Source organism: Tiliqua scincoides, chromosome 1 (genome assembly GCF_035046505.1).
Source record: "Tiliqua scincoides isolate rTilSci1 chromosome 1, rTilSci1.hap2, whole genome shotgun sequence".
Lineage (NCBI taxonomy): Eukaryota > Metazoa > Chordata > Lepidosauria > Squamata > Scincidae > Tiliqua > Tiliqua scincoides.
The window spans coordinates 189,486,047-189,630,225 of record NC_089821.1 but is presented as its reverse complement, the minus strand read 5'-3'; the positions used below and the strand labels follow the sequence as shown (position 1 = coordinate 189,630,225).

The 144,179-nt window shown below is 42.3% G+C and overlaps 1 protein-coding gene across 3 annotated transcripts; it reads left to right on the top strand.

Annotated features, from left to right (window-relative positions):
• Positions 1-77,737: 77,737 nt before the first annotated feature.
• Positions 77,738-130,742, top strand: FBXL4 (F-box and leucine rich repeat protein 4). Of its 3 annotated transcripts, none has more exons than XM_066612881.1 (10): positions 77,738-77,857; positions 80,048-80,389; positions 93,527-93,666; positions 95,420-96,025; positions 98,205-98,238; positions 102,390-102,634; positions 111,482-111,695; positions 115,142-115,213; positions 117,160-117,472; positions 128,088-130,742. In XM_066612881.1, the coding sequence occupies exons 4-10, from the start codon at positions 95,517-95,519 to the stop codon at positions 128,249-128,251; spliced, it is 1,551 nt and encodes a 516-aa protein (XP_066468978.1). In that variant the 5' UTR covers positions 77,738-77,857; positions 80,048-80,389; positions 93,527-93,666; positions 95,420-95,516; the 3' UTR covers positions 128,252-130,742. The 3 variants fall into 3 exon arrangements, with proteins under 3 accessions (XP_066468978.1, XP_066468965.1, XP_066468972.1); XM_066612868.1 differs by having other exon boundaries at positions 98,205-98,550; positions 128,088-130,741; XM_066612875.1 differs by lacking the exon at positions 77,738-77,857 and adding an exon at positions 77,924-78,112 and having other exon boundaries at positions 98,205-98,550; positions 128,088-130,741.
• Positions 130,743-144,179: the final 13,437 nt, after the last annotated feature.

The following is a 144,179-nucleotide window of genomic DNA, read 5'->3' as shown; positions in this document are numbered from 1 at the left end:
ACATACCACCTGTTCTACATATGGAAAGCCAAGATATAGCTAAGGTTTGCTTTTTGCCCTTTGCAATCCATTCTAAAGTCAGGCGATTGCTTCGTATTGGCAACCTAGCCTGTGATTCCTACCATGCTTCACACCCAAGTCAACAGGAACAAATAAGTAAACTTGTTCCTTGGCAAAGCTTAGCCATCAACCCATAAAGCCTCCTCTGTTTTCCTGTCTCGTGTGCAGCTAGTCTGATGATATGCTTAGTGCCTCTATCCTTTTGTACAAATGAGTGGGTAGGTCTATTGTTAACTGTTTTAAGGGAGACCTGAGATCTGCCTCAGGCCACTATCAGAAGAGTCCTCTTTACCCGTCCATCAAGAACTCAGAAAGTAGGGGGAGTCATGCACACACTCTTGCAATCTTGGATACTTGAGACATCAGTTAAGAGTGATCATTTGGTGGGAGACATGCAGAAAGACAGATATGCTCCCTCCATATGTGACTGAAGTGATTTCACAGCCCACCAAGGAGCTTAGTCCTTGCATGTAGCCCCTGGTTCACGCCTACAGAGCGCTGCAATTCAGCCACCAATTTTTGCTGTGGCCAGGACCTTGAAATTTTTCACTTTTCTCCTCTAACTTTCCTCCTCTCCCTCTCCTGTCCTGCTACTGCAAAAGACCCAATTTTCCAGCAGCCCCTGTTCCCCCCGGGCAATCCTCCTGAGTAATTTTCCTGTGACCCCCTCCTTTCTCCCCTGCTTGTTTGTGCCGTCCCTTTTCCTGTATGGATTTCCTCCTCTTTCTCTTACCTAGGAACTGCTTAACATTTAGGGTCTAGTTTTATGAATGGCTATGTGAATATTGCATTGCTTTTTATTTTTGATCCCCCTTCCCTGTAATTGTATTTTAACCCCACAATAAAATTCTTGTTCTTGCACCTTTACTCTCGGCATCTGCTTCCTTATATGAGCTGTGCTATTGGCCACAACACCTGGTCTCTACACATGCGATAGATATCCCCCTTGTACACATGTTACACATATTCTGAAAAGCATTCCTGGTAACAAAGGTGGCAGTGATGGTCATGGTGGCACACATGTGCATTAGCTTGCCTGCAAAAAACCTGAGGGGGTGGCAGAGAGCAGTAGAATTGAGCTACTGCCAGAAGTGTTTAAGCTTTGACCAGGCTAGTTTATATCACATGAGATGTAAAGAACAACATCAAATTGTATTGCCTTGCAAATTCATGGCTAGTAGCATGTATAGCACAGTTTTTCTATTTAGTTGGTACCTTTTCTTTGCTCATATTCTTTCAAAATAGTCGGCACCAGGTGAGCTTATTCAATGAGAACAGAGAACACCTAACCAGTTGACTAGAATGTAAATGAGAATTGAATGTGGATAATTTTTAACATGGTGTCTAACAAGCCTCATCTAGAGGGCTCAGGTTAAGTAACAGCCCTGGAAGAGTCCAATTAACCAGAAAAATTAAACACCAATTACAATACAAAATACTATGTTGAATTAAAATTACCCCAATCTCTACTTAATCCTATTCATTAAAGGTCAGGCCAAAATTAGTTCTGAACAATTCCCAGGGCTGGACATTGACTCTCCAGGAGAAGCAAATTGTACAGGTGTAGCCATAATCCAACACGCACACACACACAAACACACATACAGAGAGAGAGAGAGAGAGAGAGAGAGAGACGCATTCAGACTGCATGCATAAGCCCTTTGATGGGCCCCATTATTAGAAATGTGAGAACCATTCATGATAAGTATCTAAGGGGTGGGTGGGTGTGCATCATAATCACAGCTTTGGAGCTGTGGGGCCTTAGGAGCTGTGGTGCTCAATGCAAAATATTTTTGCGGGGGCCCTAACCTCATGGGCCCCCACCCCAGCAGCCCCCCATTTACCAGGATGAGCAGCAGTGGTGAGGCACCTGGCAGTGGTGATACCACCAACTGCTTCGGGGGGGGGGTGGCGATTTCAAGCAAATCGGACCATGGGGCAGGAGGGAGGGAGGGCTGCCCAGTGGCAATGCTCTGCTCACCATGCTCTTTCATAATGCATCAGCATGGAAGATTCCATGCCAGACCATCAGCTAAAGAGAGAGATGCCAGCTGCAGGCACTCCGCTCGCTGTCCCAGTGTGGAGCTCCTCCAAGCATGGGCCCCAATTTGGCCAAATTGGTCAAATTGCGCTAAGACTAGCCCGGATCATAATTGTCTCTATTTTGAATGTTCTCTGATTTTGACATTTGTTCCCATATCATTGCATTTGAGACTGCCAAACAAATTATTGGAAACACCTTGCTAAACATTTGTATTACTTTGATGCTGTTTGTGACTTCTGGTTCCTGCTGGTCACTGCTGTCACTTGGCATCATTTCCCTCCTCCTTTGCATTGACTGCCCTTGTCTTCATCTGCCCACACTATCATTTAATCCAATTCTCTTTGTTGAACTATGGGAAGCCATGACATCAGCAGGTCAAACGTTGCATTGTAATACTATCATGTGGGTTGCCACAGCCACCTAGGTTAACTATGGCAAAGGCAAATGAAGCCAGAGAGAATCATTGCAAGGAAGAAGAAAGAAAAGGGCTCAGAGAATGGCATGGGAACCATATAAATACATTTTGCAACTTATTTCATCAAAAACAAGAGGTGTTTTGCTTTCTGGTACGTACAAACCTGAACACAAGAAAAGTACATGGTGTGTCAGTTCAGTCTCTCACAGCTACATAGCTGGAGAAAGTATTCAAGGATGCACAGAAGCTGAGAATTTCTTTGTCCCCAGAATGCACATTAAAACAAAATGCCATATTTTTCACTTACAGAAAGACAATGCCAAACAAACATCTTTCACAATGTTATTGGCTCTGATTCCACCTTTAGACTTACTTTGCTAGCATGATTCCCAGGAGAATGATAGAATTTTGATGTCTATGGTTACATTTAGTGCCTTTATGCTTTTCCAAATGGTAAAGTCTGAAACATTCTCAGATGTACTGAGTGAGAGCACTGCTTGCTGTTTATTGCTAACCCAGAGTTTGTAACAACAGCAACAGCTTTGCTTAAATGCTGATTATTATTAGTAGTAAAGAAAAAAGTCAACTGGACTAGGGCTGAGATATTGGGAATAGAATTTAAGTGAGCGATAGAATGAATACATATGATCCATTCCTGTCATTGTCACATGAATCAGCTGGGAAAGCAGATGGCTTGAAAAAACTGGCTAAAAATCTTCACTTTTCTGGATGGAACCTAAATATCGCAAGTCAATCTTCAAATGAAGGGAAGAAAACATATTAATATTCTAATCTGAGAACACAGCCTGTTACCCCACTTCCTTTATATGGGAGGTTTTGTACATGATATTACTAATTTAAGTCATATTAATGAATGAACCTGCTGCCTTATGAAATCTTCTAGTGCATACTCTTTCAACACATTGGAAAGTGAGGCAGCTTGTGTATTCTGGGCTCTAATTCAGTCCATACATGTCTGCTCTCTTGGGTATTAGTGGTTGAACAAAGAACTTTGGCCAGTCTGCAATGTATCTCCCCTGGGTTGTCAGGCAGCAATGCGTGCATGGTCTGTGTTTTGTCACATACTATAGATTACAAATGCCATCCACTGCTGTGGTTCCCCATGGGATCTGCTTGTATAGATGTACTTGTTTACATGGTTTCTCACAGACCTCTTGATTTTCATTTCTCTTTTCCCAAGCAAGCTAGGATTAATAATTTATTTACATTTCTACTGAGACCCAACCCCCAAGGTCCCTAGTGGATACAATATTGTTATGCACTCCCCACTTTTCCTAGTGGTGACAAGCTTCAGAGTCTGTACTTCCTGGTTATAGTTGCCTTTGGAATAGGAAAAACATGAGAGAGACTTCTGGCAACATTGTAATATTTACTTTGCACACAAAAATTCAAGGAGAATATTATCTGAGGCAAAAAGGCACTCCACTGAGGCAGATTCCTTGAGAGCAAATTGAGCTTCAGGGTGCACTTTCAGTTCCCGCTAGAAATTCAGTATGAGCTAGAGGGAGCAACAAACTGCCTCAGTAAATGGCACCTCCCTATGTACTACAGTCAGTGCTGGTAGCAGGTTTCTGAGGGTCCTGAGGCACTGTCCCCATGGAACCCCCCACTTCCTTTCTGATGGTAGATTGGATACTACCACAGTTGTAGCTACTAAGGGTTCAGAAGTCAGCTTAGAATGGTAGGTTTTCTGAAGGGTGTGGGTCCTTAGTCAGTGCCTATGCTGGCCATCCCCTGGTACCACCCCTGGTATGTACATCTGAGAGAGACAGATGTTTCTCAAGCTCTTATGGCTATGTTATAATAATAATAATAATAATAATAATAATAATAATAATAATAATAATAATAATATACAGTATTTATATACCGCCTTTCTTGGTCTTTATTCAAGACTTTATTCAAGGCGGTTTACACAGGCAGGCTTATTAAATCCACGCAGGGATTTTTACAAATTGAAAGAAGGTTCTTTCTTTCAAGAACCACTACATTCAGGTGTTTCATTCCGATCTGGCTTCACATTCTGGCCTCCATCCTCCCACGCTCCGAGCGGATGGAACAGCTCAGCTGCAGCTTGCCAGCTGCTTCAAGGTCGCACGGTGCCGGTGGCCTCGAACTGGCGACCTTGTGGATGTTAATCTTCAGGCAAATGGAGGCTCTACCCTCTAGACCAGACCTCCTGCCCACATATGGATTCACATATGGATTCCCCACTTATCTATCTCCTAATTATCTGGAGATAATTTATTTGATTTAATTTATCCTAATTTATTTGAGATGTAAACCTACTATGCTGGATACCTATCAGTAAAGATCTCCCAAACAAAGAAATGACTGGTTCTAACCATAAGACCATGTAGAATAACATGCAGGTCTCTTGTTGTCTGGTGTGCTCCCTGGGGCATTTGGTGGGCCAATGGTGGGCCATTGGCCCCAGGGCATTTGGTGGGCCTATGGCCTGATCCAGTGGGGCTGTTCTTATGTTCTTATGTTAGAACCACATATAATGATAGAGAAGGAGAAGAAGGAGAAGGATACAGAATAACAATTCCCCCATATATTGAAAACCTACCCAAATTTCTTTTAAAGTGAGTGGAATCAACAATTTGATAAAAGTAATTAGATATTGAAATGACACTTATGATACATGATACCAACTTCCAATTTGTGTGAACTCAATCTAGGTTTCCAGGGCTGACTCAAGACTTCCTGATGCTTGAGGCGCCTTGCCAAATGCTGTCTCCTTTACCCAATGATGTGCCAGCATCTGATCTTCCTACTCTCCAGTGTTCTAACTCAGCACTCTCCTTTCTTCCATTTTTTCTCTCTGTCCCCCTCTTCCTTTTCCAATCCTAGGAGTAGAAGAAGAAAAAGAATGTGAAGGCAAGTTGGTGGACAGAGGTGAGTGCCCCTCATTATTTTGCTGTCTAAGGCAACCACTTCAGTGGCCTCATGGGTGGGCCAGCACTGTATATCTGCATCATTCACACAATGTACTAACAGCTGAATCCTATTGGATTGGAGCTGCCAGTGGAGCATGTGCTTCACTGGTGGAAGTGTCAGTGCCAGTGCATAAGTAAGGTAAGGCAGCAGTGCTGGGTAAGGCAGTGGTGAGGGAAGATTATCGGAGGGACAAGGGTGTGAGTGGGAAGAATGAGGGCATTTCTGGGTGGGGGGGGGAGGAACCTGGAGTGGATTTGTAAACCTCCCTGCCCCTTTGCCTTCCTCAGACATAGGAGACCTATAGGAGGCCCAAGGGCTTACCTGGAAGTACGTACAAATGTTTTCTACTTACCCCCAGTGTGCCTTCAGGTCACCTCCAATATAATGCAGTGTGTGCTTTTTGGTGCAGCTGAATTGACACTAGTGGTGGAAGAGGACCAGGAGGTCTGGTCTAGAGGGTTGAGCCTCCATTTGCCTGAAGATAACATCCGAAGGTCGCCAGTTCAAGGCCACCGGCACCATGCCACCTTGAAGCAGCTGACAAGCTGAGCCGAGCTATTCCATCTGCTCTGAGCGTGGGAGGATGGAGGCCAGAATGTGAAGCCAGATCAAGAAAGAAACATCTGAAAGTTGTGGTTTCTTGAAAGATAGAACCTTCTTTCAAATTGTAAAAATCCCTATGGGGATTTAATTTGCCTGCCTATGTAAACCGCCTTGAATAAAGTCCGAGGAGAAATCTGAGGACCAAGAAAGGCGGTATAGAAATACCTGTACTATTATTATTATTATTATTATTATTATTATTATTATTATTATTATTATTATTATTATTATTAAGATAGGATTGGGCTGTTAATCTTACATATATGCCACTTTTTTTTAAGACAGTAAAATAATACCCACTTTCATGGCAGCAAGTCCCATTGACTACTATGATACTTACTTCTGAGTAGACATGCATAGGATTATGCTGCCAGACTTGCTGCAAAAACCACAGTGATCCTTGTGAAAAACAAATGCTGCTCAGTGATTGCCATCTAATAGAGTTATAATGCAATCCTGTACTTGTTTACTCAGAAGTAAGTCCTATTGTGTTCAATATGGCTTAATACCAATTGTGTGCATAGGATTGCAGTCTTAATTTGAGCATTCCGAAAACTTTTGCTATTGTCAGTCAGACAACCATCTCTGTTGTTAACCATACCCTCTCTGAGACTCAGAGAGGAGACTCTCTGTCTCCTCCTGCTGTGCTCATAGATGCTTCCCTTATTTGGGCAGCAGCAGGACTTTGTGTGTGTAAGGGATGCCTATCACAGGCACCCTCTCCCAAAGCTGGTTTCTACTGGTGTGTATTTTATGCTCCGATTGTTCCCATAAAAAGTTTCAGGAAGGAGGTTGCGCTATCTCAGTTCATTTTCTTCCGCATTCCAAGGAGAAAAACCAAATCTGCGTGCCTATTGGAGATGCATAGAGGATATTATCTAAACTTCCAGTGAATCACAGCTGACAGTGTTGCTATTTCTAGGCCAAGGAAGCGCTCTTTGAACAAAATGCAATCGCTGTGTCTTTTCAACGTGCGCTTCAGCAGAGTGAAACAGCAGGATTCCCGTACTGTATAATAACTGTCAGAAACAATTTCTGCTCTGTAAGTGAGGTGAAGCAAAATGTCAAAATATTTGAATACATTTCATTGAGGATATCTTCTTTTAAATTAGTGAAGGCTGGAGGAAAAGAATCCCATTCTCTCACATAATAAATATGCATAGAGTGGTGAGGGCCAAGTGAATTCTAATAAAGCTGAGTCCTGGCTTGTTAATGGTGTTAGGGAAACCACAACAATAAAACACAATAATTATGAGTTAAAGAAATGCCAGCCTTGGCCTTTTACCAGGATTCCTGAACGTATTATTCACGAGAAATTTAGTAGTCTAAAGTCACAGTGTTAATTACCATATTTTATAAAATCCCTCGTATAGAAAGGAGCAATCAGAGGAGGCAGCCCACAAGGATTCCAACCTGGAGGTGTATATCTCATTATGAGTACAACTGTACTCTTTGGAACTCATTAGCCTTGCTACCTTAGCCTTGTTCATTCCAACGTGTCCATGAAACTCCAGGAAAATAAAGGCAAGGAGGCCACTCTAGTGACAATAGTCCCACTCAAGGCTTGTCATCTTGTCGAGAATCAAAGCACATCCCCAGCTATCTAATGGAGTGAATCAAGTTCACAGAAAATAATGATTTTTCTTATTTTCAGGGTTTCATTCATAGCTCATTCATAGTTCCTATACCATGCTTGTGTCACTGATTCCAATTCCTCCATATGAGAGTTAATTAAGAATATATCCTAAACTGGTAGCACTCTGGATCTATAACTAGAGAATATTTCATTAATACTGGAGTGGGGGGGTGGAAAGTGGGGAAATGGAATGCTGAATCTAGGATATTGAGAAAATATTGCAGATGTAGGAGGGATACTGATATTGGAAACAGGGTTTCATTTCAATTGCTTGTCATATTGGTATCCTTCCTCTTCCCAGCCTGAAATGGTTGAAAATATTCATTAAAAAATTAATGATTCCAGTGCTTAGGTCCAGAAGTTCAAAGGGCTTGAATCAAGGCGTTCAAATGGCTTTAGTCAATGACCACTGTGCCGGCGATTCAGTGAGATAGGATTGCACTGTGAGGGCCCAATCCTATTCAATTTTCCAGTGCAGTGCAGCCACAACGCAGCCCCAAAGTAAGGGAACAAATGTTCCCTTACATTGAGGAGGCGTCTGTTACTGCCCCCCCAGGAGGCAGAGGATGCCCTGTTGGTACGGCTGCATCAGTACTAGAAAGTTGGATAGGACTGGGCCCTAAGCTGTGAATCAAGACTTCCCTGGTGTCAATCTAGACTCTACCATGACTGTACTAGGTGGCTTTTGGCAAGTACCCTCAATATGGGGTAATAATGCTTATCTGACAGGGTTATTGCAAGGATTACATTACGATAATACATGTGAAGAGTAAACACTGGAAAGAGCTATTTAAATACATATCATTAAGAGCAGCTACTCATTCTTTCAAAACCAACTTTTGAAAGCCAGAGGTTTTAAAATGTACTTTGTGATATTACAAGGGGTCAGCTATTCAAAGGGAAGCAAGGAAAAAAATGCAATTTGGTGACCACAAGCCCCCTGTACGACATTAAGGCTGCAATCCTAACCGCACTTTCCTGAAAGTAAGCCCCATTGAACAAAATAGGACTTACTTGTGAGTAGACCTGGTTAGGATTGTGCCCTAAGTAAGTCCCCCCCCCCATACACAAAACAGTAACAGGGGAGGCTACCCTGTGTGGTGGTGGGGAAGAGGATTCTACTCTCAATCTTCATCACATCACATATGGTTTACATCACTTTGGCAGAAACAATAAGTAATTAACTGTGTATGGCTATGTTTAATTAGAGAATGTAATAAATGGATCTCAGAAAGGGACAAGCTATACACACATTCCCCTCTAGGTACTGTTTTAAAAGTTGATAGAAAAACACTGTATTTATCTGAAAAACTTATATCAAATCTCACGTTTCAAAAGAATTTTCAAGTCAACTGACAAATACAGAAGGAAATACATTTTTACACAAATACATTTTTATCATAAACCATTTAAGAGAGCTATAGTCAAGGTTGGCAACTTGAGTCTCGTAACTCCAACTCGAGTCGCGAAAATGTGTGTTTTTTGCTGATTTGTTGTCCTGTGAGTTGATGACTCTTGGATGACTCTTGGATGACTCTGAAAATCACTCAGGTCAGGGCTCCCCTGACTCGTGGCTTGCATCCACTCTGACAACTCAAGTCGCACACCAACTGACACAGGTTGCACCACCTCCCTCTCACAAAAAAAACTTCTTGCGTTCATCCAGGAAGCCATTTTTGATGCGTGCGAGCTCCAGTAGCAGCAGCTAGCAGGGTACGCTATGTTCAGAGATGGGCTGGGGGGTGGAGTGAAAGGGTTAACTTTTCTTTTGTTTGCGCTCCCAATAATTGACCAGGTCTTGTGGTGTTGCACCTGCTGCAGTTTCTGCAAAATGTAGCAATTTTACCTGGGTTTTGCACAGAACCCAGACAGCGAGGTGCCTCTTCTGGTCCTTCTCTGCAACCATTGACAGAAGGATGTCTCCACCGCATCCATTGGCTGAAGGATGTGTGTCTGCTGCATCCATTGGCCAAAGGATGTGTCTTTGGGAGAGGGTTTTTTCTTACTCGGTCGGTTCGCGCTGCCCCTGCACTGCACCTGGCCGAGCCAGGATGCAACCTTGCTCCCTGCCAAGTCCATGGAATGCATGGGGGAGGGGTGTTTCCACCATTGTGGCCAGGGGAGGATCGTGTAGGGGAAGAGAAGGGAAGGGGTAGGTGTGTCTGTGCTGCTGCCAGGCATTGGGATGGGTGGAGACAGTGGGGGAGAGTTGAAAGCGAACCCCGAAGCACACACACCACCTGGCAGCAGCCCCATTTCCCTCTGTGGAGCCGCAGTGGGCTTTTAAAAGGGGGGGGCGACTTGATTAGAGTCCTACTGAGTCGCGTAGAGGTGACTGGTGACTTGGAAAGTGTCCCCGTTATGACTCGTTTTTGAGTCACAGGGGAGCAGTGACTCTAGACTTGACTCAAGTCAAGCTGCACTGGGTTTTCCCATACCTGGTTACAGTATTTGTCACCTTGTCAGACTGCAAAGGAGTAACTGCAAGATGGAGAGGAGTTCACTTGACTGAATGGGCTTCCATTAAAAAAAAAAATTGCTGCACACAGAAAACTAGCAAGTCAGAGAGCAAGCAAAACTAGTGAGAGAGAGAGAGAGAGCACTAAGCTAGTTTTCTATATGGAGGTGTTTTTGTTTTGGGCATGGAGCAGCATTTAGGGCCCAGTCCTAAACACTGCATGCCAGCTTACCACCAGTGTGCAGTGTTGCAAACGTGCCATAAGGCACGTTTGTGGCCCTTAGCACTAGTCCAGCGCTGGGCTAGTGCCGGTGGGCTGCCTCTGCTCTGCCGCTCCACTACATGGAGGCTCTTGATTCTGTGCCAACCCTTGGGTCACTGAAGAATCGAGTAGCCCCATTGCAGGGTTACTTGCATTACCTGGGGCTCTTCTCCTGAAGAGCCGCTGGCGCTACCTGGGTAGCACTCAGGATGCAGTGGCAGCCATTTTAGATGCCGCTGCAGTCCCGTGTGCTGAGCAGCTCAGGATTGGGCTGCCCATCACTTGAGCTCCTTCCTGCAGTCTGGTGTTACAGCCCAGACTATGCATTTACTACTTCAGCGAAACCAAGCCTTGCTTCCTGCCAGCTTCCTTTAAATTCATGGCTTAGTGACCAGCTTACAACCTTGTTTGGTGAAGATCAGATTTGGAGAGGGAGGAGCGTAATTGGATGTATTTCTGGATGCTTGGTAAGCAATTTTGGATTCAGGTCCTGAAGTGACCACTTTGGGTCAACTAATCCTGCAGGACTAATCCCATGAAAATGTTTACTCAGAAGTTCAACAGGATTTACTCCCAAGCAAGTGTGTTCAGAGCATCAAATGTGGGCTTTCAGTACGGACACTCTTCTTTCCCCAGTTTATTTCTGTGCTGTTCTTACACTGAGAGGGAACACGAGTCTGACAGTTGCCCTGAGTTTGTCATGGCGCCATCCATTATTACTAGACCTGGGGAAAAGAATTGTCAACTGGCTGTTGTTATTAAACATACCCAGATGGGATGTTCTTGCCACCCAATTGGTTCTGTGGAGTTCATCCTCACTGCTTGGCAATAGACACTTGTAAATTTGCATACATTAAAGTAAATTAAAGTAAATTAACCTGTGTGCCTGAGCAAAAGGGCAAAAGGGAAACTGGCAATATGGAACAAGTAAGCTAATTCCTACCATTCTTGGATTTTGACAGAGGTAAAGGAACATTTTTGGAGATGGCCAAATGCTACATTTTCACCAAAAAAAAAAAAAAATGCTGAATAGTAAAGAAAATTCATTGCAATTTGTGAATAGAAGAATTTGTTTTTTTCATTGGTGCAAAAATCCTTAGTATAATAATAAAGCAATCCTAGTGTTATATAGTGGGTCCATGCAAATAAAGGAAGGCATAGTGATAACAGCTCAATACGTTTATTCCATCTTCAGAACAGGACCTGGCAAAATACAAGGCAAACCCCTGGCTTTTTACAGCCTTTAACTCCACCCAGACTTCCTGTGATTGGTGCAATTGAAACTTTAACTAGAGGGCCAATCGGATGGTAGGATTTTGATCCATCACTCTATTGGCCAGCCATAAGTCTGGGCCAATCAGTTATGCAGGATTTTGATCCTGCATAACTTACATACATAACACCTAGCATGTATGTCTGCTTGCTTAGTAGCAGTAGTATCGCTCTTAAGTCCTGTGTGGGCAGAGCTCAGAAATATGTTAGCACAGGGACTCCATGGTCATGTTACATTATGTTGTGACACTCTCTAGCCTAGTGAAACTCTAGCCTAATGAAATAGTGCTAGCCAGTTAGGAAAAGTGAGTGCACAACCTGGTTAGAATCGTGCCCTCAGGGCATGTTCCTGCTTCCTGTGACAGCAGGGCATTCTGCCTGCAATAAAGGGAGAGAGTGAGAGTGAGAGCCTGTGCTGTACATGTTTTCCATGTGGAAGGTCTGAGGTTCAATCCCTGGCATCTCCAGGCAAGGCAGAGAAAAAATCCTGACTGAAATCTGGAGAGCCACTGGCAATCTATTTTGACAATACAGAGCTAGATGAACTAATGGTCTGGCAAAAGGGTAAGGCATTGGCCTTGTGTAGAAGTGGCATAAGTTAAAATATTCCAATTCAAGTTCCAGATAACTACTATGTACATCTTCATCTCTGCCCCATAGGACAACATAGCTATTACATAGGAGAGGATACAATTCCAATTAATGCAGCCAACTGTGGCATACTCTCAGGGATATCTAATAATCATCTAGGAAATGCTAAGATATGGAGCATTATCACGCTGGTGAAAGAACACTTGGCGCAAATAGCAAATGCTCACAACAAAGTAGGAAGTGATCACGTTCACCACTGGGGAGCTGGGTTGGTGCATGCAAACTGGAAGGGCACCTAAGCGGCTGCACCCATTCTCAACTGTTCACTCACAGTCGCTTCCAGCTATTACCCATGTCTCATCACAGTCGCCATGTCTTTCTTGGGTCTCTACAGGCAGCTGGGCCACCCTCCAACTCTCACACAGGCAAGGATGTTCCACATGCCTTGCAGATCAGTGCTGAAAAGTGGAAATCCTCTGTTCCTCTGTGGAGTTTCACATTTATGGTCACAAGGCACCTGTGCCTTTCCAGAAGGTGTGACAAACAATAATGCTGCAGTACCCAGCACAGGAATATAGTGAAGTGGAAAGCGACACTTGTTCATCTTCTGTCTATCTTACAACTGTTACAGTGGCCATACAGAGCCATGGGGATGTATCCAGGCAGCGGAAAGTAGAGTTGAGCCACTTCTGGGTTCGCCACTGCCTTTGTGGCCTGACGCCATCCTAATGGATGCCACACTGGGGCTGGTGGAGGTATAGGAGATGGGGCTGTTTCTCCCAGACAGGGGAAAAATGATCTGCCAATAGGCAAGATGGGGGCATCCCCTAATGGTGTTATGCAGGGAAGTAGGTGAGGCAGCCTCTGGGGCCTGATGAGGCCCAAGGGTGCCCATGATGAAGGCAGGGCAGCCTCTCCCAGAGCAAGGCCATGATACCTTGAGCCAGGTGGCAGGCAACAGCACCTCTGGGGAGGCAAACCTTAGTGCCCTGAGGCAGAAACCTCACCTCACCCCACCCCACCTTTGACTGGAGACAATCCCTTTATCTTTGGGATGAGACAGAGGCAGCTGGAGAGTGTTCAGGTAAGGAAATAGAAGGTTTGAGGATAATGGGACACTAGGTGGTGATCCCCTCCACAGAGTCCTCACATTTTATATTGCAAAAAAGAAAAAAAGGCAGAAAGTTGTCTGTACACACTGAAAGTCAGACCTGAAATAGTCATCAACTGTAAATACAGTTAATGTTGAGATTTTAAGATTATAAATAAAATTAAATCTTGAAGACCTGTCATTAAATAATTGCTACAATAACTATGCAAATAATTGGCTTACTTGATAAAAGTATGTTATACATTAACGTGACTGAATGAATTTGCTAATCTCAAATGAAATTAGTGCAGTAAATTAAATCACTATTCATAAGAAAACATTGAGTGGGATCTTCCCCAGGTGGGTACTGCACAGAGAGCTCTCCCTTGGATCATCCATACCCCAGATGACTTGCTTATGCTTTTTTGCGCCCATGCAAATACTGAGAGAGAGAGAGAGAGAGAGAGAGAGAGAGAGAGAGAGAGAGAGAGAGAGGTGAAAAATGGGGTTCTATCTTTGTATGAATGCTATTCCTGGGCAGGGAAGAATAATGCCCATGCTGTGCATTTAAAATAAATCTTAAAGTGGCATAATAAAATGTATGTAATTATGGTTGAGTGGAAAAGAGGGCAGCTTTAAATATGTCCGCCAAATCAATTATAAAGCAAAAAGACCGCTTTGCAGCAATTGATTCCATTATCGCAAAAGAAAATAGGTTCCACTTAAAAACCAAAATAAAAAATAAAACAAAATCCATCTTTACCTTTAAATTTTGTGCCTGAATTTGACAACTCCCTTAGAATTCTGATGATTGCCTCACTAGAGACTGTAGTATATACAAGGATGCAGAGTACCTCAAATTAGGTATTTGGTTATTGTTCTGTGCGGTCTTTGTAAATGCTAACTCTTATGTGAAAAACCCACAGGCACACTTTGCTTTTATTTTAAAAGTTTAATGTTCATAAAGCAAACTGATATAAGAAATGTGGTGTATTCCTGTGTATATTAAAAAGCTAAAACCAGGGTTGTCATGCAAACCAACCATTCAACAGGGAGTGCTCAACCTGATAAAAGGAATGTATCATATACACCAGGGGTGCTCACACTTTTTTGGCTCAAGAGCTACTTTGAAACCCAGCAAGGCCCGGAGATCTACCAGAGTTTTTTTTACAATGTTTGCACCATCATAACATATAACATTTATGTGTACAATGTATGTTGGTGTACCTTGAGCCCCACTGAGTATAACAGGACTTACTCCTGAGTAGACATGCCTAGGATTAGGCTGTGAGGCTGCAATCCTAGCCACACTTACCTGGGAGTAAGCCCCATTGAGTACAATGGGCCTTACTCCCGGCATTTCCTCCCAGAGGCACCTGAAGGGGGGGTCGGCACTCCGCGATCTACTTATTTTGCCTCGCGATCTACCGGTAGATCGCGATCCACCTATTGAGCACCCCTGATATATACGAACACTTTTTTCTGCATAAAATAAACATGGAACACTGTGAAGCTCCTATTTTAAAAAACTCTTTTTTATTTGTATATTAGCAAACTGCTTACCAAATGGTGGGAATGTGTATTAAAATGTGGCCATAAAGATGGGCAACATGAGCATCTAACTACCTTTCCCAAAGGGAAGTTGCACCTACCTTTCCATTGATAAATGACAGGTAATATCTTCTTAAAACAACTTGACAGTCCTGCTTTTAATCTAAAATCACCTAGTTAATGATAATCCTTTATGATAGAATCTCTAATCCTCATTTATGGTATTGAGGGTATTCAGTATGGTTAGTTAGAATGCTGTTTTAAGTTCCTTTTGCTGTACTTTAAATTCAGTTTACTTGATTCCTTTATACTACCCCCAAGTCCTCCAAAGTTTTTGCCACAAACTCCAGAATGCTAGAACCATGTTGAGGTTTGAAATAATGCAGCTGAGAGGAAGCTGCAGGATTAAATGCTACCTGCAAATAAGGTACACAGTCTTACACATGTTTACACAGGCTCACATCACATAATTTCTGATCGGACATTTCTGATCGGATTGCGCCCAGAATGCTCAATCCACCTTGATTAAGAAAGTGGTGACAATTCCATCAGTGACAACTATCAGCCTTACTGTATAATATGATGCATGTCTACTCAGAAGTGAGTCCCACTGTGTTCAAAGGAGCTCACTAGATTGCAAACTAGTATTGTTAGTCTTAAACATCATTGCAAAATATTTTGAAAGCGATAAGTATATGGGCTAATCCAGAGCCATCTCTAGACCATGCTTACACTGACATAAGCCTAAATGTTGTGGATTCAGTAGGCAACGTTGAATTCACAGGCTGCAGTTTTTAGGGTTGGAGCCAGAGCTTAGTGGCTGAGCACATATTTTGCATGCAGAATGTCCAGGATTCAAGCCTTGAAATCTCCAGGAAGACTTAAAAGGAATCTGGAGAGACACTGCCAGTCTATGGTGCTATATAAATGAATATTCTGCTTCCTAAATTTACAGTACAATCCTATACATGTTTACTTTAAAATGTGTCCCACTGTACTCAGTGAGGCTTACTCCCAGGTAAGCATGTAGGATTACATCCGGGTAGCCCCATCCTACCTAACTCTCCATGTGCTAATATAGCCATGCTAACAGGGCACATGCTGCATACTGGGCGGGGGGCAGGGGTTTCAGGCCCCAGAGGTCTCCTCCAGGTAAAGGAGTAGTTGTTCCTTTGCCCAGGGGTAAGCCTCAGAGTGCAATCCAGAGTGCTTAATGAGCCAGCGCAATTTCCTTGTGCCAACCCAGTAGTGTCACAAATGTGCCGTAAGGCATGTTTGCAACGACTTGTGAGCTGGGTAGACCGGTGTGAGGACATGCACCGACCTTCTGATGCCGGATCCAGCCTGGTGAAAGGTAGGTTTGGGCCGGCCTACGGAGGTTGGTGTGGGGTGTTTGAGAGGGTGGTGGAAGGGCAGAGTGGTGGTGCTTTGGGGCAAGGGGAAGGCAGATGACAGGCAGGCTGGTAGGCAGACCAGGCCTGATGGGGGTGGGACTGGCCTCCAGCATTTATGCCAAATCCTAACTCCCCACCCAAGCAGCCTGGTGTTACACTGGGTTGCTTGGATCTTCACCAGCAATTTAGCTGGCACAAATCTGAAAAGCCCCATTGATGTGGCTGCTTCGCAACATGGAGTCAAGGGAAATAAATCTGCCTGCCTGCCTGTTCTAGCACAGGATAGGGTTGTCAGTTGCCTGCACAGATGTACTTGGATCTGCAAAAGCTTCTTTGCGGGCACAAGTCTGAGCAGATCCGGGAAGGCGGGTTGAGGCTGGGAAGGGGGATAGGATGTTGACAGCCGCATTACTGCCAATACCACTCCCTTCCCGGCCCTGTTTTGGCTTTCTTGCATGCATTTACATGCAGTATGTATTTTATCCCAAATTGCAGTGCAAGTTCACTAGGAGGATTCCAGGAAAACAACTTTTTTTTAAAATCAGGATTCCTGTGTCTTCAGCATATTTACAGTTCAATCATATGCATGTTTATGCAGAAGTAAGTCCTATTGAATTTAATGGAGTTTATCCCCTATGCATAGGGATGCAGTCTTAATGATACCTCTAATGTTTAGTTGGTGTACCACTGCATTTTTGTGTGATGAAAAGCTTCATGCTAAACTCTTGTATTTCAGGCCCTTCTTAGAGGCAGTGGAGCCCTGACAGAAAAAATTTAGCAAACCTAGGAGAACTGGGTCATAAAATGATATCAATACAAATTTGTTTTAAAGTACTGTTGACCTTCAAAACTCTCAGGAGAAACTGAACTATTCCAAAATTGAGTACATGGGTAACTTACAAATGAGATGAATAATCAGAAGTATTTTAATGACTAAATGATGTACCCATTCATTATTTTTCTACTTCCAAGTTTTAATAAATGTCCTAGTGATAATTAACCTTATTTTTGTGTTTATAGGAAAGTGGCACTTCATAAATATCAAATGGTGCTATTACCACACACATGTAGGCTGGTTTTCTATGAATGCATAAATTTGGTAATTACGACTAGATCTATTTGTTAAAATGAGGAAGCAGATAAATAAAAAGAAGAATGTCAGGTAATCATTAAAATTCTAGAAGCAATATAGCAAACAGAGAAATTCCTCTTCCCTGAATAGCCATTTCCTGACTTCAGCCGATGGTAAATAAGGCAATATCCTCAGGGGAAGCCCAGTGTACAGAGGTAATTTTTCACTTCATACAAGAACAATTTAAATGAAGAATATGAGCCTGTATTCAATCAGTTTGTTAATTTTGAGTGAGGCTGCATTAAGGCATAGGGCAATATAGACTTTGGTAATTATATCAGCTTTCATTGAAAACATGCAGAAGTAAATTCTCAGACTTCATGGACAAGGCCTACAGAAATCTGGCACTGCCCAGTCAGAGTTAAGCAGTTCACAGACTCGTATATTTCAAAGGGAGGAAAAAATCAATAGTGCTTAGAACAGAACAGTTTAATTTGGACTAGGTCAGCGCCAATATGATATAGTAGAGAGAGCGCTGGACAGGGCTCACCCAAGCCACTTTCTCCTTGCACTTCATGTTAGGCAAGATGCAACCCCCTCCCTTTCATTTTGCTTCCTCTTCCCACTGCTGAGCTATTTTTCCAAAATAGAAAGAAAAAGAAACGTGTGAGGAAAAAGCAGTCACCCTGAACAGGGCTGTGGAATTGGCATCAGAAGTAATTTTGGGTGAAGTTGGAGTCAAAGTTTTGTGTACTGACTCCACAGCCCTGACCATGAGAGGTTCATGGAAATGTGGTGGATACGTTTTGGGGAGCCATGACGGGCTATGACTCTCCAGGACTCTCCTACGACTCTTTACATTTTTTGAGGTTTGTGTCTTCCTTTTATGTATAATAGTCACCTACAATGTGATTTTTAGGTGATTTTTTTTTTTTGGTAACACAAATTAGTTCTCAAATAATGCCATGTAGCATCTATAATTAAATCCCAGTGAATCTGATTTCTGGCCAAGTTGTCCTGGAGTGCTTGCAGAGGCTATGGTCTCTCAAATTTATCTATTTCTCCATTAATTCTAGTGCTTTCACTGCATACCTTTCATTTTGATGTCATTTTTCTCCCATTTGCAAAAAAAGCTTTGAAGTTGCTGCCTTTTTTTACTCCCTCCAACATTTTTTTCCTTATTGTCATGTTCTTTTCTTCATCAGTCACCCATGCTGTGCCTTTGATTTGTAGCTTCTTGATTCTCAGTAAATTCACTATTCCTCTTGTTTTTATATTTTTAAAAATGCATGTGAGGCTTAAGATTAGAAGAAATCTATGGGGATGGGGATGAGTAAAGAGCATGTTGTCAAATAATTTTCTATACATATTGACACACAGTGATCAATAATGTCAAGTTTGAGACCTGCATGCGTCTCCTCAAAGTAAGTCATTCATCACTTTATCAGGAATACTTACCTGTCTACTTTTCAGGGCAGAGGAAATAGTTTCCATTAGGTAAAATGGGATGTGCATAACTATGTCACAAGGAATATTTTCAGGTGTGATTCTCTTTGATGTTCAATACGTTTGAGGAAACAACAACAGTCCAGGTTTGGTACCTCTCAGCATGACTATTCATGTTTGTTTGAGAAGAACCAAGGAGTGGAATACAAAGTGGTGATGGGATTCATGACATGTGCTGGTGGAATTGCATGGTGAACTTTGGTCATACATGCCATTTAAGGCCTTGCTTCATGATAATTGAAAACATGACACAAATGCAATTCTTCTGCAAATGGCATTTGGGCAGCAATAGCATGAGATGTCATATGGGTGAAATAGGGAAGTTAGGAAATTACCATGTTGAATGTTTACTCCTAAAAATAAAAAAATAAAAAATGCAGTATATGGCTACATGTGCTACCCTATACAGAAGTGGTACAACAGGAGATTTCTCTGCTTCTAAAGAGTTTGTTTTTTTTCACAACAGCCCTCTCCAAACACTAAAACTAAAACAAAAGATCACAAAATGGTATGGGAACAAGAGAGTTTTGTTGCCAGTAATTATTTTCAAAAACAATATGCAGTTCTTTCCCATGATGTTTGAACGACCATATTCTACATAGCAATCACAATAGCAACCAGTGTGCTGTCTGCTTGGTTCAATATAGAACAAGATCAGTTAGATATGCCATTACCTATTTGGTGCTGACGAGAAGTATGAGATAGACTGTCACAAATACAAAGCAAATTGCTTGTCCCAAGTATATTGAACATTTTGGATAAGCTGATAAGTAACTTCATCTCAGTATTATATCACTTCAACGAGAAAAGATGCAGGTTTTAGTTTAGTGGTACACAGGAGATTTGGTCTTGTTTTGTTTCAGGATAATTTTTTTTCTCAATTCTGTGATTTGGTAGACAGCAGTGGATGATCCTTAAATAATCTTCTATTTTTCAGTGGACTGTATCCTATGGTTAATTAATCAAGACCTGGCTCTGGTTGTCCATACTTCAATCACCTCCCATTTGAATTACTGCAATGTGCTGTGCATGGGGCTGCCCTCTGGAGGGCTACAACTGCTACAAAACACAGCCATGAGACTGTTAATGGGGGCACAATATTAAACCCATGTTCCAGCTGTATTGGTTTCCAGTGTGCTAATATGTACAGTTCAAGGTGCTGGTTATGATCTTTAAAGCTTTAAATGGCTTCAAACCAGGGTAACTGAAGGACCACCTTCCTCCTTATAAATATACCCAGACCTTAATGTGTGGAGAGCATGTGTATGTGCCATGTTTGCCCAGGGTAAGCTCAGAGGGGATGCATAGGGGAGTGGTCATGGTGGTGGTCCCCTGTCTATGGAACTGCTCCGCTGCCAGGTTCATTGTGCTTTTTCATTCCATCACTCACTGAAGACATAATTATTTACCCAGGCTTTCCCAGATTATCTTTAGTTTCTGGTTTTGCTCTTGATCTTCTGTTGTATTATTTGTAGGACATTTTTATTTTTGTTTAGCATTTGTTTTTAATGCTTTATTGTAAGATAAAGATATTGTAAGCATATCTGGTGTGCTCCCTGGGGCATTTGGTGGGCCGCTGTGAGATACAGGAAGCTGGACTAGATGGGCCTATGGCCTGATCCAGTGGGGCTGTTCTTATGTTCTTATGTTCTTAAGATACAATATTTTATTTATTTTAAGATTTTATTTTAAGATACTTTATTTTCAGATACAATAGCTTGTTAGCTGCTTGAAGCTCCTTAAGAATGAGGTGGGATATACAGGTGTGCACCACTTAATGATGGGGATACATTATTCTATCCCCGTTGTTATGTGATTACATCATTAAGCCAACATTCAGCCCAATCTAGTGCATTTGTTGTGTAAACAGACACTCCCTGCCAGACACTAGCTGGCTGCACAGGCTACTGGAGATAGATTGCCTCTTCTTCGCATTAAGAGCTTTGTTGTTGTGTAAACGGGCACTCTGCTGCAGGCTATGGGAGACCTGATTGCATCATTAAGAGCCTCTTTGTTGCGCTTTGACCACCATGACATATGTGGTCCATCATAAAGTAGAAGGTTGTTAAGTGACACACACCTGTAAGTCTTTATAAATAAGTAAATAAGTCCCATTGAAATCAGACATACTGTGCAAGCCTGTGCATGTTTACTTAGAATTAAGTACCACTGAGTTCAGGGAAGGTTGCTCTCAGGAAAGCATGCACAGGATTGTAACCTTAGTCATGACTAACCTAACTTAGAATCTAACATTTAGATTCATCCAGATCTAACATTAACTCCATTTCTAACATTAAAGACTTTTATAATGAATATGGTATTGCATGAATAAAGGGAAAATTGGGAATTGTCACCGTTTGAACAGATTCTAACAAGGTCAATAAAAGCTAAAGAATTACTAGCTAAAATGTACAAGATTTTGATGAATTTGTAAAAAGGGGAAGATAAAGGTAAAATAAGATGGGAAAGAGATCTAAACAAATCTAATTAAAATGAAGAATAGCCTTATTTATGTAAAACAGAATTCTATACTTCAATGTGCATAAATTTAAAGGAAAACTTCAAAAAAATCTTACACTAGTGGTATTATAGTATTTTGCTCCTAGACAAAGCAAAAATTTAACAGTTTCCTAATGTCTTCTGGAGGTGTAAGGTTGTTAATTTTTGCATATTTGGTGGCATTACACCTTATTGGGAAAAAACAGTAGATGAAATTTAGTTGAATATAGGTGCCCCCTGTTACCAGATGTAATTATTCTAGGTTATGTACCAAAAATTATGTGAACAGAGAGCAGCACATCCTACCATGGAACCTGTTTAAAGCAGCTGCAACTTGTAAGCAAATGGAAGTTATGAATTTTCCAGGTCAACCAGAAAGGCTCATTAAGGACATTGTGCTGATGAATAAATTGACATGTTCCCAGTGGCATCGCTAGGGGAGTGTGAGCCTCACTGGATGATACACATGGGGGGGGGGGGTGACACTACTACTGGCCAAAAAAATTTAAATCTTGGTATTTTGTAATAATACCATCATGTTATATACCAATCTACGTGTAATTTCATGCAGAATACAATAAAACACACAGCTTTGAAATTTCTGTATTCTATTAAAGGCTATAATAAAAAAAAAACCAGCAGGGGTGGGGCAAAGGTACATCACCATGCCCAATCCCTGAGGCATTGCCCCACCCACTGCATGGGAGGAGGTCCATCACAGGGGTTATGAGCTGGCCTTCCACACCAGGTGACACAACCCTAGTGATTCAACTGCATGTTGAATGTGTATATGACAAGAAGAAAAAAATTACAAAGTCACTATGGGATGTGTGGCATCCTTTTTGTATTTTCTCTAAAAGTCATTTAAGACAACACACACACAAATTCAAGATCATGCTTTATTTTTGTAAATGTGTAATGGTATTTGTAATGAATTTCTTCCTTCCCAATGTAACTGTACTGTACTGGCTGATTTAAAATAAAATTGAAAAAGCAAAAATCCTTTTGCCCTATCATTTTTTCCCAATAAAATAGCATGTGGAGGCACTGGCGTAGCTAGAGGGCGTAGCTAGAGGGGGGCAGGTAACTAAGTATTGCAGGGAGCCTCCCCGCAGTGTGCAAGCAGCCCCCCCTCCCCTTGGGAGCCATTCGCCTCTGTTCCCCCCCCCCCAAATGGCTCCAAAGGAGAGGGGAGGAGCTGCTTGCACGCTGCAGGGACACTCCTTGCAAAACATAGTGGATGGTGAGGGAGGGAAAGGGGAGATAAAAGGAGACTTAGAGATGGCAGAGAAATTAAATGAGTTCTTTGCATCTGTCTTCACGGCAGAAGACCTCGGGCAAATACCGCTGCCCGAATGGCCCCTCCTGACCGAGGAGTTAAGTCAGATAGAGATTAAAAGAGAAGATGTTTCAGACCTCAATGATAAATTAAAGATCAATAAGTCACCAGGTCCTGATGGCATTTATTAGGGAGTTATGAAGGAATTGAAGAATGAAGTTGCTGATCTCTTGACTAAAATATGCAACTTGTCCCTCAAAAACGGCCATGGTGCCAGAGGATTGGAGGATAGCAAATGTCACACTGATTTTTAAAAAGGGAAGGAGAGGGGACCCAGGAAACTATAGGCCAGTCAGCCTAACATCTATACCAGGTAAGATGGTGGAATGCCTCATCAAAGACAGAATTTCAAAACACATAGACGAACAAGCCTTGCTGAGAGAGAATCAGCATGGCTTCTATAAGGGTAAGTCTTGCCTCACAAACCTTTTAGAATTCTTTGAAAAGGTCAACAGGCATGTGGATGCGGGAGAACCCATGGACATTATATATCTGGACTTTCAGAAGGTGTTCGACACGGTCTCTCACCGCAGACTACTGAGAAAACTCCAGAAAAGTCAGGGAATTAGAGGGCAGGTCCTCTCATGGATTGAGAACTGGTTGAAGACCAGGAAACAGAGAGTGGGTGTCAATGGGCAATTTTCACAATGGAGAGAGGTGAAAAGTGGTATGCCCCAAGGATCTGTCCTGGGATTGGTGCTCTTCAACCTCTTCATAAATGACCTGGAGACAGGGGTGAGCAGTGAGGTGGCTAAGTTTGCAGATGACACCAAACTTTTCCAAGTGGTGAATAATGCAGGGTAATAAAGCCATTTATGCTATGCTATAGAACAAATTATTAGTTTAAAGCAATCAGAGCAAAAGTTTATAAGCTTAATAGGGAAAATGTTCACATGCTTAGAATTAAAAATCCACATCTCTGTCTCTGCCTGAAGCAAGGCCTGAAACTGCAGAGGCAGACAAGTTTTGCTAAAAATAGCAAAGTCTCAAGAAAAGCTCTTGGCAGCATACCAAGGCATCCAGCAGGAGATAACAGTTTAGACACATTGAATACAATACACACATTAGGGAGGATGCTGGAAAGCATCTAAGCCATCTTGAAGCTCCCTGCTTGTATGTCAGAAAACCCTTGGCAAAAAAAAGAAAAAAGCAGTTTGCAGTTTTAAAAACATTATTCTTTCAGGCTTCTTGCAACCAATATATATAATAGCTATTAGAGTAAATTTAATTGCCTGATTTCATTTGAAAGTTTAATAAAAGCAAAAAAAATACATAGAAAGGTGAAAAGCTATTTCCAGCTAAAAATTAAAGATCTATCTCTCAGGGAGACAGTTCATAGACTTGGAATGTGGGGAAAAAACAACTTCTCAAACACTCTTGTTTTGGCAAAAGCATTTGCTAAGCCTGTATCTCTGTAGACCTTGAGAACTCTTGCAGAATTTGAACAAGGGAGTAGCATTTCAGAGAGACTTGGCAGCAGCATACGGGCAAAGCAAGAGGGAAAGTACATGGACTTGCAACATTTGATGGAGATGCCTTAGCAAGGACAGCGTTAACTGTTGGCAACTTAAATTAGGATTTTCTAACAAACAAGGATACAAAACCTGCAGAAACAGCTAGACAGAAGATAACAGATAAGGCAAAAATCCAAGAAAGAGCTTCTGTCTTGGCTGCAACAGACCGAGGGAGCTGTAATTTGGTTAAAATTAAATGAGAAAAGACTTCTTAAGAGCAATCCTTTTTTTACAATAAGAATTTGGTTTGTCTTGTATTAAATGTATTAAATATGCCACTATACATCCTTTGAAAGGTACTCAAAAGTAACAGATCACATATAGAATCAGAACATGGAAGAGAGGCAAGTCAGAGGACTTAGCTTAACACAGGTTGGCAGAGAGCCCCACGGTGTCTGGTAAGAACAAAGAAGGAATGTAGAGAGATAAACAGGTGGCTCTTACCAAGGCCATCTAAGCAAAGCATGCCGAGAAATAAGTACAAAGACATGCCAAAAAGCCAGTTCTGAATAAAAACGAGGTTACAGTGCACTCTACTGGTTGTTGAAAACTTTGAATTCTATATGTTTAAATGTATGGTATTGCCTTATTTGAAACCTGTAACTTGAAGCTCACCAATCAAATGTCTGTAAGGCTATCTCTGACCAACCCAGAGAAAGCCCCATCTATGATGTCAAACTCCAGCCAATAAAAGTGTGAAACACGTCAAACAAAGAACCCAAAATGAAATATAAGGGACAGGCTTAGATTGGAAAAATTTCTCTCACTGCTTTGGACTGGAGTCCCTGAGATGCCCGTTGCTGGCAACGAAATAAAGCTTGCAGACGATCACCACTCTTGCTTACTGAGTTTTGCTTTTGAACCTTGCAACATGTTGCAACAGTGAAGACCAGAAGTGATTGTGAGGAGCTCCAGAAGGATCTCTCAGAACTGGCAGAATAGGCAGCAGATGCATTTCAATGTATGTAAGTGTAAAGTCATGCACATTGGGGCAAAAAATCAAAACTTCACATATAGGCTAATGGGTTCTGAGCTGTCTGAGCTGAGCTGAGCTGTCTCTCCTGAGCTGAGGAGAGAGATCTTGGGGTGGTGGTGGACAGGTCGATGAAAGTGTCGACCCAATGTGTGGCAGCAGTAAAGAAGGCCAATTTTATGCTTGGGATCATTAGAAAAGGTATTGAGAACAAAACGGCTAATATTATAATGCCGTTGTACAAATTGATGGTAAGGCCACACCTGGAATATTGCGTCCAGTTCTGGTTGCCACATCTCAAAAAGGACATAGTGGAACTGGAAAAGGTGCAAAAGAGAGTGACTAAGGGTGCAATCCTAACCCTTTATGTCAGTGCTTTCCAGCACTGACATAAGGGCCATGCAGCTCTAACATAAGGGAACAAATATTCCCTTACTTTGAGGAGGCCTCTGTGAATGATACCCAACTGCAGGATGCAGCACATGTTCCATGGGCACCGCTATGCCAGTGCTGGAAAGCACTGACATAAGGGGTTAGGATTGCGTCCTAAGATGATTACTGGGCTAGGGCACCTTCCTTATGAGGAAAGGCTAGGCATTTGGGCCTCTTCAGCCTAGAAAAGAGGCACCTGAGGGGGGACATGATTGAGACATACAAAATTATGCAGGGGAAGGATAAAGTGGATAGAGAGATGCTCTTTACACTCTCACATAACACCAGAACCAGGGGACATCCACTAAAATTGAGTGTTGGGACCATTAGGACAGACAAAAGAAAATATTTCTTTACTCAGCGTGTGGTTGGTCTGTGGAACTCTTTGCCACAGGATGTGGTGATGGCATCTGGCCTAGATGCCTTTAAAACGGGGTTGGACAAATTTCTGGAGGAAAAATCTATTATGGGTTACAAGCCATGATGTGTATGTGCAACCTCCTGATTTTAGAAATGGGCTATGTCAGAATGTCAGATGCAAGGGAGGGCAGCAGGATGCAGATCTCTTGTTGTGTGTTCCCTGGGGCATTTGCAATGTTCTTATGCTTTTAAAAGGATTTTGAGGCCTGGGGAACTGAGGCTTGGGGAAGCCACTGGTGGTGCAAAAGCTGCTGTGCCATCCTGCACTTCAGGGCCACTGACACAAATTGCCAGAGGCTCCGCATGCAGAACAGCGGCTTCCAGATGTACTACTGGAGCATACAAGTCAGTGATGGGGACGGTTTGGGGGAAGGGAGTGGGCTTGGCAGGGGTTCTTTGAGGGCAGCAGGGGGAGGAGCTTGGTGGCAGCGGTGTATGCCAAGATCCTATCCTCCTTTCCCTGCTCCAAACCAAACTGAAGTCTTCTTGGACTTGCACATTTCTCCAGCAAAATTGCTGGTGTAGAACCAAGGAAGCCCACTGGAAGCCAGACAGCCTTCTTGGAGGTAAGTAAGAAAAAGTTTTACTTCCCTCCCCTGGACCATCTAGTTGTTCCCCTATAGTATGCAGCATGCACTTTGTCAGTGTGCTGCATGCTATGGGCTGGCAGGGGGTAGGACTGGACCATAAATCATTTATAATTATTTAAAGTTTTCAAGAAGCACGTAGATGGGAAAGCCAGTAGATAGCATTGTGTATTTTGGTTTTTGAGACGGTTTCAACAAGGCCCTAACCAAAAGCTCCAGAAGAATCAAACAAAAGATTCTAGCTGAAAAATATTTTACAGATAAATAGTGAAATCCCTCTAAAGACTTGTTTGGGGACTGGTGGTTGTTTCTGATCTTATGGATCAAGAAGCTGAATACAGGGATTAATAGTGAGATGGTCAGTTTTGCAACGTTCACTAACTCCCATAGGATAGTTACAGCCTAGGGAGACTGTGAGCAGCTTCAGATGCTAATAATATGCACAAATATAGAAAGAGAGAGCAGGTTGCATTTCTAAATGAGAGTGAAGTACACACATCTCTCCAAAGGTACGGCTTCTAGGGAGTGAGTCTTCTATTGTCTGAGCAGGGCCTACGGCAACTGCCTGCAATCAGCAGCTGCAGATGGGCATGAACATCAGTTTAAAAGCTGTTTGGGGCCAAGGGCATATGGCATTATTCCTCTCTTGGGTAAACATCATACTAAACTCTAACAAGGGTGAAGCAGAAATGCTGAGCCAAACGTTTAAATTAAGCAAATGCTGCTCTTCTGCAGCCTCCGCAAAATAGCAGTATAAGTCATCGTTTATTTGTGGTTTTCACCAAATCATTTGCACTCCATACCCCAAGAAGAAAATGTGCAAATGCACCAGATATAGAGAAAATGCTGTTTTCTACCTAATGGCAAAGCAGCAGGCATAGATGCCTAGAAAAGCATTTTGCAGTTATTCAGAGCCACTCCTTGCCCTCTATATCGATTTCAAGAGCAGTCCATTCCTGTGGTTCTGCTGCATTGGGGGTCACCAGAGCTCATGCTGCTATACCGCAGTTGTGATCTGATGCTGGAGCAGCAGCACAGTCCGAAGCACAATAGTAGTTTCAGAAACAATGAGCCAGTGCAGGGATAGATAGCAACCAGCAGAATCAGGTCTGAGGGCCCAGTCCTATCCAACTTTCTAGCACCGGTACAGCCACAATGCAGCCCCGAGGTAAGGGAACAAATGTTTCCATACCTTGAGGAGGCCTCTGTGACTGCCTCCTCACCACAGGATGCACTGCATGCTCCATTATCATAGTTACACTGGCACTGGAAAATTGGATAGGATTGGGCCTTCAGTTGCCTATGAAAGGCAAGTAACAAGGTAGACAAATGGGCCTCCTTGAAGAGAGGATGGTTCTGTGATCTACATGCAGCCATTAAAAAAGCCCTGTCTTGCTTCTCCACTTATTGCATCTCCACTTATTGAACTCAGGATTGGGGAGGGGGGCACACAAAGAAAACATTTATAGAATTACAGTACAGTAATTGCAGCAAATTAGAAACATACACAATTGTTTCCAAAAGGTAGACTTGCAGCCTTTGCTTTCTTGATATTTTAATGCAAGAAGAACTCTTTCATTTTGCAATCGTTCTTTTTCTATTCTTGTTCTCTATTTAGGTGCATAGTTTTTAATTGTATATTGTCATTAACGATAATCTTTTATTGTGCTATTGGAAAAAGGAAATTCAAGTACAATAAAGTACACATTAAAACAAAACCCAAAAAATGGTGGGGGACAATCAACAGGCTTCCACTGGTCATTCTGGCGCATCTGTACATTCTTTATCATATAACCACAGTACCAGGCGTAATGCAAGAGCACCAGGAATCTTCCCACATCACTAGAGGAACACATTGCCAGAACTGTATTTGCATGTTGTGTATTCTGATGGGATGTGTATGTACTAGAAGGATGGGAAAATAACCCAGAGCCTAGGGGTGAAGGGCCCACAGCTCAGTAATGGAGCACCAGCAGAAGGTCATAAGAACAAAAGAAGAGCATTGTTAAATCAGGCCCGTCCAGTCCAGCTTTTTTTATCAGACAGTGGACCCCGCCCAGATTGCTCAGGGAGCACTCAGGACAACAAGGTACCTGTATCCTGTTGCCACTCCCTTGCATCTGATATTCAGAGATAGGCTACCTCTTAACACAGAGGTTGCAGATCCCAGGTTCAATACTTTGCATACCTCAGCCTGCAGTTGCATCACTGGTTCCCACAGGTGGTCCACGAGACCCTGAGAAGTGGTCCTCGAGGTCTCAGGGAAAAAAATCACCTTAGATCACTTCCAGTGTCTCACTGAGCAAGCAGTCTCCCACGGACCACCAATGAGGGCAGAGAACAGACGGCCCACAGCCACAACTACTGAAGTGTCAGCAGTGACTGTAGATGATCCATTCTTCATCCTCTCTGATAGTCTGTGGGGGAGCGCTTGGGGGACAAACCACCAGAGAGGGCAGAGACCTGACCTTCCCACAGCCACATGTGGTCCACGATGATTCCAATTTTTGCTCCAGTGGTCCACAGGTTCCTAAAGGTTGGGAACCACTGAATTACGTTAATCATTATTGTAATTTCCATATATTTCCATATTTCTATTTCTAAAGTACTGTATTAAACCATTTATTATTGATCCCAAGTAGATATTTCATGATGTTTAGTCAGATTTTTTTCAGTAGTTAATTTTTTCAAAACACCAAAATAAATGTTGTGATTAACTCTAGTTGGGGGTTAGTTTGCAATGAGATCGTGTTCTTCATGGCACTTAACGGTCTTATAAATGTTTGGCTGTAGCATTTGCTACCAAGCTGTCTACATATGTTACTTAATTTTTGAAGGAAGTATGTGAAATAGGATAGTTTATATGTGAGATTAAAGAAAAACAAAAAAAGACTCTATCTGATGAATTCCAACAGAAATAGGTTGAAACGATTTAGTGGTCTTGGTAACAATATTTTGCTGGCAATTTGACAGTTCTTACCTAAGCCAAGTGACAGCTTAGGTGATACACAGTATACTGACAACTTCTTACGTGAAGTATCATAGTTGGCTGTCAAAAGCTTTCTTAGAATCCAGAAATATAGCTCCAGCCAATATTATGGTGGTGGAACTGTGTTCAGTAATTTCTAGCAAAACAGTTGGTGAGTGATGGAGAGTTATTTGATAACAAAAGTTAGTATACAGGTTTGGCCTTTTGTAACTCTGGCAGTGACTCAGACATTGATACAGTTTGGGCTTTTCCATTCTTGAGGTGGGGGCGGGTCAGGGAGGAAGCATAATTGCATTCGCAAGCTGAAGTACACCCATTTTAGACATCTAAAAGTTTACTGGCAGTTTGTAACAGGTGCATGTTATCGATATCACACTTGGGTACTCACAAATACAGACAATGCAGTATGTTCTAGAAGAATACCAGAGGAAAGTTAATTGATCACATTCTTTCATTATGTAACCCCATTTTGTTCAAGGGCATTTCATAGGCAATGCATTTGGCCTCTGATATTTCAGTTTCCAAGTGACAAAGTCAAAGGTGAACAGAAAAAAGAATTTCTCAGTCCTTTAAAGACATACTAAAGAGACCTGACTGTGATGAACATAGATTATTTCAGTAGCTGCTTGCTCATAAAACAATCTACGCTTTCTTCTTTTCAAAGGAGAAATGACAATAGTAGGCTGTAAGAAAAGTAGCTTTTCTTATCACCAGAGAGATAGCACACTTGACAACGATCTTGAGGCACAGTGGCAAGCAACGGCTGGTTATACTCTCTAACTAGCTGTGGATAATTTCTGTGGAGAAAGGTGGCACAAATGAAGTGAAATGAAGGGGCACAACCCAAGTCCTATCTAGGCCACCAGCTGCCAAGGGTATTCCCATTCAACAGGTAATGATGGTGAATTTGCCTCATGCAGTGCAATCCTATCTTGCACTGGAACAGGCAGGCCAGGAGGCTTGCGCCATATCCAGCGTAAGATGGGGCCCCAAAATGACTTAGCCAGAGGTAAGGAGGCACTCTTTTCCTTACCCCTGGGTAAGCCACTGCAGCCCCAATGGGTCTGCTTGGATTTCACCACCTCCAGAGGTGGCATAAGTCCAAGGAGAGCGGAGCGATTTGAAGCCATTCTGTACTGCTCAGGAACGGGTGCTAGGACCAGCATTTCAGCTGGGTCCCAGCCCTGCCTCCAGCTTCCAGCCCTTCCGCCCCCACAACTGCCCTTTGCCCGCCCTCCCCCACCCCAGAACACCTCCCTCTCGCCTCCTTCCCACCCACCCCAGATCCTTGTGTCGGCCAAGCTTTGTGTTTTTTTGGTTTGCAGACTGTATGTAGTTGAATTCACAGAAGTCAACTGCATGTTAAGATGAGATATGGCTGTAAATGCATCTCTAAACTTTCAGGAATTCTTTTTCCTTACAAATAGAAAAAAGAGTGATCTACCATTACACACAGATGAAGACACATACATAAATCCTCAGCACCTCATTTACAAGTTTATGGAAAGTTGCAGTACAGCTATGAAGCAGGAAAAAGACAATTCCTGCATATGTGCCAAGACAGTGAATGAAACGTTATCTATGATATCATACAAATAAGGACTTATAGCATATACAGTACACCCAAGGTAAGAGATTATGTGAAAGCAAATCTAAACCACTTTCCCAGATGGATGGGGCCAGAGTGGCTCTTGCCAGAAACAAATATGGTTACGGTTTACATAACAAGGCCCAATTGATTTTAAAACTTGTGTTCATCACTGGCTATGAGGATTGATTAAAATTGGGATGACTGTAGAAGCCTGTTGGATGCCGGCAACTCTAAGAAGCAGATTACTTATGAAGGTTCTATATTTGACATCCAATGAACCTGACAATCAGATCATGTTTTAACCACAATAGTGTAACCAGAATACCCCATATAATGGTAAAGGCCAATCACACATTCCTTAGACTGCTCAGGAGGAAGGTTAGAGGGCTTATGGTGAGTGCTGAGTTGGTTTCTGTTTTCTCACATGTCTGCTCTTCCAAATCTGCAGTAGCTAGCTGCACCGGTGTAGCTAGAGCGGGGGCAGGGCACTAAGTTTTGCAGGGTGCCTCCCTGCAGTGTGCAAGCAGCTCCTCCCTCTCCCCTAGGGAGCCATTCGCCTCCGTTCCCCCCCCCCCGCCCACATGGCTCCAAAGGGGAGGGGAGGAGCCGCTTGCACACTGCAGGGAGGCTCCCTGCAAAACTTAGTGTGCCCCCCCAGCTACGCCAGTGGCTAGCTGTTGATACAGGGCTTCGGGAGCTCTCTTGATACGGCTGACATTTCTAGCCCTCATTTCAGGTATTGTTCCATCATCTGCTTATGCCACCTCATCTGTGACTTCATGCCATGAGTCCACTTTTCATTATATACATTTGTGTACTTTTGCATTTGCTCGTTTTGTGCAATTGAAACTGAAGTAAAGAGGTTTCTGGGACTAGAATGGAAAGAAAAGAAAAGGCAGGCTCACTTCACACTCTGCGCACTATCTGGATTTAAGATAAGGACCCTGACAAGTGGTAGCACTATGCCTATAATTTCTGAAGTTTTGGAGATGAAATTTTTGACTGCTGCAGTTTAAATATTGATAGATTGCTGTTGTTTGATTTTTTAAAAAAACTTTGTCTTGATTGTTACGGATGTTTTCCTGACTATATTGTTTGCTGCCTTGACTGTGGCAATGGAAAGGCTAGATAAGACCACCTGAAATAAATCAAATAAATCAAACACTGACTTCACCTATGCTAATTCAGTACCATTGAATTCAATGGAACTGATGCTCCTATTCTAGTATTCTATACTAGGCCTATTCTGGGCCAGCTCTGGTCTCTTGTGTGCTGTCCGGGAGATGGCCAACGCAAACATGCCATAAGGTACATTGGGCAACCAAAAATACATAGGGGCTGGCGGGGAGGCCAGTGCTGGCAGGCACTGGTCATCTGCGCTAGTTGGGGAGGTCTGCCAGGTGCTATCAATGGTATATTCCCTACTGAGTGGCAGGGAGAAGTTCCGGGATGGAGGTAGGGTGGAGGGTAGGTAATCTGGAGGTGAAACTGAGCAGGAGAGCATGGGAGGAGGGCAGTTCAGGCTTGGGAGGAGGCGGAGATGGTGAAGGAAGCTGCCACCGGATTCTATCCCCCTTCCCGCACCTGAGAGTCCTACACAGGCTTACTCAAATCTGCACCAGTGATTGAAATGATCCAGATCCAAGCAAACCTTATAGCGGCTACCAGGGCTCGACGCAAGGTAAGGGAACAAATGTTCCTTTAACTTGAGGAGACCTCTGGCTCTCTGACCCTCTGAGATACAGTGGCTGCCATTTCAGCCCTGCTGTACAACAGCATGGGCAGCCCCATTAGGACTGGGCTATAAATTAATTTAAATCTGATTACTAAAGGTTTAATTAGCATCCACATCAGAAATTCATTCTCTGTAGAAGGAATGTGTTTGTATATGACACTTCCCCCCCCTTCTGTTCTTAAAAATATGCCAATATTGAAAAAGATATCGTAAAATACCAGAAGAAAATGATTTTAATTTTTCTGGGAAAGTTGTTTGATGAAGTAAAATTCCTGAACCTGTCAAAGTTGTTTTCTTTGTATTTCGCTTCACTTTTTCCAAGTCAAGGATCTCACCTACAGTGTCACCTATTCCAAAGTTCTGCACACTTTCATTAAGAAAAAGGGGAAGTTAGAGATCTGGGCCTGGATAAATGAGGACTGAACAGAAGATGTAGCTTTAATGACCTGGACAATATCCAGGAAGTCTGCAAAAGGCTAGCAAGCAACTTTGACAGTGACTATATTTGATAGGAAAGAGCATTCCGACCAATTAAAGAACTGGGCCAGAAATAATGGTTTGTTGCTGAATGTGTAACTGAGGCCAATTGGTCCAGATTAGCCAATGGGTTATAATTTGGAAGGGGATTTAAAGGTCACAGTGAACTGTCTTTAATGGGTATAAAATAACGTTAAATTAATATGGAGGCAAAAGATTTTTCAAATGCTAGACATGGAGATAAAAATTAGATTTGCAAATCGCACAAAATCATATGGAATGAACTAAGCAAATTGCTCTTATACGTGAAGGTCATAACTTTAAAATGTCTGGATAAAGGTATGAATTTCAATCCATTGTGAAAATGCAGGCATGATCACCTGGCATTCACAGACAAATGGCCTCCTAAAGGGCTTCATAATTAAAGTGATGGGAAATATATATTATCACAGTCTACTTACTCAGATTTGTTTTATCCAGGGGTACATTAGAGGTTGGCCATGCTAGGCACTGCCCAAGAGCACATACCTGTCAGCAGTCCCACCTGAGTAGGCCAACCCCTGAACCCTCAGTACTGGTGGCAGTGGTAGGGCCCAGTGCACAATCAGAGGATGGCTGGGAGCATCACTGGAGGTCCAGTACAAGACTTTGTTCTGAGTGCTTCAGCAACCTGGCTCCAGTTCTGGGTCATAGTGGTATTCCCAGAGGGAGGGCACAGTGCTAAGTTTTGCAGGGCAACTTAATGTGCTGTGTAAGCGGCCCCTCCCGCTTGCCACATTCCAGGTGGTGAGAGCAAAGTGGAAGAGATGCCTCTGCATTGCTCTCATAACCTGGAATGGCTCCAACGGCGAGGGAATAGCTCGATGCTTACATGGTGTTGAGGTGCCCTGCAAAACTCAGCACTAGTGTGCCCCCCCCCCATGAATGCTACTGCTGGGTTATCCTTTCTGGGAGGAAAGTGAGGAAAAGGAATTACTTAAAAGACAGCATGGGTACAAGTACCATTGGATATCCATTTTACTTTAATAAATGCTAAGGAGGAAACTTGAAAACTGTTTTGAACCAGTAGACAAGAGGGGCAGTCTACTTGGGAGGTTATGATTGCAAAGTAAAGTACCTCTTTAATTTTTACAGTGAGCTGGACTAATCCAAGAGGGATGCTGAATGCTTTCTTCTGATGCTATATCAGTGCTTTTAGAGAAAGAACTATTTTCTCATTTTTCCACCAAGAACACTCTGATTTATTTGTTCTCTCACCTCTCTTGTCCGTACCACTCCATATATACAAATATATGTGTGTGTATGTACAGTGGTGTGTGTATGTAAAGTTTGTCCTAAACTTTCATATGCAAAAAACTATATGAATTAAGGGGTGTATGTGTATGTGTGTGTTGTACACATGCATTCTGTACCTTTTGACTGAGCTGACCTCTCTCTTTTTGTCATTGCTTTTTTTTTTGTCCCTATGAGAAACTCCCGTCTCATTAAAAGCCATGCAGTGAAACTACCTCCATCATTACTCTTGCTCAGACTGATAGTTGTGATAGCTAGCACTTACACTGTTCATAATAACTGCCATTTAGGATTTTCAGGCCCCTCTTGGCACCGTGGTGGGTTTGTGTATATGCGAGTGTGTGTCTCCCTCTTACTTTAGAAATTTACATGTCTTCAGAACAACTAAAATTCACAAGAACAAACTAATTAATGGATTGCAGTTTTGACAGCTACAAGAAGACAGATGAGAAAGTAACATGCTTCTGGCAGCGTGTTATCAATTGGGAGGCAACAGTGCATTCCCTCTATGTGGTACAGTGAGCTGGAACAGACACTGACAGATGACACAGCCCTTGACAGTGAAGTCTGTACAAGCTGACAGCTCCACTTGCAGTCAGTCAAGTCCACATTTTGCACTGGAAGTGAACCAACTTGATTTGCAGAATATGCTTTCCTTTATCTGCTTTTTTCAAGGTTTCCTTTAGGGAGAGGAATGGCATTTTTAAAAGTATTTGCATTGAGCGCTGGATTCTGGGCTGCACTGCACCACATTATGAAACCTACTTAGCACCGAACCGCTGCTGTATGATACATTGCCATGGAATACGATTCATCAGCACACCAGATTCTGTCAGATAAACCTTGATTTTATTTGTCACTTTCTTGTATTTTGGAAAATGAAAGAATGGCCCTAGCCTTTTCACATCAGATGCAGTCAGGTTCTGCCATTTTAAATAAGGTGGGATAAAAAAAAATCACTTTAAAATCCAGTCCTGGGGTACAGGGACTGTTTGTTTATTTGGGTTTATATCCATTGAGGGCAGACAGCAGCATGTTCATTAAAAGAAGGAGGACAAAAAAAAAATAAACATAATTCTTCTTCCATGTAACCCCTATTGTCAAATCCCTGTCCTCATAAAAATGTCTTATGGTGAGATCACAGATAGATGTTCCTGACTCCTGTAGGGAACATCAAGTTAAGTTTGCAACCGAAGAGGAAAGCTGCCCAATGACACTCTTGGCTTGGGAGGAAGGAAGAGAAGGAGGAGGAGGGAGTCTTCACTGTCCTGAACAAGCAGCATCAAACTGTTCAAATATTATGGGTTTATGTATTTATTTATAAGAACATAAGAACATAAGAACAGCCCCACCGGATCAGACCATAGGCCCATCTAGTCCAGCTTCCTGTATCTCACAGCGGCCCACCAAATGCCCCAGGGAGCACACCAGATAACAAGAGACCTCATCCTGGTGCCCTCCCTTGCATCTGACATAGCCCATTTCTAAAATCAGGAGGTTGCACATGCACATCATGGCTTGTAACCCATAATGGATTTTTCCTCCAGAAATTTGTCCAATCCCCTTTTAAAGGCGTCTAGGGTAGACACCAGCACCACATCCTGTGGCAAGGAGTTCCACAGACCGACCACACGCTGAGTAAAGAAATATTTTCTTTTGTCTGTCCTAACCCGCCCAACACTCAATTTTAGTGGATGTCCCCTGGTTCTGGTATTATGTGAGAGTGTAAAGAACATCTCCCTATCCACTCTGTCCATCCCCTGCATAATTTTGTATGTCTCAATCATGTCCCCCCTCAGGCGTCTCTTTTCTAGGCTGAAGAGGCCCAAACGCCGTAGCCTTTCCTCATAAGGAAGGTGCCCCAGCCCCGTAATCATCTTAGTCGCTCTCTTTTGCACCTTTTCCATTTCCACTATGTCTTTTTTGAGATGCGGCGACCAGAACTGGACACAATACTCCAGGTGTGGCCTTACCATAGATTTGTACAACGGCATTATAATACTAGCCGTTTTGTTCTCAATACCCTTCCTAATGATCCCAAGCATAGAATTGGCCTTCTTCACTGCCGCCGCACATTGGGTCGACACTTTCATCGACCTGTCCACCACCACCCCAAGATCTCTCTCCTGATCTGTCACAGACAGCTCAGAACCCATCAGCCTATATCTAAAGTTTTGATTTTTTGCCCCAATGTGCATGACTTTACACTTACTGACATTGAAGCGCATCTGCCATTTTGCTGCCCATTCTGCCAGTCTGGAGAGATCCTTCTGGAGCTCCTCACAATCACTTCTGGTCTTTACCACACGGAAAAGTTTGGTGTCGTCTGCAAACTTTGCAACCTCACTGCTCAACCCTGTCTCCAGGTCATTTATGAAGAGGTTGAAAAGCACCGGTCCCAGGACAGATCCTTGGGGCACACCGCTTTTCACCTCTCTCCATTGTGAAAATTGCCCATTGACACCCACTCTCTGCTTCCTGGCCTCCAACCAGTTCTCAATCCACGAGAGGACCTGTCCTCTAATTCCCTGACTGTGGAGTTTTTTCAGTAGCCTTTGGTGAGGGACCGTGTCAAATGCCTTCTGAAAGTCCAGATATATAATGTCCACGGGTTCTCCCGCATCCACATGCCTGTTGACCTTTTCAAAGAATTCTATAAGGTTAGTGAGGCAAGACTTACCCTTACAGAAGCCATGCTGACTCTCTCTCAGCAAGGCCTGTTCATCTATGTGTTTTGAGATCCTATCTTTGATGAGGCATTCCACCATCTTACCCGATATGGATGTTAGGCTGACCGGCCTATAGTTTCCCGGGTCCCCCCTTTTTCCCTTTTTAAAAATAGGCGTGACATTTGCTATCCTCCAATCTTCTGGCACCGTGGCCATTTTGAGGGACAAGTTGCATACCTTAGTCAAGAGATCTGCAACTTCATTCTTCAATTCCTTAATAACTCTTGGGTGGATGCCATCAGGGCCCGGTGACTTATTGATCTTTAATTTATCAAGGAGGTCTGAAACATCTTCTCTTTTAACCTCTATCTGACTTAACTCCTCGGTCAGGAGGGGCCGTTCGGGCAGCGGTATCTGCCCGAGGTCTTCTGCCGTGAAGACAGATGCAAAGAACTCATTTAATTTCTCTGCCATCTCTAAGTCTCCTTTTATCTCCCCTTTCCCTTCCTCACCATCCAGAGGGCCAACCGCTTCTTTGGCGGGTTTCCTGCTTCTAACATATTTGAAGAAGCTTTTATTATTCCCCTTAATGTTGCTGGCCATGAGTTCCTCATAGTCTCGCTTGGCCTCCCGTATCACCTTCTTACATTTCTTTTGCCACAGTTTATGTTCCTTTTTATTCTCCTCATTAGGGCAAGACTTCCATTTATGGAAGGAAGCTTCCTTGCCCTTCACAGCTTCTCTAACTTGGCTGGTTAGCCATGCGGGCACTCTCCTGGATTTAGTGGAACCCTTCTTTCTTTGCGGTATACACCTCTGCTGGGCCTCTATTACTGTTGTTTTAAGCAGCCTCCATGCACTCTGGAGAGATTGGACTTTTTACCCTCCCTTTCAACCTCCTTCTAACCAGCCTCCTCATTTGGGGGAAGTCTGCCCATCGGAAGTCAAGGGTATTTGTTAGAGATTTGCCTGGTATTCTTCCCCCAACGTGCATGTCAAAACGGATTGCAGCATGATCACTGTTCCCCAATGGCTCAGTAACGTTTACATCTCTAACCAGGTCCTGCGTACCGCACAATATTAAATCCAGAGTCACCTGTCCTCTGGTGGGCTCCGTGACTATCTGCTCTAAGCCACAGTCATTTAGCACGTCAAGAAATCCGGTTTCCTTATCGTGACCAGAACACAAATTGACCCAGTCAATATGAGGATAATTGAAGTCCCCCATGATTACAACCCTGTCCCTCCTTGTCACCTCCCTGATCTGTTTCCTCATTTCAAGGTCCCCATCCGATTTCTGGTCTGGAGGACGATAGCACGCCCCCAGTATTACATCGCTGCACAAGCCTGGTAATTTAACCCACAGAGATTCTACAGTGGAGTCGGACCCACCTTCAATCTCTGCTTTGCTGGATTCTATCCCTTCCTTAACATAAAGGGCCACCCCACCTCCAACACGCCCCTGCCTGTCCCTCCTGTAGAGTTTATAGCCCAGGATTGCGGAATCCCACTGATTCTCCGCATTCCACCAGGTTTCCTTTATGCCCACTATGTCAATATTTTCCCTTGTCACCAGACATTCCAGTTCTCCCACCTTTGCTCATAGACTTCGGGCATTCGCATAAAAGCATTTGTACACGGAATGCCCTAGGATGGGCTGCTTATTCGCTCCTTTGTCCGCATCCTTATCCGCTCCTTATCTGCTCCTTATCCGCATCCTCTCATTGTGCCAAACCGTCTATCACATCCCATCACGCTACCTTTCCCAATTTCTTCTCCTACCCTGCCTTTGTCTTGTTGTTCTCTAACCTCCCCATCCTCATCCCATAGGGCTGAGGAGTCCCGAACCGGATGCCCCTCGGCTCCTGTCGGCCTTCCCCCAGGTATCAGTTTAAAAGCTGCTCTGCCACCTTTTTAATGTTATGCGCCAGCAGTCTGGTTCCATTCTGTTTCAAGTGGAGCCCGTTCCTCTTGTACAGGCCCCGCTTGTCCCAAAACGTTCCCCAGTGCCTAACGAATCTAAACCCCTCCTCCCTACACCACCGTCTCATCCACACATTGAGACCCCTGATCTCCGCCTGCCTAGCTGGCCCTGCGCGTGGAACAGGTACCTTCAGAGAACGCTACCTTTGAGGTCCTGGCTTTCAGTTTCCTGCCTAAAAGCCTAAATTTGGCCTCCAGGACCTCCCAGCTACACTTGCCCACGTCGTTGGTGCCGACATGCACCACAGCCGCTACCTCTCCCCCAGCACTGTCTACTAGCCTGTCTAGATGAGAAGTGATGTCCGCAACCTTCGCACCAGGCAGGCAAGTCACCAAGTCATTTAGCGCATGGCATATAATAATGGACTTGTATATCAATTAGACTAGATCAAATAATGTCCAGTTTGTCCAGCCATTCAAGGACAGAGTTACCTTCATCGAAAAAGCCAGACCATGGTCCAGTATACGCCCTCAGTTTGCAGTCAGACATAATGTGGTATATGGTTTGGTGGGAGAACCTGCAATCAGTGGCATAGCTAAGGAGGTGCAGGGGATAGCAGTACCAAGCTTTAGGGGGTACCAAGCTTTAGGGGGGCAACAAGCTGAGCTTGACACTAGTGACCAAAATTGTGAAAATCTTGGTATGTATGAATAATGCCATCATGATATATATCATTGGAAAGGTAATTTAATACAGAATGCAATGAAACAAACTGCACTGGAATATCTGTTTTCTTTCAAACGTTATGGCCAATTAACCAGATAATGAAAACAATTGCCTTGCGGAACAAAAAGTGGATTTGCTTAATTCCGAACTGACCTATTAGACTGTTTGTTCTGCCCCCATTTAAACATTGAGTCCTCACTAACACCTTGCAGGGTACGGATCCTGTTCAAAGTTTTCCAGTGCTGGCGAGGTAAGTCAAAACCTGGCACCTTAAGTGTAGGATCATCTATATATCTTCCTGTTTCTGGGCATTTGACTGCCTATTGAGCTTTCCATTGGGCATTGATGTTGAAATTCTCGTGCCGATGTGTGAGTGCCAGAAAAGGCTTCCTGGATTTGAGCCTACTGATTGATAGATGAGGAAGATCGGCATGCACTGGTAAAAGTGGGTTGCTGGTGATTTTTCTATATTCTTCCACTAAAGCCTCTTGTCTCTGTAGGGCTGGTGGTTCTGTGTAGCTCAAGATGGGAAGCCAACAGGCAGGAGTGGGTCTTATACAACCGCTTATGATCCTCATGGTTTCATTTAATCTGGCATCAATCTTGCTAGTATGACAGCTGTTGAGCCATACTGGAGCACAGTATTCTGCTGCAGAGTAGGTCAATCCTAGTGCTGATGTTCTGAGAATAGTGGCTGGAGTTCCCCATCTTGTTCCTGTTAATTTCTGGAGTATGATGTTCCTGGTATTGATTTTTGCAGCCATGTTCTCGAAGTGTGGCTTATAAGAGAGAGAGTCCAGTCCAAAGTTACTCCAAGATATTTTGGATGGGGATTGTAAGAGAAAATGTTGTTATTTAGATTCACCTTTGGGGCTGCATTTGCTAATTTATTGTTAAGGTGAAAGCATGTAGTCATATTACGGGTAAGCATAATGCATGACTTGGCTCTTGGTTTTGTGCAGTAGTCCTGCTGCTTAATTTTATGCACCAACAATTGATGGGGTGGGAAGGGAGAATAGTTTGATCCTGTTCTCCCTCTTTTCCAGACATTGGTTGATCTGTCATGCAGGAATTACTGAGATCACATGGTGTCCAAACAATTAAATATAAAACAAAGTAAAATGAAGCAGAGTGTTCATAAAAAGGCAGGGAAATGGGGGAGGAGTGGTGTTTTCTGCTTTGCCCCTTTGTTACTGGATGAGTACTTTTGCACTGGACTTGTATAGTAGAAGGATGCACAACCCACAGAGAAATACTGTAAACACCCTTCCCACTAGACTAAAAAGGTTCGCAATATGGGGTGGGAATACACAAAGAGTACTAGCACCAAGATCTCAGGGTCTTGAGGCAAAGCCCTGCATCCTCATAGTACTCCCAATCTTCTGTGGAAAACTAATATACAGCTTCCACCAGTAATTGGGATTTGGTGGCTGATCAAGCCAGGTTGTCCCACTGAAGCAACTAGACCACCGACCAATGCCCAGACCCTGATGCCATCCCTGTGCTTGGGGATAGCTGTGAATATCATCGCTAATGATGTCACAAAAAATGTCTAATAGATGCCTGTGATACATTCAAAATTATCTTCTGTTGAACAATTACAAGGCTATGAATGCCTTGGCTACGGAAATATGCCATTTTTTGACATGTGAAATGTTTCATTTTGCCTACCTAGAAAATGTGATGTTCCTGCAACAGAAGTGCAGTCTTGAGGGGAAATGTTAGTATTGTACCATATGCAAATGGTAAAAGCTGCTCCAGCAGCATGCAAAGCCACAAAGGACCATTGTGCATCAGAGGGCAGAGTAGGGCCCACCAATAATGGTGAGTTGACAGTAGGAGTGGAATGGGGCAGAACAGGAGAAAGCAGGAGGCATGTTGGGAGGTGGGAAGGGTAGCATCTGGTGTGGGCCACTTGCACCGGATGCATTCCTCTTCCTTGTCTCACAACACGCCCCCTTTCTCTTCTCAGACTTGCGTCAGCTAAAGAGTTAATGCAGGTCCGAGGAGACCCATTGGTGAGTGGGAGCCTTTTGGGAAGGTGAGGGAATATATTTTCCTTTACCTCTCCCAACTGACCCAAACTGCCCTCCTGCCACAGGATGCATTGTAAGCCTTTTTGGTGTGGCTGCATTGGCGGGTGTGTGTGTGTGTGTTGGATTGTGTTGTAAGAAACAAATGTGTATTTATAAAGTTAAAAACAGATACATGCAACAAGATCTTTAAAACTTAAACTTATAGATCAAAGGCAAATACCAAGTAACTTACACAAGTGATGTTTTGTACAAGTTACAACATTTTTGGCTCATTTTGGAGGGAAGAAAAAGAGCTGAACTTGTGAATGGGGGTCTGAGTACAGGAAATAAGCTCTCCAGTTTTATTGATAATGTCTGTCTAAGTACGAGGGTCGCCCAAAAAGTAATGCACCACATTTTTTTCTTCAACAATTATTTATTGAACACAATGACACTTACACACAAGAAAGAATGATGTTTCTTCTACACTCCCTATTTTTCCACGTAATCTCCATCCAGTTCTATGGCCTTCCTCCAGCGAGACACAAGGGCATGTATGCCCTGTCGGTACCACTCCTTATTCTGGTCACGAAGCCATTTCTGCACTGTGCGAATCACCTCTTCGTCATCCTCAAAATGTCTTCCACGAATGGCATCCTTTAATGGCCCAAACAAGTGGAAGTCTGAGGGAGCTAGGTCAGGGCTGTAGGGTGGATGGGGTAACACAGTCCAACCCTGTTTAGTGATGTGTTCCGAAGTCCTCAAACTTGTGTGAGGCCGAGCGTTATCATGTTGAATCAAACATTCACCTGGGTTGTTATGGTGCTGAAGTCGCTGGAAGTGCTTCTTGAGTTTGGTTAATGTCTTCACATAAGCTTCAGAATTAATGGTGCTGCCTCTTGGCATCACATCAATGAGTATGACGCCCTCACAGTCCCAAAACACAGTGATCATGACCTTACCGGTGGAAGCAGTTGCTTTGAATTTTTTCTTCTGTGGAGATTGAGGATGACGCCATTCCATCGACTGTCGTTTTGTTTCGGGCTCAAAATGGTGAACCCAGGTTTCATCACCTGTCACAATCCTGGACAAGAATGCTTCCACCTCATCTTCAAAACGTTTCAGCAACTCAGAAGAAATGTTTTTTCTGAGAGATTTGTGGTCCACCGTAAGACAGCGCAGAACCCATCGTGCACACACTTTTGAGTACGTAATCAAGAGCACGGATGATTGCATCCACACTTCCTTTGCTGATTGACAGCTTCAGCGCCAACTGCCTAGTCGTTATGCGTCGGTCCTGGCGAATGAGCACATCAGCAAGCTGCGTCTTGTCAGGTGTGACAGCCGTGAATGGCTGCCCCGAACACTGCAAATCTTGGAGCTCTGCCGAACCGCCATCTAATGGCCTCACCCTCTGTGCCCAGCGACTAACCATACTTCTGTCTACTGCAGATTCTCCATAAACTGTACACAAACGTTTGTGAATGTTCCCAACAGTTTCTTTCTCCACAGTGAGAAATTCAATGACGACACGCTGCTTGTAACGTACATCACTTACAGACACCATTTCGAAACACTGCTGCAGCTACGCTATCTGTCTGAAGAAACCAAAAATTTGTGTGCGCACTCCTGAAAATTCAAATAATGTATATCTAAAGTTTTGCATTCGTACCATTACTGTAGGCTGAGAAAAAAAATGTGGTGCATTACTTTCTGGGCGACCCAGTTGTGATCAGGAAAGTATTTGGTCTCTACTCCCTAGTTGTTGTCTATAAAAATGGTGATTATGATGAATATTTACATATTGCAGTACATGTATCTTCTAATCCCTGTACTGAAGAAAATAGGAAAGCTTACTTGTATAGCTGCATCACATAGGCACTGGAGTCCACACAGATTTTCTATATCCATTTCACATGTTTAGGATTCAAGTGGGTGGCAAAACAGAGATGGGATTCATTTGTTGTATGGCATCTGTTGAAATTACTCAATGTGCACTGTTCATGCTTTTAAAGCAGAGATCATAGCAAGATACGAGCATTCCATGAGACTATGTCCCTGCATTCTTTTGCCTTTGTTCAGGATGACCTCTATAAACTAGGTCTAAATATGACTACAAGGCTGTAATTTAATTTTCCCAAATGAGGACTTCAGATGTAAATTGAGTATAATTCAAAGCGAATTCCTCTCATAGACTTGAAACGGGGATGGGACATTACAAGTTCCACTCAGACAATCAGGTGATGCAGTTACGCAGATTTTTTTTTTAGAAGCAAGATTTGTTTTTCTATAAATCATGTGAATCACTTTACCTGCATACACACACAAATTGATCAAGGTCACTCAGTGAGCAAGCAATTTGTGAACTCTGCCATGTAAGTAAGAAGCTGCATCCAAATTCTAGTGCGAGCCCCATGAAATATTTATGAAGGCAAACAGACAGATTTTCGTGCAGGGAACGCATGTGGGTGTAGAGACAAATGTAGATATTCAGATTAAGTGTGTGCTCATGTGTTTTTTTTTCCTTATGGTCAGGTCCTACCTGGGTTTCTCACTTGAAAATATTTTAAATGGCTCATAGTTATACTTTACCGCTTTATATTTATCTGCTGCCTGTTTTTGACAGATTTTTTAAAAGTCATCTTGAATTTCAACACATCCTGATGGAGTCAGGTAGCAAACTTCCCCAACCAAATCACACTGGGTAAGGGTACAGAGAACACTGTCTCAACTTTTTAATATATAATACTGAGTGGAGTGTTGTTTTCTTTGGTGCGCTGCACTCTTAATATATTTCAATAACTCACTGCTAACATGGTTTATCAAGAGAATTTCAATGACTGTCCTGCCCAGACTTTCTGCTTGTGTAATGTGTGATGCTCCAGTAACTATAATAGAGTTATGCATTTTCACCAAAACTAGAGCTATGCCCCCCTCTTTTCTCCTGATCTTTCTGATTACAGAGACTGAAATAAATCTGTGCTCTGTACCACTATAGATCATGAAGGGAAGCATGGCAAACATGAAAAGAAGCGGCAGTCCTAAATGCTACCATGTTGTTGTAAAAGGTTGTGTAGCTTTTATTGAGGTAAACAAAAATGTACTGTCCTATATAGGTTTGTGCTGGCAAGAGCATGTGTACCAGGGCATCTTATGTAAGAAGGGAACAATTGTACACCTCTGTTGTATCCCTAGAATTATACCTTTTACCAGTCCAAGTTTGTACAGTACCTATATAGAATCAGAGCTCAGTGACAGAGAGAAAAAGCTTCAGGTTCAGCAACTCCGGTTAACAGCTATCAGAAGTAGAAAAGACCTTTGTCTTAAGGACTTACATAGCTCAGAAATAGAGTGAAAGGTCCCAGTTTCAGTTCCTGATAGGGCTGGAAACAGACCCTGCCTGAAACCTTGAGAGTCACTGCTAGTCAGTGTCAACAATCCTGAGCTAAATGGCTTAATGGTCTGACTCTGTATAAGGAAGCTTCCTGTATCTGAGAGCTGCTGTCAGTCATAATGCTCAGCAACAGAGAATCATTAAGGACTTAGGTGACAGTTTCTTATAGTCTGTGTTATATAAGTTAGCTAATGATGTGGTAGAAATAGACAGATGATCAAATTAAGCCTGAAATACTATGCATAGTGCCTTCAGAGTAAGTCCCATTGCTTACAGTGGGACTTACTTCTGCGTGTACATGTATAGGATTGTCATCTAACTTACCATGGGAACAAGAAATCAAGCAGCCAGAGGGCCCAATCCTATCCAGTTTTCCAATGCCAGTACTGCTGTACCTATGGGGTATGCACTGCTTCCTGTGTTGAGGAGGCAGTCACAGAGGCATCCTTAAGATATGGGAACATTTGTTCCCTTACCCTGGGGCTGCATTGCAGTTGCACCGGTGCTGGAAAGTTGGATAGGATTGGGCTGTTAGTTTGCAGCACTCAGGCTCATTTCTGTGGCCTCCGACTCGAGTCAGTGCCAGAGTCATCGACGCAGATGACTTGAGTGTACACAATCCACCAAGCAGGCCCAAATTCCCTCACCCCAACTCCCACCTTCCCTACTCCCAACTCCTCCTATCACTTAAGTAGAGACTTGGCATGTTCAACACTGTAGTTAGGGATATAAATAGTGCAGCACACCCCTTACTAGGCACTGTACTTGGGTAGCTGAGTCAGGGGTCTCTATCCCTTTATTATCACTGGGGTGTACCTTCACAAAAGGCAACTCCCTTGTCTATAGTTGGGGGCACCTGGCCACTGGGCCTGTTGCACTGGAGCAGGTAAGGTGACAAAGGAGGTGGTTCATGGGCAGTTCAGGGTGGGGTGTGGAAAGGCCAGAGGGCAGGAGGGGTGGATCTCAGCAGCAGCAGTGTGTATTGGATCCTATCTCCCTTTTCTGGCCTGGGCCTACCCCCAAGTCTCCTCCAATGTATGCCAGGTAGCCTATGGAAAGGTAAAATGATTTTTACGTACCTCCCCTAGGCCATCTGGTTGCCCCTCCTTACCGTAACATTCAGCATACACTCCATCATAGAAGAGGAAAAACTAAATACTGTTAATTTTTAGGGAATGGTGTACAATTTTTAGGGAGTGGTGTGACTGTTCCTCACTTTTTCTTCATTGGATGAGACAACTAAGAAGTTTTATACCAATTTGGGTTTGCTACTTTCAAGAAATGGCCTCTGAAATGGTGCTCAGCCACTCAAGAACAAGATGATGCATTCCTTTTGACTTTGGCTATGATCAGTTCAAAAGAGACATTTATACAAAATCGTGAGGCTTTGTTCCAGTCCGAAAAGTTGGCTTGTCTCCATGTCTGCTTCAGACAGTGAGATCATAAGGTTTATTGTCTGCATATGCTCCTACATTAATATTATGTTGCTCCGTCTTGCTATAGTAGGTGATTTACTATGAATTTCAAAGTGTTCTATGCATTAAACACAGCAGAGATTTCCTATACTATAGACTGTAAATTCTATACTAAATTACTATCGACTGTAAATATCAATAAATAAGTATAAACAAGTAAAATGAATGTAACTTATCTGGAAGAGGATAGGGGAAGAAGATGTAACGTACTAATTTGAGCACACTGATGAATTTATTAGATTATTTGCTAGGTGGCAATGGTTGCCTTTTCCAAATTGTGTTAAGGATGATCTAGTAGCTTTTTAATAAAGATTAGCAAGACAGACTCTTTAGTCATATAGCATTCTATTTACATTGCATATCATAAGTGGAAAGCTCTCCTTCTTAGCATTGGAGACAACATACTAAATAAAGATGTATTCCAAATCCAAAATCCACTTAGAAGTCCTTGAAGCAAACAAGTGGAACTTAACATATCGTGGCAGAATTGAACTGCCTATCTGCGAAGCAATAAATTGTCTTAAGTGGGACATAGAGAAATAAAGCCACAGCACAGGACTTATGCTGGCTCTCTTCTTAAGGGATGGATTTCACCTTGAGTGAGCATGAAATACTAGCAAAGAAGTCTAGGCAGCTGAATACACCTAGCACTGCATTCTGCATCACAATTTAATGCTGTAGGAGTACTCCCACAGATACTGCCATGTTTGAAAATCTAACAGAGGACAAATCAAGTATGAATTGCTCCCTGCTTCCTCATGTGGTGAGAAGTTCCAAGGGCAAAACTGCAGAGTGTGTTTTCTTTGGACAGGAGAGTACCAAAGACTTATGGCCCCTTTGTTGTCTTTGCTTTATTTACAAATATGAAAACCAAGCACAATGAAAAATAATTATTACTCCTGCAGCAGACATGCTGCTGTTAATTCTATAATGCCCGCTAACCTTCACTCTTGTCTCCATTTAAATTCAGACTGCAGAAACCAGCTGTTCCTTGCACCCATTTTCCACTCCCAGCACTGCAGAATGTATCATAGCCCCTGCCCCTGGAGGAAGATTCTTCATTCAAGGAAAATGTCACTAGCAACCAGGGATGGGAACTTGAGTCAGGTGACTTGTCCAAATCATGAAAAATCAGCATTTTTTGCTGACTCATGGACTTGTGAGTCATGCGCGTGGAAGACTCCGAAAATCACTCAAGTCCCCTGCCTGACCTGGCATTTGGTCCCCACGCTTACTGACTCAAGTCTGCCTGTGTCTGGGTGTGCTTGCTTATTGTTTTCACAGTGTGAAAAACCTTGTGGTGCCATCATTCAGACCGGGTGAGCAGTACAGAAGTTCTAGGCAGGAGGCAGGGAAGGGTTAATGCTTGTTTTTGCATCCGAGCCGGGAAGGGGGGGAGGCAGGAACAGTCTCTTTTGCCCATCCCTGAAAGAACCTATGATCATTGGATGCAGGATGGGAGGTTTGATATTTTCTTTGGCTGAGGTACAGCAGGAAGAGGAGCCCAAGGGGCTTCTTGCCTTTTGATTGTCTGGAAAAACCCAGGGAGGGGGAGGAGGCTGGGAAACTGGCAGGAGATGTTGTTCATAGCTATTACGCTTACCAAGCACATGGCTCCATTGTTACTTGGAATGAGGGAGCTTCATGGAATGAGTGGCTAAAATGGGACTACTTCTGAGTATAGCTGCAAAGGATCAGGTTGCCCTGGAATCCTGCTTGTCATGCTGAGTTTGCTGACTTACCAGCATTGGGGCTCTTTCTCCATCCACAGGTGTGCGGACCTAGCTCCTTGTCACTTGGGGGAGTGGCCATGCCGCTCTGTATGGTGTATCATGCATTGCAATTGCTATAAAATATGTTTTGCTGCTGGAACTAGCATTTCAGCAGCATAAGGCCCTGTTAGGATTGGGCTGTATTTTCGCCTCAAGCCAAATTCTTGAGAACTTCAGTTTTAACTCAGCAGTCACACCAGCTGACTCCTGGACTACTTTTTTTTTTTTGGGGGGGGGGCTTTGAAGAAGGGATGGAGGGTAACGAACCAAGGTCTTATCCACTGACCCACTGCCACTCAGTCATGCTGCCACACACACTACTCTTTCCATAGTGCTCTCAGGTTGGCAGCTGGCAGATACCCTGCAAGAGGCTGGATTCAGGACTCCAGTTGCTCAGCCTCTGAGGAAGAGTCTCACTGCAAAATCTGAGAATGAATAGCTCCTGCCTGAATCTGCTCTTTGCAGACTGAACACCTTCTTTTAAGGAAGACGTGTTGATACCATGCAAGGTATTAGAAACAACTGTGAATGTATTGCAGGGTAAACAGATTGCTTGTACAGTTTTTACTTTTTTTCCTCTTGTTGTTGTTTCCCCTTTATTTTGCTCAAATGATCACACACATTTTGAGCAAGTAAATATTTCTTGATGTGTCTACCCAAAATAAGAATAATAGGGTCTTGATTTGCTTTGGGTTCCATTCACTACACAGAAATAGATATTGTTAATAATATGGCTTCATTTGCTATCATTTTGTCAAACAAATACAACTTTTTATTACTATGTTTAAGTCATGTGGATTGTATAGTCTAAACCAGGGCTGCTCAAATCACGGCCTGGAGGCCGGATCCAGCATTTGGGCAGATCTGTCCACCCTGTGAGTGGTCCATTCGGTTCTACTTAGGCGCTGCACAAAGTTTCCCTTGATCAGGGGACAGGGATGCTCTGGGCAGTCGTGTCTGCCCGAATGTTTTGTCATGCAGCTTTCTGGGACGCTGGGCAGATGTTGCAACTGCTCAGAACATCTCTGTTCTCTGAACAAGGAGAACTTCGTGTGGCAACTAGGTGGAATGCTCAGATGCGGTCCAGACTGGAACTTCATTCTGAGCACACAGTGGTCGCTAGTTTGAGCACCACTGCTCTAAACCTTTCACATTCATGTACATTTCAAACATTGTTTTATTGAGAGGGAATTGGAATTTTATACAATGAATTTTTTCTTAGACAATAAGTACATAATTTTGAACATGGCTCACCAAAACCGGTCATATGAGTTTCTCAGATACACATGGACAGTCTGTTTCTCAATATTTTGCCCAGTTGTTGCATTACAAATACTTATTTTATAATATGTCCAGTGTTAGAACTGTTATCTGTACTCTCTTTGTGGATTTAAAACTTCACAAAAGAATTTTTCCATAATGAAAAATCACCAAAAGGGCTTTCATTCATGGAACTATGAGAGGCATCTGAAAGTCTGAAAAATGTAGGAGTAATGGCCTCTTGTTCTATTTGGCTTCTTTTTTTTTTTTTTAAACAATCCCATTTAACCCATTTTCCTACTGAGTTGCTGGAAACATGTTCAGAAAATGATGGAAGATGGGGGAGGGGCATATTTTGAATGCTTGAAGAATTGAACACTTGATGTAAAAGATTCAGTGATAACATTAGAGGAATGTGTGTAGGTTATCACACACTAGGCAATTGCATGGACTGGCTTGCATTTTAATAATTTTGTGTCACAGATTGCCCTGGCATAGAGAAGCGCTTAGGACTTATTTCATAAAGTACAATATCAATATACAAGGGATAAGATGGTGATAGAATGGTAGCAGTGTAATGGTAGATATCAATGTAAACAGGAAATGTAAATATCTTATTGTTGGCATCCTTCAGTCTTGGAAGACTATGGTGTCACGCTCTGAATGGTGGTTCTGGAACAGAGTGTCCTCTCCAGTGCACGAAGCCGGGGTAAAGTAGGTATGGAGGATAGGCTGTTACCCATGCAGCAAATCCCCTCTCTCCACGTCGCTGAAATGGTCCAATGGAAAGGCAGAGGCCAATACGGTTGGTTCCAGCAGCGTCGCAGGAGTTGCCAGAACATGACTGTGTTCAGCCATGAACTGCCTCAGGGACTCCGGCTCCGGATTTTGCCTCGAGGTTGACTCCTGAAGCCTTTTCCATAACTGCATGTAGCCACAAGGCAGTGGAGGTTTGGGATCAGAGTTTTCCTTCTCTCAGATGAGCTGCCTTCCCAGGCTGATGAGTCCCATCTACCCGGTGGCTGTTTAGTCGCCCCTTACGACAAGTACAGCCAAACTGAGGGCCTATTCTTATCCCCAGCCCCCAGGGGTAAATATCATAGGTTGCAAAATTATGCTCTTGCAGGTCATCCCATTCTACCAACATCAAGAAACATGAAGAAATTAGTAGCGGTGTAGCAGTTTGGGAGTCATTTACATCTCTGTTTTTAATTAATTGATATTTCTGCAAATATTATAGCAACATGCATTTGCTCAAAGCAGTTGCCTTTAGGACTTTAGGCATTTGCCAGAGTGATTGAGAGATTCAAAGTTTAATTTCAGTACTGCCATTCCATACAGTCAGGTTCCAAGTCCTGTTCAATGGAAGATCAGTAACAGAGATGCATAAAAGTTACTAATTAAATGGGGGGGGGGAATCTAGTAAAAGGGCTTAAAATATTGTATAGTGTTCATCCCCTCCTAAATGTGCAGCTACATGCAAAGTTTGCTATTATAATAGGGCTCAGTGGAACCCATTCATTTCCCCTGTGTTGACTGGGCCTCAGCTGGCTATAAGTAGTACCAAGATACACACTGAAACATGGCTCTAGAATGGGAGTAGTCTGTGTACAGCTTTCATAACATTTTCTAGCAATTGTTCTTTCTCAGAGGTGCTCTCAGAGCTGGATTGGCATATACATGTGGAGAGTAGTTGCTACATATCACTATGGGGCATGTGCATGGGCCTGCCATTCCAGGAGATGGTTTAGCATGCTGCAGTGTATGTGACTCTAGGCAATCCTGGTTGAGAGATAATAGGGGATGGGAAGTTAAAACGGGTCATTGAGCCCCATATGGATTTCTTTTTTTTCTGAATGAAGGAGAAGTCAGATTAGCGCCCCAACCCTATCGGGGCCCTTGTGCTGCCAGAACTGGTGCTCCGGCAGCACAGGGCCTTTTGCATGGGCACAGTAGGATGCTGTCCCATCTTTCCAGGCTGCTGGCAAAAATGGCTATAGGTGTAGTGCATGCATCAACAGCTCCCAGAGATTGCGCTGGTGTGGGTAAGTTGGCAGCGGGGAGGTTCAAGTACATTCTGGGGCGAGGGGGGTTGGCAAGGATGGGGAGTAGAGCAGAGGGCATGGATCTTGGTGACAAAGATGCATGCCAGATCCTACCCATTTTCTAACCCATCCTGCCCCTTCCTCTCCTCAGACAGCCTCCAGCTACATAGCTGGTGTGGGTCTGAGGAGACCCAGAGGCAACCAGAAGGTCAACCCAGATGTACAAAAAAAGCATTTTACTTACATCTGGTTGGCCTTCTGACCCCCCCCCCCCCATAACATGCAGTACGTGCTCCATTGGCATGGTTGCATGCTATACTGTAGCGGTGGATAGGACTGAACTGTTAGGCTCAGTATTTGGCACTGATTACAGTTATTCTAAGAGAAATGCAACTATCTCATCTAGCAGGCAGCATATACTTTAACACCACCCAGTAAGATGCATGCCTAGTATTTACATTCTGTGTGTGTTGGCATCCTTCAGTCTCGGAAGACTATGGTGTCACACTGTGAATGGTAGCTCTGGAACAGAGTGTCCTCTCCAGTGCGCGAAGCCTGGGTAAAGTAGGTATGGAGGATAGGCTGTTACCCATGCAGCAAATCCCCCCTCTCCACGTCGCTGAAAAGGTCCAATGGAAAGGCAGAGGCCAATACGGTTGGTTCCAGTGGCGTCGCAGGAGTTGCCAGAACGTGACTGTGTTCAGCCATGAACTGCCTCAGGGACTCCGGCTCCGGATTTTGCCTCAAGGTTGACTCCTGAAGCCTTTTCCATAACTGGATGTAGCCACAAGGCAGTGGAGGTTTGGGATCAGAGTTTTCCTTCTCTCAGATGAGCTGCCTTCCCAGGCTGACGAGTCCCATCTACCCGGTGGCTGTTTAGTCGCCTCTTACGACAAGTACAGCCAAACTGGGGGCCTATTCTTATCCCCAGCCCCCAGGGGAAATTTATTTACATTCTATGGGAATGTAAGGGGAAAGCATTCTATGCTTTCTACATTCTATGCTACATTCTACATTCTACATTCTATGCTACATTCTACATTCTATGCTATTCTACATTCTATGGGAATGAAAGGGGAAAGCAGGGGAAAGCATTTACATTCTATGCTTAAATAAATGCTGTACATTTATGAAGAACGAAGGGGTTCACAATGCTGGCTAGAAAAAGACTGTCAACTCTCAGAAATTATATCTGAGAAATAACAACCTGAATTCAATGCAGGCACCAGGCTGCTGGAGTCCCCAGGCCAAGTCCTGCTTTGGGCCTCCCACGGGCCCCTACCCCTGATAATGCCACTGGTACTGACTCTTCAGAGTTTGGTCCAGTGGGGGACTGTGAGTGCTTGGCCAGTGTCCAACCTGGCTGACCTCTGACACCACCCCTGCCCGACTTTTACACAGTTTGTAGTGTTTTTCCTCAAACAATTATTTTAATTTTTGAGCTTATAAAAAGTATTTTTATTTTATTAAAACCGCTATCCATTTCAGCCCTTGATGATAAGGAAGTCTAAAATATAAATAAAACATATTAAATATTAAAACTAGTCATCTATATGACACCATTATAATCTCTAGGGAGATTCAACCAAAGAGAGAGCACATGGCAACAATCCAAAGAAGTTATTTGAGTAAGGGAAGACACGCCAAGATAGAACTGTCTTTCAAGTCTTCTCAGTAATCATCCCTGTAGTTGAGTGCATTAAAATGTATGGAGTACTTATTTCTTATAGCTGTCTGGAAGTGGAACCATTACATTGCTAAATTCCTCTTGTCACTTTTGCTTCCACAAATGCTTTCTTTATTGGCCTACAGCAGGGATCTCCAAACCCCAGCCCCGGGGCCAAATGCAGCCCGCGGAGAGCCTTTCTTCAGCCACAGCCAGCCTCTGATCCTCTGGCCCAGTTGACCAAACACAACTGGAGTTGTGCTTGTGGGGTGGGGGAATGGGGGTCCATTTAAGTGTGTGCTTTATTTCTTGGGCTGTGTTGGTGCTTGGAGAAATCCTGGACATTTAAGCCCATTCATTTATTCATTATTTCATCTAAGATCTATTTAAATTTTATATTTAATTTTTTTTCCGGCCCTTGACACTGTGTCAGATATTTGATGTGGCCCTTTGGCCGAAAAGTTTAGAGACCCCTGGCCTACAGTGTTGGGAATGAGGGTCAGGGTCAGCTTTGACTTTCCCATTCTAGCCTTAGGAGCAAAACCTCCGTGTTTATAGTGCAATAAGTACTCCTTATATACACTGAGTACTTATGTATAGTGCAATATGTACTATATAGTGTAATATGTGCAATATACTCCTTATGTATAGTGCAATACATACTCCTTAAGTATAGTACAATAAGTACTCCTTATGTATTGTGAAGCACAGTGGCAGATCCTAACAACCCTCTTCTGAACTTCCATTGTAAACTTGCAGTGTAGAAGGTACTCTGCATTGAACATTGTCCAAGGCTGTCTGGACCTCATTGATAGACCTTTCAGTTTTCTACCTGTTCTCATGAAGTGTTTTTAGGCTGTTGTGTTTGCCCATATGAAAATCTTCCATATTTTTCTGAGGCTCCTTGTCCTCCATTGTATAATCTGAGGGACACTGCAGCCAGTTCTGTTTGTCACATAATTTCATAAACACCAAATTGGATGAGACATTTAAAATATATATCTGCCAAATCTGAACTATTAATGGTATTTTTTCATCTCCTCTTGACAAGCCAAAGAATTAAATGAAAAATAGACTTGGCACTGATTAAGAGTTAGAAAAGACCTTTTTTTTTTTTTTAAAAGGTGGAGGAATGGAGAGGAAACTATGGGAAAGATGTTTGATTGAGTTTTACTTCTTTGACAATGAGTAACTGTAGGAAACAAATATTATATCATGTTTTCTTGTCCTTTACTGGGGCTGATTTTCACTTTCACTGTGGTTGCTTCATACAGTCTCTGCAGAGCCAGGCTACATGTTACACTGGAAGATCTGCAATTGATATTCCAATTTTTTTTGCCTATTACTCCATGCACGTATCTGTGTGTGTCTCTGCACGTCCTTGCTAATTTGATCATGGAAGTAATGAAGTCAAGTGGGGCTGGATACATTTAACCCCTTTCGCCTGTACCATTTTTCTGATCAAATTCATTCCAATCAAACAGCTGCTTGATTTTAGGGGTGGGGAATACATGTATACTTGGGAACAACTCAGAATGGGAAAAAATAATAAGAAAGAAACCAACATGTTCTTAGTCCTTGGCCTGCTGCTTCCTTGACTTTGTTGCTGTGTAAATGTAACACTACTACCGAGATTGGATGTACTTTGTGGTTTGGAATGTAGTGTGGAATGTGATTGTGAACTAGACAGACCAGTGCAGTCAAGGATAGGGAGAGACAAATCCAGAGAGGGAGAAGGGGAATGCAAGGTGAAGCGGACAGCAAGAGCGAAAATCTTTATAGCTCAGACAAATGAGGAAGCCTGATGCAGGGGCCTTTATAGAGATCAAGGAGTATCAGGTGGCCTGCTTGACTTAAGGAGAGAAAAATTCCTCCTTTACTAGTGTCGTTCCAGTTCCTGCAGGTGATGGTGCATAGGGTAACATTCTGAACACCATCACTCAAATCACTAGTTCAGTATCCCCTGTGTGGTCAGCTCCTGCCAGAATAATTATCTGTAATGGTTGGCATAATTTTTCCTGCCCCACATCACCACTTTGTAACTGTTTTTGAATATAAACATTTGATTACATATTTTTAATTGACCTTTATTTTGTTAGAGTTATCAGGTGTCTCTGCCACAATACTACCAGTCTTGGCATATCAAGTCTTCATAAAGAAAACAAAGACACTAGAGATAGTAGTAAGGCTATCTGATCTTCTGAAGCAATGGCCTCTATGGTGAGGCTGAGAGACAGAGAGTGGAATCCTATCCTGCCCTGGAACAGGCAAGCCAAGAGGTTTGCGCTGTATCCAGCGCAGGATTGTGGCCAGAAGCGGCTTAGCCAGAGGCAAGTGGAAACTTTTCCCCTTACCCCTGGGTAAGGGCTGCTGGCCCCAATGGGTCTCCTCAGACTTGCACCACCTCTTTATTCTGAGCAAGTGAAATCTTTACTCTTTACCTAATGGCTTCTCTCACAGCTGTGGAAAACTTAAATTAATGCTACCCTGTTTTATCCTGATCAGGTTGTCCTCATGGTACATTTCATGTATTTTCACACTTACATTTTCATACAGTAATAAAGGGAAAGTGAAGCTCATTAATACTATCTCCTGGTATACCTACCTAAAGAAGATTCAGCTTAATAACACTTTCAAAATTGTGTGGCAGAGTGGATGTAAAAAGATAACAGGAACTGCTGTTTGTTTCCAAGTGCTAGGTAATGCAGTGCTATCATGCCTATTGCCTTCCACTAGCAAGGATTATAACAGGGTGTAATTGTTGCTTGCTCATTTGAACTCAGGCAAACTATATCAAATAGCACCTAATTATACTCATCGAGCAGCATTACAGAAAGGGAGTCTATGCAGTGGTAGCTCAGTGTAAACAAAGGCCCATATTCTATTACCATGATAGGTGTAAACAGACAAGAAGCTGTTGCTGCTGCTAATTAGCTTGGCATTTTTGCGCTTGCAACATCTGAAGTAAATTGCAGGAAAATTGTTTGGAGTCTGAGTACACAGTTTACTGCAACTCCATCTGGTGCATGCCCTCTGATTACCCAGAAATGTTTGGCTGGTGGACTGAAGGACACCATTTGATAGCGGGCCAAGTTGAAAGGTCTACTGGCGGTAAAACAATGGCCACCCTTTAACAAGTGGATCATTGTTGCTGAACAATGAAGCTTTCTGGCTTATTTGAATGTCAACAATTCAGAAAAGTTGATGTTTTGGAGCCATCAAATAAAATGTTTTTTGTGAAACAGTTTATTATTTCAGTGGTAATTATTTGAATCATTCATGGTAAAGGATGTTTACTAATGAGAGCTTGGCGGCTGCAAATTCCAGGGAGACTGAATGCTCTTTGTGCTGACAAAAAGGCCCAAATCACAAGAGAGCAACTGACTGGACAAATCATTCATCTATGCAAATGCCAGCTGAAATGGTCAGCTGCATTTATTACCCTCCTCATTATAGTAAACAAGGCAGGAATCGTGACTGGCAGTTATCAACTTGCCCTGAAGTATGATTTGTTCTCCTACTACTATTTAAATGAGAGGAAAAAAGGCATGCCACCAGGGACTTTGTCGGTGTATAAAAGAGTAAATGTCACATAGTCCACTGCCTAAAGACTCTTGATTGACAAATGTTTTATTTGACATATCAAACAATGATGGTTTTCATATCAAATAGCTCACATTTATGAGCCAAAACTTAACCCCTTGACGAGTGATACAAAGCCTCCAAAGTACAATTTGAAAGGAAGTTTTGCTCAAAATAGGACCAAGCCTTTCTGCTCCTGAGGAACTAAAAATACACTCTGCAGCAGGTGACAGGAATGACAAAACATTTTTTATCACAGCACACACACGCACAAGATCACACAAAGTACAGTGTGAAAAAGTGGTTACCGATGGCTTCAGATGACCTACTTGCATTCTGTAGCTGAGATGTTGCCACTTCCTGTTAGAAAAGTTAGCACAATAAAAGTACACCGAAATAAAAATTTGCAATACTGAGCAGGATTTTCATTTAGTGCAGTCGCTGGATGATGATGCAACACTTAGTATGCTGAGGTGAGATTGAGGTAAGGCACCCTCCAATGGGTGGAAATTATGGGCCTTAAAACCCACTCCTACAGTTCAGATCTCAGTTTATGGAGCATAATGGTTTTGTCCTGAGGATCCCTCTCCTGGTGCTATACTATAAGGTGTAGAAAGTGACTGGCCTTACCCTTGTCCCAACATTGGCAGAAGACCTGCCATCCATGCTAGTGTCCAGGTGTGCTAGTTGTCCTGCATAATGGTCCTGTTTGAGTCAGTATACTGCCCCAGATATAGCATAAGGATGGCTGGGTCTCCTCTTATCTACCTGCATAGCTTCTTATTGACAGCTCTACTTCCCAGAAGCAATGCTAGCAATGATGATGAATACTAGCCATTTTTTAAAAAATAGAATGGGATTTCCAGTGTCATGGGGCATAACTAGTTCAGCTCCACTCTGCTCTCCATGAATGATGCTTCAGTCCTCAACGTCAACGCTTCACTGGAGTAGTCTGCTCATCATTTGACTTGTTCTTCCCTGCCATGTTAGGCTTCTCATTTTTGAAAGATGAAAAATGTGAATTGTTTTGGGTGATCTGTTCTCTTCTTGCCTGCATTACGGAGGAAGGACAAGCTGAAGTCTAGGATCACCATGAAGCCAGAGAAGCTACACTTATTATACACAAAAATATTCAGCCAATGAGCAAATGATTCTGAAGTCAGACATAAATAAAACTGTTTTGATTAAAACCATTTAACAAGGCTGAAATGCCTTGCAGCTCAGTCGTCATCACTGCATGTCAACGAGGCTATGTGAAAAAACCTGCAGTTCACAAGACCAGTGCTGACTTCCTAAACTAACAACAAAGGGTGTAGCTACATACTAGCTGTGTTTCACATGATGTATTCCTCACTGTAAACAGCAAATGCAATCTGTCTCATAAATTCTACCCTTGAGCAAGTCTAGGAGTTTTGGCACAAAAGTTCGTATTTCATTAAAAGTGCTAATTTTTCCGCAATACCTCCCTTTTTTTGTCTGGAATTTCTCTCACCCCAGGCATACTTTTACTACTCCTCTTTTGCTATATGAAGTCTTTCCTCTCCCTGCCCTTAAAAGGGGGGGACTGGACTGATAGGCTTCACAGTCTCTGAATGCATATTCCGTGCTTTCTTTTTTCTTCAACTTAAGTTTACTTAACAAACTGCCCAAAATTCTAGGAGCATGAAAGGGATAATGATGGCAAACAAGGACAGTAGCACCAGGACCAGGAGACAAATCAAAATATAAAGAAAAAGAACAAATGAAATTATGTCAGTGTGGAATGGTGGAAAAGCCATATATTTGCAACTGACTGGAGAGATTTTCCATATTCAGCTGCCCATATTCATTCTTCTATTGTATCCCCTTCCAGATTGCATCTTCTCCTTTCTCACTTCTTGTGTGCTGCACTCACTGCCCCAAAGGAAGCATTTCTTACGTCAGATGTATAAGATTCAATGGGTGTCTTCTCCTCTTTTACTAATCTACAGGGTTTCTTTAAAAAATGTATACATGTTTTAATGTTATAAATGTATACATGTTTTAATGTTATAAAATGTATATTTTAGACTTCCTTAATGTTAACAGTTCATTGTAGAAAACCTGCAACACTCGAACATCTAAGGGAACCAATTGAAGAGCTGTGTGGAACCACTCCAGCACACATGTTGGTGGATCTCTACAAATCCCATAGCTAATGATGTCAGTGGTGTCTCAGTGGCATAGCTAGCGAGGGGTGGGGCGTGATCTGCCCCAGGTACCAGCCTGGGGGGGAGACACCACAAATGACCCAATATCGCTAATTTCGCAGAGGTTAGGAATAACCCCATCATGCTATATATTGTTGGATGTGGAATTTCCAGCTGAATGCAATGCAAAAAAAAACCGGTGTAAAATATCTCCATTCCATCAAAAGTTATGGCCAGAAAAGCGCAAACCAAAAAATGCTTGGAGCCCTATGGAAAATGAGCCATATTGCACATTTACTTATGAGCAGGTGAACATGCCTTAGTCTGTCAGAAAGGGCAGGCTGAGAGGAATCCAACAACCCCAGAATGGTTCCTATCAAATGAAAGCAGCCTCTAAAAAACACTCAAGAAGGAAGTCCCTCCCTCCAAGCAGACAAATGTACTGAGCCTTATGGAAAGCAAAAGCCACACATCGCGCTTACTTGCGATAAGCAAACGTGCCTTGGCTCCTGGTCAAGTCAGGCAAAGGGGAATGCCAGGCTAGCTGCATGGTTCCAATTTGATGAAAGTGGAGCTCAACAAATTGCTCCAGAAGGCAGCATCCCCCCTCCCAAAGAATAAAACGGGCTTCAGCTGGTAAGGTCCATTTTATTTGTTTTTAGACTTGCAAAGCCAGGTGGGTCCTGATAGTGATATGCTTGAAATATAAGAATTTACACTGAACTGGACATTGGGTAGAGCTAAAAATCTCACTGGTATTTTTGTGTGTTTGTGGGGGGGGGGGGGGTTATTGCAGGCAGGCTACAGTGAAAATCTACTTGGTGAAACAGGGCTGGCTTCCCCTTATTTAATTATCTGTTTTTCTTTAACTTAATTATTTATAATTACTTATTTAATTTTTCTTGATGATGTCATTTCGAGCCATGGCATCACTTCCGGGGGTCCCGGCCAGATTGTCATGCTAAAAAATGGGTTCCAGTGTTAAAAGGTTTGAGAACCATTGCCTTAACTCAAAACAGGACAACGAGAGATCCTCGGGGGAGGGGGGATGTGACACCCTAGTGACTAAAATTCTGGAAATAATGGCTTTTAGGTATAATACCATCATGTTATATACCATTTGATGCAGAATTTCATCCATTACTTGTGGGGAAATATTCACTGCATTTATTTTCTGGTCATTATTATTCATTTCATGTCATGACTATTACTATCTCTCAGTCTCACCTACCTCACAGTGTTGGTATGAGGACAAAATAAGGGGAGGAACCATGTACACCACCCTGAGCTGCTTAGGGGAAGGGTGGTATAAAAATGTGAATTAATGAATTAATTAATTCACATTTTTAATTAATTAATTAAGTCATATGGGGTGACAAAAATTTATGGGCCCCTGGTGTCAAATGACCTAGCTATGCCACTGCGGTGTATAGATGCTAATGAGGAATATTTCAAGCACTTGATCTAATTTCTAATATTTCAAGCACTTGGTCTAATTAATTAACCAATTAATTAATAAATTAGGTCAATCAACTTCTTCTGCATCCATATATGCAGTACAGTGAGCTCTCAGTATCCACAGAGGATCTGTGCCAGGACCCCTCACCCTGCAGATACCAAATTCCACTGATAGTGAAATTCGCAGGAGGTCCTTACTTCAAACCAGAAGTGCATTTTAGAGGCCTCCAGGAGGCCTTTTGAGGCACAGGGATGCCGTGCATGACCTCCCTGCACTTCAGAAGAACTTCCAGACACAACTGGAAGACACTTCTGGTCACTATCTGGGAGGTCTTCTGAGGCCCTCCAGCACAGGATCAGGATCCAAATCTGCAGATGCTAAGCCCATAGATAAGGAGGACACATGGTATATGTATGAATGGTAGCATAATAAATTTGACACTATAAAGTGTGGGTACATTTTCTTAGGATGCCCTGTATAGTGTGGGTACATTTTCTTAGGATGCCCTGTATATGCTACACATCCATTGGTTTGTTATGAATTGGCACTCCGTGCCATTGGCAGTGTAATGAACTTAGTTGTGCGTCTTAAGCTTTTGTGTGGTCAAATCGGCAAACCTGGAGCCTGTGAGCCAGACCCAAAGTGTGTTGGGTTGTTTTTTTTCCTGCTGCTTCTAATATTCTCCCCCCTACCTTGTTATTATGAGTAAAACCTGAATAGAGCCAATATGTTAATTTCCCCAAATAAGCTGTAATTTCAAGACCACGTCTTCTCTATTAGTGTTTTGCCTCTTGTATCACATGAATTTTGATTCCCCTTTCTATTATTATGAACAATTCCTAAATAAACTGTATTGTGATCTGAACCTTCTGGATTGTTTTACTTCTTTACATTCACCAATACCAGTTCTCCCTAAGTGTATCACAACCAACAGTCAAAGATTCTTAACATGCCTGTTTGGATAAATGTGTAGCCCTTTCCTATGAGTTCCTGAGCAAATCTGGTAACAGGTTGCAATGGGAGAGAGAGCTGAAGTACTCTGAGAGCCCAATCTTATGTATGTCTACTCAGTCCCTTTATAATCAGTGGGGCTTACTTTCAGGTAAGTGTGGATAGGATTGTGGCCTGAAACACTGTAATTACTTGATTAGATGTGGTTTGAAAAAGTGTCATAAACACATACGCATTAAGAGAGATATATACATAAGATGGGAGTACTATACAGTATACCTAAAATACGTTATCATTTAATTCCAAATATCTTGCTAGGGGAAAACCCTGTTGATTTCTCTCCCTCTGATTGCAAGATTGTCTCTGCCCCAATACATATTATTCTGCTTGCATTTATATATGACTCATCTTAAATGAATGCCAGTCTCCTCAACGTGCCACAATTTGATGGTCAAAGGTCCCCCAGAACACACATATTGGCATGCTTATACATGTCACTGAGCAAATACAGTAACATTCTTGCACTTCTCTCCAGGAGCAGAAAGAAGATGGACAGTGTTTAATAACCCCTTTCCATCCATCCTCTGCAGTGGAGTCATTGCTTCCTGTAGATCCTATGATCACAGGTTGCCAGTTTAACAAAGTGGGAGAGATGGACAAATGGTGATTGGAAGTGTAGAAAGAGAACCCTCCCACTCTCTATGCACAGGAGTTTTGACACAAAGGATTTTGAAGAGAAAGAGATATGCCAGGTGCTAATGAGCCTCAGATGAGCAGCTGCTGTCCTCAATATGCCACTGACATTGCTGGCCTCTATCTTCTCAAGTGCAAACAAAGTTAAATAAGTTGATTAATATGATTCAGGAAGGTTCAGGCTTAATTTTCAGAAATGTGAACTAATCAACAAATTCTCAAGCACTTAGTGTGTCCAGTCAATAACAGTGCCACCTTCAAGACTAACTATGTGCCCTGAATAAGTGATAATCAGCAAGGTGTAGACAAAATGGACACTATCAGAGGGCAGGGAAACAAACATGTAGTCTAATATTTCTGAAGAACTCTGCTGGATTACAACAATCTACAAAGAGTCAAGTCTGTTGTAATCAAGACATTTCAAAATCTGCATTCCATTACGTATATGGAAATAGGACTTTTTGTGATTCTGGACTCCTTTCCTGTGCAGTATCGTTGTACACCTCTAATAATTCTCATTAGGCATATGGTTCCTGACTGATACAAATATGCATTTCCGGGCTGCTGCTGCAAACATGCAGTGGCATGGTATGTGAAGCAGCAGCTCCCAACCCTCCGTCAATGCCCATACGTTGGTGGCAGACACATGCCGTGGGCAGGAGGGCAGGGTAGGGGGTGTTTTGGAGCAGATCAAGAGGCAGAGAGGGAGAAGGAGGGGTGCATTTCAGCAGAACCAGCATGTGCCTGTCCCTTTTCCATCCTTAGACTTACACCAGCAAAATGGCTGGCATAGGTCTGAGGAGACCATGTAGGCAATCAGTCTATGGGGAGGGGGGGAAGGTATATATATATATATATATATATATATATATATATATATATATATATATATATATATATATATATTACTTCCCTCCTGCTGGCTGTCCAATCACCCACCCTATCATTGTAGGCAGCCTGCACTCCTTAAGCACAGATCTATCAACGCCAATAGCGAGGGATAGGACACTGCTCTTCAGGAAAATAAATAAAACTGCTAAGTTCTGTGTGTATACTCTTAAAATAGATATACATTGGATTGACTTTTAAGTTGATGGCAAATTTATTAACTGGGCTGCAATCATAATTCAGGTTGGCCATATTTTGTAGGGGTAACATTGACTCACACATATAAATACTATTATCTTAGATTAATGCATGATATGATTATAATTTCTTGAGATATGTTAGGAGGAGATACAACACAGCAAGGTCACAATGTGACCAATGAGGAAAAATATTAAAATGCATCATGGAGATCCAAAGCCTAGTGATCTGATCTCTTCCATACGGCATGCCCCAGGTCATGGTTTGATGGACCTTCTGCAAACTTCCACAGCTGATTCAGCCAGCCACACTGACTATCCACACATGACACACATAGCTCTGCTAGGTTTCCTCTGTTTGCCTTGACCCATCCATATCCTGCTATGGCTTAAGGCAGGGGTGTCAAACATAAGGCCCAGGGACCGGATGTGGTCCATAGAAGCTTTTTGTCTGGCCCTCGGACTCTCAGATGCTGAACAATGCTGAGGTGACACTGCTGAAAGGCTGGCCCGCATGATAATTGGGCTTTCCCATGTCTTGAAATATGATCAAGATTTGTGTATTTTCTCTCCTGCTCATTAGCAGCTAATGTGTTCCCACACGAAAACAGAGTGTTTATTTCTGGTTTTTACCTGTTTAATGACATTACTTCCTGTGTAATGACATCACCTCCAGCCCTCAGCAGGCATCATGAATGCTTTTCTGTATGACATGAGTTTGACACCCCTGGCTTAAGGTTTTTCATCCTTCTTTACTAATTTATTTAGTTTAAAATATTTATATTCTGCATTCCCTCTTGTTGCCAAGGCATTTAAACAGCTCACAATTATCTAGCATCATAAAATGCAATCAGATGATCTTAGAGGTCAGACTTTCTAATACTGGTTACTCAAATTATCCAGCATGGTGGAATCTAAGCAGGGGCAAATCACTGTCAACTTGAAAGCTGTTGACAATACTCCCTCCTTCAACCTAACTGAACCTTAGTGGTAGAAGGGTCCTGAGTTACATAATGTGGAACTGGAGTTTGTTTTAAAATGAAATTGTACTGATTTTTATTCTCTGTGCAGCCACCTTAGGCTCACTCACATGGTGCTAACCCAGTGGTTCCCAAACTGGGCTGCAAGCCACCAATGGGTCATGAGCCAATTTTTGGTGTGTTGCAAAGTCCTGGGAATCACTACTAGATGCCACTTTCGTTGCTACTTGAGCCTCTGTTTGGCTATCTTCAGCCCTCTATGGGCCCCACTGTGTTGTGTTTTTGTTGCTCCAGCTGGCCTGAGGCTGTTGGCCTGTTGGGACTTAACGCAGACTGCCGCTCTAGGTAACAATAGCTTCAAATTTCTACAGGCACTCATCTCAGTAAAAACTACTACTGCCATACATACTTTTATTTTAAGTAAGGGAATGTGGTTTACTTTACAACATCAGCTCTGTAGAACATCACTGACATGCCTTATTTCAACATCAGTTCCAGTCATCAGAGCAGCAGCCGGCAGCGAGTCTCAGGCCTTGCACCATCCATGATATGTGGGTTGCAAAAGATTGTTATGTTAAAAATTGCGTGACAGTGCTAAAGGGTTTGGAAAGCACTGTGCTAACCCATAGTTTAGCATTAGGCCTGAACCAGGCCAGGAACTTGTACAAGGTTATTCACCGTGTTTCCCCAAAAATAAGACCTACCCCGAAAATAAGACCTAGTTGTGATCAGGGTCAGGACAGGGGGAGTGGAAGGGGTCCTCAGGCGGGGGCAGGTGGGTGGAAAACATGACCAGGAACGCTGCACTTCGTGCCCGCCACCTAGAAAGCGCCTGCTGTGCTGCCTTGGGTAGAGGACGCTGAGGAAGGGCTGAGGCGGGAAGCAGCAAGTGAGCCAACCCTGCCTACTGGGCTCTGAGGCTCTCCTCACCTTCCAGGGAGTAAGTCCCATTAACTAAAAAGGGACTGACTTCTGGGGGCGGAGCTAACTCTGGGGCGGAGCTAACTCTCAGCGAGGTTGCAGTGAACTTTGGGGGCTCCTGAAGAGAACTGTGAAATAGATGTGTTTTCATGTGCCTAAACAACAAAGGCACGCTTCGGTGCCAGGAAGACGGTACGAAGAGCTGAGAGCTTGAACGGGGGGGGGGGGTCCTTAGAAACAGGCAATTTCAAGGATTTCTCTCTGTTTTGCTCTGTGCTGAATCATATCTATCCCGGGCGCCATATTGAGCTCGGAAACTGAGAACCCGTCCTCCCATGGCCTAGATACAACAACATCGCAGCGAAAAAAGCTATTAAGAGTGAGTGAACTTGGCTCATTAAAAAGTTTTATCGAGAACTGTAAGTAAGAAGTCTGGAGAAGGAGAAGATAATTCAAGATTATTCACGCTGGCCGTTAGCCACCCAGGGGGGGAATAGGTGAATTGATATTTCCCCTGCTGGAGTAAGTACAAGATTATATATATTTTTTTATGGTATGTACTGAAGAGAAATAAATAAGTAATCTTTAACTAAGGAAATAAAGTCTACTTTCATTTTCCAGCAAAAAGCCTTTATTTAAGCCTGGACATTGTTCGTTTTGGTTTCTCAGCAAGAGGCTTGAATTTTTTTTCCCCTTTGGTTATTTAAAGGCATACTAACCTAATTTGACTGTGTGGATTTGATTGATTTCTTTTGGATATAAAAATTTGGAAAGTAGCCCTGGATACAAAATTAGAAAGTAGCCCTGTAGAAAGTGGTTTGAGTTGGTGTTGATAAAAATGGCTTTTGAAAATCTAAAAGATGATCGTGAAATCCAGGCCTTGGTGGATTTTCTGATGGATTTTAGAAGAGAATTGGAGCAACAAGTCAGAGAACTCTCTGAACAAATTGGGCAAATAAGCTCCTCCCTTGTAAGCTCATGGGAATGGATTATAAACAACAGAGAAGAAAAAAGAGTGGATCAGATGTCGGGTGAAGTTAAAGAAGTGGAGTATTTTGAAATGGGACACGAGATGGAAGAAGCAATTGTCATAACAACTAAGAACCTTAAGGAAGAAAAAAGAGGAATTGTTCAGAGACCAAGCTGTCTCAAGAAGAGGAAGAATTTATGGATTGAATTCAAGAATAACAGAATGAAAAAGAAGAAAAACGGAGGGGGAGGCTTAAGAAGAAAAAGAAGAAAAAGAAGAAGTGGAAGAACCAGTCGGAGGACTAAGAGGGAACACCAATAAGATAGAGTACAAAGTAAACAAGAAGAAGAAGGTCTAAATGGTTGAGTAATAAGTAGAATTTTTTTTAAAATTATATTAAAATAGATGCAAATGGAAATTTGAAATATAAATATCGCGGAAATTAAGTGGTATTAAGATAAATATTTTATTAACTAGATTAAATTAAAGTGGATGAAAAGGGAATTTGGAATATAAGTATCGTGAAAATTAAAGTGGTAAATATATGAAATAAATTAGATGGAACTGTAAATTTGGAATATAAGTATTGTGTAAACTAAAGTGGTATTAAGAAATAAAAGGGTTATTTTATAAAAGAGAAGGTAAATAAAATGAATTATAGATGTCTATTTTGGAGAAAATATTAAACCTGTATTTTGGGTTAATAAATATGTGGTGGATAAGCGAAGTATAATACCACTGTAATTGGAGATATTTGTTTTTAGATGTGATATTAGAAATTAAGAATCAGATAAGAGATTTTATTTTAGAGGTTAGTTTAGTAGTTTAGTTTAGTTTAGGGCAGGAGGTCTGGTCTAGAGGGTAGAGCCTCCATTTGCCTGAAGATTAACATCCACAAGGTCGCCAGTTCGAGGCCACCGGCACCGTGCGACCTTGAAGCAGCCGGCAAGCTGCAGCTGAGCTGTTCCATCTGCTTGGAGCGTGGGAGGATGGAGGCCAGAATGTTAAACCAGATCGGAGTGTAACATCTTGAATGTGGTGGTTCTTGAAAGAGAGAACCTTCTTTCAATTTGTAAAAATCCCTGCGTGGATTTAATAAGCCTGCCTGTGTAAACCGCCTTGAATAAAGTCTTGAATAAAGACCAAGAAAGGCGGTATATAAATACTGTATATTATTATTATTATTATATATATTATTAGTAGTAGTAGTAGGAAGAGTTTATAAGTATAAATTTGAAGCCTTTTTTGATTGGATAGTTATGGAAAATGATGTATAATATGTTATAAGAGATATTGAAGGGGGTAATACCATTGTAATCGAAGACTTCTTTTTTAGATGTGAGATTAGAAATTAAGAATTAGATAAGAAAGATTTTATTTTAGAGATTAGTTTAGTGGTAAGAAGAGTGTATAAGTAAAAGTTGAAGTGTTTTTTTATGATGGGATAGATAAGGTTAGAGGAAAAATATGGAATGTTAAAGTATTAACTAGTTGGGTTAATGAATATGATAATTTTTGAATTGATTATTAATTTCGTTTGGATTAATGTTTGTTGTAATCGATGGCCACCACCCTTGTGTGTAACCTATGTAGTCCTAGCCCTAAGTCTATCCAATTTTCCTTACCTGTACCTGTAATAAATAAATAAAGCATCAAAAAAAATAAAAAATAAAAAAAATAAAAAGGGACTGACTTCTGAGTAGACAGGCAGGCAGGGATCCTCCTGGGTGCTTAGGGGGCACCCTCTCCACAACTTCCAGGGAGTAAGTCCCATTAACTATAAAGGGACTGATTTCTGAGTAGACAGGCAGGCAGGGATTCTCCCGGGTGCTGAGGAGATATTTTTGTACAGTATATTTTTGTACATGAATGACTGTGGATTGTTGTACATTAAAAAAAAAAATAAGACCTACCCCCAAAATAAGACCTAGTGTTTTTTTGAGCCAAAAAAATATGACAGTGTCTTATTTTCAGGGAAACGTGGTAGGTAGCTTCATAGCTGAGCAACAATTTAGACTTTCTGTATCCAAGTCAGTGTACCATGCTAACATATGCCATGGTGGCTTTACTCAATGGTATTTGCAAGGGAACGTCATTATTATGTATGCTCTGATTAGTTTAGGTGCTGAATAGCCTGAAACTGACAGAAAAACTGAACAGAAGAAAACACCTTTCAAGTACATTTTTTGTTTCTAAAAAATCTTCCTTTAACAACACCAAACTGTAACCAGTGCACAGATATTAATGCCAGACTTTTTATTATTCTAAACTATTCCAGGAACAGCGCCTACATTTACATAGCCATTTATTTCTATGGTAGCAGGAATTCATGCTAATTGTACACTAATTCCTAGGATGAATAATTGAGGTATCAGATGCAATACTTAGAAAAAAATCCTTAAATCTTGTTTAGTACTCAAAGTAACAAGTTCTAAGCCATGAGTTAATCAAGAAAACTATACATAGGTCTTCATTAGCATACCAAGAATCAATCCACAAATGATAAAATCAACTGAACATGCAGACTTAATGGTGCATAATTCAATCATGTTTTACTCATTCTGAGCACATATCATCAGGTTTCATAGAAATGGTAATTTTATAGATAGGATATAACAATCATCTACGACAGGAGAAACATTTCTTATATTTTAAGGTTTGTTTTATTTTTCTTGGTATTTATAGGATTTATGTGCATGTATAGAATGAGATGGAACCCAGCTTCCAGATACGGCATTCCAGTGTTCATCATTTAACTTGTTAGCAAAAAAGCAATGGAGAATAACAACTCCTTAATTGGAACTTTCTCCAAGTTCCAACTTGGGGAACAGATTACCCATTCAAAATAAGGATTTGACTGGAGAAAAGCCTGACATAGTGGCTTTTCTATGAGTTCAATCAGAATGAATTATGAGCCAATCGCTAGGAGGATTTTTAATTATTTTGTATAGGCTTCTAAACTTTTCTCTCTTCAAGGGTTGTAAATCATCAGGGGAGACTTATTGTGGTAAATGCCTGTAATACACTACAGGTAGAGATGTTTGAAAATGTTATTTATTTTACTCAGAAGTAAGCCTATTGTGTTTGGTAAGACTTAGGCTATAATCTTATCTTACTGGAAACGAGCACCTCTAACTATAGCTAATTCTGAGTAAACAGGAGGAGAATTGGGCAGTCAAACAGTTTCAGTGCCCTTTATCTAGTAGCACAGATTTTCCAGCTCCTCTCCACCTGCAAAAATTGTATTCTGATGCAACAAGGGTATCCTTTCTATTTATTAGATGTAAATATAAATGTACTGCTTTTAACCCATTTCTGCCCTGCCCACAGGTGTACACATTTGGTTCCTGTTGCGTATGTACAACTTTGGGCAGAAACGGCTTAATTTGGGACTAGCAGGGTTATCTAAAGGCTAAAATATGACAGGACATGCTTTGAACAAATTATCTGGATAATTCCTTCATCTGTATATTCAGCCTCACTATACATATATCTGTCTATGCCCAGTGACTTTTTACTCACAATTCATACAGTGCTCCAGCTTTCTGAAACAATAGCTCCTTAACGGCCACTCAACATGTCCTAGTCGCTGATATGCATTATTCTGGGATGGGAAGACTCAGCATGTGGAATAATTTTACATGACACTATACTGTAATTGCTTCTTATAGCTGGACTCCAGTGTTTAGTGCCCTATGTTTACTCCAGGTTAAACTCATGAAACCCAACAATTACATCATATAAAATATTATAAAAGCTATGTAACCTACATTCAATTTATTCACATTGTATTTATGAATATGGTAAACAGTTTCACAGAAATGGTAAAACAATGGAGATTGCTTCACATCTTATTCTTTTACAGACATGGATTTTGAGCCATTAATACTATCTCACATTTGGATACTATCATGGATGCCATCTCAGATATTAGGTACATCTGGATTTCATGCCACTCACTCTGTGGTAAGCCAACCAGAAAACGGACATTCACCCAACTATTCAGAAGTGACATCCATTCATAAGACCTGTGTGACTGTCACTTCTGAATGATAAATATCAATAGCTTTTGTGCCTCAGAAACATTTGAAGAGGCCCTGAGATTCATTATCAAACAAGGACAGGGATCATACCGTAACAAAATCAAGAAAAGCCTCTACTCAAACTTTATTTGCACATTCTAGACCAGCAGCTGTTGATTAGTCTTCTCTGACAATTTTTTTCCTTTCCTGGTAATACACTGCTCCTAAATAGTATTTCTCAATGTGTATAAACTGTATATGAAACCTTTTTTATTAATAGTGAATAGTAGAGTTCCACTTAGTTTTAAAAATCCTATATTTAGGAAGTGAATAAATGATCTGCGAGTACAATCTGAAGGTTGTAGACACTATCAAAATTGTTCTTTTGACAAGACACTATCAGTACAGACACTCCCCTATCAGAAATAGTCCTGTAGGATTACCCACAATTTGTAAAAGTTTTAAAAGGAAATACTGCAACTATTTCAGATTGTTACATCTAACAGTTTTTTTTTTTTTAATTCTGATTCCTAACTTTTGGTGGATAAACAGTTAAAAAGCTTTTTGCAGGCCAATATAACATGCAGTATAGTATAAGCTTTTTGCAGGCCAATATAAGCTTTTTGCAGGCCAATATAACATGAGTATAGTATAAGGTTCAATTTAAATTCTGCTCTGGTCTTTACCATAGGCTAAAATCTACAACCTGTTTCTCTGGCTTCCAGTGGTCTCACTAAAAGCCCGATCCTGAGGTCCGCGGTGCGGAGCTGCGGCGCCGCAGCACGGACCTGTCACAAACGTGCCATAAGACACATTTGTGGGGCTTACCACTGGAGCTAGCTCAACTCCGGCCAGTGCTGAGCCAGCGCGTGGCAGGTGCCCGGGTTCTGCGGCTTGGCGTTCCCCAGGACCGCCGGGCTGCGGAACAGGAGATGGGGTGTGGTTGGGGGCGTGGGGGAGGCGTTACGGGGATGGGGAGGTGTGGCTGGGGGCATGGGGGAGGCGTGTCGGGGGAGGGGGAGAGGTGGGTCCACAGAGCTGAGCTCTGCAGGATCCAAGGCGCTCGGGTAGGGCTGCTCGCCCTACACGAGTGCCTTTACTTCAGCAGCGACCAAACGGTCACCGCTAAAGTGAGTAGCCCCATTGCGGGGCTGCTTTCCTTACTTGGGGGAAGGGGACGATCTTCCCCTTCTCCCAAGGTGCCTACTGTAGTAGTGCGGGAGGTACAGGATCCGGCGGGAGCCCTCCATGGAGTAGCCGGGTTCCAGAGCTCTGGGCAGTTCAGGATTGGGCTGCCCGACAGGGGTACTTGCCAGAACCTTTAGGAGTACTCAAAAGAGAACTGAATAATTGTGGAAAAAGGCAAGTCATTATAATTGCAGGAAGGAATGCAATTAGTTGGCTGCAAAAGCCCAAGCAACTGCCAGTTTTGGGTCATCAAACTGTGTATTATCAGATATGGATCAGTGGTTGAAAACATATAAATTTCAAATAACAGCAACTATATTAAGAGGTTTTGCCAATATGAGGGTTACAGTTTATGGAAAAGGGCTGCCAAGGCGTGTGCAAGTGAAAAAATGTTTGGAACCACTGCACTAAGGGCACAGTCCAGCCCTTGACTTGGGCCGATGCAAGGCCCTTGCACCCTTGGCCTTCCTCGGGAGGAAGCCGGGCGGACGCTCAGAGAAGCGCTGGACTGCAGAGGCCGAAGCAAGCCTCTGCACTGGCTTCCTCTGCATGGGTTGCGTTGGCCCGTGTGGGCCGATGCAAGGAGGAAAGGTAGGTGGGAAGGCGGTGCGAGGGAGGCATTCCTGAGTGGGGGGATGGCAGGTGGGGAGCAGAAGGCGGGGCTGGAATCTGGCAGTTATGCTGGATCCTAACCCCCATTCCCAGGGAGAACGGAATGAATTCACGTCGGTCCGCTCTCCTCAGACTTGTACTACCTCAAGTCCAAGGAGACCCATAGGGGCCAGCGGCCCTTACCCACAGGTAAGGGGAAATGTTTCCCCTAGCCTCTGGCTGAGCCGTTTACAGCCCCTATCCTGAGCTGGATACAGCGCAAGCCTCTTGGCTTGCCTGTTTCAGCGCAAGACAGGACTGTGCCCTAAGACAGTGTTTCTCAATCAGTGGTACAGGCCATTCGTACTTGAAGAGGTGTCTGGTGGTACTGACAGTACCCCTGGACCCATCTCCTAGCATCAAGACCAGAACGCGATGCAACGAACAGTAGTAGGAGGTTTGGCCCAGCTGGCAGAGTTCCAAAACCTGCTTTTCCATGCTCAAAAAAGCCCTCCAACCCACCACGAGCTCTTACAGGTGTATTTTGTGTCACATGTGGCCTCCCAACTCAGAACTAACTGGTGATTAGGTCATCAACAGTTACTTCTGGTGATACTTCAAATAAGTGGACCATTAGAAGTGGTACAGTGGAAGACAAACCTTGAGAAACACTGCGCTAATAGGCTGAGGACTTTCTGGGATACAGCATGTCTTTCTTTGTACACTACTGAGGCTGTAATCCTAATCATACTTACCTGGAAGTGACTTCCATTGAACAAAATTGAACTTACATCTGAGAAAGCACATATAGCAGTGGTTCTCACACATTTTAGCACCAACCCATTTTTTTTAGAATGACAGTCTGACAGGACCCACCAGAAGTGATGTCATTAACCTGGAAGTGATGTCATAGCCAGAACTGACATCATCAAGCAGGCAAATTTTTAACACCCTGTACAATCCAATCAATGAAGCAAATTAAAAGTTGACAATAAGTTTAAATGTTGAAGAAGAAGAACCCTTCTTCTTGGGAGGATTGGGAAGAACATAAGAACATAAGAACATAAGAACAGCCCCACTGGATCAGGCCATAGGCCCATCTAGTCCAGCTTCCTGTATCTCACAGCGGCCCAACAAATGCCCCAGGGAGCACACCAGATAACAAGAGACCTCATACTGGTGCTCTCCCCTGCATCTGGCATTCTGACTTAACCCATTCCTAAAATCAGGAGGTTGCGCATACACATCATGGCTTGTACCCCATAATGGATTTTTCCTCCAGAAACTCGTCCAATCCCCTTTTAAAGGCGTCTAGGCTAGACGCCAGCACCACATCCTGTGGCAAGGAGTTCCACAGACCGACCACGCGCTGAGTAAAGAAATATTTTCTTTTGTCTGTCCTAACCCGCCCAACACTCAATTTTAGTGGATGTCCCCTGGTTCTGGTATTATGTGAGAGTGTAAAGAGCATCTCCCTATCCACTCTGTCCATCCCCTGCATAATTTTGTATGTCTCAATCATGTCCCCCCTCAAGCGTCTCTTTTCTAGGCTGAAGAGGCCCAAACGCCGTAGCCTTTCCTCATAAGGAAGGTGCCCCAGCCCCGTAATCATCTTAGTCGCTCTCTTTTGCACCTTTTCCATTTCCACTATGTCTTTTTTGAGATGCGGCGACCAGAACTGGACACAATACTCCAGGTGTGGCCTTACCATCGATTTGTACAACGGCATTATAATACTAACCGTTTTGTTCTCAATACCCTTCCTAATGATCCCAAGCATAGAATTGGCCTTCTTCACTGCCGCCGCACATTGGGTCGACACTTTCATCGACCTGTCCACCACCACCCCAAGATCTCTCTCCTGATCTGTCACAGACAGCTCAGAACCCATCAGCCTATATCTAAAGTTTTGATTTTTTGCCCCAATGTGCATGACTTTACACTTACTGACATTGAAGCGCATCTGCCATTTTGCTGCCCATTCTGCCAGTCTGGAGAGATCCTTCTGGAGCTCCTCACAATCACTTCTGGTCTTTACCACTCGGAAAAGTTTGGTGTCATCTGCAAACTTAGCCACTTCACTGCTCAACCCTGTCTCCAGGTCATTTATGAAGAGTTTGAAAAGCACCGGTCCCAGGACAGATCCTTGGGGCACACCGCTTTTCACCTCTCTCCATTGTGAAAATTGCCCATTGACACCCACTCTCTGCTTCCTGGCCTCCAACCAGTTCTCAATCCAGGAGAGGACCTGTCCTCTAATTCCCTGACTTTGGAGTTTTTTCAGTAGCCTTTGGTGAGGGACCGTGTCAAACGCCTTCTGAAAGTCCAGATATATAATGTCCACGGGTTCTCCCGCATCCACATGCCTGTTGACCTTTTCAAAGAATTCTATAAGGTTTGTGAGGCAAGACTTACCCTTACAGAAGCCATGCTGACTCTCCCTCAGCAAGGCCTGTTCGTCTATGTGTTTTGAGATCCTATCTTTGATGAGGCATTCCACCATCTTACCCGGTATGGATGTTAGGCTGACCGGCCTATAGTTTCCCGGGTCCCCCCTCTTTCCCTTTTTAAAAATAGGCGTGACATTTGCTATCCTCCAATCTTCTGGTACCGCGGCTGTTTTGAGGGACAAGTTGCATACCTTAGTCAAGAGATCTGCAACTTCATTCTTCAATTCCTTAATAACCCTTGGGTGGATGCCATCAGGGCCCGGTGACTTATTGATCTTTAATTTATCAATGAGGTCTGAAACATCTTCTCTTTTAACCTCTATCTGACTTAACTCCTCGGTTAGGAGGGGCCGTTCGGGCAGCGGTATCTGCCCGAGGTCTTCTGCCGTGAAGACAGATGCAAAGAACTCATTTAATTTCTCTGCCATCTCTAAGTCTCCTTTTATCTCCCCTTTCCCTCCCTCACCATCCAGAGGGCCAACCGCTTCTCTGGCGGGTTTCCTGCTTCTAACATATTTGAAGAAGCTTTTATTATTCCCCTTAATGTTGCTGGCCATGCGTTCCTCATAGTCTCGCTTGGCCTCCCCTATCACCTTCTTACATTTCTTTTGCCACAGTTTATGTTCCTTTTTATTCTCTTCATTAGGGCAAGACTTCCATTTACGGAAGGAAACTTCCTTGCCCTTCACAGCCTCTCTAACTTGGCTGGTTAGCCATGCGGGCACTCTCCTGGATTTAGTGGAACCCTTCTTTCTTTGCGGTATACACCTCTGCTGGGCCTCTATTACTGTTGTTTTAAGCAGCCTCCATGCACTCTGGAGAGACTGGACTCTTTTTACCCTCCCTTTCAACCTCCTTCTAACCAGCCTCCTCATTTGAGGGAAGTCCGCCCGTCGGAAGTCAAGGGTTTTTGTTAGAGATTTGCCTGGTATTCTTCCCCCAACATGCACGTCAAAACGGATCGCAGCATGATCACTGTTCCCCAATGGCTCAGTAACGTTTACATCTCTAACCAGGTCCTGCGTACTGCACAAAATTAAATCCAGAGTCACCTGTCCTCTGGTGGGCTCCGTGACTAGCTGATCTAAGCCACAGTCATTTAGCACGTCAAGAAATCCGGTTTCCTTATCGTGACCAGAACACAAATTGACCCAGTCAATATGAGGATAATTGAAGTCCCCCATGATTACAACCCTGTCCTTCCTTGTCACCTCCCTGATCTGTTTCCTCATTTCAAGGTCCCCATCAGATTTCTGGTCTGGAGGACGATAGCACACCCCCAGTATTACATCGCTGCTCAAGCCTGGTAATTTAACCCACAGAGATTCTACAGTGGAGTCGGACCCACCTTCAATCTCTACTTTGCTGGATTCTATCCCTTCCTTAACATAAAGGGCCACCCCACCTCCAACACGCCCCTGCCTGTCCTTCCTGTAGAGTTTATAGCCCGGGATTGCGGTATCCCACTGATTCTCCGCATTCCACCAGGTTTCCGTTATGCCCACTATGTCAATATTTTCCCTTGTCACCAGACATTCCAGTTCTCCCACCTTTGCTCGTAGACTTCGGGCATTCGCATAAAAGCATTTATACACGGAATGCCCCAGGATGGGCTGCTTATTCGCTCCTTTGTCCCCGCATCCTCTCATTGTGCCAAACTGTCTATCACATCCCATCTCCCTACCTTTCCCAATTTCTTCTCCTACCCTGCCTTTGTCTTGTTGTTCTCTAACCTCCCCATCCTCATCCCATAGGGCTGAGGAGTCCCGAACCGGATGCCCCTCGGCTCCTGTCGGCCTTCCCCCAGGGATCAGTTTAAAAGCTGCTCTGCCACCTTTTTAATGTTATGCGCCAGCAGTCTGGTTCCATTCTGGTTCAAATGGAGCCCGTCCCTCTTGTACAGGCCCCGCTTGTCCCAAAACGTTCCCCAGTGCCTAACGAATCTAAACCCCTCCTCCCTACACCACCGTCTCATCCACGCATTGAGACCCCTGATCTCCGCCTGCCTAGCTGGCCCTGCGCGTGGAACAGGTAGCACTTCAGAGAACGCTACCTTTGAGGTCCTGGCTTTCAGCTTCCTGCCTAAAAGCCTAAATTTGGCCTCCAGGACCTCCCAGCTACACTTGCCCACGTCGTTGGTGCCGACATGCACCACAGCCGCTACCTCTCCCCCAGCACTGTCTACTAGCCTGTCTAGACGAGAAGTGATGTCCGCAACCTTCGCACCAGGCAGGCAAGTCACCATGCGGTCCTCACATCCGTCGCAAACCCCCCTCTCTATGTTTCTAATAATCGAATCCCCCACTACAAGAAGCCCCCGACCCCCCTCCCGCCGAGGACCCTCCCAAGCAGTTGCTATTTAAAAAAAAATTCCCCAAACATTCCAAAGGCTTTGGTCCTTTCCACACTGACCAGGAGTAAGCTCCATTATTGTTAAAAGCATATAGTAGCCTGTTAAAAGTACAGAGGTGAAACATTTCCCTCAATGCAGTCACATAACACAGTAGCATCAAAATACACTTTGAAATGAATGGGGGCCCGCATGAAATTGGCTCAAGACCCACCTAGTTGGTCCTGACCCACTGTTTGAGAAACGCTCAAAAAAGAGTGCGTATGTATGTACATATCTTATATTTACGTGTGTATATACACACACACACACACACACACATATATATATATATATATATATACACACACACACACATACATATATGTTGACCTCCCGCTGGTAAGAGTCAAGCCCTTCACTGGAAACACAAGGCAAACTGTACACGTGCCCCTTCTGGGATCCTCCCAGACGCTCCTCCCCCTTCCTGTCGTGAGCCTCCAAGCCCTGCCTCCTTCCTGCAGGGACGTCACGCACGGCTCAGCTGCATCTTGTTGGGCTCGCGGCTCCGCCTTTTTCAAGAGCGGGGGGGGGGGTGGGCGAGAGGGAGGAGTGGATTAACCCTTTCACCACCTCTCTCTCAACCTGAGGCTTCCGCCCGAGCACGAGAGGCGCGGCTCTTTGGCACTGTGGCGCGTGCGGCTTGAAGTGAAGCGCGCGAGACCCCGGGTTGCTCCGCCCGCTCGGCTGACTCTGTGGGTACAGCGACAGCTCTCGTCCTCACTGGCGGTGGGGGGAAAGGGGGGAGGAAGAGAGGAACAAACAAAACGGTAGCGGAACGGGGAGTGCAGCGCCTCGCAGCTGTTGGCTGTAGGACGTGCGCGCGCACCCGCTGCGTTCTGTCAACAGTGCGGCCCCTCCCGCAACGGCCTCTGCGCGACCGTTGGTGGCGGGCGGGGGGCTTGTGCGGAGGGCTCGCTGTTTACATGCAGGGCCTGCTTTGCGGCGCTGTGAGTCACTCGCCCGCCTGGCGCCACAAGGCTTTGGCTGCGCGTTTAGCTCCCTGTGGCTGCAGTCCTGCCCACACTTTCCTGGGAGTAAGCCCCATTGGCTATAGTGGGGCTTACTTCTGAGGAGACAGGCATAGGAATGGGCTCTCAGGCTGCAATCCTATCCACACTTTCCTGGGAGTAAGCCCCATTGACTATAGTGGGGCTTGCTTCTGAGTAGACAGGCATAGGCTTGGGCTCTCATTGTACCCAGCTGACCCATCTTCTGCATTACCCCTTAGGAAGAAAGGGAAGGGAGCTGGTCAGTTTGTCTTTGCCCCCCCCCCCTCCACACACACTCCTCAGCCGGTTCCCAAGAATGGAATGAGCCTGAACCTCACCAGAGTCCTGTCCTCCTGTGACAGTCACCTGACAGGGGAAGTCAGATTTCAGGCTTGGGGGAAGGGAAGGGTGGTGTGGCTTCCTCCACTTCCTCCCAGCAGACCTGGGTCCTCACTTTGGCAAAGTGAGAGCCCAGTCCTATGCATCTCTACTCAGAAGTAAGTACCATTATATCTTGTGGGGATTACTCCCAAGTAGGTGTGGACAGGATTGCAGCCTGAGTGAATAAAGGCAAGGGATTGCAATGATACAGAAGATGGGGCTGCTGCTGCCTCTGAGTGCTCCTCTGCTTGATTCATTTTGAGAAGCACTGGGTGTTGACTGGTTTGCGTTTTCTCTTTGGGTGACTCTGCAAGGAGGGCTGGGTCCAGTGGGGATGCCCAGAGTGAGAAAGGCCCAGCCTCTGTTTGCTCTTCCTCCCTCCCTTTAGGCAGCACAGTGGGGAAGATGCACAGGGTACAAGCTTCACCACCATGCTGCCCTTCTGGAGAGCGTAGGTGAGTGAGCAAGAGGATGAGACAGGCTACTTAGTGCTTTGCACCAACAGCAGCCTCTGCCATCTTGCAAGCCTGTGGTCTGTCTTTGGGTGGCCCTGTTCCTTGCAACTATCTACCGCTCGCTCTTCACTGGTGACCAGCAGCAGCAGCAGCCCTCTGCCATTGGGAGGGAGGCAGGAGAAGGAGGTGCTGCTATTGTGTGGTGCACAGAGAGGGCCCCCTGTCACTGGATCCAAGACTTTAGGCCCAAAATGATCCAGGGGTAAGAGATCCAGAGATGCTCAGCTGCCTTGAGAAACCCAGTGCAGCTGCTCCAAAAAGTCTAGTAGTCTCTCATCACATATGCCTGTATTCTGCATTTTTCTGTGTAACGATCATGAAAGACCATGTTCAGCATGTCACTGCTGCTTATAGGCCCGATAAAGTGAGACTTCTTTAGTTTTTTTTCTTCTCACTTTCTCTGATAGCCAATGGCCAGTCTCAAGGCAAGTTGCAGGTGTTGTTCTGTGCTCTTGGCATGTGAGCACTATTCCTTATTAGTCAATTTTATATAATGTTATGTAAAATCTATACTGTATAGGTTTGGGAAGCTGTTTTCTACTACGGCTGTCTATAATAGTGAACCTAAAATTCAGGATTTCTTCATCAGTTATTAAAGGCAGCTTTCACTTCTGCTATGGGGCTAGGAGAGAAGGGATGCCACTACCCCCCGTTTTTTCCCTATCAAAAGGGGTGAGGGAGCCTGGCTTCCTGGGGACTTTTACTCCGGAAAAAGTGAGGAGATGGGTACCCTGATCAGTATGTGCCTTTGTAGCTGATCTACTTAAAGCCAACTAATTCTGTGGGGAGAGGGGAAGTCTGGGCTAATCTCAGAAGATTATGTGGGTAGGTTGCCACACCCAGTCTTATCCACTGGCCTTGGCAATGTCTTTCCCAGAGTGGGAGTCCTGGTTCTCACACAGGTTATGCAGGCTCCCTTTGGAACCAACTGTCAAGCTTCTTCATCACAGGCCCTACTGCTTGTGAGTGTGTAATTTACTACTGTCTACTCTTGCAGGCCTTCCAGACTGGAGTCTTCCTCCTGAGCCTGGTGAAACATGGGGTTGGCAGTCCGGCTGGAAGCAGGCATCTGGTCAACCTCAGGAAGTGCTGACTGAGAGGAGCTCTCCTCGGAATCGTCTTCTCCCGAGAGCATGGGGTCCCCTGGCTTCCTTGTTGTGTCATGAAGCAACCTGACAAATTCAGGAACATCGTGCCCTAATAGGACAAAATTAGGGATATTGTCTATCTTTAACAAGTCCAGTCCTTGCTCTTTACCCAAGTACCCTACATGTACTTCGCATGTCGGTGCAGGCAAGTGATCCTTGCATGTTTGCATGGGAAAGGAGCTGGGCAAGAGGTAAGTCTGGACCACTGAGACTGCACTACCAGAATCAAGTAAGGTTGTCACCCATTGCTCTCCCAGCTCAACTTTGGTTGTCATGGGGGGGATTTTCCTGGGTTTACCTGGCCCTTGTAGGAATGCTGTCAAAGTAACATTCCATAAAGGGGTGGTCTCTTTTGTCCACGTGTATAGCAGGGGGCCAGTTTTTGTATTTGTTGCTCCCTCCAGGGTGGGGTGGGTTCTGGGCCCTTCTGGGTGAAGTGATTTTTGGGCTCCCTGGCTTCAGGCAGAATCTCCTCCAACATGTGCCAGTGTGGGGTGCGGGGCCTGGCAGCGAGGCTGTACCAAACTGTACCTCACATGTGTCCCATTTGGTCCTCCCCTCTTGAGGGGGTTCATACATTTGCAGTCTGAGGTTGGATTCTCCAGGCAGCTTTGGTTTCCCCTTGAGGGTCTCAATGGGTTCTATCATCGAATGATTTTAAAGGCCATCTTATGATTGGCTGGTTTGTTGCACTGTACCTACACCCAGGCCTTGGCCAGCATATGCTTGATTGAGAACTACCTTATCCACAATCTTTGACTCACCCTCGGTGACTGGGCAGAGCCACCAGATAGTTGCTTCCCCTATGTTTGCCACGATGGCCTGAGGCAATCTACTCTTCATGTAACAGATTTCCCTCAACTGGAATCAGTGGGATTCCTCCATGATCCCATATCTTTCTAGAATCACTTCATTTAATGTGTTGTACTCTGAGGCTTCCTATGCTGGGAGCATCCATCAAACTATCAGGGCCCAAAAAGTAGTCCCATTGGGCCTTGGGCTACTGGGCCATCTCTGCCAACCTTTCAGAGGTAGTCAAAAAGGCTTCTATGTCATACTCTGCTGTCAGTTTTGTTAAGTGTCTTGTGATTGGTTCACTGTGGTAGTAGCTCTGACCACACCCTACACAACTGGCTGGGTGAGTCTATTAGCCCTTCTTTCAAATCTTGTCAAAGGGCTGTTTGGTATTACTGCTAGTGCTTTAGCATCTCCTGAATTAATCATCTTTGTTGTTTGGCAAGTCATTGGCCAAACTGGGTCAAATCAGCAGAGTGGCCTTAGGTCTCCGGTTCCCTTTCTTACTTACTAGCTGTTGCTGAGGGGCACATGTTCACCCTCATTCTCCACCATGTTATTGGTGCACCCTGATCAATATCTGCCTTTGCAACTGGGCTCTTTAAAGCCAACTTGTTTGGCTGTGGAGTGAAGTCTAGGCGGACATTGTGCGGGCAAGGGGTTGCTGTACCCAGTCACCTTCTCCACTGGCTTTGACAACATCCAAGTCAGTCAGGCTGCAGACTCCCTTTGCCCTCGGAGCCCACTGTCAAGCCTCCTCATTACAGGCCCCTCATGGCCTATATGCTCTGTTTCATACTCCACCCTTTCCAGGCCACCACCTACTTGGCCTGCCCCAAAGTGCTCAAAACCTCCCTGCCATATATTAGTGCCCTCTCTGTCTTCTGCTTCCTTCCTGCTATTTCTGGCCATTCCTGCCCCATCCTCCCTTGGTCCGGGTACTGCCTGCAACCCTCCAGCCCCATGTTTCCTTTGGCTGGCTGGGTTGGTGTGGGCCGTGTCTCTGTGTTGTGCTGAGCGCTCTTGTGAGAGGGGGAGGCTTCTCCGAGTGACTGAAGACCTGAAACCAAAGGAGGCATTCTTAGTGTGCTGCCCCTGGCCAACTGTGGACTGGTTCACATGGAGGAGTGATGGGTGAGTGGGACAAGGGTCTAAAGGAATTGAAGTTAAGTGGACTGTGTGAGTCTAATAAGCCTATCGTTGAGGGCTGGTTGTCATGAGGAATGTTAGAAGTGTTGGTTGAAAAATAAAAAGGAAAGTGGAGGATAAAGGGATTTGTGCTGCATGAAGTCCTTTGAGTATCTTGGAGGTGAGCATTAGGGTTGGGATGATGCATGACATGAGGTTAAAATATCCCCCCCCCCATACTATACTTCCTCTCCAACCATATTGCAATAAAATACTCAAGTTGAAGGTTGTCTTCCCATGGCAGATGTGAGTCCTATAGCACTATACTGCACAGAGCTAAAAGTTCAAGAAGGGTGGGAAAGAAAAAAGTGTTTGCTGCAAGACTTCTGTTTTAAGCTGGGTGGTGTCCTGAATGAACCACTTGTGTTAGGACCTGAGAATACATTTCCAAAAATGGTTGTGAATTCTCACTTGTCTAACAGTACGCATGAATTGAAAGGATGGGGGAAATTCATCCTTTTACTGTTCTTCAGCTGCACCGATTTGAGAACAAGACTGAAGTTAAATATACGATGGGCAATTAATTTGCAGTTAGGCTTATCGCTTTCTGGACACTAAAACTGAACAGGAGCTGGACACTAAAACGGTACCAAGCTGCATCCTTTTTGCATTGATTTTAAGTTTGTGTTGGTGAGCTAGCATGAATCAGATCTATTCACTTTTTTTGCTAACTGTATATGGTGTAAAGTAGTGGTTCTCACACATTTAGCACCGGGACCCACTTTTTAGAATGAGAGTCTGTTAGGACCCATTGTAAGTGATGTCATGACCTGAAGTGACATCATCAAGCAGGAAAATTTTTAGCAATCCTAGGCTGAAATCCTACCCACACTTACCCAGGAGTAAGTTCCATTTACTATCATTGTTAAAAGAATATACATAGTAGCTTGTTAAAAGAACAGGTCTTTAACATTTCCCCAAATGCAGTCACATACCATGGTAGCATCAAGTCTAATATATTAAAAGTAAAATATTGAAATGAATGGGGACTCACCTGAAATTGGCTCATGACTCACCTAGTGGGTCCCAACCCACAGTTTTAGAAACACTGGTGTAGAGTTCAGACTTTGTTCCTAGTTCAAACTTTAGCCCGGCTGCCAATCCACTAACAGTTTCTGGACAGGTGTCTTCATTTTAATTGCTCTTGACATATTTTGAGGGTGTAAAGAAGAGTTAATCTTCACTATCTCACATTATTTGTAAATGTTGCACTGTTATCCATCTTATTTTGGAGAATAGCTTGATTTCATTAAAAACACAGAGAAGCATTCTCCATATCGTCAGGAGTTCTTAGGAGTTCTGTCCCCTGCGATACAAAAACCTCGGTTATGGGGGAATCCTATAGAAATGACAGGTTCCCCCCCCCCCCCACGCTCATGAAAATTCTGGAAGCATGGGTGTTTTTTGCTTAAACAAGGAACATTTTTAAAGAATGCAGTGTACAGGACAACCAGCCTGTACACTTCAGGAGACTAACAGGTAGCAGGACAGTTCCTGCTTACCTGCGCTCCACCAGTGGCTGGGGCTCCCGCTTTGGCACTGATGGTGCGGTGCAGGCCTCTCTGTCTGTGTCAATTGCTCTCTCCCAGTTTGAACCACGAGTTACAATCAGTATAATCAATTTCTGTAGTGTTTAGACTAGTCTGGCAGTGCCTAAATCCCTAAAAGTAAATGTTGGGATTGATTTAAATAATCTAGGGTTTCTTTAGAAAGTTAAACTTTGCAAATGCTCTAATTATGAAGGTGCAAGCTTCTAGCAGCAGTGGTATACCTGGGGGGTGCATGGGTGCAAGTGCTCATGGGTTGCACATCAAGGGGCTGCTGCCTCCCATACATGCTGCACTGAGGGCCGCCTGCGCCCTTTTCTGAGGACTGGCGAGGCCGTGCATTTAAACTGGAGAAATTGGGTGTGATTTTTTTTTAAGGCTCTCCAGAGGCATTAGAAGGTCTTTTGAGGGCTGGTGAGGCCACATATGACCTATCCAGCCCTCAGAAGGCCTCCAGACCTGACTTGTGCCCCCCAAAACATTTTCCTCAGTGGGGAGGAAATGGTTGGCACAGGGACCAAGAACATTAGAAGAACAAGAAAAGTTAATCAATGGTAACATTCTTTTTGCAAATTATTTAATTTTTTCCCTTGGCAGCTTTTAAATTTTTTTTATGAGGAGTCTCAGTGGTTAACGGGCTGAACAGCTCTTTCTTCTAACAGTGGATAATATCTTATCTAATGAAATATTAGTGCTGTTTAACAGTTTCTTCAAACTGTATTGTGATTATATTTAATAAGGTCCAACCTTGGATCTTCACACATTTAATATTGCATTTTATTATTTTTTTCTTTATTGCAACCATTTCTGCATATATTTCAAATAATATGCAGTGTTTCTATTACACTGGAAAGGTGTGAGTAAATGATTGGGAAGAGATGTAAAACTAGTAATAAATAGGCTGTTGGAAATGCAACAGAGTGAGAGACAGTTGTGCAAAACCTTCAGTGTAATGGGGTGAGAAGTTAAGACTGAATACAGGGAAAGAGGTGATGCTTATGAATGAAAATAAGAGATCGGTGACATTAACCCATTTTTGCCTGGCCCACAGGTTAATACATTCGGTCCCTGTTGCATATGTGCAACTTTGGGCAGAAATGGCTTAAAGTGGTGAAAGAGGAAGATAATTTCAGCAGTTACTTTGTATGGCTCAGAGAGTAAAGAGATGACAAAAGGTTGAAGAAGAGAAGGTTGAAATAGTGCAAATGAAAAGATGCTTCCTGTGTGAGGAACAGTTCTGCAGGAATGGCGAAGATGGGTATTTTAAGCTGCTATAGTAGAATAATTGAAAAAATATTGAGATTACCTAAAAAGAAAAGTCAAGGTACATGTTAGGATAGTTAAAAGTAGAATAGAATTATTAGAGGAAGTACACTGAGTACAGTTTTATTAATGGAGATACAGTACATCTATTTGCTAGATCTTATATATTGATCTGGTGTTGTTCGTCTGTAATTCATATCATGCCTCTCCATGTGCTCAAGATGTCATAACAAAAAGAAATCAGCATTATTGAAACAGAGGAATTAGTATCCTTTGAAAAGCAAAATCTGCTATGTGCTTCTGGTTGTTTACTCTAATTCCTTTGAACTCTGCTACTCCTAAAGGTTTACTATTTATTGTAATGTAAACATTGCAGAGTGAGGGGATAAGCTGAGGTGATAGAATTCTGGACTGTTCCACATCAGTTTTCAGGTGTGGGGGTCACATTTTTAATCCTCTCCCCTTGTGAAAAACATCCTATGTTTTGAAAATTGGGAAGAGATCTATGCTAAACCTTTCCTCCAGTGTGCTCCTTTACAATATATACTTAGTACAGTGAGGTTCCCCCCCCCACACACACATAGGAAAGCATTCTGAACTTAAACTCTACATTTGCAGTCTGAAGTGGAACAGTCCTGTATGTTACCAACTCACACTGTATAAGGTGTTGATTGGGTCTTACTTTCCCTTCAAAAGAACGTCACATCATCTTGTGGAGCGGTGACTTCAAATGAAAATTATGCTTTTGGTCTGAATTGCCTGCTCTCTGCCATGAAGAAAACTACTTCATGGAGCAGGAGGTCTGGTCTAGAGGGCAGGAGGCAGGAGGTCTGGTCTAGAGGGTAGAGCCTCCGTCTGCCTGAAGATAACATCCACAAGGTCGCCAGTTCGAGGCCACCGGCACTGTGCAACCTTGGAGCAGCTGACAAGCTGAAGCCGAGCAATTCCATCTGCTCTGAGCGTGGGAGGATGGAGGCCAGAATGTGAAGCCAGATCGGAATGAAACACCTGAATGTAGTGGTTCTTGAAAGAAAGAACCTTCTTTGAAATTATAAAAATCCCTATTTAATAGGGATTTAATAAAGCCTGCCTATGTAAACCGCCTTGAATAAAGTCTTGAATAAAGACCAAGAAAGGCGGTATATAAATACCTGTTGTTGTTGTTATTATTATTATTACTGTAGAAATATTACATTATTTTTACCTTAATTCAGGGGTTTCCAAACGGGGTATCACCATGTCCCAGTCAGGGAACCCTGACTCTACCCCCTTAAGGGACAGGGAGGAGGAAAGGCAGTGATGTGATCACCAGAATCGTACCACTACTGGGGACAGGGGGGCTTTGAACTTACTTAATGCGGTACTTTAAATCTAAAAAATAACAATTGTGACCCACTTCTGATTTTGTGTTTGCAAACCAGAAGTGGGTTGTGATCATTATTTTTAGACTTGCTGTGGCACAGGGAGCCCTGTGGAGGATTCTGCAGGGCTCCCTGCACCCCCTCGAGGCCGGCACTGTGATAGGTAAGTTCAACCTCCCCATCCCTGACAGTGGCGCAATCCTGGTGATTACATTGCTGCCTTCCCCCCTCCCCCACAAGCATTTACCTTGGTTCCCAAACTCCCTGCAAGTGGGAATTGCTACCTTAATTTACTTTTAAATTATTATGAAATGGAGCTGGTGCAGTATAGTTGCTAAGAGTGTGAACTATGCACATGGACGTTCTTAATTCAAATCCTGCTTCCACAATGAACTCCATTTATTTGGAGGGAGAGGCAAGTTATAAATCATCTAAACAAATAAATTAGGTAGCTTTAGACAAGTCACCATCTCAAAGCCCAATCCTGTGCTTGGCGGCACGGCTCCGTGCCACCGAGCACTGTCGCAAACGTTCCATAAGGCACATTTGCTAGCCTAACTGCTGGGCTCCCGTCCGTGCTAGCCCAGTGCCGGATGGTGTTGGGTTAGCACAGGGCGGTTGCCCAGCTTCCGCAGCATGGCGGTCTCCTGGACTGCCGAGCCGCAGTACCGTATGTGGGGGCTGGGGCTGGGAGGAGGCGATAAGGGGAGAGGGGAGGCCGGCAGGGGGCGGAGGCATGACGCAGGGAGGAGGGCGGGCTGGAGGCATGCTGGGGGTGAGGGAGGGAGGCGGGTTTGCGGAGCTCTATTCCGCAGGATCCAAGGTGCTCAGGAAGGGCTCCGTGCCCTATACAAGCGCCTTTACCTTACTGCTGACCAAGGTCGGTGGTAAAGTGAGTAGCCCCATTGTGGGTCTGCTTATCTTACCTGGGAGGCGCCTCCCGTGGTAGCTCTGAGTGTGCAGGATCCAGCGGCAGTTGTTCTTGGTGCCGCCGAGCCTGGGTACCCCGGGCAGCTCAGGATTGAGCTGCCCATCACTCTATCAACAATATGGGGTTACTAATACAAATGTATTACAGGGTTAGCAGTTTTCCAGGAAAGAGACCCTTAGTTTTAGACTAGGTCAGGTGTGGCCAACCTGTGGCATGTGATCACTTTCTAAGTGGCACACAAGAGTTGCTATATATTATTGAAAAACGTTTAAATAATAATAAAGAAAGCACTGCGTCAGTTTATGGTTTGCTTGATTTCTTTGCTACTCCTTACACAGCAACCCCCCCCCCCAAGTTTTTAATGCTACAATAGCTACTCTGCTTGATTTGCTCTGATTGGAAAATGTGGGGAATGCAGGAAAAAAAATGATGGACAGGAGAGAAAGCTAATAGAGCGGATCCTAGTGAGCTTCATTTCAGCAACTGGTGGATTACTCGCTTACCCAAGAAGGCCAGTATTGGTGGTGTGCTAAAGCATTGAGGGGTGGTCTGTAGGAAGTGGCAAGGGCTAAGCAGGGCAGTGCAGAGATGGCCATTGAGATCAGCAAAGCCCAGGTGGCCCAGCCAGGCCGAGATAACATCTTCAAGAAAATCATGCACGAAAATATCCTGACTAAGTTCATCTTTGAGGATGAGAAATTGGGCAGACAGAGGGGGCTTGAGCTGTGCAGAAGGGCAATGAACGCACATTATATGGACCTTGGAACAAGTCCTGCTGGGCTGAACTTGCAGGCCACCTTTCTGGCCTCATCAGCTTTCAGCCAGTTGTCTTTAGAAAGCCCCAACAGCACTCCCATGTTTCTTGCGCTTTACTTTCTGGCATTCTTAGTTCCTGAATGTCTCTTGTACTGTGCTTAGAAATAATATGCATTTGCTGGACAAGGGAATTTCTCCTGTGTGTGATTTTGGCTTTACATGCTGGCCCTGGAACATAACCCTCACATAAGATAGGTCTGACTGAATTTTTAAATGATGAGAATTTTGTTTCAAAATTATGATGGGGGTGTTCTGTTGACTGTTGAATCTCAGTTCAGTTTATGAATGAAATGTAAGGAATTGCTGATAAACCTAAACAAAAATGCAATTTCTCTCTTCCCTTATGAAGAGATCAGGGGAAAGATTGGGCTATTAAAAAGGGAGGCTTCTATTCCCTCTCTTCGTATAAGAGAATTATCATAAATTAATGATAGGAAGGAGGAAGGAAGCTATTGACAGGAAGAAGGAAGCTATTTCTGTATTGTGGCTTTGTTTTCAAGTGCAATAGTTTGACTTTGAAATGCAGGCACCCTTTCTTCCAGCATTGTATATATTCTAGTTGCTGCTGCTATATGCCTGTTACTCAAATGCTGGATCTATTTTAAAAGAAGTTTCGTCATCCTTGCTGCAGACTCCAGCAGGTTATAGGCATTACACTCTTCTCCTTGCCATTGAAGATAAACAGAGGCAAGGAGATTAATTTGAGGGCATTTTGGCTCATGAGTCTGCACAGAAGAGCCTCTCAAAGTTAATATACTCCAAGGTTACTAAAGCACTTTGAACACATTGCTTTGTAAGTTTTCAAATATAGAGTTCTTTTAGGTTATTTTACAAAAATGAAGATTCACTTTAAAGAAAAAAATAGGAAATGTGTGCATGCCACTTGTGCTTCATAGTTACTTCTAGCAGAAATTGACATTTTCAAACAGATACCATATATTCATATGTGGTAAAAGTTTAAAAACGGCCCCACAACTATTCTACTGTTAGCATTATGGTTATATTCCTGGGCAGTGTTTTAGTTGGCTTTATGAACTTGTTCTTCTATTTGTAGAATACATTTTTTTCCAAGCATTGTTCTTTTTGAAAGTTTTCTTATTGCAGAGTTTCTCAAACTCTGGGGTGTCACAATGCCCCAGCTGATAACCTTTGCCCCACTAAGGGGTGGAGAGGGGGAAATACAGTGACGCAGTCCCCAGGCAGCAGCCTCCCTGGATGTGGGGAGCCCTGCAGAAGCCCCACAGGGCTTCCCAGTAGGTGGAGAATGTAAAAATAAATAAAGCAGTCACAAACCAGAAGTGGGTCATGATAGTTTTACATTCTTGGTGGCTTGGGGAGCTCTGCAGAGGCTTCTGTGGGGCTCCCCACATCCCCAGAAGGCTGCTGTTTTGTCCTGTAAGTAAAAGAAAGCCCCTGGCAGCGACGCAATCCTGGTTATCACATTGCCACATTCCACCCTCCCCTGGAAGGACTTACTGTGGCTCCCAAACTCCAGGAGAGTTTGGAAACCACAATCTTATTGTAATATAAAGATACTATAACAGAAATCCCAATTTTATCTTGATTATTATCAGGAAAATGTCTGCTCATACGTAATATCTCCCCTCCCCCGCATTCTTTGTTAATCATATGGCAGTTTATCTTTTTACTGATTCTGGAAACTTTGGCCCTCTTAGAAATACCTTTTTAACCTCGGTGAACTTGGTGAACTGGGTTTACCTTAAAGTAATATGATTCCACCTAAAAAAAGGGAAGTTTAAATAGAAATAGTGTGGTGTTTATAGCATATTTCCTTAAAGTTAAAAGCTGCCTATCACTGATGAGGAAAAGGAGTGCCAAGCCTGCCTCCTCTTCGCAACCTCTAGTGCAGTGATTTTCAACCTTTTTCGTCTCATGGCACGCTGACAAGGTATTAAAATTGTCAAGGCACACCATCTGTTTTTTTTACATTTGACAAGGCACACCATGGTGTTGGTGGGGGGCTCACATCCTCCAAAGGCCCTACTAATAAATGACCCTCCTCCAAACTCCCACAGCACACCTACAGACCATTTGCGGCACACCAGTGTGCCACAGCAGAGTGGTTGAAATTGGCTGCTCTAGTGCCTTAAAACAGTATGGATGTCAAAACAGATTCTGTTATTATAATCTTGAGAAGAAGTAACATTTTAAAAACAAACCAAAAAATAATTCAGAAGATGGTTCTGTAACCAGAGCTAACTAAATCTTGTTTTCTACAAGACTTCTACAGTATTCTACAAATAACTGAGGCTTGAATCCAAAAAGATAAACTGTTGAACCTAAGGGCTGAGGCATGCTCCATGGAAAGTTTGATTTATTTCTTTTTGAGCATCACCTCCTAGTGCCATATCAAAAATTGCTTTTCAGCCTTGGTTCAAAAGTGATAGGCCATGCAGCATGAGGAGCTTCTGTTCAAGAAGCACACATTCAAATCTCTGTTAGGAGTGCCAGCTAGACATGTACCATAGATATAGTACATGAAATTTTTGCCAAGTAATCAAGCTCAAATTATTACTTTGCCTTATCTCCTCATCAGTCAGAGGGCAGAGCCTTTCAACTCTGAAAAGTTTCCTTTGTCAAGCAGCAGACAGGCACCAAGTTTCTCAAGCAGCAGGCAGGCACAACTCCTTAGAAGCAATTTGTTTCTAGAGCAACGGTCTAGCCAAAGTCAACCTTTTATTCTCCTTCCTTCTGCTGCAGCCTGGTTCTGCTTTGCAAATGCTTGCAAAGCAGGTCTGTTTTTGAAACACCAGGATGGGAATCTTTCTTTCCATTTGAAGCAGGCTACAATTCAATGCACCATTACTTAAGAACAACACCCATGGAAAGCAGTGGGTCTGCTTCTGAGTAAAAAGGGTTGCAAATATATGCAGCTGCATCTCACTGCTTTGAATTGAATTGCACACTCCCAGTTATGTGTTATGGATTGTATGTTGTATGTAGAGCTTCTGGCTTAACACACCAGACACCTTAAAGGTGGATTTGATTCATGGTTCTCTTGCAGTGGTTCCCAGTCTTTTTCACTTGCATATCCCTTGGCAGCCCATTTCCATAAATTGTACCCTTCATGTTAGCAAAATGTTTGTAATTAATAATACAAGCCCCCATCTCCTCCATATGAAAGCCCAGACTTCATGTATTTATCACAGTTTTTTCTCTTTTTATCTGTTTGAAGAACAGAAGACTCTGTCTTTGCACTGTTTTGCACCAGAAGTGTGCTGAGAAATTCTGGGTGATTGATCACTTTCCATATTATGTTTCAGCTTTTTTACTGTGCTGGTTTTCAATCACTGGTTCATACATGAATTGATGACCAAAAACTAGCTCTTGGTGGGGCTTTCACAGCCAACTAGCTACCTCCCTTCCTGCCTTGCTGGTCCTTGCAAGGCATTCCTGTCTTGCAAGGCGTTCTGGAGCAGGACCTGCCTTTTCTGCCATTATTCCATTCTTTTTCAAGTACCCCTAAAGGTCCTGTTGAGTGTCCCTGGGAGTACATGAATACCAGGTTGGGAACCACTGTTTTACTGGTATGTTGTTTGCAGTGCACTTACTCTGTTAGTGCTTACAAAAAGGTGATGAAGACCAGAATTTAAAAAGAATAAAAATGTATCTTATGATCTTTTACTATGTTTTTAATAAATTAGAGACTACAGTTCTCAGGTAACAATTAGTGGTGGGTTATTTTTCGGATCTTGCCTTGAGTAAAATCAGACAAAACTATAGTCAGACACCCCCCTAAGTTTAACTCCCGACTTATCCGAGGGTCATAGAAAATTCCATAATTGCTGACTCAAAGCCTGCCCTCGACTTATCTGTGGGATCGACTGGCGGGCGAGTATCTGCGGTAGTTCTTGGGGCGCAATTCTAATTCAACTACAAAAAGCTAAAAAATTCAGAGTTGTCTCTGGCCAGTCCTATTCCCTTCAGGGATTGATAGTATGAGTTTTTTTTTACCTGTGTTCTCTTCTGATATTAGGTTATACAAGTATGTACAGTACACATTTCTACAACAGACTGAAAATGACATGTGGCAAGTATATGCAACCTCTTGATGGCAGAACAAGTACTTTATACTGCAGCTTTGTGTATATGCTGATGCTAGATGTCAGAAAAATGTGACATCAAAATCACACTCTGATTATCAGGAATTAGTTAAATGATACCACATGCAGAGGTATATTTGGTAAGCTACATTATTCTTACCACCAGAGATTACTCTAACTCAGGGGCCTCTAGACTTTTCGGCCGAAGGGCTGCATCAAATATCTGGCACAGTGTTAAGGGCCAGGAAAGAAATTAAATATAAAATTTAAATGAATACATTAGAGATGGAACTTAGATGAATAACTGAAATGAATGAATTAATGGGCTCAAATGTCTAGGATTTCTCCAAGCACCAACACAGCCCGAGAAATAAAGTACACACACTAAAATAGACCCCCATTCCCCCACCTTACAAGGACAACTCTGGTTGTGTTTGGTCATCTATGCCAGAGGCTCTCGGGATTAGAAGCTGGCCATGGGCCTGATAGAGGGTCTCCGCGGGCTGCATCTGGACCCCGGGCCAGGGTTTGACTTGATCAGGTTTTACTGCCTATTCTGCTTCCAGGCAACACAGCTTTGACACCCGTGGAATTTATGAAGAAGAGGGTGTGAAATTATGAAAGTGACTCCCCTCCCCCTGTAATTGTAGGAATTGCACATGTGTTAATGCTGATATGACAGGTAGAGGACCTTATGGAAACTGGACAGGAAAACGACTGTGTGACCAGTGGTAGCAATGCTCCAAAGCCATTTCATTTAATTATAGTAGATTATTTAGGTAGTGGCTGTACAACATTTTGAGCACATTAAGGCTGCAATCTTATACTCACTTATCTGGGAGTAAGTCCCATTGAAAACAATGGGACTTATTTTTGCATAGATATGTATAGGGTTGTGCTGTGAATAATGTAGAAGAACAAGTGTAGTTTCTGTTATACATTGTGCTAATTGTAAAGTTGCAGGACTATAACTATATTGTACAAAATGTTTTTTCTTTTTTGCTCTTTGAATATTCTATGCTGTTTAAATTATTAAAATAAAAGTTTATAAATGCATTAAACATTGTAGTATGCTTCTTTACAAATGTCAGCAAACCTAGTAAGATATAGTGTCGTGTATTTCACCTGGAAATGGTTACAGAGGGAGGAGACATAGAGCGTAACAGAGAAGGGAGCCATCATGACTGTCTATTTATAAACCAACTTTCCCAAAGGTTATGAGCTGTCACCTGATGAATTCATACTCTGAGTACATAAAAACCTATGGAAGCAACAAAAACAATCTTGTTTGAACCTCTTTTCTGGATTCATGCAAAAAGTATTGTTTTTTTCACCTAGACTATAAATCATTTTTTACTCCCAGGGGACAGTCTTCATGGAGTTCTATTCCTGACACCTTTTCAGAGGTTTAAAGACCAGCCTGGCCAGATGGATGTGTGGAAGACAACTAAGAGTTGGTATCAACTAAATAGTCATTTAGAGTCTACTGATTTTTCTGTTTAGGTGAGTGAAACGTCATTAGCAGTTAACTGTAGATACCCAGAAATATAGGTGGTTAATGCTTGTGCCTGCTGGATAAGTTTTGCAGGCTTCTTTAGGTATTTCAATATAGAAATGTATCAGCATATCTTATCCATGCAGTCTGCAGCTTGTGCTTTGCATCATGATTGTCTGCCAGTCCACATGGTAGATGAGGTGTGGGATTGTAGAGTAGTGCACAATATGCAGTCTGGATAGGTGATGGTTTACCGTTTTTGTCAGATCCCCTTGCATTTTCTGGTAGCACTTTCTGCAATTCTGATTGTTTTCTGCAGTCGTTCCTAGACTTCCTTCTCGCATAAGATGAAGAATTTTGAATAGAGCTTTTACATTTGTGATACTGAAATTAGCTGGATTACTTTTTTGTTATTAGTGCTGAAAAGAATAAGTAGAAATTAAGCTTTTCAAGACTAGTTTTTAAAATACCGACCAACCTTGTTATACATGGATTTTTTGTACACAGATTTGACTCAACACGAACGACTGCTGCAAATGAGAAGGAATGTGCTGATCCCTTGAGAAGGGGAAAAAATCCATCCCTTTAAAATCACAGTTTAAAAAACTGCTTGTTACTGTTGCAGAGAGATAGTCAGGCAAGCCATCATTCCATTCTTCAGCTGAGCCAGGCAAAGGCTGGGAGTCCTTTGCATTTCTAATTGCTGACTGCCTCCACAACAGTAAGGAAAACTGTTTTTAAACTCTAATTGTAAAGGAATGTACTTTTTTATTTTTTTAAACTGCTTTTATTGAACACATGTTATGGTATCAACAGGGAGTTCCAGAATCAAACTCCTGCAGATGTTGAAGCAAGACCTTATTCCATTAGGAGCAATGGAGGGTCTTTAAATCTATTTTTCCACTGTTTTTTTATCCACAAATTTTTTTTTTATCCACTAGGGGTTCCAGAATGGAACCCGATAATGAGGGACAACCTGTAATATGAAATACTGACTGGGTTCAGACATGAAACCAACTAGACTATTGTTTATTTATTTATTTGTTTATTTGTTTATTTATTTATACAGTTACAGTATTTATATACCGCCTTTCTTTGGTTGTCAGATTTCTCCTCAGACTTTAATCCAAGGCGGTTTACATAGGCAGGCTGTTCTAAACCCCATAGGGATTTTTACAATTGAATAGTTCTAGTCTTTCATAGAACTCCTCATTCCAGCTGGATTCCTTCCTGGTCTGGCCTCTCTCTGGCCCTTCGCCTCCCACACTCCACTTGACGGATTTTTTAGTGTTGCTTTTGTGAGCATCAGACTTGCATGCTCCCTTCTCCCCTTTTAAGGCAAAGGGAGGAAATCTGTGGCATCATATCCTGTTATAAAACAAACTGGGATTTGCCACTGCTTCTGAATCTGACAAATTCTGGCTTGTTCTAACTACAGGTAGAATCAGGATATAAAATATGGATACCTTGTCTGGGATCCTGGCTAGTTCACAAGCTGTGGCTAGAACAAGTCAAGATTTGCTAATTTTGGATGTGGCAATGAATCCGTATTTGTTTTAAAGCAGAATCGGAAGCTCTGAAGTGGAAGGGAGGGTAAAGTGCATAAGCCCATGGTTTACTTGTGGTTTAGCATGACATTGAAACAGGCCTCTTAGCACTTTGATTAAATTAAAACTTAACCAACTATATAGCCTTTGAAAGCAACTTGAGTTTGTTGTTTACAGTAGTGACTATTATTTCATAATTTTTGTTTTTATTCAGGTGCCTGAGTTGAGTGGGTTTTTTAACATCCCCCAAAGAGTTAATGCATGCCCCTAGAAGATACTGGACCTTTTACAACTTTATAATACCTATTTAGATGTCACCAGCATTTCCCATGTTAACAGTGCTGAGCATGTTTTACTATATTTGCCTTCGGCGCCGAGCCAGGACAGCTACACGGGGAGAACTGATGAACAATCGAAGAGCCATTGAATCAAATAGAACCTTACCTGTCAACGTTGAATTAATCCAATATGCCAAAGAAGTGTTGGATTTCAGTTCCCATTATGGTAGTGAAAACAGTATGTCATACACCATGTGGAATTTGGCTGGAACTCCTAATGTGTATCCTAGCTCTGGTGACTTTACCCAGACTGCTGTCTTTAGAACTTATGGAACATGGTGGGAACTGTGTCCTAGTGCACGACCACCTTTTATGAGGACGCCACCTAATTTTCATAGTCGGGACTACGTAGAGCTTGCATTTGAAGAACCAGTTTATCCTACAGCTGTTCATGTTCTGGAAACTTATCACCCTGGTGCTGTTGTTAGGATTTTGGCATGTTCTGCAAGTCCTTATTCCCAGAATCTACCCTCCGAAGTAAGGTAAAAATCTGACCTTATTGATTTTCTCTTCCTTTTTTAAATATCAGATCCTAAAATATATAAAAACAGAGTATCATTGTTTTATCCTGAAATTTGAGTGTTTTTACCAGAATAAACATGTTGGGGATTTTTCATTTATATGTGACCTAAGAGCTTGTAACAGAAGCATAAAAACCATGGTTCACATCTGGGTAACTTCTTACTGTTGTATCATATTCAGAGCATTGATGATGGTGATGTTAGCAGTCCTTCTTAGTACAAAATCACTGCTTAAGGCAATTCATTGAGAAACTAAATGATATGATGCTTAACTATACTTGTTTCTTTTTCTTTTTTTTATTTTAAGCATCAAGTACAACATTTTGTAATTAGAACAAAAGGAATCTATTTAAATGACCATATAAATAGGTTCTTTGTATTTCATTTTCCACAATACTCTTTGATATACTCTGTTATAATATATAATTATATATTTAATATACTCTGTTCAATATACTCTGTTAATATTTACTAAACCTCCTGTCTTCCTGATTGTTTTGGGAAGTCTTGTGGGTTTATGGGAAAAATGGGTCTTCAGTCAGTGATTAGTGTTTTTGCTAGAGCACCAATGTCTTTTGAACTTGGGAAAAAAAAGAGCTTAGTTATACTTGTGTATGTAATCTTTGTCTGCTATATTTATTAATTACAAAAATAAATAATTTATGGATTAGACAAATCATAAGTTTCCAGTCATTTAAAACACTTGTGTCTAAGGGAAAAAGTAGTCACTGAATATTTAAAATATTTTTCCAGTCCTACATATTTTTTAATGGGATTTCACAAGCTGTCCAAGTAGTACTTTGGGATACGGTGTTACCATGTTATGGCTAATTTCAATGCTCAGACTCATTATTTGGAAGCTTGCATAGCAGCTGATTCTAACTAATTTGTGTGTAGCATTTTTGTGTGTAATTGTGTCTTCTGGCTGTCACACTCAGGGCGCAATACTAACCAACTTTTCAAGCACTGGCATAGCTGTGCCAGTGGGGCATTTGCTGCATCCTGCACTTGGATGGCCAGTCACAGGTGCCTCCGCAAAGTAAGGCAACTTCTTACCTTGGAGTTGCATCACCCTTACCTCGGTGCTGGAAAGTTGATTAGGATTGTGCCCTCAGTGAGTTTCTGCAGTATCCACTGAGAGCAAATACAGTGTGTGCATCCTGTAATTTAGACATCAAATATTTTATTTCCTGAGATTCCCAAATAAAAGGCTTGTTATAGGATGGAGTTGGGTTAGGTCATCAATCTGGAAGTCTAATCTTGTACCAAAGAGACTTGAAACCCCTAATAAACCTAAGTTTCCTAGTAGGTTTTTCAAAAATCTTGTCTTGAAAAGTTGTAAAGTTGGCTCATACTGCTAGGCTTGTGTAGACACACTTTACCCAATTCCAAAAGGTTCAAATTGTTTGGAATCTGAGCATGCCGTTCAAATCTTGATGAATTCTACTTGGAAAGGGAAGGTTGCTCCAGCACTTGGGTATCTACTGTCCATGTAGACACAGCCATTTTTAGTTGGGTGCAGTAGCTTTATGCGAACAGCTTTCAGAATATCTCTGAGCCCACCTTGGTATCTTGACCAAGCTATGAAGTAAAGCATCTACCAAAGTAATCTTATCACTTGATATTTTTATCTGCTGCTGCTGCTTTTATTTAATCAGAGTTCAGTCTGCAGGTTTTGGTTATTCCATGCATGTTTTAAGAAAGAGTCTGCCTGAAATTATTTGTTTATACTAGAGGAAGGTGGGTTCTATGTCTTAAACCATTTCCCCACAGCAAGGGTTTGTGTTTGGGTGTTCATAGTACACTTAGGGTGCAATCCTAGCTGGCCTGCCTGTTCTAGCTCTATGAGGCCAGAGCCATTAAAACCTCTGAGAATTCTTGATTGAGATGTCACATGGAACCATAGCCAGAGCAAATTGTGATTAACAAGCCACCTTCATACCATGAATTAAGATTACGGTTTTCTTTTTGTCCAGAATAAACAGTAGTTGGAAGTTCCAGTCTGAATGGATCAAACAAACTATCGTTATGTAAAATAAGTCATGGCTCTTGGTGGCACTTAACTGGTCTGAAGTAATGAAATGTAATTAAATGTATCTTCTATACTGATGATAGTATTATGCGTGTGTTTTTTTTGTAGGTGGGAGATCCTTTGGTCAGAACCACCTACCAAGGTAAATTCACCTCAGGCACGTCAGTTTACACCTTGTATCAAACAGATAAACTTTCCTACAAACTTAATTCGTCTGGAAATAAACAGTTCCCTTCTGGATTATTACACTGAATTGGATGCTGTTGTACTACATGGTGTGAGAGAGAGGCCTGTTCTTTCACTTAATACTTCAATGATTGATATGAATGATCTGGATGATGATGAAGATGGAGAGAGAGACTGCTACAGCATGGACAGTCTTAATAAGCAGTTTAGTGCTGCTGCCTTCAGGGAATGGACAACTAATGGATACTTTGATAAATTGCCTTATGAGGTAACTGAGTGGGAATTTTTATTAGACCAAAGTAGAATTGCCCTGATCAGTTAGGATACTAGCATTCAGTAAAGATTTTGATATGCAATTGCGAATACCATCATGTATGGCCCTTTGGAAGCTGATCTGTATACATGAATGTGTGTCTATTATTCCGACCCCCCCCCCCCCAAAAAAAAATTTCCTGATCTTGGCATATTTCTAAAACCAAAGATATTTTTCACAGTGCTGTTAAACAGGTCCAAGTATTTCATCAAAATACTAAAATCCAGCATCAAAATCCTAGTTGTTTATGGATAAAGTTTTTCTTTTGAGAGTTATTCTTTTCCCTTGATTGGTTACAGGAAAGAAATTGTCTTTTCTAGGGGTTATCATTTGCCCTTCACAATTATGTAAAATGTTTTTTTAATGTTTACATTTTGTTTATTGTGTGTATTGCTTAACAAGGCAACTAGTCAACTGTTGGATCTTCATTCTGTTATTATAAACACCTGTTAATAAAATTACTCAAAATAGGAGGATGTATTTTTTCCTCCTTTGAAAGAGAAAAGGTTAAATCTAAATCTTCTTGTTAAGGTAACTCCACTGTCATTATGAGTACTCTGACTCTATTCCTATTTCATTTTCGTACTCTGACTCTAGAAAGATCTCAGAAATCTCTCCAGTGTTCTTTTATTATGTTAACTGATTCTTTTAGAAAATGAAATATCAGCAATAGACAGCAGCTGCCATATTTTTCCAGTAATGCATAATAACCATGGAGGTTTGAAAGAGACTCTGCATGTTATAAGATTAGTTTTCAAAAGCAGATATTCAGCAGCATTCTGGGAGTCATCCTGAACACATCACGTCTATTCACATATTCATTATAGTATCAAATTGTGCTTTATGCTAGGGTACACACACACACAAAAAGCAAATTTCTGACAGACACCAGACTCTAAACTAGAAATGATTAATGGCTATTAGCCTGTAGGCTTAGAACCTGTTATCTTTGTTTAATCAAAAGCAAAAAAATGTACTTCAGTTACATCTTAATGTCATAATCTTAGTGACATTTCATTATACCCTTTTCATTTCAGGTATTATGAAGTGTAATTTTAGTCTGTAGTGGGATTAACTTTTCTAGTGGTGATACTGACATGTTAAGCGATTTTTATCTCTGATGCAGAGTTAGTGATGTGTAGATTATTGGATACGTTAAAAATGAAATTAGTTAAAAGAGACATTATTAAGTTTTTATAGCCTTCCTAACCATGCTATAATAAAGAAAAACGAGAAGTAAAAATTTGTTCTCTCTGAAAGGAATTCTTCTTATTAAATCTTTTATGTTCTTGCGTTACAATATTCATTGCAATTGCAATGAATGCCATTTTTATAATTATTACTCTGAAAATAGATTCAGTGTTGCTTTTGACCCAGTCTTATCCGGGATTGGTTTGGTGCATGAAGGGGTTTACGACAGTGGAATACAGCTCTGCTGTCGTAAAATGGCTTTTGGCAACATGCACAGTGTGCCAGCAGCAGTCATTTTAGAAGCATTGCGGCAATGTGGGAAGGCTGCTGTCAGACCCAGGAAGGTACATCCAGCAATGGCAGGGGGTAGACGGAATGGAGAGGGCGTAACAGGAAGAATACAGGGGTGGGGTGAGAGGCAGACTGGGGCCAGGAAGGGGACAGTATCAGTGATGCTGCCAATATCCTATCCCCCATCCTAGCTTCAATTCACCTTTCTGGGTCCACTTGGATTTGCCCAGGAAAGTAGCTGGTACAGATCTGAATAGACAAATGTCCCTTCTGTGGCCTGAAACTTACCCATGGGATATGGCCTGCGCCCTGTTCGCATTGCTGCATTGGAGCAGGGGAGTTTAGTAAGATTGGACTCTAAGACTAACTCCTTTACAAGTTCACAAGTAACAGCATACAAAGTGTTTCAGTGTAATTATATTTTTGTAAAAATGCTGCAGTCAAAGATCAGGCTAATGATTTGATCTTATGAACCTCTGCAAGCAGCAACTCACAGTTTTTGACTGGTGTTCTGAAGTACCAGGAGACAACTTTTCTTCTTATCGCAGCAGTGGGACTTGATCCTAGCTCTGCCACCAGTACGAGGCTATTGATAGTGCTCATGCCAGTGACAAAAAAACCAATTTGCAAGCTCGTTCCACTGGACTGTGCCAGTTGCTTATCATAATACTGGGGTACTGAGTTCATCATCTAAGTAACCTCAGTAAACACATGTATGCAATTATGATTGTAGCAAACCATTCAACATTAATTCCTATGTCATGTGCATGCATGAAGATGCCTTATATTATGCCAGACCTTTGGCCCTCAGTGATAGAGCACACACTTTGCATTGATAAGATCTCAGGTTCATTCTCTGGCAATAGAGCAGAGAAAAATTCCTGCCTGAAACCTTGGAAGACCCATTGCTAGTCTGTGCTGATAGTCCTTACCTTCAGTGGACCAGTGGTCTGATTCACCATAAGGTAACTTTCAATGATTTTTTTTTTAATTGGCGACACTGGAAAGTCAGTTGGCTGTATTTTGAACTGCTAAACAAATTTTAAACTAAATTTTTGTTTGTATCTAAATGTTGTATCTCACTATTCTTAGGCCTCACGAATGGCACAGGACTCTCAAAGTACCTAACTGCTCTGTTATATGCTTGCTTTGGGTATTTAGAGTGGGCATGATCAAGTCACAAAGTTAAGCACATTTAAGCCACATTCCATTCAGCAGGAGATAGCATTTCATAAGCAAAGCCCTGTTGGGTCAGGCCAAAGGCTTGTGTAGTCTAGCATCCTGTTTTCCATAGTGGCCCATCAGCTGCCTCTGGAAAACCCACAAGCAAGGAGAGAAAAGCATACTCCTTTCCTGCCATTGCCTCCCTGCAACTAGTATTCACAGGTATGCTGCCATTCAATCTGGAAATAGCACATAGCAATCATTACTAGTATCCATTGATAGACTTGTCTGCTATGAATTTGTCCAGTCCTCTTTTAAATCTACCACAGCTAGTGGCCATTACTGCATAAGTGCAATTCAACAGACTAATTAAGCAAGTGTGTACCAAAATTAAGCAAGTGCATAATAGGCTTGTGTGTTCTTAACTCTTCCATTGAAATGGGACTTATAAGACTTAAATGTATTTACATTAAACTGGGTTATCCTCAATATGGATAGCTTCCTATAGTTATCCAGTACTCCAGTTATCCAGTAAAGTTTTAAATAACTTTAAAAACAACTATAGTGAACCCTTGATTTCAATGTCTAATGAAGGGAAGGGTTATCCTTTAATACTGAAAGTCTGTTAAATTTGAATGCATTTAGTCAATGGAGACACAAGTGCACAAAACATATATTTGTTTCTAATGAAGCAGCAAAAGTCTGTTAAATCAAGATCTGTTAAATTGAGGGTTCAGTGCAATTTTGTATGTGTATTGGGAAGTGTGTGCTAAAAGGTTCGACCATATTTTTTGTGTTTAGCTTAAAAGCAAAATAGAATTATTTTCATATTCTGATGCATAATTCTTTACAGGTAGATAACCAAAGTTGTAAAGAAAAGAAAAAAAGGCAATTGTTGAAAGTCCTTTCAAAAAGGGAATGGGGGTGGGGGGGGTGGGATGGAATGAGATAAACAGGGAACTGAATAGACAAATAGCTTGTACTCCCCCTCCCCCCCCCGTCAAGTATACTCGGTCTTTTTTAAAAATCTGAAATAATGCATGAGTTTGGGGTATGATGGTTTTATAATTTTAACTTAATGGAATTTCAGCATTGGCTTTTAAATATTGGCTAACAGTATGATTTATTTTTCTTTGTTTTCAATATAGCTTATTCAGTTGATATTGAGTCACCTTACAGTCCCAGATCTGTGCAGGCTATCGCAGACATGTAAGCTACTATATCAACACTGCTGTGATCCTCTACAATACATTCACCTCAGTTTGCAACCTTATTGGGCAAGGATAAATGACAAAGCTTTGGAATACCTACAGTCTCGTTGTATCCTTGTCCAGTGGCTGAATTTGTCTTGGACTGGGAACAGAGGAACCATTTCTGTTCCTGCATTTAGCAGGTCAGTACTCCAAATACTGATACATTGTACTAAATAATTAGGAAATCTTCTTCCTCCCCCCCCCCTTAATTCCTAATGTAAAATTTCAGCATTAATATGACTAACCTAACAACAGTAATGCAAGCTCAAAAACCAGCCTCCATGCATGGATTTGCAGCATTACAGGCACTTGGGTCAATTACAGTGATGGAATCTGACTGATTCATACATTTTTAGCAACTGGCTTTGCACATGTTCTCTGTTGGACAGTGCCGATCACATCATGGAAAGGAGAGACTCAGAGGTGCCCCCTGCACTACCATCCACTCCTGCTGCCTCCCTTCTACCCACCCAATGGGTGACCCAACATCTGAAACTCTATTTAAACAGTTTGGAGACAGCAACTCTTTTAAATGCAGCAGAGAGCTATGACTTCCTTCTTGAACTGTGCTTATGGTTCTGTGTATTGGGACAATTACTTTGTCCATAACAGATTTAGAAACTTTTATTTGGTTATCCACTGGTGATCTGAGAAGATGGGCTTTTCTGAAGACCTGTTCTTGATATAAGGAAAAAAGTTAACAATTCATTTAACTAAGGGTTGTTATTTGTGGTCTCTCTCCTGTCATGTGTAATGGAGTTCTGCACATGTGCAAAGCCAACTTCAGAAGCTTTCCAGAGCTCTGCAATGAATTCAACTGTGCGCTTTGGGGGACTGGAAAAATACCGAAGCCCTCAGTTCTTTTTTTGACTGCCACCTCAGCAGCATCACAAAAGGAGCACTTATAGCCTGTCTTTCTTTCCTTCACCTAATTGATAGAAAAATGATTGTTTTACTTCAGTTTATTGTTTTATTTATATTTCTTAGTGGTGTTCTTAAAGAAAATAGTGCTACTTTGTTTGTTAGTTACTTTGTTAATTTGTTCGTTCTACTATGTGGCAAGAAAGGAAATAGAAAACACCTCATTTCCCCCCCTTATTTTTATTCCTCTACTGCTGTAAAAGGAAAGAGGAGAGGAACGAGAGATATTTTACCTGATCTTATCTCTTTTCATCATAATCCTCTACCATAAAAAATAGGTAAAAATAAGAAGAATCTTTCTCCTTTAATTGGTTTTTTAAAAATTTCCTCACATTAGTCCACAGCAGTCTGAACAGTTACCAGAAGAGGAGTCCAGTTTTCAGACTCATGCAGAATGCATAGAGCTGAGACTTGAACATGTCTTCTGTCCATGCCTACCTATACAGGACCCATCCGGGGAAGGACTATGGCATCCCATATTTCTCCCTAAGGGGTTCGCACTGCTTTGCAAATCCCTCTGATTGCTGTGTGGCATAGCAGTGACATCTTCTGATAGTCAGTGATGGTCACCTGTCAGATGATGTCATGGTGGAGCTAATCTTTGAGCTGTTGGCTGTGCAGCTTAATAATAATAACAGTATTTATATACTGCTTTTCAACAAAAAGTTCACAAAGCGGTTTACAGAAAAAATCAAATACACTGTTACAAAACTGGAAACACTGGTGGCATCCAGATTCACATAGGAACCACAAAGCCAGGGCCGGGGCATAAACGAATTGAAGTTGCTCTGAAGAGCGAATTGAAGTTGCTCTGTTCTCCCTGAGAACAGGGGTTGGGATCCGGCATAACCGTTGGATCCCGGCCCTGCCTCCCTCTCCCTGCCAGCCTGCCTGCCCTGGGGCTGCCCCCCCACCCGCCCTCCCTTTGCCCAGAATGCCTCCCTCCCTCCCTCTTCCCCGCCTTCCCCGTGCCTACCTTTCGTCCTTGCGCCAGCTCATCCAAGCCAATGCAAGGCAATGGGAGGAAGCTGGCGCGGAGGCTTCCGTCAGTTTCCACAGGCCGTGCTTCTGGGAGTGCCAGCCTGGTTTCCTCCCGAGGAGGCACAAACGTGCCTTACGGCACATTTGCAAGCCTCCCAGGCCTAACTCCACATTAGGATTGCGCCCTTAGTCTCTTTGGCGTGGATGGTTAGTAGCTAGTTCTAGCAGTGGGACCTGGCTTTCTATTTTTGAATGTTCTCAACATTCATACTGGAGTCTCCATACTAAGCCCCCTTGATATGGACAGCTCAGAACCTTGATAGCCACCTTGGGTGTCCCCAGTGTGTGGGAGAAAGGTGAGGTAGACATTCTTTATAAACATTATTATTATTATTATTATTATTATTATTATTATTATTATTATTATTATTATTATTATTATTATTAACAGTATTTATATACCGCTTTTCAACTAAAAGTTCACATAAAATAAAAGTTCAAATAAAATAAAAATATCTACCATATACCTCAGCATCTGTATCTCATGTTAAAAGCAGCTCAGGCTTTGATTCCAAACTTCTTCAGTGTGAACAGTTCATGGAATCTAACTGTAATGTTGGTGTTTAGCTCCTGACTCACAAGCAGTTTCAGCCGTGATACCATGCAGTGGTCTCCGTACAGAGATTGCTATATATGAACAGCTCAAAATCTTGGTATCTTGCTAAAATTTCAGTATTTACTAGTTATATTATACTGTTAATATTCATGTTCCATGCTTGGATATTGACCTACAGTTTCCATTCCTAGTTCCTTTTGGAATTGACAGCTCAATACTTTGGTAATTAAGCTTCAGTAGCTGACTCCTAATATACATGTAGTACAAAGCTTTGGTTTCAAACAACAATTGAATACCTAAGCGTCACTGAATGGACACTTCAGCACTTTGGTAACTAGCTCAAGACTGGTTACATACCTTTCCATTTGCAGACAATCTAGGCTTCAATATCAAACTGCAGTATTTCACCCTAGAACAGGGGTTCTCAAACTTCTTGGGAGTAAAGCTCCCGAGGTAAAGTCTGGGGGGGGGGGGCAGGGGAAGGCAGAGACATGATCCCCAGGATCATGTCGCTAACAGTGCAAAGGGGGGTTTACTTAAGGGGGCCACCACAAAATCCAGGAGGTGTGGGGCCCCTGCACAGGGCTCCCTGAGCCTTAGAATACTGAAAATATGCAATCGCAAACCGCTTCTGGTTTGTGATTGTGAAACAGGAAGTGGTTTGTGATAACTTATTTTCAGTATTTTAAGACTCAGGGAGCCCTGTGGAGCGCTGCACAGGGCTCCCCGCACCTCCTGGATGATGCAGCAACCCCCTGTGAGTAAAGGAAAGCTCCTTTGCCCCATTAGTGACACTATCCTAGGGATCGTGTTGCTGCCTTCCTCCGCCCCTTAAGGGGCCAGTAACTGAGGCTCTCTCAGGCAGGGGCGTCGCAATGCCCCAATTTGAGAACCTCAGCCCTAGATTTCTGTATCCTTCATTTTTTGGGCAATCTGAAGCCTCAGTTCTTAACTGGTCTCAATACATACCCTCCTCATACATGTAATTAAAGCTTTGAGGCATAACTATAAAGTTCATACTGTTTGTTCCTTGACAACTACTCACCACATGGCGTCAAAACTGAGGAATCTGAAATTACTATTAATTAGTGCAATTCCCTCCCCCAAAATATCTGGTTCTGGTGGAATTTGATGGAATTTGTCAGGTTTCTAAGTATGAAGCATTTCAGTCCATTTCAATACTACAGTTTCTTTTGGAAATTTCCATCCAGAACACTTTGGGAGCTCAACGTACTTCATGGCAGAGAGATAGTGGTCTGTATCCTGTTCTAGATATATCAGATATCAACACTTCCATTCAGATAAAAAAAATTTCATATGATACTGAATATCCTGTTAAGGTACCTGGTGTACATCTGTGGACTTAATGGATACATATTTCCATATCACAATATATCAACAACATCTGGAAGTATCTGTACTTTGTTGCTGACATCAAGCACTTCCGATATTGAGTGCTTCCCTTTAACATTTCCACAACTCTAAGGAAATTTACAAAGTGTGTGTCTGTGGTAACAGTGTTTTTTCAGTATTAAGATGAGAGTTTTACTTTACCTGGATGATTAGCTGATAATGGCAGAATTCAGGTTCCACATTGTCAGGCCTCTGTTCCAACAGCTGTACTGGCTGCCAGTTTGTTTCTGGGCCCAATTCAAGGTGCTGGTTTTGACCTTTAAAGCCCTATATGGCTTGGGGCCAGGTATTTGAGAGACTGCCTGCTTCAGTATAATCTGACTCTTCCCCTCCAGTCATTGGAGAAGGCCCTTTTACACAGGCCATCACCCATGGATGTGGGAGGGGTGACGGCAAGACATGGGGCCTTCTCATTAGTAGTCCTGATCTTATGAAATTCCCTTCCTTTTAGTTGACAAACTGCTCCCATTTTAGTGGCTTTCTGGTGGAATGCAAAGACATTTCAGTCAAGCCTTCTGAGTTCACAAGCCTTTTAAATAATGGATATAAATTATTTGCTATGCGGATTAGATTTTACAGGTTTTGCCATTTTCTAGAAATGTTTTGTTTCTAAAAATGCTGCTAGTTTTGTGTTTAAATTGTTTTTAATATTCAAGGATATTTTAATAGTCTATTATTGTAATAACTGTTTTAAATATGTTTTTTTGGTAAGCTGCTTCAAGTGCTCTTCAGGGAGAAAAGCAGGATAAGAATTGGGTAAATAAACAATATTGGTGGTGTCATAAACAACTACAATGTACAGGGTGACTGAAGTGTGACGGGCACCTGAAGATTTGTCAAGTTGTGATGAAGGCCATATACTATCAAACTAACTCTCAGCTGCTTGGGAGGAGGAAGAGAGAACATCAAGATGGCAATGACTGGGAGCAGGGATAGGTAAACAGGGATAATAAAGCCCAAATTTCATTTCATTAAAGACTACAGATCAGGACAGAGACAACATTCACCATGTCCTTCAAATACTGTGCTAGAGCTGGCCACTCCTGAGTGAGTGTGACGGGATAGCAACAAAATCAGCAAAATAAGGGACAAATTAGCAACGAATGTAACTAATTTTTCTGTAACCAAATAAAACTTTCATAAGCATGTCTTGAATTTCATTCTCAAGCAGTTACTGAAGCCGTCTTAATAAGATCCCTGGGCTGGGTAGGGCTAGAGCCTGATCCCTTCTGGGCCAAACAAGGCAAATTTTATGTGACATTCTGGGGGCTCAGTTGTTCAAATGTAGCATTGTGTATTAAAGTCATGCAGTTCCTATGGTATAGTGAGAAAAGTGGGTACATATTTTGATTTCCTATAAAGGTAGTCAGAGCGAGCATTCAGTGCTCAATTCAGTTGAGCATTGAATTGCACCCTTAAACAGCTAGTAACTTGCATTTTCAGGAACATGGACAAATATCAGTATAAAATGTATAGTGACTCCAAGGAAATAGAACAAATTAGAATGGTGATCTATAAAATATGAGAAAAGCAAATAGTATATTACCATGAGAGGACAAAATGCTTCAGGCATGTGAACATCCTCAGGCAAAGCTGAAGGTAGTTTAACTTATTGATAACGTCCATTTCCTTTGGGCTATGTAAGAATATCATCATGTTTCACTTGAGAGCATTACTAAGTTTGCTAAACTTTTATGCTTCTGCTAAAAGTGAGCTTGGGAAAGCTAAATGGGGCTACAGAGAAAACCAAAGATGATAATTTTGTATTGCTGTAGCAGTGAGAGTGTGACATATGAAAAGAATATACAATGTGTGTAATCAAGTTATATACAGAAAATTATGGTTTGATGTCAGAGGAATACTTGAGTATTTTATATTGCTTGCTATGTCAGTTGTTGGGCCATGTAACTTGTGCTGTGACAGAGTGATTAATCAGTTTAAATGCTTTGGGAGTAAGAAATAATGTGCTTAAATTTAATGCTGTCCGCTTTAAAAGCCAAAGTTTCCTTACCATTTTAAGGAACAACAGTAAATTGGATCCAGACTTGTGTGAACTGAATAAAGCTGATGCAAGGGACATTTTCTGTCATCTCTTCCCCAGAATAGCTCAAGTAGGGTGTGATTTCACCAGAGTTTTATAGATTTTACCAAGGATGCCTTACCTACTCCAAGCCTCAGCCTCCCCTGTGATCATGCTCACTCCACTGTAAGGGGTTGCGTGATCACAGGGGAGCCTGAACTGCTGCTAGAATACCGCTGAGGTAGAGAAGAGCTGAGCCTCCCCAGTAATCGTGCAACCACTCAGAAACTGGGTGGAGTGCATGCGCAATCCCAGACAGAGGTGCAACTGGGGCAGAGCCTGAGGGACAGCTGGCTCAGGCACTCTACCACCAGCACCACCTCCTCTGAAGGTGGAGGTTCTGAAGAACCCAGTAGTGCTTGCCTTTTGTCACTTTTAGTTCTCCTGGAGGAGAAGGGACTTGCTGCTGCAGCTTTGTGCCCCCCCATTCCTCCTCCTGTGAAGTCACCCCTTCAAAGGATCGGACTGGGCCATTATACTGAATCAGGCCATTGGTCCACCAAGGTCAGCATTCTCTTCACTGATAGACAGCAGCTTTCCATGGTTTCAGACGGATCTTTCCCAGCCCTACCTAGAGATTAAATTAGAATTAGTTCAGAACTAAATGCAGGTTTTTCTACCAAAATTTTATCTTTAGTTTGCTTTGTATGTGTGCTCCTTATATGTGAAAGGTGCAGGAGTTCTTAATTAGTGCCTTTAAAAAATGCTATTGATATAGTCCAGCTGAATACAACCTTCATAAAAACAATCTTTTTTTTTGTATACTCCTTTTTCCAAATAGAAGAATGTTCAGTAATGTTATTTTAGGCATGTTTTGTAAAGGGGTAGTAAGTGCCATTCTTCTTGCCCATTAAAGGCATTGATTTGTTTTAGGGAGAAGATATGTGAAAATGTCTACGCTTGTCCCTATAATTTGGAATATTATCAGTTTTAACTTCTTTACCATATCATTTTAATGTAGATCAGTATTTCATAGGTTTGCTATTTCCTTGTTCTATACTTTTTCAACGGAATATATGAACACTTGGTGGCACACATTCTGTGTTCTGTTATGGAAGAGCATAGTTTTCTTTGTATGATGATTGAACAAAAGGTTTCCTTGTTATGGCAAAGCTCCCACTTACTTTTTTGGCTTCTTTCATCATACTCTCTCTTTCCACAATCCTACCTTTCTCAACAGTGATAGCACAGGGCAGATCTGCTATGAAACAAACACTTAAGCTTTAGGACCCCTTATCCTAGAGGGGCCCCAGAAGTGACTGTAGTCCACATTGCTTAAAAATTTTGGGTCTACTGTATGAGAAGGGATTTTAAAAATTAATAATAATAATAATAATAATAATAATAATAATAATAATAATAATAATAATATAGTTTAATAGTCACACAACTCAAATTAATTTTTTTTGTTGTACAGGCGTGCTGTGGTATCTGTAAGAGTTCTGTTCCATAACCCTCCTGTGGATATTGGAAACCGTGGATACACGAGACACCTCCCTTTGCCCTGGAGCATCCAGAGGCTCTTCTCAGCCCTGCAAAGGCTGCGTGCATCCACTCTTGGCCTCTGCAGGGCTGAGAATGACTGTTAGAAGAAAAAAGATGCAACTTCTGTTTTTTTCAGGAAACCAGAAGTCAATTTTTTCTTCTTCTAACAGTTCTTCTAATATAATTTTTTTTTCTAACTCTCAGTGGCTTCCCTGGCCTTCACAATGCTTTTAAAGGCATAAAAACTTGCCTTTAAAAAACTTCCAGTTTTGCTGAAAAACCGAATGTCGCACTTTTTCTTCTAACAGTCATTCTGAACCCCACAGAGGCCGCGGGCAGATGCGCTCAGCCTCCACAGGGCTCAGAAGAGGCTCCACAGGGAGGCGTGGGGCTTCATCTGTGAAACCACTGATAAGTAAAATGGCGCATTCCTGATCTGAAGATACGGGGGGGGGGTTGGGGGTCCTGTAGCTATTTCAAAAATCCCAGTGTTTGTGAGTCAGTAGCACAGATGTTGTAAAGTTGGTGTGTCGCAGTAAGTTGGCTGTTGTGCTATGGTTAAGGTAATGCCTCCCTTTTAAACAGAGGTCACCCCAGTGATTTTGACATGTGAGATAATCCAGTACAGCACTTTTAATCAAAATCTGAGATGTAGTGGTTAAATTTGTTTAAAAATTGTGATGATCTGATATGGAACACCATTGAAGATAGGAATAGTGGTTACCCAGACCTCATTGCCAGTTGCAAACTAGGTCCCCATAACAGTTCAAGCTTCAGGCCCCCACAGTGTAGGTCAGTCACTGAGCAATAGGCACATTAGTGCCCCATAACTGAAAGTGTTCATTGGGAGTCTCATATGGAACTACACTGGCATCCTTGCAACACTAAAGACTTATGTGCATGTTACAGAATTCCTAGTTAAGACAATTCACTGAGGCAATTTACATGAACTCCAAGTGTAAATTGTAATATTTAATGGGTACACTTCTGAATTTTTTGCTGATATGTGGAATGGGAAGATGCAATTGGGTGCTCAGTATATGCACACAATACATTACTTCTGAATATTGATTTTTCATGCGAGAAACAGACTGAGCTTCCTGGTTTAAGTGATTCTTGCATGGTGGAATTTCACCTGTGGCAGGTTTTGCAAAGCAATTTAGGCTGCAGTCCTATACACACCTGGGAGTAAGTCCCATTGAAATTAGTGGGACTTACTTCTGAGCAGACACGCATAGGATTGTGCAGATAGGCTGCTTTATATTTATCTCTGGCATTGATTATGCCCACTCACTTGCCACAATTTTTTTTTTACATTAAGCTATTGCTATGCTGCTAATGTTATTCATTTGGTATGCATAACTTTGCATCTGAGTTACTAAGACATATGCAGGGGAAATTAGTGGGTTGTGCCCAGTTTTTAAAAAATGATTGTAGGCAAAGGCACTTCTTGTCTTGATGCGTTTTCATGTGAAAATGTGGCTTTTACAGATTCATGAAGTCTTGTGGTTCGGAACTAGTGCGCCTAGAGTTGTCTTGTGGCCATTTCCTCAACGAGACTTGCTTGGAGGTTATTGCTGGGACATGTCTCAATCTTCAGGAATTAAATCTCTCGTCCTGTGATAAGCTACCACCTCAGGCTTTCAACCACATTGCCAAATTGCGCAACCTTACTCGTCTTATTCTTTATCGAACAAAAGTAGAGGTAGGTAGGAACCATAATTTCACTTTTCACACTATTACTAGTGATAGAAATAATCTTGGTAAAGGCAAAATTTATAGTCATGTACAGTAAACATATAAACCAAGTAAAGAAGCAGAATATAGTATACTATTTGCAATTGTTATTAATAATCAAATTCCATTTGAAATAGTCACATTTGTTACCTCTTCAAACATCTTATGTTATTGTTATTAATAAGAGAATTTATATATCGCTTTTTAACAAAAAAAATTTCACCAAGCAGTTTGCAGACTAAAGGCCCAATCCTAACCAGCTTTCCATCATTGGGGTAAGGGCAGTGCAGCTCCGATGTATGGGAACAAACATTCCCTTACCTTGAGGAGCCCTCCGTGACTGCCACCCAACTACAGAATGCAGCACAGTCCCCATTGGCAACAGCTATGTCAGTGGTGAAAAGTTGATTAGGATTTGGTCCTAAATCAAATAATATGCTGGTTCCTTCTGCGGATTAGACTCTGTGTGAGTCCCCCCAACCTGCGTTGAGGCCCAACCTGTACCATTAGGGAACAGATACCTTACCCTACTTTAGACAGTGTTCTGAGGCCTGGGGAGGCCACACATAGCTTCCTCTGGTCTCAGAAGGCCTTCTAAAGCCTCCGGAAGGACTTAAAATGTCACTTCTGGATTTTTTTGAAAAAACTAGATGTTTTAAGGACTTCTGGAGCCCTCGGAACACCCTCCAGATGCTGATGGAGCACAGCTCTGGGAACGGAACCCCTACTGATGCTGAGGTACAACTGTAATCTTATGTTATTTAGTAAATACAGCTCAACACCCCTATACAGTCTGTTAGATTAAGACCACTGTTATTCACAGAGGATTTTTATGGTGGTGGTCTCATATTTGCTGATACATGACTCTTTTAAATCTTTTGTTCATTGAATGTGCATTCACAGAATACTCCCAGTATTTGTTGGCATTGGTGCATTTGAGGTGCACAATGGACAATAAAAGTACTTTGTTCATACTAATAACATGACAATGCATATTATTTTGGTTTATATATGCATGTTATCTTGATCTAATGAATATCTTGAATTCCTCTTTCCACTTTTGTGGAGGCCAACAACTTCTTTTGTTTGAAGCCAACATGATATCTTATAATGAGAAAATATATAGTTCTGGTATTTAGCAATTGAAAACATCATCAGTTTGTATGTTTTTCAAGTATTAACTCGTATTTCATATAACTTACTGTCCCACTATTTCTAAGCTTTCTTTTTTTACTTTTGATACGCTTGAATGTCATTGTTCAGTTCAAAACTTGTTGCAACCCTACATTTATATTTTTGTATATTTTGTACAAATTCAGTGTAAGTTAATGACATATTAGTTATAAAATTGAACAGGGGCTAGTAGAGACCTTAAGGAGTTCATGCCTGTGACGTATTGGTCTGCAAAAACCACCCACTTTCTAAAGCAGCCTATATGATCAACATTATTTCAAACAACATCATTCAAATCCCCCAGATTTCTGGGGGAAAGGCAATGGAACTTTGGTCTTAAACATAAAACTATTCAAATATGCATACTATATGTGCTTTCTCATATGAAAAGCCTTTTTAAAATCATGAATCTAAAAGCATCTTGACCCAACAAGCTAGGGAACATTGGTGTAGAAACATGAATGATATGTTTGGGACCTAATACTGCAAATTCAAAAGATTTTTAAAAAAGGTGAATCTAGGTGGCAACTGGGCTACCAAATATCTCATCAATGGAATTCCATGCTCATCATGCAGTTTCCATGATGGTTATCTTTTGAATTATAACAGGATATTATAACAGCATTATATTATAACAGATATAACAGAATTATAACAGCATTTACTATTGTTTGCTTGTGAAATGAGTTGGAAATGGTATGCCTGTTACAATCTGGTGGTTGATTATTTGAGGTGCTATTGCTAAATAATCTTTCACTGTTAAGTAAAGGTTTGTATAACGTTCTGGTAGTTGGTCTCTACCTAATTTTATATAAATACTTTCAGGAGACTATACCTATTCATACATTGTGTCTGTCTGTTAAATGAAGCCCAATTAGGACTCATTTGTGTCATTAATAATAATAGTGAATCATCCATAAATATCCATAAATTCTATAGTGTTCAGGAGGTCTTGCAACATATGTTCAAACATTGAATTTTAGAATTTGCTGGCAGAAATGGCAAGTCATTGTGTAACTGCAAAGAAGTTATTGGTTTACATTTTTTTAAAGTAAAGTTCTTGTTGCTGGGCCAGCACAACATTGCAAATCATAATATTATTCTGACATTACAGGCAAATATTCTGGCTCAAATGGTTTAAGTTTGCAGCTCTAGATAGTTAAGAAATGAATTAGTAAGACTCTCATTCAGACTCTTGGCCAGTGGTCAGCCATCAGATGTCATTTCTGATATGTATAGTATTTCTTCTGTCAGAACTGTAAAGGGATTTTTTCAGGCTGTTAGTATTACTAGAAGTCTTCCAAGTGAATGCACAAATTTGTCAGATTATCATAATTATAAAGTTTGATTTGATTTTCAAACTAAACATAAGACATTTGAAATTTTTTATGTTCTGTGGCTCCTGAATGATTATGTGTCCTTTCAGTCCAACCATGCTTCAACATTAAAAATCAAACTAAGCCTTAAAAAATGTAAGATTGTACTGTATTTCAAGAAAACAAAACATTTACTTGGAGTGGAGTATGAATGTGTATTTTAATATTTCAAGCTTGCTGCAGTGACAATAGTCATCTTGCTGGGTGTATCTACTATCCTGATAGAGTATGATTTTTTTTAAAAAAAGATGTGGCACTTCACTGTGAATAGCACCCATGTTTAAAATGGCAGCAACATCATGGTAAAATGCACGTTATATTTGTTTCCATCTGTATGTTTCTAGTGACAGGTGCTCAATGGTTGTCAGTATCCTTGTCAGCAATAGCATCCTGTGACATTAAGGTTGCCAGCTCGATCCTGATGCTGTGTGACTCTATTGGCAGTTCCATCAGGCTGGAGCCGATCAGTGAATGTCAGAGATGCTGCACTTTTCTGGGATGTCACCAGCCCTCTGTGTTTTTGGTTTGGCCTTGCTTGTTGTTTGAACTTACCAGACTTCTAAGAGCTCTCCTGAGGGAAATGAACAGATAGGTCATGGGAATAAAGGTGTCTTCAGGGCATGCAAAACCACATCCATTTTATAAAGGATGTGGCTTATTATATAAAGGCTTGTAATGATTACCTTGACTCCAAGCCAATCAATGATTGGAGTATCTGGGGACTCATTAAATGGCATTTGTGGTGTCTGTTATCTAGGTTTTAAGATGAATTTCAGGGAAAGTGGTGACAGCCTTTAATGTCTAATTGACCCTTTCTCTTTGTTTTGCTTTCTATATTTGCTTCTGATGTGTTCCCCAATGGCAGCAAACAGCTCTGCTCAGCATTCTGAACTTCTGTTCAGAACTTCAGCACCTCAGCCTGGGTAGCTGTGTAATGGTAAGTTCTTAAAGTCCACAGTATGCATATTTTAACAGAATCCAGACTCCCCTGGTTCAGTTGCAGATAAATGCATTCTTTTCATCTTTTCTCGTTATACTAGTAAATATTTTGTAAAATGACTAAATGAATTTATGAAGGTTTACACTTGTCCATTTGCTAAGCTTAAGGTTGTCTTCTATTTTACCACTTGGGATATGTTGTAGATTTTGTACAAATCCTTCCATGTGTGTTTGGGATTATTTTTCCATCTCATGAACAACCCTTCTCTGCATGACTCTGGAATACCTTACAGTAAGAACTATTTCAAAGTTGATTTTAAAGCTTTATTTTTTGCCTCATGTTTGTTAAAAATTGCCCTTTCATCTAGAAATAGAAAATATACGCTAGTATCTTAGTGCCAGAATTAGATATGGGGAGACCTGTCTATAGTGTTCCATTGGAGCCACAGAATATTTAACTGAAGGCTTATGTAAGCTCTGTAATCATTGTAGAATACATATCATAAACAGATTTTTCAGGTCATAATATATTCTTTTTCTCTATATGATGCTTCTTCATGCCTGTTGGGGGTTCACAGTGCTTACTTGAAATCTACCACATGCCACGCTTCTGTTTAAAATAGAACTTTTGGATTTTATGTAGACAAATGTGATCCACTTTCCCAAAGTGCTGTTTATGTATTTGTTAATAATAGGTATACCTCATTTTTACAATTACCTCAGCTTACAATTAAAATGCATACAAATGTTACATTGAATTAGGAATACAGTAGTTGGTGTGTGGGAGGGAGAGAGGTGGGTGTCAGTCTCTTCTGGCCCCTGGCAGTTGGTGATACAATCCAACCTCCAGACTCAAACTCCTATAGGGAGGGGGCAGAAAGCTATAGATGGACAAGGGTAGCTGATTATAAAAATGCTACCCCCAGATACAGGTCTTCAATTTATCTACATTGATAGTCCTTTCAATTTCATGTTTATTGGGGCTATCCCCTTCAGAAATTTTCTCTGGTGTCAAAGCTAGTTGTTTTTAGTGTTATGATGACTGCTCACAGTATGGTAGATTGTATTTATAGATTAAATCACAGCCATCACTATTGCAGTCTTTTGCAGCTTTTCCCACCTAATAATGATTATGAATATTATTCACCAGCATGCATGTCAAGCCAGCTTTTGCCTTGGCTGCTTCCAGTGGGCACCCACCGGTAAGGGTGCTCACTTCCTTCTCAGTCACTGCTCAGAAGTGGCAGCTATTTACTGAATTCTGTCCTGTGTCACCTGCTCCTGAACTCTGAATTTTTGGTTTCCAGTAATTGGACCCGTATGAAGAGTGTGCATTTTAAAACAACCAGCTACACATTGCATAGGACATGCAAGTTTAGCCCTTGTTTTGCCTTCTTAGAAACATTTGACTAGTGAGTAGGGAAAGGATGAAAAGTAGCAAAACTGCTGTTGGAAAGTGGAGGGCTTTTGCTGTTAGCACCATGGTTCTGATCCTGATTGCCCCCCAAGCGCTATTTTGGGGGGGAAAAACAACCTTTCAATGGATGCTTTGTTTAAACTATAAATAGTGTGCGGGGTGCATATTATTATTAATAATATGATCAGGGTTGGAACAGCAGCATAGGCCAAGAACTAAAACCTCTAGCTGTAGTTTCAGGGCATTTCACATTTTGAAGTGATGTTATTAATCAAAAGCCTAAGAAACTGATAGCCAGTGCACTCAGTTTAACCATCTAAAAGTCTCTTGCGAAAAGTGGTATCATGGGCACATGCAGATCTGTTGCTTTCCCTTCTGAAAATACAGGTGAAGTCTGATGTTTATGCTCATGTAAGGGACTGTAACTAACATGTGAAACTGCAACCTAAGTTATAGATTAGCATGTATTTAAATAGGCGAAGGCAGAAAGCATGTTTACTCAAACGAGTTATTTGTTTTCTTCACAGATTGAAGACTATGACACGATAGCTAGCATGATGGGAGCTAAGTGCAAAAAACTCCGTACATTGGATTTATGGCGATGTAAAAACATTTCTGAAAATGGAATAGGAGAGCTAGCTTCTGGCTGTCCACTGTTGGAGGAGCTTGATCTCGGCTGGTGCCCTACTCTTCAGAGTAGTACTGGTTGCTTTGCAAAACTTGCACGTAAACTCCCAAACTTGCAAAAACTTTTTCTGACAGCCAACAGGTCTGTGTGTGACTCTGATGTAGAAGAACTTGCCAACAACTGTACTAATCTCCGTCAGCTTGATATATTGGGTAAGTGATCACAAAAAACGTTGTTCTTCTTCACATTTATTTATTGTATCAGTAGCATAGAAGATTGTGTTGATTTTTTTCAGAAGGAAAACACATAAGAAATTAGTTTAATTCCAGATATTTTGGCTTACTGGATTGTGAGTTAGACTGCAAATGTATCTAATTACTTTCACATTTTTGAATTTTCCTACTTTTTTTACTGATTTCCTGAAAACTACTCAATTCTGATTGCCAGTTTTCAAAAACTCTTGAAATTTTAATAGTGTGTGCCTTTTAATAGTGTGTGAACCTTATGATCAAACAGGTTATTACAGAGCATAGACAAACTCTTTACTGAGTATTTTCTGCTCCAAAAAAAATTGAATTGTTGGATTAAAAAAACAAAAACAAAAACAAAATGTTATTTCTACTACAGTGTACACTACAGTACATGACACATAGCATGACGTTCTTTCATTGATGTAAGCTGTCAGAAAGAAGAGGTAGCACTACACAGTGGCCCTCCGTATCCATGGGGGATCCATTCTAGGACCCCCATGGATACCAATTTCCACAGAAAATGAAATCCGTGGAAGGGCCTCTCAGGACCTCCCAAATGCAATCGGGAACACCTTCCAGTCACATCCAGAAGGCCTTCTGCGACACAGGGAAGCCACATGTGATCTTCCCAAGCCTCAGAAGGCCTCCTGGTTTTTGCAACAAAAAAAGTGCCTTCTGGGCGCATCCAGGAGGCTTTCAGAGGCCATGCGTTGCCTCCCTGCACCTCAGAACAACCCCTGGGCGTGAACAGAAGGTGCTTCCAGTTGCGTCCAGGAGGTCCTTGAGATCCTCCAAATGCAGGCTCGGAAACCTCATTGAATCAAACAATGAGGGCTGACTGTACTGGGTCTTACTGTGATTTTATTTGCTCTTCAAATCAGTATCAGAAGCTTGGGAGTCTGTCTTCCCTTGTATAAGCTTTTGATATTAAACAAAAAATTGGTATAAGAACTAGGACACCCCCTCCACTCTTCATGTTGTTCTGGTAACTCCCAGTTGTAATCCATGATGCCTCGATCTCAATTTCTTAACAAAGCTTACTTCATGATATCAGATTTCTCCATAGCTTGTATCACAGAACCTGTGATAATGATGTGCAGTCAACATTTAAACCAAGTAAGAATGACAGGCAGTTGGAATCAATTTATTTTACATGCTGTGAATTAGTTAAGCATTTAAATCAATCTATTTGTTTTACATCTTGAGGTAAATAAGTCATTTCTGTTATGCTGAAAGTGTTTTTTCTATCAAACAGAGCAAACTACTGTTAAGCATATATATTTTTGGTTGTAAACTCTCATGTTTATCTGTTAAAGTGGCATCGTGTCTGCCTATAAAGTGATTTCAGCTTGATACTAGAACAAAGAAGATAAACAGTGAGATGCTTTGTTGGTTTCATGTAAAATCCATAAACTTGTCTCTCCTGTATTGTAATGAAGGTTTAGTGCTGCTCTCTTTTTAAATATCTGACTCATCATTTGATAAATGGGTACAAAACAGTATCTGAAGAGAAAGGCTTCTTGATCAGTTGCTATAGTTAGTAGGCCAGGGATGGCCAAACTTGCTTAACGTAAGAACCACATATGATAAACTTCACATGTTTGAGAGCTGCAGTATTTAAGAATATTTGAATTCTTAAGTATATTTACTCACCATTAACATTAAACTTGCTTTTTAAACCAGTGGACTGTCAGTTTATACCCAGTAAATAATTATAAAGTGTGAATTTTTAAAATTTATCTTTTATATTAATTGTGATGCAAAAACTAGTTCAATCAACATATTTCCACAAGCCACACATTGCATAGGCATTTTGTTGACACATTTTGTTGTCTTAAAAGTTAGGCCTACCCTTGACTATATTTGGGGTGCTCAATCCAAAAATAGCATCAGTTTTGCCTGATTGGTTCTAGTTTTGGGGGCATGATGTAGCCACCTTATATACTGATTCAAGCAGCTTCCTTGTGAGGAAACCATGATGTCAGCTTCCTCACGAGGAAGCTACTTCAATCGGCGTATAAGGTGGTTATGCCATGCCCCCAAAACTAGAGCCAGTTGGGTAGAACCGATGCCATTTTGTGATTCAGAACCCCAAAAATATCCTAAATTCATTCAAACATCCTTGACAACTAAAAAATAAAAAAAATTTTATAGGTCTTTGTCAGTGTTGAGTTGCGAAAATGTGTGATTTTGGGTGATTTGGCGACTCATGAGTCACACATGTGGAAGACTGAAAAAGACTCAAGTCAGGGGCCCCCTGACTTGGCACTCTTCCCCATGCACGCTGACTCAAATCTGCCTGTGTCTGGGGGTTCCTGCTTACTATTTTCACCCTGTGGAAAACCTCATGGTGCAAGCATCCCAATGGCAACCAGCAGGGAGTTCCAACTGGGAGGCAGGAAAGGGTTAATGTGAGCAGGAGTGGAGAGCGAACTGGGCTCTCTTTTCCTGACTCTGATAGGAAGGAAAGAATGGATGATCATTGGACAAAGAATGGGCATACTCATTTACAATGGCTCAGGGAGGGCAGGAGGAGGAGCAGAGGAGGGGCAACCCTCAGTGAATGACCAGCGCAAATGAGACTACTTGTGAGTAGAGTTGCAAGGATCAGGTTTGTAAGTCTCCCGGCTGCTACATGTGACCTTCTTCCCTCTTGCCGCTTCTGTCCCAGCTCTCTTGCTGTCCCTCCCACCCCTCCTGCCCTCTCTACAGATGGGTGGAGACAGCAGAGGAGTGAGTAAAAGGAACTCCCACACACACACTTTCTCTCTCTCTTCCTGGCAGCAGCTCTGTTTTTTCCGCGGTGGGCTTTTTTAGAGGGGGGCAACTCAAGTCGAGTCCATTAGAGTCACTAAAGGCTGACTCGGAGATTCAGAAAGAGACCCTGTTAGGACTCTTTTTCTAGTTGAGTCGTATGAGGCAATGACTCAGCAACTACATTCGAATCAAGCCCTGCTGGGTTTTCCCAACATTGGTCTGTGTTATATGTCAAAGAGCCACATGTGGCTATAGAAAAACAGTTAATCCCAGAGCACTTGTGTTGAGTTAAAATATGCTATTTTACTAACTTGTTCACTAGTATTAGTATAGAGCAAAAGTTCAAAAAGTGGGGCATTGTGACACCACAGCCAGGGAAGCCCTGTCTCTGTCCACTTAAGGGCGGGGGAGGGCAAAGGCAGCAATTCGATTGTGCTGCTGCTGGGGGTTAAAGGTTTTTGTTTTCTTTACTTTAGGTAGTGTCTTCCTCCTGGTGGATCCGGGAAGCCTGTGGACCCCTCTGCAGTGCTCCCTGCACCTTAGAACTTCTGAAAATAGTAAAAAACAGGCACTTCCAGCTTTGTGACAAAACAGGATGTGTCCATGTTTAAGTATTTTCAGAGGTTTGGAGGCATGGGGAGCCCTGCAGAGGGGTCTGTAGGTCCCTGGACCCCCAGGAGACCAACACTGCCTCAGGTAAGGAAAACAAAAACCTTTAACCCCCAGTAGCAGCAGGATCGTACATCATACATGCTTTGATTAATAGTTGCCAAACAAACTTACAAAGGTACTATTTGAGTTTATGCTGTTTAGAATTTCAACAGAATACTGTATTGAAAGTCTCTTCCTAGAAAAGTGTTCTTGGCTAACTCCCTTGCAAGTTTCGATAGACTAATCAAGATCTTTCTTTTTAGGTGGGCATATGCAGTGGTGCAGCTAAGGCATCTGGTACCCAGGATCACAGAAAATTTTGGTGCCCCCCCCCCCAGTGTGACAAAATAAATCTTAATTAAGGAATTAAGAAAATTTTAAAAATCACAATACATATGAATTCTTCTTGTTAAAGACTTTAAAATATATACTTTAAAAATTAATTAATAAACATTACTATATTTTATTATTGCCAAAGACAAGTATGGCAGCATCAAGGCATATTGCATTAAGCATCAAGGTGTACTGAAAGTAAAAAAAACTCAGGTTGAAATCATAGCGTACCAAGTCTCACAGTGGCCCCCAAATATTCTGCTAGGAATACTGAACAGTTGAGAACGTATAAATACAAAAAAAAAAATTCAGTTAGGGGAAAAAGCAAGGCTGATGATTGAAAAGAACACAATTTTTACCACAGAGTTCAAAGAGCTTAGCATTCTGTTCTTTTCAGTTCTCTGCTTCACTTCCTGTGAGTGCCTGTGAGTGTTTCCTGCTTCCATTTTGTAGTCAGAAAAGAGCCAGTGAGTCCCAGGAAGGCTGCAAACACCAGCAGATAAGTAATTGCAAATTATAATTTGTGCGATGCATGCATTTTTGAACTGTGGATAATTGAAACTGGATCCATGGGTGGATACTGGATCCACAGATTCACAATATGTGAATATAATACCCTGAATATGTGGAAACCACTGACATTCTTGTGTGACCAATTTTATTTATAAATCTAGGCAGTCCATCACACTAGTGTGCTATTAGAATGCAAAATGTTGCATTACACACACACACTAATGACCATGTTCAGAATACAAAACTATTAGGATCTCTAGCGGACCAACTCTTTTCCTCTCCTCTACTTTTGTAAATTTAAACAAATAAGCAAAAACATTTGCACGTATCTGTGAAGTGGAATTTTCCCCTTCTACCCTGTATGTATAAACAGTATCATATTTTGGGCAGCTCTGTACTGCTTTCAAACAAGTAGATGCTTGACAACCTGAGTTTGCCATTTGTATGATGCTGAATTCAAGAAGAGGGACTCATTGCTTTACACTGTAGATTTGAGGAGCACAAATAAATAGTATCATGTATGCAAGACTACATCTTGGTCACCTTATAAGCGTTTCAGAATGAATATTCATCCCTGTAGGATGATTATCTCAAGTGGAGGCTCCTATCTCTCCCTTCCTTCCTTCTTATTGTCAGTTCTGAAGTGCCAGGTTTAGTAGATTGATTAAAGTATGAAAATGGGTAATATGTGAAAGTGGAATACTTTTGTTCCTTGCCTTCGGGGCACCATATGTAGTGCCATTATGTGATCACATAAATTGCAGCATATGTGTAGATTATGCTTAAATAAAGGCATAAAACATGCTCCAGAAAAATAAACTTCTATGCGATATTTTGGCTTCAGCCAGGCATCACAGAGTACAGCTTAAAAGAAGGTGGTGGGTTTGGCCATCTGTATGTTCCATACATCAGTTGTTATCTGAAATCATTGAATTAAAATCAGTAATTCTAGGTAAGTTCACATACATTTAAAAGTTCTGTATTTTCAGACGTGCAAAACCATTTGAGCATGGAAAAATGAATAACAATACATTCCTCCCTAGTACACGATATTTAATGGCCTCTTAGATGCCATAAACTCAAAACACCTCCCACAGCTTTCTAGAATGCCAAAAGCTCCAACTGTCCCCTTCATGGCTGTCAAAATCATCAGTTTTCCCTGACAGTTTCAGAATGCAGTTACTCAGTTTCTGTACCGAAATAAGCAGCACATTAAAAACACAACTCCCTCTACACGCACCAGAATTTGTAAGAGTTTCCCTCTCAGAAGAGATTCCTACAGAACTTGCAAAAACTTTCCCATATTTAGACATTCTTGCCTCAGAAACTGGCAGCACCAAGAACCTTTTAGAGACCTTCTGACAATAATTGTTGCCAATTCTTTAAGCACCATTAGGATTTGTGCATGGGCATTCTTGTGTAGTAGGATAAAGCTAAGAAATCAAATTGTGTGTGTCAGCAAACTATAGTTCTTATACAGTGTTTAGGCATGTATTAAGTACTGGTAGTTTGCCAAAGGAAAGAATGGACAGATCAAGTTGCTTGTGGTGCCTTTATACCAAACCATGGATCGCAAGCCCAAGTAACAGAATTAGGGCTGCATTCTTATGCAGACTTTCCTGGTAGTACGCCCCACTGAACACAATGAGATTTACTTTGAGTAGATGTGCATAGGATTGTACTGTAAAGCATGTATAAAAAATATTAAACTAAAATCCTACATTAAGGGATTACCTGGAATATGGAAAAACCAAATATTAGTATGTTCTCCGATGAAGATTAATGCCATTTAATGACTTTTTCCCAAGATAAATGAAGTGAAACATGCTATATATGTCTTTCTAATTATTTTTTAAGAGACATCCCTGATTATGCACTGCCTAAATAAACATGACCCCTGCTAAACATGAATGGAGAAAAAAGCAGATTTTAAAGTAGTAGTTCTCTTAGAGTTAGCAGGGGAAAGAATATTCTTTCCAACAGTGTCTTTTCCAGTTGCCGTTCCCTGGCTTTTTTCATACTTTGAACCCTTTGGGGACAGGGAACCACCTTCTCATTCTTGTGCTATGTGAACCTTTTTGAGAACTTTTTTTTTTAACTGAAAACCAATATGTAAATATGCAATAATAATGAATAAACCTGAGAACACAGAAGATACATTTGGGGAACTCTCAGTGGAAATTAACTTTGAGGGCAGCAGTGTTCAGTGGTATTTTTTTTTCTTTTTACGGCACACTGATCTCAGTGGTCTTCTCTATGGTCTTTGCCCCTTGTGATGTCGCTTCTGGAAGACCCTTACAGGTTCTGTTTCTAGGGCAACTGTCTGTAGTAACAAAATGTCCCGATTTTCAGCCACTGTGCTCCAAACTCCCACAGCACACCTTTCTCAGCATGCCAATGTGCCGAAGCACACTGGTTGAAAATCACTGTTCTCGGGTAGAAGGTTTGGTAAGGTTCTTTATAGTGTAGACCAGAGGTCTTAACTTACTTACAATTACAGACCCCCTCCCAATGGATGGCCCAATATGTTCCTATGCCCTCTTTGTTAGACTGTAAAAATTATCAGCATCACAAGTCCTATTGGTACTGGTATAACTCAAACGATGTCAATAGCTCAGTTTTACTTTGCATATGGATAGCTAGGGTCAGAACACTTCAATCCACATTGATAATGCTGATAGTTAATAATCTAATCTAACAATTTTTTAAACTGTTCCAAGATCAAGTCCCATACCCTATACATTTGTCCCCTTGCCTAGGGTAAACCTCTGCAGTGCAGAAAGCCTGCTTGGGCCTACGCTAGCAGATTCAAAGGCACAGGTCCTCATGGACCTGAGCTGTGGAATTAGGTCCAGGAAGGGGATTAGAATTCAGCTAATGCCACCAAACCCACCCCCTTCCTGGACCCGATCTGCCCATCCCTGCCCCATCGCCTCCCCATTCCACCCTCCCCTCATTCTCATTGTTGTGGCATTCTGCTTACTGCCCCCTTGCCTCTTAGAACCCCCTAGGTAGAGGTGCTCTTAAATGTTTTAATTTTTCAGATTTTGTTTGACCCAACAAAAAGGTGCAGAAAACTGTGTTACATGCAAGGGCACATTTTTATAAATTATAATTATAAAAGTTTTAAGTGTACTAGATATGTGATATAAGTGGTATAGTGTCAGCAGGTGCAGCCATAGCCATTACACAGTCAGTTGAGTATTAGAAAATGGTTTTATTTTTTCACAGATTTCAGGACTTGTTTTGTTTTTTACAAAAATGATAAGTGTAGAAAGTAGTGTTATGTGTTTTTGAGCCTGATCTTTCCCTCGCTGCCCAATGGCGGCAAGACTCCTCCAACAGTGCTGAGCGCAGTAAAGCAATCAGTGCCTGTCCCAAAAGGCACTTCAACAGCATACGGATCAACATGCTGCCAAGGGAGCCCACTGGGATGTTTTGCACTTTCCCATCCCTGCCATTGGAGGATGACAGGAGGGGGTGGCAGGGGAGGAGCAAAACCAGGCAGAGAGAAGGGTGTAACGGGGAGGTGGGGAGGCAGCGTGAGGAGAGGATCTGTCATGGACGGCCCATGCTGAATCTTATCCCCTCCAGCAGATGCCTCCTTGCCCCCTTTCTCTCTTCAGACTTTTGCTGCCACAAGTCCGAGGAGACCCATTGTGGGTCAGGAGGTTTACACAGGGATAAAGGGATTTAAAATCCCCTTTTCCTTTTGAAGCCTCCTGGCCTGCCCGCCCCTACCATGGATGCAGCTTTTGCTTGTTTTGTTGTGGTTGTGAAGGTGGGTGGGGGAAGAATAAGATTGGGCTTTTGATTTTGTTATCACTGAAAAATCATACCTCTACCCGAGGTAATCCCTCAACCCTCCAAGGGATGTTACCACCCACTTTGGGAACCACTAGTTTAGACATACATAATTAGAGTGACTAAGCTGTAGAACTTCACTCACCGGTTTTGGTAAGATATCTGCAGTGTCTACATCTGTACAGAAGTCTATAGATGTCTTCACTACAGAATCAGGCTCAACAAAAACTTGTTCTGCTAGTTTCCAGTGGAAGTTGGTTGTGCCTAGTGGGTTTTGTGACAACAAAAGTAATCTCCTTAAGAGCAGTTTTTTTCAGGTCTTTAACAAGTGGATGTCATTTTTATTGTTTAAATGATAAGCTTGTGTGATGTTTGGGGAGGAAAAGTAGACAGTTCACCTCATGTATGGGGACAGAGATGCAAAAAGGAATTGTAAACCAGTATCGATTTGGAGGCAAAGTACATAAGAAGAGCCCCGCTGGATCAGGCCAAAAGCCTATCTAGTTCAGGTTCCTGTATCTCACAGTGGCCCACCAGATGCCTTGGGCAGCGGAAAAGACAACAAGAGACCTGCATCCTGGTGCCCTCCCTTGCACTATTTACTAAGTAGTTAGCAAACACAAGATGCTACGGCAGTGGTGTCACTAGGGGGGTGCGGGCCGCACCGGGTGACGCGCTGGGGGGCGGTGATATGCCCTGGAGGGAGGACGTGCTAACATCACGGCTTTAGGAGCTACCTCATCATGCCATACACTGTTGGATGTAGAATGTCCAGCAGAACACCATGTAAATACAGAATTGAAAAGTTTCATCATTTCATTCAAAAGTTATGGCCAAAAAACCGGAAAGAAAAAATGCATGGAGCCCTATGGAAAGTGAAAGTGAGCTGTATCGCCCGTTTACTCACAAGTAGGTGAACCTGCCTTAGTCCTTCAGAAAGGGCAGGCTGAGAGGAATCCAACGACACCAGAATGGTCCCGATCAAATGAATGCAGCCCTCAAAAAACACCCAAGGGGGTCCCTGCCTCCCTCCCTCCCAGCTGCGAGTCTATTGAGCCCAAAACGAAGCCACATGGCTGTGTTTACTCATGAGTAGGCAGACTTGCCTTAGTTCATCGGAAAGGGCAGGCTGAGAAAACTCCAACAACATCAGAATGGTCCTGAACCAATGAATGCAGCCCCCAAAAACAGCGGAGAAGGAGGTCCCCCTTCCCAGCTGCAGTCTATTGAGCACTATGGAAAGCAAAGCAGCCTCACGGTTGCGTTTACTCCCAAGTAAGCAGACATGCCTTGGCTGGTGGTCAGGCCAGGCAAAGGGGAATGTGAGGACACCAGAATGGTCCCAAGCCTATGGAGCTGGAGCAACAAATGCTCCAGAAGGCAGTCTCTTCCCCCCCCCCCCCACTAAGAAGGACAAAAATGTGGCTTGAGCTGGTAAGGGCATGTTTTCTATTTTGCACTTGCAAAGCCAGGTGGGTCTTTGTATTGATATGCCTGAAATAGAAGAACTTTAAACTGGGCACTGGGGAGGGCTGGAAATCTCACTGATTCTTTTTGGGGGGTTGTTATTGCAGGCAGACTACAGAGTAAGCTCCATTAACCACTATGGAACTTACTTCAGAGTAGATGTGCATAGGATTGGGCTCACAGGCTGCAATTCTACCCACACTTTCCTGAGAGTAAGCCCCATTGGCCACAATAAGACTTACTTCAGAGTAGATTCACTTGGTGGAACAGGACTAGCTCCCCCTTATTTAATTACTTCTTTTATTTTAATTTAATTATTTATAATGATTTAATTTGCTTAATGATGTCACTTCTGGCCATGACATCACTCCCAATGGGTCCTGGACAGATAGTTATTCTAAAAAGTGGGTCCCAGTGCAAAACATTTGAGAACCGCTGCAATAAGGTGTTAGTAAGTTGACACAGGTGTGTGTGTGTGAGAGAGAGACTCTACAAGTTTTCAAAATCACTAAAATCAGAGTTTGGAGGATTAATACCATCATGTTATATATCAATTAATGCATAATTTCATGCAGAATGCAATGAAACAAACCACATTGAAATATCTGTGTTCTATCAAAAGGTACAGCAAAAAAACCAGTGGGGGTGGGGTGATGGTACATCATCACACCCACCACCTGGGGTGTTGCCCTGCCCACTGCACGGGGTGATGTGCAGGCCTCCCGCACTGGGTGACACAAATCCTAGTGATGCCACTGTGCTACTGTACTCAGCGGAAAATAAGGCATAAACACTTGTGTGCACATACATGTGCCTGCAGCTTAAATTGACCAGATGCTTTAAAAAAACTTGAGTACAGTTATTTATTAATAGTTCATACCAAACAAGGTAAGTTATTGGATCTTGGAGAGGTGTTAATTTCTGTTGCTGATTAGATACTGATTTATGAACATTGTAAGTTCTCTTCCTTACCTCCTGGTAGCACAGAACTTATGCATTGTTAAAAGAATTTTACTTTAAACTGATCTCTTTTTCCCCTTTCCTTTTATAGGCACAAGAATGGTAAGCCCTGCATCTTTAAGGAAATTGTTGGAGTCGTGTAAAGATCTTTCCTTACTTGACGTGTCCTTCTGTTCACAAATTGATAATAGAGTTGTCCTAGAACTGAATGCCAACTTTCCTAATGTGCTCATCAAGAAGAGTTTCACTCAGTGACTCAGTTCATATGCTGCTATATGGAATTGATTTGACAATTCTGTTTCCTGTGAATTTGTGATGACTTTTTTCCAACTGAAAAAGTCCTATGAATAATGGGGGAAAATTAACTCTTCTTGACACTGAAGGTTAAATATGAAATCAAAGATTTAAATTTCAATGAACTATTTATACAATGCACTGTACCCAGTTCCTCTATTGGGCAAATGGGACTGTATATTTGTAATGGTAAGGATCATGTAAATGTACAGTGGCATATGTTTAAATGCCTATTGATAGAGAGCATTTGAGGCAATAAGCCACTTGAATGTTAACAATCAAATAAACTTATAACACTGACTAACACAGAAACAAAAGATAATTTTCCATTTTAAGTTTATGTATTATCCAGTAAGGTTCAAATTTTTGTTTTAGAGCTTGAAGTGTTAATTTGGAATGTTACAGGTGTGAGGAAGAATGAAACTCAGATGTCTTCAATTAACATGATTAATAGCTCACTTTAAAACTGATCACTGATTGTGCTTTGTCATTTCCAATAAATAAAGTTCCAGAAAGGTAGTTCATGGAGCTTTTTTAGTTTTCTTACTATTGTAAATATAGAAGTCTACTGTATAATATTGTAATAGAAAAAGAGAAAATTTTCTGCCACTGTAAATGTCCAGTATCTCTTCCTCCTCTCTTTCCCAGTGACAACTAGTATAAAAAAAGATGTGTGATACAGCTCTACTGCACTGCTCTCTTCCCTGCCCCTATTCCATGTTATGTTATGGGCTTCCACCGGGGGTGGCGGGGGCGGGCTCGTGAGTAATGCTATGTCTCTTTACACATGTACTTTTAGATGTCCAGTGGGGAGAGAGGAAGGGGGAAAGCATTGTTGCTGTGCTTGGTGGTGGCCATGTGGCTGCCATTACTTCCAGCCTGGTTCTTGATACAAAATACAAATTTATTTTGTATGTTTACTGTCATAACAAATGGTCAAATTTTTAAGTTTGTGTGACTTTTGATTGAAACTTCCAGGTCCAAAGAAGGTGACTAATATACATGCCAGTTGGTTGCAACAAATGAAACTCCAAGACTCTTGTAGAATATGCTACTATGCAATCGTACAGGTGTATCAGGTCCTTCTTCTCCTTATCAGATGTGATGCAAAGAAACAGGAAGGCTGCTTTTACTTCTATGTACCCAAAGCTAACAAAAACTAACTTCCATTGTTGAAACCTTTGGCTAGTTGAGAATTTTAATTAGGTGTTCATGGTACTGAACTCAGCAGTTTAAATCATGCAAACACATAAAAGCCCCCAAGTACAGGTCTGGCACATAATGACCTTGACTTAGTATGAGATCCTTTGGATGCCCAGACTTACCATTTTAATGCAGGGGAGAGCAGAAAAGCAGTGGAGCCTCAGTGTTAATGTCCATTACTGTTCAAAACTGAAAATTTTAGTTTTCCATTTCACTTGATTGTGAAAGGATTGGGCCGGAACAAAGTGTGATTGTGACACTAGAAACTTCTGAGCATACTTAAGAATGTCCCTTGTTTCTGAGAAGCGTGGGAAAGCACAAGGCTATCACCTGTCCTTCTCAGTGTTGGCTTCCCTCCCTCATTGTGGAGTACGTTTGGAAAGGGGGCGTACTGTGATGGAGAGCTAGTGGCTCTCAGTTTTTTTCTGAGCCTTCTCACAATCTCCCTAAAATATTCTGAGCATTTTCTGGAAAGTTTCCAAGAAAGCTCAGAAAGATGAAGCCAATTGCAAAGCAAGCTGGAGGCAATGCACCTTCCACTAGGTGTGAATTCTCTTTAAATAAATAAATAAATGTTCAAATGCACAAACATGAAATTATTTCTGTAGGTACTTTACTAGAATTCATTTTGGATTGTTTACAAACTTTAAGCTTTAAATTTAAGCTTTAAAAAATGAAATAGAGATAAAAGCTAATAGTTGTGAACCAGTAAAAATGTGCTTTGAATGCAAATTGTTTTTCTCTGATATTATTTCAAGAATAGGAGACATTAACTCCAGGTACTGAAGCTTGCTTTTAAAACTTTGAACGAGGAGGTTTATCATCCTGACTGATAAATTCCAGGAGTCTGCTTCCTCTGTTTCCTTTCATAAAGAAGGCTTTTTATTGCTTGTCTTGCTAGTGTGAGTTATCTAATTTCAGTAATCGTAATTTTGAATCCTGCATGTTTTCATTCACACCCATTGACCACATTTTGATTCATCAGTGAAGTACAGGAACAATTCAGAGGCTCTGCCCAATTGAAATTGTTAGGATCTAAGAGCCCAATCCTGAGCTCATACCAGCGCTCCGCCATAAAGTACATTTGTGGCACTCAATGCTAGCCCAGAGCTGGAGGTAGCTCGGTGTCAGCAGGCGCTGGGCTACCCCCGGTGGATGGCCAGTGCTCTGCCACTTGGTGGTCGTGCAGACCGCCAGGTGGCAAAGAAGTGGGTGGGGGCGTGGAGTGGAGAGGGAGTGGGGTGGGAGTGAGATGTGACCAGCAGGACTGCTCTGCTGCATCCAGAGTCTCTGTGTTGGGCTGCAAGGGCTGCTGCAGAATCGAGTAGCCCCATTGCAGGGCTAATTCCCTTACCTGGGGAAAGGGGTCAAAAATCCCCTTTCCCCATGGAGCCGCCAGCAACTGCCCTATTGTGCACTGACTGCTGCTGCATCAGTTTTGGTGCAGTGGCAGTCCCAGCGCAACAGACAGCTCAGGATTGGGCTGCCTATCACAGTTATGCTCTTGCACCCTATTATATCTGCATCCATAGTTAACATTTTTAAAGTGCTTTTTGAGTGTACAAAGTATTTCACACCTTATTTTGTGGTTGTCCTTAGTGACTCTGTAAGGAAGTTTTATGACCCCACTCTAGCTGAGGCTGAGAGGAAGTGGTTTGCCTAAGTGAGTTTATGACAGAGGCCAACTTCTAAACAGGAAAGTCCTGATTCTTAGCTTGCAGCCCAATCCTGGTCATTAAGGAGCAAAATAGCTGGTGCTGGTCTGTATGAACTCATGCTATGGGATCAGGTCCAGAAAGGGGAATAGGATGTTAGCATCGCCAGCACCACTGATCCCACCCTTAGACCCTATCTGCCCATCCCTCTCCCCACCCTCCTCCCACCCCTGCTTTGCTCTCCCACCACCACCTCCTGCCTTTCCTGCTTACTTACCTTTATCAGTGAGAGAAGTGCTATCATGGTCAGGAAGGCTCAGGCCTTTCCACCAGCACTGCTGGCAGCATCAAGAGTAGCATGCCGGCAGAGAGCACCTTTTGCAACTGGTGCTGATTGCTTTACAGCAGGAGGCACCAGAGCAGGAGGTGCATTGCAATTGAGTGATTGAGTGACACACATAGGATTGGGTTCTAGCTCTTAGCCACCTCTGCCATTGGCTGTCATACTAATTTCCTCCATTCACCTTTTCTTTCCAGGAACTGGAGATCGTGTTGTGCTACTTAGTGCACAAAGGGCTTGCTTTTCCATATGCTGGTGTACCTATATATGGTCAAAGAGATAAATAAGTTGTGTCCTTCACACATTTTAATATTACCCTACAGATAACTACAGATGTTCTTTTTATTTCCAGTTTTCAAGTGTGTGTTTATAAATAATATATATTGACAATTAAAAATTATATTTGTATACAGTATACTTGCTACAGAAGAGCAGTCCTTAGACTGTGTGTGTTTACAAATGTTAATATTTTAACATAAGCCTTATTTTTGTTGCGATATTTAGCTCAGGGTATCCATGGTTATTTTTTCTTTAAAGAAAAATGTATTAATATGTCTAATTGTAAATGGACCCTGAGCTTTTATGGTTGTAGTGTGCCTTCTATTTTTATAATCAATAAGGACACTTATGCAAACAATGACTATCATGGAAATCAATGAAAAAAATGCATTTTGGCTTATGAAGTGATTTATTTACATGCAAAACTGTCTGGCTATATTCTTTACTAATTAGAATGGAAAAACAAGTTTGTCCAAGAATGAATTAAACTTTCAATTCTGGTGTTTTATTCAGTGGTTTAGATTCTGAACACTTGTCAAGTCCTGTGCATTGGTACTACCTAAACAGTCTAAGTTGAAACTATTGCACTGAAGCCATTTGAAAGGACTATGGAAGATTAAAATGGGAGAAAACATAGTCCTGTCTTGCAAGGAATGGAGCTGGACTTCAAAGAAGGACTCTTCCAATTTCCCCTTCATACTCTAACTTCTCATACTTCATCAGAGGTTGCTTTCAAGGTTCCCCTGAGTTTGGGGAGCTCCGTGCGTGAGGGGGACTGTAGAGTTAAGCAGGACTCAAGAACATCCAATGCACGTGCAGAAGCTATGGGTGTGTGGGGGTGTAGACACAGCTCAGTTGGAGTAGAAAGAAGAAATGTGTATTAGTATAGTATTGAAGCTGCAATAGTAGGTGTGTTAAGGGAATAACTGTAAAATTTCATTCTCCACAGGAAGTATCTCCACAAAGCCCATTTCAGCAAGGCAAGACACATCATTCAGAAAACCAGATTTGTTTTTCTCTGCTTTAAAAAGGCTGTGACTATTGAAGACAACAAAAAACACTTACTGAATTTAATACTAAGTCTACCTCACATAAATATTGTCTATCAGTATTTGTTTTTTTTTTGTGCTACATTTACAACAGGAGAAAAATGATTTTCTCCCTGCTGCTTAATTGCACTTGAGAATTGATTAGCTTCTTGGCTGAAAATGAGTGGTTAGTACTTGGAATAATAACATCAGATATGGAGTAATACATACATAAAATATATGGGTTGCTTTTCTGATGGTATAGTGTGCCTTCGTGAAGGAAGGGGCAAGAGAAGAATGAATTGGTATTTAAAAGATATTATTGGCTTAAAACTGTAGGGATGCTAATTCCACTTTCTTGACACGCAATAGATAGCAAGATCCTTCTATCTCTATCAGACTTGCTTTCTCATGGTCTGATTTCTATGTTGTTACTTAGAAATAGGAATGTGCACTTTAGGTTGAACCCATGTCTGAATATGTCTGGAAAAAAATTGTAGTGATTACAATATACGCCTCTACAATGTATGCTGGCCAGTGGCCTGCAGAGAAGTAAAAGAATTTTTGTCATATTTATGTCTTCTTTAGAAATGGGAAGGCAAACTACACTACAGTTGATGGGAGGAATGAGAACATTAGCAAGACAAACCCAGTTGTTGAGGCAAGGAAGTTATGTCATGGATTGCAGGCTGAGATGAAAAGTCTCAAGTTGTCTTTAAACACATTTGTATCATCAGCATTGGTTGCTGGTACATTTGGGTGGAATTCAAGGTACTGTTTTTGACCTTGAAAGCCTAAGCAGCCTAGGACCAGTGTATCTGAAGAACTCTCCCTCAGCATGATACTGTCCATAACCTGAGAGGGCCCTCCTGGGCTGTCCACAGCTTGCAAAAATTCACCTGGCAGTGAAGCAAGAGTGGGTCTTCTCTGTGATGGCACCCAAGTTAGGGAATTCTGCCACAGGATGTCATTTTGGTGCTGACTAAAGACTTTTTCACTCAGTCTTTGGTATGCCATGCTATCAGGTTGCTTTCTGTATGTCCTTGTTTTTTAGGTTTTCATTGTATTTTTTGATATTTTTTTAGGGGGGCAAGGTGGTCTGCCTTGAACACCTTCCTTTGGGAGAGAAAATGTGAGATTTTAATTAATGATCATGAATGGATCCTTTTCCCACCTCTGTTGTGTTGGTAAGGCCAGCACCACTGGGAGCTATGCATCCTTCTGTCCATCTGGTACGGCATCTATTAGGTATAGCAACAAGTTGGGAAATGGTCAAATATTTGTTTGGTTCTATCCACTAGAGGGGAAGAAAAAACCTGGAGGATAACATTGACATTTTTGAAAACTGCTTGGGGCAGAAAAACCAATGAAAGAATACAAGGATCTGAAATAAAGTATTGTAGTGTGGTTAGATATCTAGAAAAGAAGATTTTGATAAGTTTGAACTTACAGAAATATAGAATTGGTATAGAAAGAACTGAAGTAGAAAGATTAAATATCTTTCAAATCATATGACAAACAGTGAATTGGACACACAGTCTTATGAAGTCGGCTCCCATAACAAACCCCTGCTCACCCACGAAGCTTTCTGGGCGCCCTTGGACCAGATATCCAAACCTACCTCACAGTACTGTTGTGAAGACAAAAGGAGGGAAGAAATTATGTACACCCTGACCTCCTTGGAGGAAGGGTGGTATAACAATGTGAAAAAATAATAACCATTTTTTTCTTGCTTGATTCTCCCCAAAATCTTCCTCATACTATATGCAGTCCTCATGGAACAAGATATACATGGGTGGAAAAGTTCAGCTGTAAATCTTTGTCACTTTCAAAGCGTGGAAGTTAAATTGAAGAGACACTTTAAAAGAAGTTAGAAAAGCTGTACAGTACACTAGTGGTGGGGAAAGCATGCAACCTCCTTACATTAAATAGAAACTTTCATAAAATGAAAGGATTGCATGATGTCAGGTACTCATCACCTTTGTTTCCTCTGAAGGGTTAGATAAGTTCTCTTGTATTCGAATGGTACAGCTGAGGGAACTCTACCTTGAATTATTTTTCTTTAAAAAAAAATAGCACAGATGAGAGGAACTCTAGCTTCAGACTCATAGTCTACAACCATACATGCAATGAATATGCTAGTTGAAATATGACATTCCATTTTTTTCTTGCAAATTATTGCATTAAAAACAGGCAAAGGCCCTAAAAGAGAACAGATGTAGTAAAACTCAAGGCAAGAATCAGGAAAGCAAAACATGAGTTGTAGCTACACATCAAAATCTGGGGTTTTGCATGTAGGTTAGGAAACAAAGAGTGCAAACCTAAATGTTCGCTGGGCCAGCACAAGTTCCTTGCACATTTGCGCCTCCGTGGGAGTAAGCTGCGCTGGCACACTGAGGCAAAATTCAGCCTCCGCAGCAGCAAGGAAAGGTAAGTCCATGCCAGCCAAGCTTGGTTGACATAGGGGTCGGAGGGGGGTGTCTTGGGAAGAGATAGGAGATAGGTGTTTGGGGGCGGGAGAGCATGGGTGGTGGGTTTGAGGCAGGGTCAGGACCAGGATCCAGCAGTTATGCAGGATCCTAGCTCCAGTTCCCAGGCAGCATGGAGCAGCTTCTGGCTGCTGCATTGTGCTCGGATCTGCACCACCTCTTCAGGTGAGCTATAGTCAACTGAGCAACAGTTGGCCCCAAACTTGCACTGGATACAGCGCTGGCTTGCCTATTCCAGTGCAAGTTAGGATTGCACTGAAATGGAGAAAAAATATATTGGCTCTGTGGCTCAACTGAGTAGAGCAGTGGTTCTCAAACTGATGGGTCATGACCCAGCAGTTTGTGTAACATTTCCCTGTCCCTTTAAGGGGCAGGAGAAGAGGAGAGGCAGGGAAGTGATCCCCATGATCGTGTCCCTAAGGGGGAGCTAAAGGGGTTGCTTTCACTCACTTGGACTCAGTGAGGGCTGCTGGCAGCTGCAGAAGTTGTGGGGAGCCCAGCGCAGCCTCCTGCAGGGCTCCCAAACCTTGGAATCTGGAAACAGAGCTATCACAAAGTACTTCTTGTTTGCAGGAGGTACATTGCAATTGCTCTCTTTCAAGATTCCTGGCCTTGGGAGCGCTGTGGAGGGCTGCGCTGGGCTCCCTGCACCTCCTGCAGGCTCTAGCAGCCCTCACTGAGTCCAAGCAACTGAAAGCAACCCCCCCCATTTGCCCCCCTTAGGGGCATGATCCTGGGGATTGCTTCCCTACCCTTGCCCCTCCCCCACAAAGATTTACTGAGGGAGTAAAGCTCCCTTAAAGTTTGAGAACCACTGGAGTAGAGACTGATAGAAGAAAAATACTTTGCCTAAGTTTTACATAGAAAGAAAGCACTGATGTCATAAGAACATAAGAAGAGCCCTGCTGGATCAGGCCATAGGCCCATCTAGCCCAGCTTCCTGTATCTCACAGTGGCCCACCAACTGCCACAGGGCAGCTGGTCACAGCACCTCAGTAGAAGCAATCAGGAAATGTTCATGTTAGGTTAACAAAGGAGCTCCAGCGTTGGTGCTGGGTGTCGTAAATGTGCCGTAAAACACATTTACGACACCCTCTGAGTAGAGAGCTTTGGTGTTGTGCCCAGCGCTGGTTGGAGAATACTGCAGGAGTGCCCGATGGCAAGTTGCACTGCCGGTGGGGGGAGGAATTTCAGAGTGGGGGTGGCTGGGACGGGAGGAACCAGCCCAGGAGGGGAGGTGGAACTGGCAGACCCCTGTTCCGCTAGATTCTATCCTCCATGTCAGGCTGCAAAGCATGGCGTGCTCTTCAGTCTGCGCCGGCAAAAAGTCATCACTGACTCAAGTAGCCCTATTGCGAGTCTGCACCCTTACTTGGGGGAAGCGGACAAAAGTCGCCTTCCCCTTATGAGACATGCAGCAGCCTCCTTGGGGCTGCTGGATACAGTGGTTGCCATTTTGGTGCGGCTGCACCCAGTGGCCCTGCTGAGGATAGGATTGGGCTGTTGGTTTGCTAGCTTATAGCAGTGACAGTCTTGTGCATAAGGTTGAATTACATAAATATATCATGTGTATATTGTTTGTGGACAGATAAACAGTTATATTATAGAGTAATTAATGGAGGGGAAATGCCTTGTTATGTTGTGTTATAATTAATGTTAACTACTGAAGTAATTGTGCCAATTTTAATGGGATTAAGTGTTGTTTTGGCATAAATTGGCATCAATTTCAGGGCTCAATTTTTCCCATTGAAATTAATCCTAATTACATTTTTGACTTATGAGAATTTGCCCTATGAAGGGTTTTTCAGGAACAAAGTATCCTCATAAAGTGGGGAAGATTGTAATCCAAAATGGGATTCAAAACATAAAAATAAAATAAGTGGCAGTCCTGGGGGGTTGGGGGGCAAAAGTCCCAGGCACCACACCTATGGGCCCTGTGGGGGCGGTGCCTCCACCTGCCACGCTGTACCATCACTGCCACCTCTGCCCACCCCTGGAGCTGTTTCAGGGACCAGCAAAGCCGTACACTGCTTCTACGGGCACTCTGAAAGCCTTCTGAGGTCTCTGGAGCACCCTTAAACAGTACTTACTGTTTTTGTCAGAGAACTGGAAGTACTGTTTAACAGTGCTCTGGAGGCCTCAGAGGGCTTTGGTCGAGCTCAGAAATGTCATGTGAGGCTCTGTATGGAGCTGAGTAAGTATCCCTTTGGGGGGGCCCCAGGGATCAGGTCCGTAACTATAATAAATACAGTTTAAAATCACACAGTTAAAATCAAATTAAACAATGACCAACTAAAGCAAGCACATCTTCACCATCTTCCTAAGAGTGCAATCCTGAGTGCCGGCTGAGCTGGCAATAGCTGCCTTTGCCGACTCAGGAGTGTTTCAAAAATGTTGTAAGGGGTGGGAGTAGAGGACCTCACCAGCTCCTGGAGGCCTGATTCGGCCTCTGCGTCACCCAGAGCAGGTGAGTTCCCATCATCCAAGGGTGTCCAGTGCACAGGGGGAGGGGTTTTGGAGATGGTGGCAGGAGGGCAGAATGGGAGTGTTTGTGGTTGGAGGAAGGTGGGCCGGTGGGCATACGAGGTCTGGGAGGGCGTGGGACAAACATCAGCATTTTAGGCTGATTACTAACCCCCTCCCAGCCAGCCTAGATCAGATTTGCATCAGTGATTTTGCTGGCGCAGATCCAAGTAGCCCATAGGGGTGGCTGGTCCATGACATGGGGTAAGGAGATAAATATCCAAGTTGCACCAGAGCCACCTATCTTGTGCGGGATACAGAGCAGGCCAGTCAGCCTGCCTGTTCCAGCACAGGGTTAGGATTGGACTGTAAATCTACAAGGTAAGACTCTAATGGACTGAGAAGAGACTTCCACTGTTTGGGGATCACAGCTGAAGGCATACTGTACTGTAACAGGCATAAGACATCTGGAGAAAGGACTCCAGTGTTCAATATGAGAGAGAGAATTCACATGAGGGTTTACTATATTACCATTCCCATAGCTCTTAACTAGATCAGTTTGCTCACAGAGCCAGTTCTTTTCCTTTTCTCTGTTCCATACATCCCCACCAAGAGATGGGATATCTGACCCCAAAATACATTCTCTTTTACCTGCTATGTTCCTCCCAACAGTATCATTGTTTACCACCACCACATTGCAACGTAGTGGCCTATTTTTGCTGCTTTGGGTGCCCAGCAGAGAGAGAGAAAGCAGGATAGAAAACTTGTAAATAAATAAATATTTTATACTATCACTTTGGAAAAGCCAGCTGCCATTGTTAAAGCTAATGGTGAGGCAGGCAGGTCTGTGCATCACTGAAGTAAGAGCAGGGCTCTCCAAACCCCACCCGGGGGCCAGATGTGGCCCGCAGCAAGCCTCTTGCTAGCCTGCAGCCAACCTCTTGTCTCCTGAAAGCCTCTGGCCCACTCAACTGAACAGGATTGGAGCTGTGTTCTGATTGTGTCTGAAGGGTATTCTGAGGGCCAGAGAGGTGGAATGAATGAGCCCATTCATTCATTTATTCACTCATCTAAATTCCATCTCTAATTTATTTAAATTTTATATTTAAATGTTTTTCCAACCCTCCATACCATGCCAGCTATTTGATACGGCCCTCTGGCCAAAAGGTTTGGAGACCCCTGAGCTAGAGCAAGCAACTTCAACAAAGAGGGGCTGGATGGGAGGAGTGTCTTAAGGTAGAGGACAGAAGGATCCTGTTTGTTCAATTATTTATTGCATTAGTGAAAGCTGAATGATGTTAAAGTGAGTGTTAGAATTATTATTGGCATTTTCAATAATTTTAATATGAAAACAGTGGCGAGGATTTGTAAAACTGCCTATTTAAGTACTCTTCCATGGAGCTAAAGCATAATTCAATTGAGATCCTGTTTTATATATATAGTAGCCTTAATTCACTACAAAATTGCTTAAATCCATTTATTTTAGTGGAGTTTGGTCTGCCTAATTATGAGTTCAGTTGTGATCATTTTGTAGCTAGAGTGAACTCTATAAAAATCAAGTTATTTAGAGGAATAATTTACTTGAGAACATATTCCAGTATTTCATTTTAATGCACTGCTAGTGATAGTGCCAGGCAATTTTCTGCAGTTGAAAAAATGCCTACAATTTTAACCTTGTTTTATAAACATCAAAGAATTTGATACATTTTAAATATAGTGTGTGTGTGCATGCAAGCATGTGTGTGTTTAAGAAATCTAGAATGCAAAATTTAAAAATATATAAAATGTACCTTAAACATCCTGTATTTATTGAAATCAATGGAAATAGTTGTAGAAAACCCATATACAACAGAGAGATGCAGAAATGTGATTGCAGAATGGTTTGGACTTGCTTCAGTGTGGGATTGTTTCTAAATTTATATCTGATGTGTGTGCAGTGTATTCAAGGTGCCTTGTAAAGAAGTTTTCTATGAGTTCCTGGTGCTTTTAAATATAGATAGGCACACTTTTTCCAAGGAGAGTTTATGAAGTAGAATTAGGCCGCAATCCTATCCACACTTTCCTGAGAGTAAGCCCCATTGAATACAACAGGTCTTACTTCTGAGTAGACATTCATAGGATTGTGCCCTTAGAGAGTAGCAGTGTAGCTTTAAAGCCTTCTTACAGGAGAGAGCAATCAGTGAAATGCTTTCAAATGTTGGCTGTAATGGCTTTTGCAGTGTGCCTATGGACTATAATATCATTTTTTCTAAAGCATTTGGAAAACTTTCACGGGGGTAACTAAGTGTTTTTGCTAAAGGCAGTTCAAAAATCCAACCAAATATTTTTTATGCATGAGTTGGATCCTGAACTTGAGGGAGTCCTGGAAAAGGGGATCTGGAGCAGTGACCACAGTACTTTTGATCTGCCATTCTGCCTGCACAGATCACTGCCTACAGTGCTTCAGAGGCTGTCTAAGACTCTCCTGCTTTCTGCTGGTGATGCCTTATGGCTCCTGACTTTGCTGAATATGGGAGAAGAAATTGGAATATTAAGCTATAGTTGCTAAGCAACAAAGTGGTGATCCCCTTTCTTCTGGGCCTAGGTTGAGCTGAGGCAGCTGTACAGAAATCAAGGAGTAATAGAGACCCTTGCAACTGGAGTCGCAGAACGCTGCAGCCTAAGACATATGTTCAGTTGGGCCAATAGATGAACAATAGTGTTTTCTATCATGTGAATATGAGCGAGAGAGAGAGAGAGAGTTTATGTAAAGCTTCTTTAGTTCCAGAGAGTTAGTGGGCACTTATGTTATGGCCCTTTGTATATCTGAATCAAGAATTAATAAATAAAAGCTTGCTTTATGTATGTTATTTTTTAACTGTTGGAATGCCTTCTGTATTAGTTTTCATCAAATTTGGTTTATGTTCTACTGTATGCCAAGCTGCTCCTTTCTCAATTCACTGCACTGATTTGCTGAACTGGCAAAATGCAAGTCTTCTATTAAACTAGTCCGACATTTCACCACCAAGTAACTCATGTATTAAATGTAAAGTGCATTTATTTTAATGTTATCAATTTTTCCCCAGAGAAGTTCATGTATGTGTGCATTGATGGAAAACTCATTAGCGGTGATTCAGGCATTTTTTCCATCAACAGGATTTGTACCTAAAAATTGATGCTAGCGTCTAGATATCTCAAACTTTTGTCTGAGAATTAGAAATATTTTTCAAACTCTCTCTCTCTCTCTCTCTCTCTCTCCCTCCCTCCTTCTCTGCGGTGATATATATGCTAACCACAAATCAGTGGGCATTACATGGAAGGACAAAAAGTGAGTCTTTACTGATTTGCGGTAATTGCTGCTGTGGTTGGCATTGTATAATTCAGTCTTCTGTGTTCAAACATAAAATATATTCAGACTCATTTATGCTGGAAGCAATATGGTTGTGTAGTCTCCTTTAAATTGATATAGTCCAGGTTTCTCACTCTCTTCCATTAATTTGTCTAACAGAGAAATCCGCATCAGGTGTTGCACAGGCTCTTTGTGCCAACCCAGGAGTGTCACAAATGTGCCATGAGGCATGTCAACATAACATGTACTGGCCTCCCTACACCTGATCCCATCCTGCAGAGGTTGGTGCAAGTGAATATGGAGCCGGGTGGTGCAGAGGGTGGGAGAAGGTTGCGGGAGGGTGGAACGGAGATGGGGAGGGACTTTTTTCGGTGGGTGAGGCAGAACAGGAAGCAGATTGGGCCTGGGAGGGTAGTAGGATCAGCTACGGCAGTGCAGGCTGAATCCTATCCCCTGAACCTGGCCCAATCAGCCTTACATGGGCTCCTCAGATTGTGCCAGTGAAATCGCTGATGCAGATCCGAGTAGCCCCATAGGGGTGTCTGGGGTTTGACACAGGATAATGGAAAAAATTACCCCAAGATTATTTCCAGCCAGCACCTAAGTTCCAATGGATACAGCACAGGCCACTCGACCTGGTTGTTCCAGCGCAAGTTAGGACTGCGCTCCAAATCAAAAAGCATTCTAAGAAAGCTGCTCTCCCTAGACACTGCAGTACAGAATTTCCTGTTAATGAGTTGTGTGAAGAAGTATTTTTTTTTCTGTTGATTATCTAGACTTTCTGGTTTACTGGTCAACCAAAAACATTTTAACCATTTATTGCAACAACCATTTCCAGCTATGTCCACTGTCCTAGAAGCCCTTGTTTCCTAATGCGTGATGGCTTAGTGATTGTTTACATGGTGGGGAAAAAAATATTTCATCATCATAATCATGATAAATCTTGTTTGAGATCTAATGCAGTTATTTAAAGCAAGTTCCCATGTGGTTCAGACTAAGACACTGAGCTGAAATCAGCTCAATCTGAATTGTACCTCTACCTAGAATTCTACTAGGTGGTCTTAGGCAAGTCACTCCCTCACCAGCTGCAACATGAGGATATTACTTAACTTGCAGGGTTGTTGTAAGGACTACATGCCTGTGAAGTGTCTTGTACACTCAGAAAGCATTATACAAATGCAAAATATTAAGTACTACAGGTTATGCCTCATTATCCACTGGGGTTCCGTTCCATTCTGAAGCCCCCAGTGCATAACAAAATCACGGCATACCAAAAGTGGAAAATAGCTTTAAAGATCCACTTCCAGGTTTCTTGCTCCTCTGTTGCCACCCCAGAATGCATTGGTATAGTCTCTATACCACATTCGGCCACTAGATGGGATAGGAACGTAAGAACAGCCCTGCTGGATCAGGCCACAGGCCCATCTAGACCAGTTTCCTGTATCTCACAGTGGCCCACCAAATGTCTCAGGGAGCACACAAGACAAGAGACCTGCATCCTGGTGCCCTCCCTTGCATCTGGCATTCTGACATAGCCCATTTCAAATCAGGAGGTTGCACATACACATTATGGCTTGTAACCCATGATGGATTTTTCCTCCAGAAATTTGTCCAATCCCCTTTTAAATGCATCTAGGCCTGATGCCATCATCACATCCATGAATAATGGAGTCTACTGGAATGAAATTATAATTATTTAACAGCTTGAAGGTAGGAAATTTGATTTTTGTGCTTTTTTCCCTTGTTACAAGGCTTTTAAAGGTGGACCTCAGTATCCGTGGTGAGTCAAATAAGTGAATACTAAATCAGTGGATACTGAAGTCCCACCTGCATGACTGTTATGGTCATAGACCGTTGTTGTTGTTAGAAGAGCAGGCAGTCATACTTTCCTCCAACCTGTCCACCACTATTGGGTCCTTCCATGTATGTTGTGCCCTCCCTAGATAGCACAATCTACTTACGCTTATGAACTGGAAAGCAATGAAGGAGTGAATTTGTTGCTTCCTAATTCTACAATAATTTGTAAGCCCTTGTATTTACTTCATCTACTTATGTTAATCATTCAAACAATTACAAGGGCAGTTTAAAGTTGAATTGCACATTGTTTTTCTTTTGTCTTAAAGGAAACATTCTAAAAATAAGACTTTAATTGGAAACATGCCACAGACATGTTGGACTGATTTAAGTGCTTTTCCCCATCTTAAAAAAAATGCAAATGTAATCAACCATAATCTTTTGTCCTGTTTCTGATATTTGCTATGTAAAAACCACAATTTATGCAATACCAAAATGTGCATCTATGTTACTTGGACAAAACACCGTTAAACAACATACTAAGAAGTTAAGTTAGAGTTTATGCAATCTAATGCAGATTTCCTGGTAGACTTTATTATACATGATTAACAGTGTAGTCCTATTAAAGTCTACTCATAAGAAAGTCATTGAGTTCAATGAGACTTATATGTGGGTAAGTATGCATAGGATTGCAGCCTCCGTGTATGATGTTAACAAAAAAAGCCCATTGTGTTCAGTAGAACTTGCTTTGTAATCCTATCTTACTTACCAGAAACAATCACCTCTAGTAATAGGTAGAACTAGGCAAATCATCTCCAACATTTTGATCCATTTAATGCTGAATGGGTTCAGCCCTGCTTTGTATGGACAATGTCCACTTAAACTGATGAACTCCTATTGATTACAATGGGAAATGGTCCTCAGGTACAGGTCCATTGAATCTATCCCCCCACAAGGAAGAGAAACCAGTGATATAGCTAAGCATGTATCCCTAACATAATTTGCTGAATAAAAATAGGGTGGGGACAGGAGTCATTCCAATCCTATTTAAAACTTACACACACAACCTAGGGGAGATTTAAAAAGCCAGTAAGGAGGCTGAAACAACAAATAAGGAGTTCAGGCTTGCTGAATGGAGCTGGAAGGATGTGCAGGGGAGGGGTAGGTTTCTTTCATTCCGCAAATTTTGGGTCACAAGCCACTAAGGAATTCTGGACTGCCAATGCATCTGATTTTTCTCAAGCAAAATCTTTATGAAGGCTCTCTGATACTTCTTTGTGTTGTGAAACAACAGCAGGAATGCCGAACAG

What these genes read in the sequence shown, in the direction of transcription:
- FBXL4 (XM_066612868.1), top strand. Translation starts at nt 95,517, where the DNA reads ATGTCACCAGCATTTCCCATGTTAACAGTGCTGAGCATGTTTTACTAT. An exon ending in TCTGTTCCTGCATTTAGCAG is followed by an intron (nt 102,635 to 111,481) that starts GTCAGTACTCCA and finishes TGGCTTTTACAG; the next exon opens with ATTCATGAAGTCTTGTGGTT. An exon ending in CCGTCAGCTTGATATATTGG is followed by an intron (nt 117,473 to 128,087) that starts GTAAGTGATCAC and finishes TTCCTTTTATAG; the next exon opens with GCACAAGAATGGTAAGCCCT.